The 144,179-nt window shown below is 40.8% G+C and overlaps 1 protein-coding gene and 1 non-coding gene across 2 annotated transcripts; both read left to right on the plus strand.

Moving 5' to 3' along the window:
* The first annotated feature begins 2,551 nt into the window (after positions 1-2,551).
* On the plus strand, positions 2,552-95,967 carry LOC127080912 (uncharacterized). The gene is made up of 2 exons (XM_051021204.1): positions 2,552-3,112; positions 95,869-95,967. The coding sequence occupies exons 1-2, from the start codon at positions 2,552-2,554 to the stop codon at positions 95,965-95,967; spliced, it is 660 nt and encodes a 219-aa protein (XP_050877161.1).
* LOC127088478 (small nucleolar RNA R71) lies at positions 22,262-22,368 on the plus strand. The gene has a single exon (XR_007790312.1). It is a non-coding gene; the product is annotated as a small nucleolar RNA R71 (small nucleolar RNA).
* Positions 95,968-144,179: the final 48,212 nt, after the last annotated feature.

Raw genomic sequence — 144,179 nt, forward strand, 5'->3', positions numbered from 1 at the left:
AGCAGGAACCTTTGACTGATACACCTGTTACTGATGATAACCTTGATGTTGATAATATTGCTGGATCTAGTAAGATCACCAGAAGTGGAAGAATTTTCTCTCTTCCAGCTACCTCAAAAAATACAGTTCCTCCAACTACTACCTCCACTTCTGAGCCAAGTACTGATGCTCGAGGCAAAGGTCCTGTGGTTGAACCTGTGCAAGCTGAAGCACCGACTGCTGAAAATCTCTCTAAACAGATGGAAGAAGTGCTGAAGATCATTCGTAAGAGTGATTATGATATTGTTGACCAATTGGGGCATACTCCCTCCAAAATTTCCATGTTGTCTTTGTTGCTGTGTTCTGAGGCTCATGCTAAAGCCTTGATCAAATTCTTAAGGACTGCTCATGTACCAAATGAAATTTCTGTGGATCAATTTGAAAATTGTGTTGCACATCTGACTTATGATAATGGGTTAGGTTTTTCTGATGCTGACTTGACTCCTGCCAAAAGAAACCATAACAGAGCTTTACATATCTCCATTGAATGTAGGGGCACTACCTTGGCTCATGTGTTGATAGACAATGGCTCTTCATTGAATGTACTTCCCAAAGAGGTTCTGAACAAGCTCAGTCCTGAAGATGTTGTGTTAAGACCAAGTAATATAGTGGTGAGAGCCTTTGATGGTTCAAGAAGAGTGGTCCATGGAGAAATAGATCTCCCGATCAAAGTAGGCTCTCAAGTCTTCGATTCTACCTTCTATGTAATGGATATTCGTCCTGCGTACTCTTGTTTGATTGGGCGCCCCTGGATCCACGGGGCAGGTGCTGTGACCTCCACTCTACATCAGAAGCTGAGATATCCGGTGAAGGGAAAGATCGTAACCGTTTATGGAGAGGAAGAATATATGGTCAGTCATGTGAATACATTTAAGTATGTTGAAGTGGAAGGTGAATATGTTGAGACTCCTTGCCAGACATTTGAAGTAGTTCCTTGGGTCGTTCCCGCTACTGAAGCTCCTCCTGTGGTTAAAAGAGTTCCTGTGGTTACCAGAGTACCTCCTACAATGGCTTCCCTCAAAGATGCTAGAGCTGTGGTTGAAGAAGGTGGTTGTACTATTTGGGGTCAGCTTCCCGACATTCCTTACAAGTCTGACAAGTTTGGTTTGGGTTCCACTGCAGAGTCCCAGAAGGCTGTTCGTCATGCTCGTGTTGTTCGTATCACCAATCAAGGGAACATGAAAGATCAAATCAATGCTGTGGGTGACTATAATGAAGACTACAATCTGGATAACTGGATTTTTCCTACTGTGGGTGATGGGCTCAACAATTGGAAGACTGAAGACGTTATTCCTATCTCCTTCAGTCAGGAGTAAATACTATTACTGTGTTGTTATTAAACTTTTAAGCCTTGTGCCTTACCCGGGGCACAATGGTATGCTTGTTTCGGGATGTCATTTCATTTGCATACTTCATTCAATAAAAATCAATGGACGTTTCGTTTTCGTAAATATTGGGCTCTTTGTTTTTCTTTTATTTTATTTTCATCAGCTATGTGTTCTTACACACACCCACATCACTAAAATGCAGATCCTCATCCACTCTGGATCCTGTTGATAATAGTTCTACTATTGCCAATTATAATTTCGAGAATCCGATCTATCAAGTTGAAGATGGAAAGGATGAAGATTGTGAAGTACCTATAGAGCTTGCTAGGTTATTACAACAAGAAGTGAAAGCTATACACGAGATGCCAGCTCCCCGTACTGAGAAGGAAGTTAGAGGTTTCTTGGGACGATTGAATTACATTGCAAGATTTATTTCCCAATTAACTGCTACCTGTGAACCAATCTTCAAGTTGTTAAAGAAAGATCAGGTAATGGAGTGGAATGATGAGTGCCAGACAACCTTTGATGAAATCAAGAGATATCTCCTAGAACCTCCAATTTTGATGCCACCAGTTGATGGAAGACCCTTGATTATGTACTTAACAGTATTAGACAACTCAATGGGGTGTGTGTTGGGGCAACATGACGAGTCTGGTCGAAAAGAACAGGCAATATACTACCTTAGCAAAAAGTTTACCGACTGTGAAACAAGATACTCACTGCTCGAGAAAACTTGCTGCGCTTTGGCATGGGCTGCTCGCCGACTAAGACAGTATATGTTGACTCATACTACCTTATTGATTTCGAAGATGGATCCAATCAAGTACATATTCGAGAAACCTGCTCTCTCCGGACGAATAGCGAGATGGCAAATGATCTTAACAGAATAGGATATACAGTACACTACTCAGAAGGCCATTAAAGGAAGTGTTGTAGCTGATCATTTGGCTCATCAGGCAGTGGATGATTATCAGTCAATGAGTTTTGAATTCCCCGATGAAGACATTATGATTATTACCAAAGAACCTGGACAATATGACGGACCTGAACAAGGATCCCGATGGACTATGGTTTTTGATGGAGCTTCTAATGCACTTGGTAATGGTGTTGGTGTTGTGATCATTTCCCCTAAAGGTTGTCATACCCCGATTACTGCAAGACTTTGTTTCTATTGTACCAATAACATGGCTGAGTATGAGGCATGTATCCTGGGCATCAAAGCTGCCATTGATATGAAAATTCAGTTCCTGGACGTATATGGAGATTCAACCCTGGTAGTGAGTCAGATTAAAGGAGATTGGGATACCAAGCATGAAAATCTTATTCCCTACAGAGAGCATGTGCTGTCTTTGATCCCACATTTTGAAGAGATTACCTTTGGACACGTTCCACGAGGAGAGAATCAGTTGGCAGATGCATTAGCCACCATGGCATCTATGTTTGAGATTAGCTGGGATGATGAAGCTCCCAAGATTACTATTGATAGATTTGAGAAGCCTGCATACTGCACTGAGATTGATACTGAAGGAGGAGAGGAAAAGCCTTGGTTCTATGAAGTAAAAAGATATCTTGAAACTCAGGAGTTCCCTGAAGGGGCATCTGTCAAAGATAAGAAGTTTCTGAGGAGGTTTTCTGCTAAGTTCTTCCTGAGTAATGGAATTTTGTACAAACGCAATCATGATTCAACTTTGCTTCATTGTGTGGATAAGAAGGTTAAGCCAAAGGCATATCAGGATGATGACTTGGTAATCAAGCGTATCATACTACCACAGGGTGATCCTAGGGGCAAGTGGACTCCTACATATGAAGGACCATTTGTGGTCAAAAGAGTATTCTCAGGAGGTGCCATGATGCTTACTACTATGGATGGTGAAGACTTTCCACAGCCTGTAAACGCAGACATAGTTAAAAAATACTACGCATAAAAAGAGACCCGCTAGGTTGACTGGCCTAGGCAAAAATAAGGGCATCCCGGCGAACCAAAAGGGTTCGGGCAAAAATTAGGGATATATATAAAAAAAATGTACACCCGGCAAGTCGAAAACCTGAAAAGGCGGCTTGGGCAAAAAAGGGTATCCCGGTGGATTGAAAACCTGAAAGGGCAATCCAGGCAAAAGTTAGGGATTAAAGCGTATGACTATGTCTCGTTTGGATCACTCATGTAACTTCAACTGATGGTGCTACCTAAATCAAGTTCAAACAGATAAAGATCAATCCAATCGTTTCTGTCTCAACAGCAGAAGATGAGATATTTGAAGATAATGGCAATAGTAGAATTGAAACTCAATAGGATCATTTTTCACATAGCTGTTTTCTTTGTTTTATAAAAAAATTTACGACGAATTCCTCTTACTAGGATTTCTGTCTCCTTGCACAAACTTGCCTATGTATAGGTCACTTTGTGATATAAATAAAATTTCATCTTTGAATCCAGATTTACTTTTACTCTATTTACATAAGCGAAAACGTCCATTGGTTGTGTTTGAATGTATGTATGCTTTTGAATACGATTGATGTCTACCAGAAATGCATAAAATGCAGTAATAGTATTTACTAAGGACGAACGAGGGTAGTAGTTCAACGAAGCTTCGCCGGTTCATCCCCACTACAAATCCCCAGTAGAGTAAATCTATCTTTATAGATACTTCGAATTACGTCTCCCCTGGAATTTATGTCCATCTCTTTTATCCTCAGTCGGGATACTCAGGAACTTATTCCTTCAATAGAAGTACGACGAACGAATACGGGAAGTGACAAATACTATACTATCAAACAAGACGGGAACGAGTTCCTCACATTCTTCAGCAACGAATCGGGATTTATTTTCCCTAGCCAGCAGTTGTTATACAAAGATATCCGGACGCTTCAGGCCGCATGATTCATACATACATCATTTACATCATACCATAGCATATCCATAAGTGCATAATACATTTACTTAGATGCACCATGCCATGCATGCATACATATTGCATAAACTAACCTTTTCCTGGCAGGATGGTTATATACAGATAAAATACTATCAACAATTCACAACAGGTCAGAAACGATCTATACGAAGATCTAGTGCTGATACTTAATCATTACTCAAGGTGTCCTTGGATAGTAGGCAAACGGTCTATACGAAGATCTATTCCCTAGTCCAGGATGTTTTCAGGAGAGTTAATCCTGATACTCTTTTGTCCTCGGATAGTAGGCAAACGGTCTATACGAAGATCTATTCCCTAATCCAGGATATTTCCAGAAGAGATAATCATCACGAAGATTTATTTCTACTGGTCTATTCAACAATTCAAAACAGTTCAGAGACGATCTATACGAAGGTCTAGTGCTGATACTTAATTCAGAAAGAAATCGCCACGAAGATTTGGTTCTGACACTTAAATTAAAAGTATGTTCTTAGATACGATTCAGAGACGGCCTATACGAAGACCTAGTACTGATATCCAGTATCAACATCAAGATACTATCACCTCCTGATATTATGGATGGCATCTATAAGCCCATCTCCAGTTCTTCCAAGTGGCATCTTCAAGCCCACTTAAGCATATACAACTAGTCATCAGTGTTACTTTACGCACCGGCGAGTGCAAATTTTTGGGCTTTTGTGTTCAATCCCCTTCAACCTTCCAAGTCACGAATGGCACACAGGCCAATCTAATTCCTCAGGTTTCAGAAAATTGAACAGGGGCAGCTGTTGCACCCCAAAATTTGCCCTCTATTTTTAACTCTAACCAATTTTTTGTTTCACATTCATTTGCATCATCTTCATAGCATAACATTTTTTTTCTGTCTTAATATTAGCCGGAATAATTTCTCAAAATTTACAAACAGACTGGTCAAATTAACTTTTTAACTGTGCCTAAAATTAGTCAACGAAAAAATATCAAGTTTAAGTTTGCAAATGTCGGTAACATTAATCTGCGGTTCACGTGGTTTAATTTGACATGCTAAAAATATTTTTACGACTATTTTTGGTCATATGTTGTTGATCAGTCTGAGCGGTTTAAACGGTCATAATTTTTATTTCAAAATCCGACCAAACGCTGTATTTTTCCGAGTCATTTATTTCGCGCTGATTATTTTGACGTGTTCATTTTATTTTTTTGAGCATTTTGGTGCCCGACTTTTTTTTTGAGTCTATTTATTTTTATATTGGGTCTAGAATAAATAAATAGGTTAATTAGTTTTTATTTTAATTTTAACTATTCTAATTATTTAACTTTATTCAGTTTTTAATTTAATATTGGGTTTCAAAATAAACTTAGGCCCATTATCATTAACCTAACTTGTTCCTATATATATTTACTAGCATGACTGATAGAGAGAGGCAGAAAGACAGAACAAAAAAGAGGAACTGAGAGTGGCTGATCTATACTATCGTACACACAGTTTGGTAATAGTTTATATATATATATATATATATATATATATATATATATATTTCTATTTTATGTTATAATTTGATTATGTTTTCGGATCGGATCGTGTCAATACGCCGTTTTCACATATACGTGTATGAGGCGTGACATTTGTGTTATCCGATCCAGTTGCGATGATCGCAATTTTGCGCTAGCAACGCCGTTGTTTTTTTTAATTCATATTTTTTTGTTTTTTTATATACATATATTTAGATCTGCACATTTTTTTCATAACTAATTACCCTGATTTTTCCTAAACCCTGACAATTTCGCCACAAACTCTAAATTTCAAACCTAAAACTTTAACCGTGTTATTTCCTCTAAACCATAAACCTTTTCTTAAACCTTAACAAACCTTATTATTATTTCCTATTTTCGCTCCTTTTTATGTTATTCATACACTGTAACTGCTTCGCCCTTGTAATATTTTAAGTTTTAACTTGTAATATTTTCAGTTTTACTTTTCGCCATCTTTATTATGTAACTGCACCAAAGCGTTGTAATAATTAGGATTTTATTTTCTGCCATTTATTTTCTGCCATTTTATTTTTCTGCCATTTATTTTTCTGCCATTTAAATTCCTGCCATTGATCCTATATTAACTGTGTGGTTTAGTAATGTAGGGCGTGAGAACCTACTAAATTAATTATTTAATATTTTTCTATAACCTTTATATTTTTTTGTAAATAAATAATAAATACTAACTATTTTAATAACTTTTTTTTTATTACTTACTTATAATAATAAATCCTTATATATTTTGTAAATAAAATCTAACTGACCATTTTTCTAATTGAATAATAATAATAAACCTATTAATCTAATAATTTGATATTTTCTATAATCTTTATTTATTTTGTAAATAACTAACTTAATATTTTTCATATAACTCTTTTATTTTATAATTTGTACATTAATATATTTTAAATTCTTTTTTATTACTAATTTATTTTAAACTCATATTTTTCTAATAACTTCTAAAAATCTAACTTGTTTAACCTAAAATAATTTCTTTTAAAATTCTAACCTTTTTATTATCACTTTATTATTATTGTTATTTTATTATTGCTTTATTACCATTGTTTATTTATTATTTTATTATTATTTGCTTTTATCTATTCTATTTTTGCTTCATTATTTTCCTTATTTTAATTTTGTTTTATTTATAATATTAGGAACAAATGTATAGGTTGTAAATTTATTCTTTCTCGCCTGATTATTATGTATCTGTCCCATAGCTATGTAATAGTTTAGGAATTTATTTTTCTTGCTTTTATTTTTGTAAATATTTATTGCGTGGTTAGTAATTTAGGGAGTGCAAAAAACTAATTGTAAATAATTGAACTTAGAAAATTAAATTCAAGACAAATATCTGAAAAATAACACTCACACACGTAAGTCGATCTTTGATCGCCATCTGTACTTCCTAGGGTATTCCTCTTGGTTGCCTTCTTTAAATGGTCAAGTCCCTCGAAAATAGGGGTGTCTTAAGCAAAGTCCCTTCAAACAGAAAAATCATCAAGTCCCTATAAACTGATCAAGTCCCTAGAGGTTGCCTACGATATAATGATCTTGTCCCTTCGGTAAATATGATGATAGTCCCTACGAGTTGCTAAAGACACCCCTTATGTTGCCTTCATTGACCATACGATGACCCTACGCCCGTCCCTTAAGCACATCCAAGGTAATGACTACCTATTCCTTAATAATAGGGACAGTCTTACCATTGAAAGAATATACGAGAACACGAAAGACTTAATATAGGGTAGGTATCTCATAGTTACTTGCTCACACTTTTCAAAATTACTTTTACACCTCACAATTTCTAAACTAGGCTTTGTATACACCCATACGAGGGTCATTACAAAGTACTTAAAGAAATTTTTCTAATCACACACTACACTCTTGCAAACAAACAAAGTGAGCTAAGTAACTAAGAGCCCATGGATAACCATGGATATAAAGGGTGCTAATACCTTCCCTTTGTATAACCTACCCCCCGAACTCAAAATCTTTTTTAAGGTCTTTCCTGTTCTTTTATGTCCTTTCCTTTTGGATAAAATAAAAGTCGATGGCGACTCTTGCTATCCGCAACATTTAACTAAAGTCAGTTCTCCCACCGTGTTACAGCGTCTGGTCGTGGTTTCTCTTCCCATTCGTCCGTTGGCGTCTGGTCGTGGTTTCTCTTCCCATTCGTCCGTTGGCGTCTGGTCGTGGTTTCTCTTCCCATTCGTTCGTTGGCGTCTGGTCGTGGTTTCTCTTCCCATTCGTCCGTTGGCGTCTGGTCGTGGTTTCTCTTCCCATTCGTCCGTTGGCGTCTGGTTGTATATTCTTTTTCCAATCATCGGTAAATGTCTGGTCGTCCTTTTGGTGTTGGTAAACATCATCTTTCGATGTCGCTAAACGTCGAGTTTTTTCCCATTCGTCCGTTGACGTCTGGTTGTATATTCTTTTTCCAGTCATCGGTAAATGTCTGGTCGTTCTTTTGGTGTCGGTAAACATCATCTTTCGATGTCGGTAAATGTCGAGTTTTTTCCCATTCGTTCGTTGACGTCTGGTTGTGTATTCTTTTTTTTCCAGTCATCGGTAATTGTCTGGTCGTCCTTTTGTTGGTGTCAGTAAACATCATCTTTCGATGTCGGTAAATGTCGAGTTCCTTCCTAGTCATCGGTCAATGTCTGGTCATGTATCCTTTCTTTGATAAATATCAAAATCCCCAGTAGAGTCGTCGGTAAATGTCTTGTCTGGTTCCAGTTGTAAACATCTTTTCCTCCCCAGTGAAGCCGCCATCGGTAAATGGCCCCGCTTTCCTTGATATCAGTGTATATCAAGTCGACTGTTCCACCAGCCGCCATCGGTAAATGGCCCCGCTTTCCTTGATATCAGTGTATATCAAGTCGACTGTTCCACCAGCCGCCATCGGTAAATGGCCCCGCTTTCCTTGATATCAGTGTATATCAAGTCGACTGTTCTCAAGCCGCCATCGGTAAATGGCCCTGCTTTCCTTGATATCAGTGTATATCAAGTCGACTGTTCCACCAGCCACCATCGGTAAATGGACCCGCTTTCCTTGATATCAGTGTATATCAAGTCGACTGTTTCTTTGATCATCTCCCGCAGAGTGCAAATTCCAGGTTCTTTTGGTATTCAATCCCTGTTTACCTTGAATGTATGACAGCCGTTGCTCTCATCCGTTCAGGTTCTCAGTTGATTGAATAGGAGCAGCTGTAGCACCTCAAATTTGCACCCCCCATTCATTCATTCATTTCATTTTTAGGTCACTAACATTACATTAACATTGCATAGTACATTGCATCCCATCAGTCAAGACTGGCATCAAGAGGAATCATCAGTGCAAAGAGAGCAAGTTTTCCTTGAGATGGAGGCCACATGATTGTTCTAGAGAGTTTATATGAGCCAAGGTTCATTTTAAAGCCATTGTACCAAGTGCTAGAGGCTCAAAAGTCCACAGTGCAGTTTCAGGTCATCTAGGGGCCATAAAAGTCAACTGAAAGTCAACTGAGGGCTAGGAGGTGGAGAAATGGTTTGAGACACTTCATTCATGTCCAAAAGAGGTTTATTCATCATGTCAAACATCTACCTTGAAGATTTTGAAGCCAGATCAAAAGTTTCCAAAATGGAAAGTGACCTGTAATTTCAAGTTTCCAAAAATGGCAAGTTTTTGGACCACTTTCAACTTGAATTTCCAACATTAAAGAAGCTTCAAATAAAATTTTTCCCAACATGAAAGTTGAAGATCTTTCTCTCCCATTTCCAAAAAGTCCAAGATCATGAGCATCTGATGAATGGTTGAGAAGATATGAGCAAATGATAGCTAAGTGTGCATGGAACTTCCAAGAGCCATAACTTTTGATCTAAAACTCCAAATTGAGTGCCTCTTTTTGCATCATGCTCCTTTTGACCTATAATTTCCAAATCCTTCATTGCATTACATGGAAAAATCTCATATGATCATTGGTGCATACATGTGATTTTTGGAGGGAAAATGAAGAATTTAAAATTGGTGCATCACATGAGCCTTTTGATCATTCCATTGTGTTCATAAATTGATTTTAAGTGTAATTGAATGATAATGTGGTACTGTTCACGTGGGATTGCCATGCATAAGGTGAATTTGCAATTTGTGCATGACACCTCATATTTGATTAATTTTCCATTAACCATTGCTAATTACATTTTTCAGCATGATTAACACATAGTATAAAGCCTTAATCATAACAGAATTTGTCAGTTTTCACTCATTTTAGATCTAGATCCAAATTCCCTCCAAATTTTTCTCTCCATCCAAATTCAAAAATTCTCCATATTGCATATGATTCTTATTGCATATTCTTGTTCCTTGATCATCATTTGGTAGGATTCAAGCACTGAGTTGAAGAAATTGGTGAAGAATTAAGCAAATCCATACATGAACATGAACATGGAGCTTTGAGATTAAGCTAGATCTAAGCCTTTCCAAGCATTGATTCGTGCATCAGACTTCATAACAAGGTTGATAGAGCTGATTTGGACATTGCTAGGCCTTTGAATCCACTGCTGCCATTGATTGTTCTTCAAGAGGTTGGAAATTCGAACCTCTTAATTCATGATTTTATGTGCATGTTATTGTAGATCTTTGAATGCTGATTCTGTTGATGCTTTTAGAATTAAAAATGGTTGAGTATTCATTGAGATATGTTAAGTTAAAGTTTGGAGTGCAAAAATGTTTTGGTTCGATTCTCTTGATTCGTGATGAATTAGACCAAAATAATATTGGATTTGTGTTGTGCTTGATGAGAGCTTTCCAATGATGTATACACTGTGCAATTCTGGAAAAAAAAATTGAGCTTGCTACTGTAGCACCACCGTCTTCATGAAGAAGACGGTGGAAACCACCATGCCTGGCCGTGCGTGTACTGTTCCTAGGGTTTCTGGTTCAGGTCTTCAAATGTACTGTTAGCGCGCTATTATCCAATGTATCCTGTGTTCGATTCCTGCGTGAGTGCTTCTTTTTGCAGTTTAATTCCTCATGCCAAAACGACTGTGTTTTACATGTCGCGCCTTGAATCCTCATGACCTCTGTTCGATCCTGGTTGATGCTTTGGTCCATTTTCTTATTTCAATTATCATTTTTTACATGATTCACATTTTATTTCCTATTATTTTCATCAAATTCCAAAAATCCTAAAAACTAGCATGTTGATCCAATTAATTCCCAATTTTTTTCTACATGTTCATATGGATGTCTATTATTTTATGGTTATGATTTCATGATTTTATCATTTCTGGAATTTTAATTGTGTTGGCTTCTTTGGACATGTATGCAAATGTGACATGCTTCATTCATTCTATTGTGGAATGCTCATACATTGGCCAATTGCTTTGAGATTTGGTGTGTTGATTCCTAACATGTCATGTGATTTTTGAGGCTTGGTTATTGATCGCAACTTTATGAGTCGAATTTGGGGTACAAACTGCAAGTGCACAGTTCTATCGCGTAGTTTTAAAAGATATCGATCCCACAGGGACTTATGAATCGATATACCGTTTTCTAAGGTTACTTCGTAAAGCTAAGGCGGGTAATACTTTGATTGTTTGGGGAAAAGTTAAAACTAAAAATAGGATCTAAATTAAATATCAACTAAACGGATATCGGTATGTAGTTCGTCGTAATTAGGGAATCAATTCTTCGTTGGTTTTTTGGTTTTAAAATAAATATTTTCAGTTGACACTATTGATTAAAAGTCTTATCTCAAACTCTCGCTCTGTTGAATAAACTATGATTTTATATTAACGTAGCTGTCACTTATTAGTTAAGTCAAAAACCACTTTTTGAAAACAATAGAATCCGTAGAAACTTTTTTTAAGAAAACACTAATCGTTTAAACACCCTTGTCTCAAACTCTCGCTATGTTGACTTAGGTTATACAATTAAATTCAAATGCTTAACTCTCGTCCTCACATCCAACCTTTAAAAATACTTTTTGAAAAAGATTAGAATTTAATTAACTCTAAAAATTGCTTTCGCCCTGATCTAGAATTAATGTCCAATTTACACTGTCCAGTTAAAAACTCAAACTCTCGTTCTATTGATTTTAACTTCTTTATGTCTTTTACTTTCATACAAAAACCTTGTTATTAAACCTGTAAGTTGAGACCGTAAAAAGAGTGATTTTTATTTTAAACTTAATTAAACCAACTTAGTTGTGATTCCTTCATTCCGCTTACTCTACATACCGATACCTAAATAAATTAGCCAGACATGCTAAACAGATCTAAATAATTATCATGCATAAACAATTCCATCTTAGGCAAATAATATAAATAAACAGTAAAGCAGAGCATATATAAATTCAAACAATAATTAAAGAACCTAAGTAATTAAATAGCAATCTTGAACACTCCACCACAGACCGGTTGAATTTGTTCTTGAATTCTTCAATCGGACAGGAAAATAAAAGTGAAGGAATAAAAATCTAGGGTCTAACGTAAGGTTAGATCTAGTAAAAGATACACAATAGTTTCCGGTGTAGAAACTATTGTGCGAAAAAGAATTAATTATGTGCTGAAAGATTAACTGGAAAAGAAAATAAAAATAAAAACTGCAATTAAAAGCAAAAACAGTAAAGGAAAAATAATGGTATGCTTGCACGGCTGGAAGAAGAAAATTGAACGAAGTGGAATCCTCGTAGGGTTTGCCAAAAGCCAATATTTATACTGGTCACTTTGTTGCAACGGTTTCCAAAAAGTCTTCCGTTCACGTTCCAATGGTCAAGCGTAACAATAGGCCTCAACGTCTTTGTTGCGCTTCTGAAGCCAAAAATATAGGAGAATGGTGTGACGTCCGTCACACCATGTGTTACGCTCGTAACACAAGTGGGCAGAGCGTGACGCTCGTCACAGGCGCAGCGCCTGTGCTTTTTGGGCTGGGCTTTGGCTTTTGATATTTGCTTCTTTTCATTCCTTTTTCACCTCCTTTTCTTCCTTTTTCACTTCCTTTTCAAATAAGCTACCTGAGACAAATAGAAAGAAAATACCGAGTAATATCGCGTAAAATGAAATAAACTGAAGTAAATAATAATATAATTTAATTAAATCGAGTCCTAGAATGTGATATTATTTCATGTTATCAAACTCCCCCATACTTAGATCTTTGCTTGTCCTCAAGCAAAATACAGTATAGAAATCGCTTAAAAATTTAGCCAGGTGAAATTTCAAAACACACATCAATTCGTACTAGGTTGCAAGTAGATTTTGTTTAGAAGCAACTTGAGTCTAATCTCGACATCAAGAACAACCGCTACCGCATCTGATAATCTTACCTCATGCAAACCAGTTCGAGTCATGCTATTATAGCTAGCCTGGTTCTTTTACTCTTATTTCACCCTTTTTCATTCTAGCGAAATCACATTAAGCCCTTTATCGTTTCGCGCACATAGTGGAGTGACCGGTTAGTGATTCTGATCCCCTTTTTAGCTTGAAGCTCTGGTACATGAGTCGGATAACTTCGTTACTTAGTCCATTGCAAATTGCGGGGGATCGGACCGTAGTCCGCCCTACCAAGTTCAGTACCAGATACCTGCTGAACCAACTCATAATGGATCTTTCGTATTATGTTTTTGTATGATCTGCAACTTTTGGATTAAATGATCTGGTAAGGATCACCTAACTTAGTTAGTGCATTTCCTGATGTATATATACTTTGGGAATCATTCACTTATATTCATCGACCCTCCACGTAGTTTGCTATTAAGATGGTGCTGACTTCTTGTATAAACTACTCGGGGTTATTATAAGGTTAAAAATCCAGGGACTTGTATAACAGATGCCTTTCTGATCCAACATGTTGAGGTTTGTTTAGAGTATTGGGCGGTAATAGTTTTTGTCTTAATTTGTCTCAAGTTCGATAAATTAAGCAACATTTATACTTACTGAGTGTGTTGAATTTTTGTTATGGCTCATGAAAATTTTGAGGGAATAGATAATAGAAATTTTTTTCACATTAGGGACTTAACTTAAAATAAATCTATATTATAATAAAATATATATTATTTTTTTATTTTATTTTTTTTAAAATTCTTTTTTTTTAAATATAATTTCAAGGGAAATAACAATGAAAAGAAAGGTACATACTTGAAAAAGGGAGGATAGAAAGAACACGGTTTTCCCCCCATACTTAAATGAAACATTGTCCCCAATGTTTTAAGGAAAAGAAATACAAAAAGAAAGGAAAAGGAAACGAAAGTCAATGCGGCCTTCCGCCTCTTGTTCTTGGACCTGGTGATCGTTGACGTATTTCTAAGTCATCAAATCTGCTGAACAACTCAGTGAACCGCTGATCGGTTATAGCACTCCTCGCTTCCTGTTGTTGTTGCATTTGGCGCATCATTTGCATCATTTCGAGATTCTATGCTTGCATACCATCAATAGCATCCATGATGTCGTCGTTGGTTGCAGGCCTTCTTCGTCGACGACGTCGTGAGGATGGACCAGCTGGATTATCGGAAGGGTTTTGTGGGACTGATTGTTGTGCAGGAGCATGATCACCATGCTCCATTTCTTCAAACTCGTCTGTGGACGGATTTGCGTGTGAAGGCTCGGTAGCTTCGGGAGCGTTTAGATCATAGAGGTGGCGGTTGGGGTTGGTGACATCTGTTAGGGCAATGTAGGGTAGAACAACGCTTGGGACTTCCTGGTTGTTCACCATAAGGTAATACCCTCCGCCTACTCTGTTCTTTATTAGGCGGCTGGACCGACAGTAGCTTATATCCATAAATAGGGGTGGTAAAGATTCTAAAGTTTGGAGTCGGTCCCCTAGGTGTAAGCCAAGTGCTATGGTGGTGATTAATCCACCAATTACAAAAGGTTGCCGGCCTCTAGCACATAAGGTGCGGATATGATGAAATAGGAAGGAGGCGGCGTTTACCTTAGTATCCGGTTCGAAGACGCATTCGAGGAAGAATAACTCCTTTGCATTGACTTTGCTGTTGTTCGGTCTTCCAAAAACTGTGTTTTGCAAGATGCGGATAAAGTACCGGATAGTTGGGTTATGTATATGGGAAGCAAGGAGCACATCCCAGTTGTTGGTATCGACACCGGATATTTTCCTGAAGAGGTCGAAGGCGTGTATGTTCCACTGGCAATTCGGAGGTATCCTAGGGTGGACTTGACCTTCTACAGGGAATTGTAGCATGGTGCTCAATTGGTTTTGGGATAAGGAGTATTCGGTGTTGAACATACGGAAGGTTGCGGTACCGGTTAAGTACTCGTCTTCACCGGTGGGAGTGTTGTACGCGTATGAACTTAAGAATTCTAAGGTTAGGGAGGGGTAGGTAGGTTGATTATGCGTGCAAAGGAAGGTTAAATCAGCAAGACGGAGCATCCATTCTATACCTTGAAGTAATCCTAATTCTTGTAAACAAGTTAGATCAGGATACCTGGTAGAGGTGACACCTCGCTGTTGGAAACGCTCGAACTGCTCCCTTTGATAATTATCATCTTCGGATCGGAAGATGATATTTCCGAAATTTTGATTTCCCGCCATACTGATGAATGAGTTGGAAGAAGTAATTAGGAAAGAAAAGAAATATATTGGATTGTATAGAATGGTTGTGATGTAGAAAGAAAGGTATGATGGGTATTTATAGGAAAAAATTTGGAAGTTGGAAAGGAAGTGGTTGAAAAGTAAATAAATGTGGGTTAATGTGAATAAATGGGGAAGGTAAAAAGGTGAAGTGGTGTAACGGTCGTGTCTCCAACGGCTTGTAACGTTCACCTAGTCTGAAGGTGTTACGCTCGTGACAGGGGCGTTACGGGCGTCACAAGCACTTGGTGTGACGACCGTGATGGCGTGTGTGACGCTCGTCACACAATCATCTTGGCACGGGTTACTGGTTGCGTTCTTCATAATAATTATAGTGATTTATTTTTATTATTTTGCTTTGCTTCCAATTATTTTATTCTGCTATTTAAATTTCCCTTGCATGCTATTCTACTTTGCATAATAGTGCATAAATATATTTTTCTTTAATAAGTTATGTAGGCAGCAACCGTAGAGAGCATTATTGATAGATATTGCATAATTCATAATAAAGTAGAATAAATCAATAGCTTCATAAAATAATCATAATGTAACACAGGAAAAAAAACAAAAATGCGAAAGAGAAACAAATACGAACATAAATTGAAATGACATTAATGAATAATCTAACTTAAAACTAAATAACTAAGAGAAACAACTTCTATCCATCTGCACGATCTCTGGCCGGAGGAGCAAAGGAGTTAACACGGTTTAGTAACTCGTGGAACTGATTTGTCATACTGTTCATGTATCCCAGAAATTCTTGTCCCATGTTAGCTAATCCTTCTCTGAGGGCGTCTTGTTCTGACATCAAAGCTTGAATGGTGGTGTTATAATCAGCTCCGGGCATATGATGTCTAAGATCGGGTATTGCTGATTCTTCGGCCGGGACAGACTGAGGAGGAGGATCAATATCATAATAACCAGATGGTGTCTGAGGGTCAGATTCAACATAAGGAATCTGGTCATCACAAATCTCATAGTCCTGGATGGATTCAGTGGATCTAGCAGGAGAGGGTGTTGCGTTCAGATTGTAGAGCCAGTTATTGCGGTTATGGACACTAGTCCTAGGATTGGGCATGGTGAATAGGCAAAGAACTTGGTTATTAATTATAAGTTCAAACTCTTCAGACCCTAGGTTTGCTATAAACATAGTGTTGAAGAGGAAGGGTATACTCCTAATAGTAATGCCACAAAAAGGGCTTAAGTCAAGCATAGGCTGACGTAATCCGATAGCATTACCAATCATGGTTATCAAACCGCCTATTCGAATTGGTGCTCGTTCATCTTGGATAAGGTGGTCTAAATTTGCCAACATAAAAGTGGCACCGTTTACTGGACGGTTCTGGGAAGCACAAAATATGATGAAGAGTTCATCACGTGAAACTGTGGTACTGTTTGGCTTCTTCCCAAATAAGGTGTGGGTCAGGATCTTATGGAAATAACGAAAGGCCGGGTTATGTATGTTTCCAGAGAGAAACTCATGTTCCTCGGGATCGTTATTTCCAGTCAAGCTTCCCCAAAAGTGTTCAAGTTCTCTATATTCAAAAAGTTCTTCTTGGCTCACTGTGAATGTGTCAAAGGAGGTAGGGAAACCTAAAAGGTTGGTAAAGTCTTGAATATCAAATTGGTACTCCATGTTAAACATTCTCCATGGCTGGGTAGATAGATCAGGGAGCTAAGGAATTCTAGTGTTAGTCTTCGGTAAGTGACGAAATGTCTACGGATAGGAGAGGTTTCCCACCCTATCTGACTCAGCAAATACATGACACTTTCTCTTAGTCCAAGGGCAGTAATTGCCCAGTCATTAGCATACAGACTAGGTAGCATCTCTCTCGTGGCTAGTTCCTCAAACTTTTGTTTCTGAGCTTTCCCTCTGAATTTGATACCCATACGATCAATTTGTCCCATCAGGTTAATGTTAGCTAGAGAAAAGAAAAACACTAGTTTTAGTCAGGATTTGGCCAGATGCCGAAAGAAGAAGAGAAAAGTTTTTAATAAATTAAAATAAATTAAGAAAGAATACTAAATAAAATTTAAAAGAATAATTAAGGATGAAATGAAAATATAAGTATTGGTGGGTTGTCTCCCACTAAGCGCTTTGTTTAATGTCGCAAGCTCGACATAAAAACTATCAATTATAATCTATAAGTTCTAGAGGCATTTCGTCTAAGTGCAAGACTTGCGAATCTTCATTGTTTTCTGCATAGTGATAATGTTTTAGACGTTGCCCGTTTACGGTAAATGGTTCCATAGATTTGCCTTTAATTTCTACCGCTCCACTGGGAAAAACATTGGTGATTTGGAAAGGACCTGACCATCTAGATCGTAGTTTTCCCGGGAATAACTTTAGCCTAGAGTTAAATAAAAGGAATGTATCGCCTTGTTTGAAGATTTTCCTCGATATGCGCTTGTCATGCCATTGTTTTGTTCTTTCCTTGTAGATTCTGGCATTTTCGTAAGCGTCTCTTCTGAGTTCCTCTAATTTGCTTATATCAAGGATTCTCTTTTCACCGGCGGCCTTATAGTTTAAATTTAGATTTTTAATAGCCCAATAGGCTTTATGTTCTAATTCTACCGGGAGGTGACAGGATTTTCCGTAAATGAGCTTAAATGGGGTTGTCCCTATGGGAGTTTTGTAGGCAGTTCGATAAGCCCATAAAGCTTCTGGTAATTTCAATGACCAGTCTTTCCTTGAGGTGGCGACTGTTTTTTCTAGTATCTGTTTGATTTCTCTGTTAGACACTTCCACTTGCCCACTGGTTTGAGGGTGGTAAGGTGTCGCTACTCTATGTCTTACGCCATACTTAAACAGTAGTTTTTCGAGTACCTTGGATATGAAATGCGATCCACCATCACTGACTACTATTCTTGGGACACCAAACCTTGGAAATATTATATTCTTAAAGAGTCTAGTTACTACTCGTGTGTCGTTTGTTGGAGAAGCTATAGCTTCAATCCATTTCGATACGTAGTCAACTGCCACGAGTATGTATTTGTTACCGAAAGAGGATGGAAAAGGTCCCATGAAGTCTATTCCCCACACGTCGAAAATCTCTACTTCCAAAATGCCCTTCTGTGGCATCTCGTCACGTCTAGATATGTTTCATGTGCGTTGATATCTGTCACATTTCTTAATAGCTGCATGTACATCCTTCCATATATTTGGCCAATAAAAACCGGCTTGTAGGATTTTAGAGCAGGTCTTGGATGTACTTGCATGTCCACCATAAGGAGCGGAGTGACAGTGTTGGATTATATTTTCTACCTCTTCTTCGGGTATACACCGATGAAAAATACCATCGGGGCCTCTTTTAAAAAGTAAGGGGTCATCCCAGTAATAGTGTTTTATGTCATAGAAGAATCGTTTCTTCTGCTGGTAGGATAAAGTAGGTGGAACTATTCCGGCAGCTAAATAATTGACGAGATCAGCGTACCATGGTGTAACAGATATGGCTAAGGTGGTTTCTACCTGTTTATCAGCGTTATTTTCTTCCAAAGTAGCTATAAGCTTATCGTACGAGAAATCATCGTTAATTGATGTTCTTTCCGGTTCAAGGTTCTCAAGTCTAGAGAGGTGATCTGCTACTACGTTTTCAGTTCCTTTCTTGTCTTTGATTTCCAAATCGAACTCTTGTAGCAACAGGATCCACCTTAGGAGTCTAGGTTTAGCATCCTTTTTTGTTAAGAGGTATTTGATAGCAGCGTGGTCGGTGTAGATGATTATTTTGGCTCCGACCAAGTAAGAACGAAATTTATCTAGCGCAAACACTACTGCTAGAAGTTCTTTCTCGGTTGTGGCGTAATTCATTTGTGCTTCATCCAGAGTTCTACTTGCGTAATATATAACGTGAATCTTTTTATCCTTTCGTTGTCCTAAAACAGCACCTACAGCGTAATCACTGGCATCACACATTATTTCGAATGGTTCATTCCAATCTGGTGTCTGCATTATGGGCGCGGAGATCAGTGCTTGTTTAAGCGTTTGAAATGCTTCTAAACAGTTATTGTCGAATATGAATTCAGCATCCTTCATCAATAGCCCGGTTAAAGGTTTAGTTATTTTAGAGAAGTCTTTAATGAATCGTCGGTAAAAACCGGCATGTCCTAAGAAGCTTCGTACTTCTCTCACAGTTTTCGGGGGTTGAAGGTTTTCGATCACCTCTATTTTGGCTTTGTCTACTTCAATTCCTCTGTTCGAGATGATGTGTCCTAAAACAATTCCTTCTTGTACCATAAAGTGGCATTTTTCCCAATTAAGTACTAGGTTTACTTTTACACATCGCTCTAGAACTCTTTCTAGGTTTTCAAGGCATTCTTCAAAGCTTTGTCCGCATACGGAAAAGTCATCCATAAATACTTCCATGATGTTTTCGAGAAAATCGGCGAATATTGCCATCATGCACCTTTGGAAGGTTGCAGGAGCATTACACAAGCCAAACGGCATTCGTCTATAAGCGAAGGTACCAAAAGGACACGTGAACGTTGTCTTTTCTTGGTCATCAGGATGAATTGGTATTTGAAAGAAGCCTGAATAACCGTCTAGATAGCAGAAATGAGAATGTTTTGCTAATCGTTCTAACATCTGGTCAATGAATGGTAAAGGGAAATGGTCTTTTCGGGTTTCTTTGTTTAGTTTCCTATAGTCAATGCACATTCTCCATCCCGATTCGATACGTTTGGTTATAGTTTCTCCTTTTTCATTTTCAATGACTGTTACACCTCCTTTCTTTGGTACTACGTGTACAGGACTAACCCATTTGCTATCAGATATAGGATATATGATACCTGCCTCTAATAACTTGGTTATTTCCTTCTTCACTACCTCACTCAGGATCGGGTTTAGTCTCCTCTGGTGTTCCCTAGAAGTTTTACAGTCTTCTTCTAGCATGATGCGGTGCATACAAATAGAAGGACTTATTCCTTTAAGATCGGTGATGTTGTACCCTAGTGCGGTTGGATATTTTCTTAAGATATGCAGGAGTTTTTCTGTTTCGAGTCTTCCTAGGTCTGCATTAACTATCACTGGTCGTTCAAGTTCTAAGTCTAGGAATTCATATCTTAGATTTTTGGGAAGTGTTTTCAGGTCTAGGGTTGGTTTCTTAAGGCATTGCGTAGGATCCGGTGTTATTGCTAGACATTGGTTAAGTTTGTCTTCTACAAGATAGTCAGATGATTTGTCTTTTTCTAACTCTGTTTCTTTTATGCATTCATCGATGATATCCATGAAGTAACATGTATCTTCTATTGCAGGTGCTTTCAAAAATTGGGAAAGAATGAACTCAATTTTCTCTTCTCCTACTTCGAAGGTGAGTCGTCCTCGTTTTACGTCTATGATCGCACCGGCGGTTGCTAAGAACGGTCTTCCCAGTATGATGGGTGTAACTTCATCTTCTCTAATGTCTATAATTATAAAATCGGTTGGAATGTAGAATTGACCTATGCGCACGGGAACGTTTTCAAGAATTCCTGCAGGATATCTGACGGAACGATCTGCTAGTTGCACAGACATTTTAGTTGGTCTTAATTCTCCCATTTCCAGTTTCTTGCATATGGATAAAGGCATAACACTAATACCGGCTCCTAAATCGCATAAGGCTTTATCTATGACAAATTTTCCTATGTGACAGGGTATAGAGAAACTACCCGGATCTTTTAGTTTAGGAGGCATATTCTGGATTATAGCGCTACATTCAGCGGTGAGTGTGACAGTTTTGCTATCTTCAAGTTTCCTTTTATTAGAAAGAATTTATTTTAAGAACTTAGCATATGAGGGCATCTGCGTAATAGCTTCTGTAAACGGAATTGTGACGTTTAATTGTTTTAGTAGGTCAACAAATTTTTTAAATTGGCCCGCATCTTTGGTTTTAATAAGCCTTTGAGGGTAAGGGATAGGTGGTTTATAAGGTGGTGGAGGTACATAAGGTTCTTTCTTTTCTACGGTTTCCTTATTACTCTCTTCCTTTTCCTTAGGTTTATTTTCTTCCTCATTTGGCTTTTTAGGGTTTTGGTTTTCTATCCTTGGATCAGACGGTCTTTCCACTTCCGTTCCACTTCTTAGTATGATTGCATGAGCGTGGCTTCTTGGGTTAGGTTGGGGTTGTCCAGGAAACGTACCAGTTGGGGCAGCAGTAGGCGCTTGTTGTTGAGCTACTTGTGATATTTGTGTTTCCAGCATTTTGTTATGGGTAGCCAGGGCATCTACTTTACTTGCTAGTTGTTTAATTTGTTCGCCAGTGTGTACATTCTGGTTTAAGAAATCTTTATTGGTTTGCTGTTGAGAGGCTATAAAGTTTTCCATCATGATTTCCAAGTTGGATTTCCTAGGGGCGTTATTGTTAGGTGTAGATGGGATCGGCTTTTGATATCCCGGAGGTATAGCTGGGGCTTGATTTAGAGATTGTCCAGGTGCGTATAAAGCGTTATTACTCTTATATGAAAAATTTGGATGATTCTTCCAGTTTGAGTTATAGGTATGCGAGTAGGGGCTTCCTTGAGCATAGTTTACTTGCTCCGCTTGGATTCCTGTTAGGAGTTGACAATCTGCAGGAGTGTGACCTTGGATTCCACAGACTTCGCAATTCTGAGTTATGGCAACCACGGTGGCTGGAGGTGATACATTTAAACTTTCAATTTTCTGGACCAGAGCATCCACTTTTGCATTAACATGATCAAGGTTACTTATCTCGTACATGCCAGTTTTCGTTTGAGGTTTTTCCACCATTGTTCGTTCGCTTCCCCACTGATAGTGGTTTTGGGCCATGCTTTCGATAAGTTGGTAAGCATCAGCATAAGGTTTGTTCATTAGTGCACCACCTGCGGTGGCGTCTATTGTTAACCTCGTGTTGTACAAGAGACCATTATAGAAGGTATGAATTACTAACCAGTCCTCTAAACCATGGTGTGGACAAAGTCTCATCATGTCTTTGTATCTTTCCCATGCTTCGAAAAGAGACTCGTTATCTTTCTGTTTAAATCCATTTATCTGGGCTCTCAACATAGCTGTTTTGCTCGGCGGAAAATATCGGGCAAGAAAGACTTTCTTCAACTCGTTCCATGTGGTGACTGAGTTGGAAGGAAGAGACTGGAGCCATCTTCTAGCGCTATCTCTTAACGAGAAAGGAAAAAGACGAAGTCGAATTGCCTCTGAAGTGACACCATTAGCTTTAACAGTATCAGCGTATTGAACAAATACGGATAAATGAAGGTTTGGATCCTCAGTAGGATTTCCAGAGAATTGGTTCTGTTGTACTGCCTGCAACAGTGAAGGTTTAAGTTCGAAGTTGTTTGCTTCGATTGCGGGTGGAGCAATACTCGAATGCGGCTCATCTTGCGATGGAGCGGCGTAATCTCGAAGAGCACGAGCTGGTTCTGCCATCTCGGGTATCGAAGGGAAAAGATTTTTGAAATCAGGAGTTTCGCTAGGAGGGAGATTGTTTGCAGCACGATATTCCCGAATTCGTCGTAAGACTCGGAGATATAGTTCGATATCGTTGATTCGTAACTAGTACGGCTCGCCTTGTGAGCGAGTGTGTGGCATACAAATCAACGAAAGAAAGAAAAGAAAGAGAAAAGCCTTAGTCTCTACAGCGTAACAGAAGAGTTATGATATCGACTTAATAAAAGTCCCCGGCAACGGCGCCAAAAACTTGATCGCGACTTTATGAGTCGAATTTGGGGTACAAACTGCAAGTGCACAGTTCTATCGCGTAGTTTTAAAAGATATCAATCCCACAGGGACTTATGAATCGATATACCGTTTTCTAAGGTTACTTCGTAAAGCTAAGGCGGGTAATACTTTGATTGTTTGGGGAAAAGTTAAAACTAAAAATAGGATCTAAATTAAATATCAACTAAACGGATATCGGTATGTAGTTCGTCGTAATTAGGGAATCAATTCTTCGTTGGTTTCTTGGTTTTAAAATAAATCTTTTCAGTTGACACTATTGATTAAAAGTCTTATCTCAAACTCTCGCTCTGTTGAATAAACTATGATTTTATATTAATGTAGCTCTCACTTATTAGTTAAGTCAAAAACCACTTTTTGAAAACAATAGAATCCGTAGAAACTCTTTTTAAGAAAACACTAATCGTTTAAACACCCTTGTCTCAAACTCTCGCTCTGTTGACTTAGGTTATACAATTAAATTCAAATGCTTAACTCTCGTCCTCACATCCAACCTTTAAAAATACTTTTTGAAAAAGATTAGAATTTAATTAACTCTAAAAATTGCTTTCGCCCTGATCTAGAATTAATGTCCAATTTACACTGTCCAGTTAAAAACTCAAACTCTCGTTCTATTGATTTTAACTTCTTTATGTCTTTTACTTTCGTACAAAAACCTTGTTATTAAACATGTAAGTTGAGACCGTAAAAAGAGTGATTTTATTTTAAACTTAATTAAACCAACTTAGTATTGATTCCTTCATTCCGCTTACTCTACATACCGATACCTAAATAAATTAGCCAGACATGCTAAACAGATCTAAATAATTATCATGCATAAACAATTCCATCTTAGGCAAATAATATAAATAAACAGTAAAGCAGAGCATATATAAATTCAAACAATAATTAAAGAACCTGAGTAATTAAATAGCAATCTTGAACACTCCACCACAAACCGGTTGGATTTGTTCTTGAATTCTTCAATCGGACAGGAAAATAAAAGTGAAGGAATAAAAATCTAGGGTCTAACGTAAGGTAAGATCTAGTAAAAGATACACAATAGTTTCCGGTGTAGAAACTATTGTGCGAAAAAGAATTAATTAAGTGCTGAAAGATTAACTGGAAAAGAAAATAAAAATAAAAACTGCAATTAAAAGCAAAAACAGTAAAGGAAAAATAATGGTATGCTTGCACGGCTGGAAGAAGAAAATTGAACGAAGTGGAATCCTCGTAGGGTTTGCCAAAAGCCAATATTTATACTGGTCACTTTGTTGCAACGGTTTCCAAAAAGTCTTTCGTTCACGTTCCAATGGTCAAGCGTAACAATAGGCCTCAACGTCTTTGTTGCGCTTCTGAAGCCAAAAATATAGGAGAATAGTGTGACGTCCGTCACACCATGTGTTACGCTCGTAACACAAGTGGGCAGAGCGTGACGCTCGTCACAGGCGCAGCGCCTGTGCTTTTTGGGCTGGGCTTTGGCTTTTGATATTTGCTTCTTTTCATTCCTTTTTCACCTCCTTTTCTTCCTTTTTCACTTCCTTTTCAAATAAGCTACCTGAGACAAATAGAAAGAAAATACCAAGTAATATCGCGTAAAATGAAATAAACTGAAGTAAATAATAATATAATTTAATTAAATCGAGTCCTAGAATGTGATATTATTTCATGTTATCAGTTATGCATTTTTAGCATTTGTCATTTCTGTTTTAGACACATGATTGTATGGTGTGACAATTTGTGTCACACAATTTGATGTCATACTTGTGCATTTTCATTGCCATGCCAATTAAGCTCCTCTGGTTCTAATTTTTTGCACCATGCTTGTGTTCAACATGTGGAGCTTGTGTATAAAATTTCATGATCATTGGATGTGTTTCTGATTTAATGTGCATTTTCTCACTTGTAAGTCCAATTGATGATCTTATTGTGTGTCTTTGTCTCATTTTGATTGAATTCTAGCCTTGCCTTAGGATTTGACCTTGGTCCTTTTTAGGACATGTTCATGATTGATTAAATGAGCTTCATGTGGAATATTGGTTGTTGTTTTGACTTTTTGCATTACCTTTGATCCTAGCCTTGGTGCTAGTGGTTTGTACTCATCTTTTGAGTTTTGCATTTCAGGTTCAAGCTCCTAGTCCCAATGGTTTATGTTGATCTCATGACTTGAGATGAAAATTCTTTGTCCACTAACCTTTGTTGTGTGTAGGTTCATTGAGTGTGGTGGAATCCCTTGAATGCTTTCACATAGAGCATGACTTGTGTACATATAGAACCACTGTTGACTGTCTGTTTGATTTGTTTGAATGTGAATACTGATTTGTTTGATTTTCTTACAGGTACTTTAGTTGCTTTAGCTCATTGCTTGAGTTGCTTTGCTTGTGGTTGGCATACCACTGAGGTAGTTTAGCCTTCTAACTCCATGTAGTCTGGAAGCCCTGTCGTTTCTTTTGGCAGGCATTTGGCTGAAGTCCTCCTTAAGACGCAATGACTGTGATTGTTTATATTTGTGCCACGTACTTCAAGTCCTCCTAAGTGAAGAGGCAATTGACAGATAGAAGGGATTAGCAATCAATCCCCTGTTAATCGTTGTGTCGTTCGTTATGCTCGCACTACGTGCTGATGCTCTTGAACCTAACCCAAGATCTTTGTATATAGAGTCAGTCAAGTGGAGTAGAGTTCCTCATTCTGGACTCCCACACTTTCATTGATTAAAGCTCACCCAGGCCAGGGTTAAGAGCTATGAGGTCTAACCCTCATTACCATTTCATCTGCTCACCCTAACTCTCAATGTTAGTGGTTAAGAGCACCATCAGATACCCCTACAGTGTTGGCTTGTTTGTCGAGGTTGATATAACCCCTTGACTAAAGCCCAGCCTTGTATGAGCCGCTTGTTTGCATATAGTGTGTGATACCTGTTCACCTGTACTTGTGCTTGTTTACTTGTTGTTTAGGCTAGCTTGCTTCATGTGCGAGTTAGGTGCTGATTAGAGACCTCAACTTAGGGATCGTTTGCATGACAACTTCTAGGCTCGAGTCGTAGTCTCCCTATTAGTCTATTATCTCCCTAGTCTCTGGTTAGGGAAGTTTTTTCCCTGTTAAGAGGAACTACATCGCCCTGATCCTCATACCAGATGAGGTACGTAGGCAGGAGATTGAGTTGACCTCTCCGGGAACCCTTTTCCTTTTTCCAACCTTTTTGTTTTGGTTGTGTGTGTGTTTGGAGTCTGATGTAAGTCCAGCCATTGGCATTCGGTCTCCCGTTGTTTGTGTTTGTTTGTTCGGAGTCTGATGGAAGTCCAACGATTGGCATTCGGTTTCCTGTGGGTGTTTGTTTGGTTGGAGTTGGATGTAAGTCCATTGATTGGCATTCCATTTCCAGGTGGGTGTTTCGTTTGACGTCTCAGCGTCTCCTTTCAGTATTTGTTTGGCGTGCGCTAGCCAAGCTACGAGTGCTCTGATTCTTACTCTGGTTAGAGAAGATACGTATGCATAGGATGCGATGTCCTAGCGAGCATGTTTCCCATGTCCCCGAACTACGTCGACTCTGATGTTTGTGTTTGATAACTACGTAGGCCCAGGATGCGACATCCTACCGAGTCCTCTTCCTCCGTCTTCTTTCATCTGTGTTCTATTCCAGTTTTGTACAGTTTTTGAGCAGTTACTTAGCAACCTTATTCTATTCTTTTGAGCGTGGATCCCGTCAAGTACGATGGATGCGTAGGGGTGCTAATACCTTCCCTTCGCCTAACTGACTCCCGTACCTAGCAATCTCTGGTCGTAAGACCATTCCTTTCCCTTCTTCAGGTTTACTTCGAGCATTTCCTTTCCCTCCTATGGGATAAATAACGCATGGTGGCGGCTCTGTGTCTTTTCCCGCCGGTTGTTTTTCGCGTATGCGACATCTGGCGACTCTGCTGGGGAGTCACTAGAGAAGTTGACCTCTTGCTGGTCCATCTTCCCTAAGCGAGTCAATCCTAGCGCTCTTTAGGATAGTTTTGGTTGCTTTTACTGCTTTATTTATTGCATTCATTATTATGTTGTGCTTGTATATACTTGCATATATGTTTGCATGCATCATATTATCATTGTGCTGGCTGTGTATCTGTTTCTCTGTTGGGTGGGAGTTACAAGAGGTAAAAGGCCCAATACCCAGGCTATGAGTGAACTTTAGGACACCTAGGAATAGAGTGATTCATGGGAAGCGGGTGGTATGGCGCCACTTAGCGGAACATGATATCACGAGCAGTTCAGATCCTGATAGGGTATTATCGTTGCATACATCTGGTATGCATATGATGATATTCTTGAAAGAATCATTTATCCTGCGTTTCTCTTGACCTTACCCTGGCCTAGATGACACCCGTGAGTGGGGAGGGATTGAATCATTTGCAGGTACTGATGGTGACTATGGTTCAGCTGGACTTATGGATATCTATCTCTGATACGTCGTAATTCTGTTTGTGATATCTATCAGCGGGTTCCGTTTATTTCGGATCCCCGGGTTGAATTTGAATGTACCTGTTCAGAGGACCTTGTTGTCATCCATTCAGTGGATTTCCTGTGATGATAGTGATATGTCCACCGGTTCCGTTTATTTCAGAACTCCCCAAATTGGATTTGTGGTTACATGGGCCCTCAGATGGGTGTAATCAGTTCAGAGACTGGTCCAGTACAGTTGATCTTCAGATGACTTGAAGGATGCATAGTGACTTGCATTCATGCATCTGCATCATTCCCATTTTGCATTCATCTGCATCCAACTCATGTCTATCCATATGGGGAGTATATCATTGATTGATATTTTGGTTGAGAGACATCCTGATGTCAGAATGTTATTGTTAAATTGTTATCTGTCTCGATGAAGCCAGAGTCAAAGGACAGAATGTCCCTCATATGGATAGACATTGCATTCATGCGTGAGTCATATTAACCTGTTTGCTGTTTTGTAGGTGCCGGTATCTAACCTGTTTGGTTGACAGAAGAATCACTGCTCGCGCCCACCGAATCATTCCTTCGTTCAGATACCCTACCAGACTCAACAAATCCAAGTTGATGGATCCACCCAACACCGACATTCTCGAATTGAAAGAGATGATGAAGGAGTTGTTCAATGTTGTTCAAGGGCTCGCCTTGGGGCAGAAAGCAATGGCTGAGAGGGTGGAGAGGATTGAAAATTGGCTGATGAAGGAGAAAACTCAGGGAAAGGCTCCGTTGTCTGGAGTAAAGAAGGTTTCCTCTGGCAATGGTCAGCACAAGAAGGAGGCTGAATCAAGTGGTGTGCATACCAGAAAGGAACATGGTAGAGATCGTTACCACCCACATGCAACTACAACAACGATTCCTGCTAATAATCAATCTGTCCAACAGCAACAACAGCCACCTCAACAGAGAGCACAGAAAGCTGGGTGCCAAGTGAAGAAGGGGACGACGGATCGTCAGTTTGATAAGCCACCTGTGGCTTATACCCTTCTGTTTAAGAGGTTGAGGGATCTTGGGTTAGTTCAGCCGAGGATATTGGTTCTTGTAGAACTACATCGGAGGACTGCAAATTACGACGAGAACGCTAGGTGCGAGTTCCACTCTGGGGCACCCGGACATAACATTGAGGGTTGTAGAGCTTTTAAGCATGTCGTCCAAGATTTGGTGGATTCTAAAGCCATCAGTTTTGCATCGACCCCGAATGTTAATGCTGACCCCGTGCCAATGCATGGTCCCATGGGGGTGAACGTGATGTCAAAGGACAAAGGAAAAATAGAAACGAATGGGGATCAGTTAAAAACTCCTATGTCTGTGGTCGAGAAACCTCTGGTGAAGAGTGGAGCTTTCCCTGGTTGTGATAATTGTTGTGCGACTGTCACTACAAATGGGTGTGCAATGATGAGGGAAACGATTCAGAGAATGATGAAAGGGGAAATGGACGATGAAAAATGTGAAACACCGAGTCAGGCAGTTGAAATCGTCAAGGTGGAGAATGCCATTGTTGCCGAGAAAGAGAAAAAGTTGTCCATTTCTTCTTACAAACAGGCCATGGAAGTGGTGAAGAACGGCGAAGCCCAAGGCTGGGGAAGAATAGTAGACATTGTGGTAAAATCTGATAGGTTCGGGGTTGGTTATCAGGAAGGCCAAGACTCGTCTGAGCAAAACAGAGGACGTCGTCAACCGTTCACGTTCATCAGTGCTGGAATGCTGGATCCAGGTCACGCCTGCGCAGTGGGTGAAGAGATTGACAATGACTGCGAGCTTGACTCGTGGATAAAATCGTGCGTACCAGGGAACTGGAAGGCCTCGAAGATCATCACTGTCACTCATCATGAAGAGTAACATTTCTGTTTTTCAATTCTGTTTGCATGAAAGCCATACATTTTGCCCGAAACATATTGGTCCATTGTAAGGGCCACCTCATGTGTTTCATTTTGCAACATTTTGCATCATTAATAAATGGATGTTTTTTTTTGTATTCAAAGCGGTGTTCTCTGTTTTTCATTTATTTTTGCAGTTTAAAAAATAATAAAAATGGCAATGTTTGTTTTCATTTTCCTTCCTTTTGATTTGTCTCGTTCCGACCTCAAAAGCAGTGCATGAATCAATATTCATGTAGATGCGATCATTCTCCTGATCTCATTGATAACAATTCGGTTACACCTTTGTATGACTTCGACAATCTGATCTATCATGCCAAAGAAGAAGGCGAAGAAGATTGTGATCTGCTGGAAGATTAACCAGGTTGTTGAAACAAGAGGAGAAGGTGATTCAACCGCACGAGGAGCGAATTGAGATTATCATTTCAGGCACCGACGAGGTCAGAAAGGAAGTGAAAGTTAGGGCCACTTTGGAGGCAAACGTCAAGAGCAGAATGGTAGCCCTATTGAAAGAGCATGTTGATATCTTCGCCTGGTTGTATCAGGATATGCCAGGGTTGGATACCGATATCGTGGGGCACAAGCTACCATTGAGAGAAGACTGTCCTCTAGTGAAGCAGAAGCCGGTGCTGAAAAAGGATGAGAAGGTGAGAATGTGTGTGGACTACCGAAGTTTGAACAGAGCTAGTCCGAAAGGATGATTTCCCATTACCTCACATCGATGTGTTGGTAGATAATACAACTCAGTTCTCGGTGTTTTCCTTCATGGATGACTTTGCTGGCTATAATCAAATCAAAATGTTTCCAGATGATATGGAGAAAACAATGTTCGTCACACCACGGGGCACCTTTTCGTTATAAGGTGATGTCATTCGGTCTCAAGAATGCCGGTGCCACGTATCAAAGGTCCATGGTGACTTTGTTTCATGATATGATTCATCATGAAATCAAATGCTATGTTGATGACATGATAGCAAAATCCCAAGCAGAAGAGGGGCATCCGGTAGACTTGACCAAGTTGTTGGACCGGTTGAGACAATTCAGATATTCAAACAGAACATGAGGGAGGTTAATCTTTAGATCTGAGTTAAGAAGAAGCAAAAAACATTCTTCATTAATATCTAGATAGTCTAGATCTTTGTGCTTTGGCAAAAGGTTTGATATCAAAACTTGATACCAGACTGAAGCCTTGGTATTAAGATTAGAAACCTTAGATAGGTCAGACAGATTATCAAAGATAAGGTGGGGAGGAGAGAAGATTCCCAAAAGAGCATATCTAGAATAACACCCCCTATCCTCACAATTTATTGCATTAGCAATAGATGTGGAGGTGATGGTGATAGACACACCATATACAATAGAAAGAATGGAATGCTCTAGATTAAGTTGTTGGATATAAGCATTCACCCAGAAATCCTTGATCAAGTTAAGGTAAGTAGGAACATAGAGCATATCAAATAAATTTTCCCAACCATTTTGGGAGACAGTGCTTTGAAGATCAAAGCCACGAGTCATCATTTCTTCAAAGTCCACAAGTCCTTCAATGATGACTACCAACTGGTTTTCCATAGCAAGATTAGATCTAGAGGCCATCTTAGAAAAGGGAATAACTCAAAAGAGAGATGATAAAAATAAACATAAATAATTTTCCAAATATATAGACAATGAATTGTCAGAAAGATGCAAGACGATTGTCTATGCTTTAATACCACTCAAAGATAGTCGTTTGGAGAAACACAACATTAAATAAATAATAAACAAGTAGGAAAACTTAAAGAGATGACAAAGGAGAATATTCACATAAATCGAAGAGGTTTCACATCATTACTCATCAGACTTTACCCATACATCCATTATGCAAGATAATTATCATACATGTACATGCTATATGAAGCAAATAAACCACTCCAAAGTCTCAGAGTCTGAGGTCTTTCAGAAGCCACTCTTCATCAGAGTCTGTTTCCAAAAAATCTGACTGAAGCTACTTCTGATCAACTTTATACTTTAATACTTTATCTAGAAGCAATAATTATTCTTCAATAAAGACCATGTTCAGTTTCTTTTTTAATAAAATCAAATCTTTCAATAACTAAAGGTTTTGTAAATATGTCATCCCATTAATGATCAATATTAATGAATTGAGTGTATATTACTCCCTTCTGAACATAATCTCTTATAAGGTGATGTTTTATTTCAATATGATTGGTTCTAGAGTGCTTAATAAGATTCTTTGTTAGACAAATAGCAACAGTATTATCACAAAAGATAGGGATATTGTTTCCACAAATTTGATAATCCTCTAGCTGATATTTCATCTAGAGTAGTTATGTACAACATTTTGCAGCTGAGATGTATTATGTTTAGCTGTAGATATAGTGATAGTTGCTTGTCTTTTACTGTCGCATCTCGAAAAATACGATTCCTCGCGATGGTCGCGGAGAAAATTTATGTTCGAACAGAGTCGCCACCGAACTTTTTTTTCCCCAATGAAGGAATAGGAAAATATCGATAAAACCTTTAGGAAATGGAATAATGGTCGTCGCAACCATATTCGGGTTCGGGAGTGGATTACGTAAGGGGAGGTATTAGCACCCCTTACGGCCGTTGTACTCAACGAGAACCTTTTAGTTCTAATTTTGCGTTTCGAGTGTTAATTTATGTTTGTTTGTTATCTTCGGGTTATAAATATATTGAAAATAGAAATGGATGAGAACCTCAGAAAGGGAAAGGGGGGGTTTTATTAGAGTGCTCGCGAAGATACAACAATCTCCTGCCTACGTATCCTTATGGTGCAATAAGGAAATCAAAGCATTCGTAGTTCGGGGAACTACGGTTGGTTGGTGTCTTTTAGTGAATAACTGTTTAGGTCGCGTTCTAAAGGCTAAACGTTGGCTTGTCTACTCCCGGCGGAGGCTTAAGCGCTAGTTTGTTGCGCGCATTAGAAAGGATTAAACAATGTTCTTTCTGAAAAGAGTTTTGGTCACACGAGGGTGACAAGTTGGATTAATATGTTGGATGTTTTGTTTGACTGATTTCGATCGCACGAGGGCGAGAAAGGATAGGTTTGATGTGTTAAGGTATTTTGGTTGGATGACGATTACTCGGATAGTCGAGTAAGACATCTCGTATCCTAGCAGTCGGGAAAGGGAATAGAAGACTCTAGGCCAATTTCTTTTTCATCCTTAATTATAGAAAGGATTTGATAATAATTAAGGTGCTTTGAATGGATTACGAATACTCAGATAATCGAGTAAGACAACTCGTATCCTAATAGTCAGGAAAGGGAATAGAAGACTCTAGACCACTTTCTTTTTCATCTGAGTAATTATGAAAATAAGGTTGTGTATAGTTGATGTATTTTTAGAATAAACGACAAGTACTTGAGTGACTGAGTAAAACAACTCATATCCAAGCATTTGAGGAGAGGAATCGAAGGCTCAAGACCACCTCCCTTTTCGTATAGTTCGTTGTGAAAATGATTTGATTAAGTTGTAAGTTGGTGGAAAAATGACAATTGTTCGACTGGCCGAGTAAGATAACTCGTATTCACATAGTCTTGGAGAAAAAAATTGAAGACTCTAAGTTATCTCCCTTTTGGTTTCTTGTTATAAAAGGATTTGATTTGTTTGTGCTTAAATGGATTAGAAATGACGACCATTTGACTAACCGAGTAAGAAAACTCGTATTCAAATAATCAAGGAGATGAGTTGAAAACTCAAAACCATCCCCCTTTTCATTTTCAAATGAAGTGTTGTTTAAATGTGATTAAGTATTTTAATTTAACTTTCGATGTCGGATCGAAGTTTTAAAATTTGCATTTTTGTGAATGAATTGAATTTATTTAGTGAATAATCCATCTAATCGATTAATTAAAACCGAGTAGGTCTCATTGTAAGAAGGCCCAAGAGTAAGCCATGTGAGGTTGATGGCGATGCTTTTGCAAGCGATCGACTTACATAGGTGTTTTGAAAATGGGCCCGACTTTGAATCGAGAAGTATGTGATTTATTTTGAAATCGGCTCGAATTATTTTAAAATCGATGAAAGAGACACGATTTTGTCACAATTGTAACATGTCATTTCGTGTACACTCAAGGTTCGATATAAACAAATAGATAAAGAATAATCATGCACATACACTCCTCAAGATAAATAAACATCTAAGTTATGAAGGACATTTGTGATTCTATAATCAATTAATTAATTGAATGTCTAACGAATTATTTTATTTTAATTAAATAATAAGTAATAATAAAAAAAATGAATATAACTAAATGACTACATATTTATTGAATATTAATAATGATAACAATCATATAATTGTGTATTTTCTTTTAAAAATGAATAATAATAATAGTAATAATTACATATTTACTATATATATATATATATATATATATATATATATATATATATATATATATATATATATATATATATATATATATATATATATATATATATATATATATATATATATATATATAAAATAATATTAACAATAGTATAATTAAAATTTCCAAATAAGATAAATAAACCAAAGTATTGTTTTATTTTAATGACCAAAGAATCTAGTGTATATTTTTTATGTATAAAAAATAAGGTAAATGAAATCACTTGAAGATGCATGTAAATGGGCTAGGGGAAATAGACCAAGCCCTAAATGGGCGCTGCTGGAAGTTTTCTAGGAGGGGTGTCATCAGTAAAAATCGAATATGGGCTTAAAGCAAAAGAAAAGTCCAGGAAGAGTCTAGTCAACCTTATTGACCCAGAAGACTCTTTGAACGGTGACAAGTGTCCAGGGTTGGTGACACTTGTCACCACTACTCCCACGATTCCCTCGGTCATCTTAAAAAACAAAATATAGAAACAGAAACGTCATTTTTTCAAGTTCGTTCTCTCTCCTCAATTTTCCCAACCCTAAAAAATGCTCTGCAACAGAGCTTCCTTCTCTCCGATCAGTTCACAAGAGAAGAAGGCGGAGGGCGGCCTCCCACGGCGGAGCCGCCGTCACTTTTCGATAACCCTTCTATACAAAACCCTATCCTACCTAAAATGAACATTCTGAGTTCAGATCCGAACTCAGATTTCCCAAAAAACAACTCCAATCGTCCAGATCGGAGATTTCAAACACAACCCTAACACTTCAACCAAACCAACAACAACAAGGGTTTGAAGCAAACAAGAACAAGGACTTGGCGTACATTAAAGTGTGGAAAGCAAACCAACCTGGAGCTTAGTCCGACGGCTGCGCTCTCAACGAAACCAGGTAGACAAACTCTCTTTTGCAATGTCCTTCCTCTGTTTTCGTTTTTTGATGATGGTGTCGATTGAAAAGTGTATTTTAATTTATTTTTATGATTTGCTAGTTTTTTCGAATGTTATGTGTTTGGTGTTCTTAACGAAACTATTTTAGATTGCTCTCTAGGATTTCCAGAATATTTTCTCTGTTTGGTTCTGGGTTTGAAAAAAATCGCTATGTTCTCTTTCTCTTGCCGTTAACTTCTATCTGATAAAACTGCTTAAATGATGAATTTTTGAGTCTTAAAAAAACTCCTTTCAGTTATGCCTTTTTATTCCAGATTATGTGGGATTCCATTTTTGTAAATTTGTTGTTTTTTTTGAACCATTTTTGAAATGCTTTTTGAGTATTCAAGTTGGTCTTCTGGATAAAGAGTTGAACTGATTAATTTATTAGTTATTTTTCAGTTCTTTAAGTGTTTCTGGAAAGGGCTTTTTCATTTAAGCCATTTTTTTTCTCTGCAGGTTACAACGTGAAGTGACCTAATTGATGAAGCATGCATCCACTCTATGAGGCAATTGGATTTAGGAGCGTTTTGGCCTGAAGAATGGTTTTGGCCGTTGGTTCTTCAAAGGCTCTGTTCTCAACCTGTCATTGTTGCAGTAGCTTTTGTTATTTGGACTTTTATTTTGGATAATTATGCAACTGCTCTTGAATTGTTTGTAACGTGTGAGGTTTTAGAAATTGTTTATGTAATTAATCTTCTCTTTTTTTTAACAATCAAATTTTATTTTAATATTTTATCTGTATTAATCCATTAAGGTGTTTTAAAATTTGTCATGTTATCTCAATTAGAACCTGTTTGGACCATTATGAGTCATTCAACTTAAGAGGTTGCTTTTAGCATGTTTTTTTTAACAAAATACAACCGTGACCAAGGGTTTAAAATGAAACATGTCATTGCAATTTCAACTCTAATCCAAAAACAACATACTTTCAAATATGGCACAAAGAACCTAAATATGGTGACTTAATTTAAAAACACAATTCTAACTTCAACACATGAATCTAAATATGGTGCTTTAATTTAAAAACAACACAATTCTAACTTCAACACATGAATCTAAATATGGTGCTTTAATTTAAAAACAACACAATTCTAACTTCAACACATGAATCTAAATATGGTGCTTTAATTTAAAACCAACACATACATGCCTCAAAAAAAATGCAAATTCAATTTTGGAACCTATGAAGGACTTAGAACTTGGCATAAATATTTGGGATGTATAAATGGAGCAGTAACTAGTGATCATAGAAATAATAACATGGCTCTTAATACTTACTAATAAGAAAATAGATTTTGGATTAGTAATGTAAAAAGATTCAAACCACATTTTAGATTATGAACACGCTTATGAAGGTGGGCCTTTGAAACAAAGAGATCTCATGGGTAAACCACAATGGGCGGACAAAATTGGGGTATGACAGCTGCCCCTATTTAATCACCTCAAACCGGTAAGTAAAAATGACAGCAGTCTTTATGCATTCACGGTGGGAGATAATTAAATACAAGAAGACCCAAATTTTGTCCTTGGAAATGAAAGGAGGAAAATACAGGAAGAAAATGCGGTGAGAAATGGCAAAAGACATTATCCCACAGTAAAATGGAACAGTCAAGACTTTCTCTGAGTCATCAGAACAGTATCTTGGATAACTCGGTCGAGATATGTAGAATGGCATCCCTTGCTAAATCTCAAGACTTTCCAGGATGCTAGAATAATATAAAGGAAGTCTGGCATGAAACTCTTCATTTTGATGAAGCAGCATCTCAAATAGTAAAAGTGAGATTCTCTGTATCGAGTCGAAACAACATCTTATTCTGATAGAATTAAGATATTCCAGCAAGGGAAAGATACCTTAATCGAATCTAAGACTCTCCGAGGATATTAGAGCAATACCTCTAAAAAATCTGAAATGAGACTCTTCATATTGATGAAGCAGTATCTCAAACAGCAAAAATGAGATTCTCTATATCGGGTCGAAACAACATCCTATATGATAGAATTAAGATGTTCCAGCAAGGGAAAAAATACCTTAATCGAATCTAAGACTCTTCGAGGATATTAGAGCAATATCTCTAAAAAATCTGAAATGAGACTCTTCATATTGATGAAGCAGCATCTCAAACAGTAAAAGTGAGATTCTCTGTATCGAGTCGAAACTGCATCTTATGTGATAAAATTAGGACATTCCAGCAAGGGAAAAATACCTTAATTGAATCTAAGACTCTCCGAGGATATTAGAGCAATATCTCTAAAAAAAATCCAAAATGAGACTCTTCATATTGATGAAGCAACATCTCAAATAGTAAAAGTGAGATTCTCTGTATCGAGTCGAAAGAGCATCTTATGTGATAAAATTAGGATATTCCAGCAAGGGAAAAATACCTTAATTGAATCTAAGACTCTCCGAGGATATTAGAGCAGTATCTCTAAAAAAATCTGAAATGAGACTCTTCATATTGATGAAGCAGCATCTCAAACAGTAAGAATGAGATTCTCTGTATCGAGTCGAAACAGCATCTTATATGATAGAATTAAGATGTTCCAGCTGTAGCGGGGTATTCGTTACCATTAGAGATATTGACTAAATCCAAGGTAAATCATACAAGTCGAGTCGCCACCGCACTTCTATTTATCCAAAGGAATGGTTAGAAAGTGAAAAAAAAACCTAAAAGTTTTATCGAATCAAAAACTAGTAAAAATGTCAGAGATTTGGGTAAGGGGGTTGTTATGCAATGGGAAGGTGTTAGGCACCCAAAGCATCCTAGGTACTCCTAGGGAGCCATTTTCACACTTGTTGTAAGGTTGGCATTTTGTGATAATTTATTTGTGCAAACATGATTGAAGGGATGGGAAAAGTGTATATGTTTATCTAATCTACTACTTACTAAAAGAAGGGTCAAAAGAAAATGACTCGCACGGATGTCGCATCCATTGCATATGTATCTCATCTGAATCTGAGAATCAGAGTCTTCGTAGCTCGGCTACCTATGGGTTAAAGAGGAGTGTGCTCGGTAAGACATCGCATCTTATGCCTATGTACCTCATCTGGAATGAGAATCAGAGCAAAACGTAGTTCGACTAACTACGGGGTTAAGGGTTATGTTTTGGGGTGAACGACATTACTACGTAATCTACCGGATGCTCGACCTTTAGAGACTTACTCGCCTGTAGTAGAAGGAGATAACGTGTTCTTAGGAGAAGAAAAATCAATGAGTTTGGGGTGTTTAGGGATGCTCATGCAAAAGGGTAATGAGCATAAGACCTCATAGCTCTTAACCCTGGACAGGGTGAGCTCATGACAAAAAGTGGGGATTCAGAAAGGTGGAACCCTCTCCACTGACCGACCGGACAAAAGATCTCGGGGTTTTTGCTCTAAAGCATCGACACGTAGTGTGATCTTAAAGAACGACGCACTGAATAACTGGGGATTGACTACTAATCCCTTTTATCCGTCAATTGCCTCTTCGGAGGTCTTTAGGCAAAAAAAGTAGTAAAATGCGGGAAAGATAAAGGGATCGATATATCTACCGTACGGATAAAGATCCGAAGTAACAGCAAATAAAGAAATAAGAAACCTAGAGATCTCCCAAGCTAGCACCATCAAAGAAAGCGAGTCAGTACAGGTAATCGGAATAAACCTCCAGGTGGTATCCCACAAATAAAGTGGAACACCAAGCAAGATATCCCTGCAAGAGTATGTGAGCCCTCACAAAACAAAACTCAACAAACAGGTTAGAGAAACAAGATAGGGTAATCAAGAGTTGCCCCCCAAATCAAAGTGTAACCACATGAGTCATGCCATTAAAATTCACAAAAAGCTCACAAAAAGCAACCGAGGGTAGGAGGCCTAAACCTCTTGTCGAAGACATGCATCAAAAGGGTATCAAATTCACCCATAATACCTCATACATTCAGAGCATTCAAATTAAAAGCATAAAGTAATGGGAATAAGGGCAAATTTGATTGGAGAGACCGATGAAATTGAATGGCACGGTTGGGTTTGCAAAGCACTCTTAGGGTTTATATGAGAGGGAATTGGTTCTTTGCTGATGAGTTCCCTTCAATCTCTGGAGGTTGCTCTGAACTCTGTTAGCTCTTCTCTCACTATCTTTTTCCTTGCCAGGGTAATAGGAATATAATGAAATTTTGTTTCACTGAAACTCTGAATTTATAACCTGATTTTTGTGGACTTGTGGGCTCAAATGAGAGAGGCCCAAGTCCAAAATTTTATTTATTTATTTATTTATTTATTTATTATTTTTATTTTATTTTTTTCGTTTTTCGTTTTTTATTTTTTTATTTTTATTTTGTTTTTTTTAAACACGTGGGCTTCGCCTAGCGAGCATGACAGTTCAAGAAATTCCTCTGAGCGTAGGTGATTCTGGTGGCTTTTCTTGGGACTCGCTAGGCGACCCATTCTGCTCGCCTAGCGAGCATGACAGCTCATGAACAAACTTTTGCTCCTTCAAGATTAACGTTTTGACTGACGAATAGACCCCATTTGAACCTGTTGGAAGTATCTCAAGCCATTCCCTTGTGTTGACTGATCATCTAAATAGAACCTACAAAGTGTCTTGGATGATACTCAAGCTTCAAACAAAAGATGTTAGTGACACATTTTTGTGCTTTTGGTTAGTAAACAAAAGTAAGAGAAACAATGATGTATAATTCAAGCATGCTTGGTGATCTCAAACCAATCACAAGGAGTCCTACCCAAAGGCAAAGGGAACCAAGATGCTAAAGATCCTTGAGGCAATGCAAATGCAATGTTATGATGCCATGAGGGATCTTAGGGTCAAAATTGGGGTCTTACAGATGCCTCTATTTAAGGTCATTCTAGCCGGAGGAGTGAAGGTTAAAATCTTCGTCTCGACGGGGTAGAATGGGCTTAAATAATAACGAAGAGACGAATTTTGGTCCCTAAGAGACCTCATGATGCAAATGTAGGTATGAAAAGTGGTAGCACTCTGTGGAGATATGTGTCCACAAAAGCAAAGAAATCAGAAGCCACTGATAATCCATATGAGCAATTCACTCCATGGGACCAAGACCCTGGGGACTCTCCTGGGGATAGAAAAGGGATAAAAATGCGCGAGCAGGTCACGACTCAAAGCGTGGGGAACAGAATTCCAAAGGGAAAAGATCCAATGGAAAGACTCGAGCTGAGTCGAAGATGCATGTATTGGGGAATATGCCAATACAGCAAAAAACTATCCACAGCGGATACTTCGGATAAAATCCGGATGGAAACAATCCACTAAGGGACTTTGCTGGGGATGTCCACAAGGACACTCCTGGGGAAGCAGCGGGACGAGGTATTACCGGTTACTGGGTAATAAGCAGGAGACATGTGATCTGAACGCCAGGTATGAGGGTGAGAGATACAACATGCTCAGGAAGAGATGAATATCCAAGACCGGTATAAGGGTGAGAGATATCAAAACTTCAAAACGTCTGAGGAAAACCACTTCAACTCAGGGATTCTGACTCCATAGGGGACAAAAAGTCATAATAGGGAGTAGAGAGGAAGGAACACCAGGGATACCGGTTACTGGGCATATAATAGGTGACCAACCAAGGCGTGAATTGGGGAATATTCCCAAAACACTCATCATCCAAAAGAGGGCTAAAAGCAAACTCGATTACAGGATGGATATTCGACTCCACAAAGGGGATACAAATCTTACTCAACTGGGGAAGAACAAAAGGCTTCAGACCCGAGAGTGCATGAGATATACTATCTATTACCGTCAGAACGTAGATAATATACTCGCATGGAAGATTATCCACAACCGGTTACTGGGTTAATAAAGGATAAATCGACCGAAAAGAAAAGGCATCGGGATACCGAAACTGGGTATATAATGATGACCAATTCAGGGGAGAAACAATCATTACCAACAACAAGGTAGACGAGAGATGACCCGCTAGGGATAAATTGCGTAATCAGGGCAATTATCCAAGCAGATGAGGGGATATCATCACCGAATATTGGATGAAGATAACTGACACCAATTAAAGATGAGCAAAAATAGTTACTCTGCAAAAAGGGAAGAAATAGGGTTTACAACTATCGGTATGAGGGTAGAGAAACATAGACTCCGTCGGGGATAATAATTACTAATTATTGAGCAATTATTCATTTACCACGGGGAAATAGGAAAAGAGTCTCAAGAGACCGATCTAGGATCAAACTAGATAGGCACACCAAATCAAGACTTATCCCGGTGAGGATATAACTCAATGGGGAAAACCATCCCAGTATATGTGTTGGGAAGGAACAAAAACAATCAACATCCACAAGGATATAACCCGGTGGGGAATATGGAAGAAAGGATAGACGCTTTCTGCCTATGGAGCTGACTCTATATGGAGAGATCAGACACACACGTTTTCTTGGGGAAGTATATCACCAAATAGCAGGAGACAGCAAACAACGATATATGGTAAAGAATGCAACATGAATACCTGAATGTTATAATTATGCATGAATATGCGTGGTTTATGTATGATGTATGCTGACAAACAGACATATTTAACACAACCAGGTCCAGGAATCAACCACCCGGTACTACATCTCAAGAGAGAAAGCCAAGTTCACCGGAGAGTATCCAATCTGCTGGGGATCAGAGATACCAGGAAGCAAAGAACTCTGCAGGGGATGAATCATCAATCATTCCAGCTGGGGACGAGAGTTATCACAGACAAGGTCCATCACACCAACAACTCTACTGGGGAATCTATCCGAGGAGATAAAGGATTTATCGGGATCAACCACCAAATACCGCTCTTGCCCAAAGAGATCCAAGTTGCTGAGGAAGAAAGATTGCTACTATGCTGAAGGGAAGAGAGGTGACTCTCAACAAGCAATCCACTTGGTAGGATAAACCATAAGGGGTTCCGGAGGGAGGAGATACAGTCATGCCAGGAATATGGACAAAAATCTTACCCTGTTGGGGATCGTACCACCCTTGGGAGAGCACTGAGGATCTCCTAAGTATCCTTTCGTCATTGTGAATGTTCACTTTGTTTAAAAACAAATTATGAAAAATTTGATCGTTTAAAACAATGATATTTTCTTAATCAAAACATGCAAAACATTTGTTGAATAGAAACAGATAAGAGTGCCAATAATTGGATAAAAGGCTCAAATTTATTTGATAGAATGGTAGTCTGCGAATGGCAAGACTCCATAGATCTTTACAAATTTGAAATTGGTGATATATATTGGAAAAGGACTACATTGAACATAATGACCATTTCTCTACCAATTCTGAATCCGATGTATTTGAAGCTTCGGTTGACGACGAATGAACAAGAATCTCTGACGGATGACAGTTGTAGAACCAAGTCTTGTCAGGATGCAGTTACTTGCCAAATCCCTAATTTTTGCCTAGATTCCCCCAGAATGAGGTACTCAATCTAGCGGGATACATATTCATTTTTTTTTATGTCTCTAACTTTTGCCTGGACCGCCCTTTCAGGTTTTCAATCCACCGAGACGCTCATTTTTGCCTAAGCCGCCCTTTCGGGTTTTCAACTTAGCGAGTTATTCTGTTTTTTATTTTAGGTGAAGTATTTCTTGACTGCATCTGAATTCACAGGAAGAGTGAAATCCTCCCCATCCATAGTTGTAAGTATCAAGGCACCGCCTAAAAAGGCTCTCTTAACAACATACAGACCTTCATAGTTTGGAGTCCACTTGCCTCTGGAATCGGGCGCGAAAGACAAGACTTTCTTGAGCACAAGGTCACCTTCGCGGGACACACGAGGCTTGACCTTCTTATCAAAAGCTTTCTTCATCCTCTGCTGATATAACTGACCGTGGCACATGGCAGTCAATCTCTTTTCTTCTATCAAGTTCAGCTGGTCATAACGACTCTGAACCCATTCAGCATCAGTCAATTTGGCCTCCATCAAGACTCTCATTGATGGGATCTCCACCTCTACTGGGAGTACCGCCTCCATGCCATAAACAAGAGAGAAAGGGGTTGCCCCTGTTGAAGTGCGGACAGATGTACGATATCCATGCAAAGCAAATGGCAGCATCTCATGCCAATCTTTGTACGTAACAACCATCTTCTGGATAATTTTCTTGATATTCTTGTTAGCAGCTTCAACAGCCCCATTCATCTTAGGTCTGTAAGGAGAAGAATTATGATGTGCAATCTTGAATTCACTACACAACTCTTTCATCATTTTATTGTTCAAGTTAGATCCATTATCAGTAATGATCTTATCCGGCACACCGTAACGGCATATGAGTTGATTCTTGATAAACTTCACGACCACCTGCCTGGTCACATTTGCATATGACGCCGCTTCAACCCACTTGGTGAAGTAATCAATTGCTACAAGAATGAATCTGTGTCCAATGGACGCTTTCGGCTCTATCATGCCAATCATGTCAATTCCCCACATGGAGAAAGGCCATGGTGATGAAATCACGTTCAAAAGTGTCAGAGGAATATGAATCTTATCCGTGTAAATCTGACACTTATGGCATTTCTTCACATACTTGCAGCAGTCAGACTCCATTGTCAGCCAATAGTAGCCTTCTCTCAACATCTTTCTAGCCATGGCATGTCCATTAGAATGAGTACCAAATGAACCTTCATGGACCTCAGTCATTAATAGTGTAGGTGTTTAATTGGCTGCATTATATGGTAAAACACTAGCTGGATTCTAATGTCTTGACTGATGTCATGACATGGTGTGTATGTGTGACTGCATTGTAGGTTAGAATATCTAACTGTACTCCGATGTCTTGACTGATGTCATGACACACTTGAGTAGTTACTGCAGGATTAGCTAATACAGGATTTATTGAATGTCAAACTGGATGTTGTGACATTCATCCCTGTCAGCAGATACTAAGGAATAGAACAACTGGTGTTCTGTTAGAACTTAGTATTTATTTCCAGTCTGGTTATCAAGGAAATACCAGACCTGGCATAAGGCCTACTGACTGAATGTCAAACTGGATGCTATGACATTCATCATTGACAGCATATACTGAACAATAGACATAGTGGTGTTCTGCTATACTTCAGCATGTTTCTTAGTCTGTTCTTCAAGAGGATAACAGAACTGACTTAAGGCCAAATGTGTAAATGTCAAATTGGATACTTTGACATTTATTAATGTAAGTTGTTACTGTAGTATGGTCATTTTGGTCATATACAGGTCAGCAAAATTGTACAGTCTGTTTTCTGGAAAAAAAGACTTAGCATATGATCCTTGATGTCAAGCTGAATGTCGTGACATTCATTCCTGACAGCATATGCTATATTGTAGGTTGTTCAGTTTTCTGTTTCAGCTTTTTCTCAGGCTATTCTTCAGGGATTCAACAGCTTAGAGAAAATCCAGGAAATCAACAACCAAGCTACATTTAATGAACCTAACAAATAGCCTATTTGTTAGTAACCTAGATGTGGAATTTAGGGGAACTCGCGTGACCTTAAATTCAGGAGAATACAAGTGCAAAGGCCCAAGTACTGCAATATAAAAGGAAGTCGTTCCTTCATTCAGAACTGGGGATTTTGAGGCGTGAAGATTTAGGGTGTCCATCATACTTCACTGCTGTATTTTTGTGAGTCTTGTATTAGACGTATCTTGTAAGCCAAGCCATTATCACGTAGATGATTGCTTTGGCATAGGGTGTTCATTGAGTTGTAAGTGTTGTGTCGCTCAAAGCTTTTAAGCGTGAGTGCTGTGTATCTTGATTAAAGCTGTTAAGCACAATCAAGAGTTGTTTGAAGTGTGACTTCAAAATTGTCTTTAATATTGATTAAAGGTAGTAATCACTGAGGTGATTGGGGGGGAGTGAGTAGGAACTCTGATCTTAGAGTAAGATTGAAATTGCATTGGGTAGGGATTAAGTGAGGAGTTGTAAACGGGTGAGTTTAGCTTTGAATTAATACTACTGATAGTGGATTTCCTCCCTGGCTTGGTAGCCCCCAGATGTAGGTCATGTTGGACTGAACTGGGTAAACAATTACTTGTGTTATTTACTGCACTTACTTTTAAGTTCTGCATAATTCTTGTCTGTGCAGAATTGGATGTCATAACAACCCGTGTGACATCTAAAGTCTGATAACTAGAATTTCAATTGGCATCAGAGCAGGCACCCTGCCTGTTAAGTTCTGGGTGAGATCTAGGGAAGTTACTTTCTAGTACCATGGACAAGGATATAGGACACTCAAATAGACCACCCGTGTTGGATGGCTCTAACTATGATGACTGGAAGCCTCGTATGATAGCCTTCTTAAGGTCTCTAGATAGAAAAGTCTGGAGAGCTGTCAACAAAGGATGGGAACATCCAACAAAGACAGGTGAAGATGGAGTCAGTGTGCAGATTCCTGAAGAAGAGTGGGACAAGGAGCAAGAGGCATTAGCTCTTGGAAATTCCAAGGCCTTGAATGCATTGTTCAATGGAATCAGTAAGAACATCTTCAGGCTGGTGCACCACTGTGAACTAGCTAAGGAAGTTTGGGATACCCTCAAGGTAACTCATGAAGGTACTTCCAAGGTGAAGATGTCCAAACTTCAGATGCTGACCACCAAGTTTGAAAAATCTGAGGATGAAAGAGGATGAGACTATTCATGACTTTCACATGAATATTCTTGAAATTGCAAACACCTCTGGTGGACTAGGTGAGAAAATGGCTGAAGAGAAACTTGTAAGAAAGATTCTCAGGTCCTTGCCTAAGAGATTTGCTATGAAGGTCACAGCCATAGAGGAGGCGCAGGACATCTGCAATATGAAGGTGCATGAGCTAATTGGTTCTCTCCAAACCTTTGAAATGGGCTTGTGTGAGAATACTGAAAAGAAGAACAAAAGTGTAGCTTTTGTATCTAATGCTGAAGAGGAGTCAGAAGCAGGATACACTGGAGGTGATGAAAGCATATCAGAAGCCTTAGCCATGCTTGGGAGACAGTTCAACAAGTTCGTGAAGAAGATTGATCAAAGAGGTAGACCTAATGTCAAGAACATCCCGTATGACATTAATAAAAGATCAACTTCTGAAGAGAAGTTCAACCACGGCAAGGGAATCCAGTGTCATGGTTGTGAAGGGTATGGACACGTCAGAGCTGAATGCCCTACTTACCTCAAAATGCAAAATAAGGGGCTAGCTATCACATGGTCTGAAGGAGATTCTGAAAGTGAATCTGAAGGAGAATCTGCTAAACACGTCACTGCACTAACCAGTGTTTGTGCCACTGATGATGACTCAAGTGCAGATGACCTGACCTTTGATGAACTTGCTGCAGCTTATAAGAAGCTGTGTGTCACCAGTGCAGAAGTACGTGTACAAGGAGAAAAGCAGAAGAAACTCATCAAGGAGCTGGAAGATGAGAGACTGAAGCATCTGACGGCCATAGAGGATCTAAATGGTGAGATAACCCTGCTGACCTCCAAGCTGAATCAGATGACTAAATCCATCAGAATGATGAATAAAGGAACTGACACCTTGGAAGAGATCCTAAAGGTAGGACAGAAGTCTGGAACCACATCTGGTTTAGGCTTTGGGAAAAGATCCTCAGCTGAACGCAAACGCCCAAAGGCTAAAGTTCAGAAATCCAAAGGGAAGTCACATCCAATGTCTCAACATCGGGGAACCAGGATGACTAATCATCAGAAGAGGAAATTCCAGAAATGGAAATGTCACCACTGTGGTAGGCTTGGGCATATAAAAGCCTTCTGCTATAGGCTTCATGGTTACCCGAACCAAGTCCCTCATGTCAGACCTAAGCATAAGACATTTAGGCACCATGTCTCCAGCAAGAAGCGACAATGGTATGCTAGGCTAGCCCACACAGCTCTAAGAGCTTCTACCAAGGAAGACTGGTACTTTGACAGTGGATGCTCAAGACATATGACTGGTATGGAAAATCTATTGGCAGATATCCAACCTCACACTACCAGCTATGTGACCTTTGGTGATGGTGCTAAAGGAAAAATAAAAGGTGTGGGTAAGCTGGACTGCTCTGGAGTTCCAAAACTGAATAATGTGTTGTTAGTAAGAGGACTAACTGCAAACCTCATCAGCATAAGCCAGCTGTGTGATCAAGGGTTCTATGTTCAGTTTACTAAGGAGCTATGTATTGTGACGAATGGTGACAATCAGGAAGTTATGAGAGGATCTAGGTCCAAAGATAACTGTTACCTTTGGGAACCTAAAGTCTCAAACTTCTCCATAATATGCTCTTCAGTCAAGGAAGAACAGGAGGTGAAGCTGTGGCATAGACGCCTTGGACATCTCCACTTATGGGGAATGAAGAAGATCATATCCAAGGAAGCAGTCAGAGGAATACCAAAGCTGCTTATTGATGAAGGAAGAGTCTGTGGAGAATGCCAGGTGGGCAAGCAAACCAAGATGTCACATCCGAAGCTGGGACATCCTACTACTTCCAGAGTTCTGGAATTGCTGCACATGGACTTAATGGGACCTATGCAGGTTGAAAGTCTGGGGGGAAAGAGATATGCATACGTGGTGGTTGATGACCATTCCAGATACACGTGGATAAGTTTCATCAGAGAGAAGTCAGATACATTTGATGTCTTCAAAGACCTGTGCATCAGACTCCAAAGGGAAAAGGACAGTTGTGTTGTCTGAATTAGGAGTGATCATGGTACGGAATTCAAGAATTCCAAGTTTGATGAGTTTTGCTCGTCTGAAGGAATAAGTCATGAATTCTCTTCCCCTATAACTCCCCAGCAGAATGGGATAGTTGAAAGGAAAAATAGAACTATCCAAGAATCTGCCAGAGCTATGATTCATGCAAAGAAGCTCCCTATGCACTTTTGGGCTAAAGCTATGAATACCGCGTGCTATGTTCACAACAGATTCACCTTGAGAAAAGGAACCTCCTCCACTCTGTATGAAATATGGAAAGGCAGAAAACCCACTGTGAAGTACTTTCATATCTTTGGAAGTAAATGCTACATTCTCACAGATCGTGAACAGAGAAGGAAACTGGATCCCAAAAGTGATGAAGGTATATTTCTAGGATATTCCACTAACAGCAGGGCGTACAGAGTGTTCAACTACAGGACCAATGCTCTGATGGAATCCATAAATGTCATTGTGGATGATAAAGAGGAAGGAATCGATGTCATAAAGGATGTTGCAACATTCCCTGACAGTTCAACAGACATTCCAGTCAAGTCTGATGAAGTACAGGAACCTCCTCCTGAATGTGAAGTAGATGCAACCACCAAAATGCCATCTATCAGAATTCAGAAAGACCACCCTAAGGATCTTATCATAGGGGATCCCAATAGTGGTGTGACTACCAGGTCAAGGGGAATAAGCTCAAATTCCTGTTTTGTTTCCAAGGTTGATCCCAAGAATGTGAAAGAAGCCCTGACTGACGAATACTGGATCAATGCCATGCAAGAGGAACTTGAGCAGTTCAAAAGAAATGAAGTATGGGAGCTAGTTCCAAGACCTGAAGGGACCAACATCATTGGTACCAAGTGGGTCTACAAAAACAAGTCTGATGAGAAAGGAGTAATTACTAGGAATAAAGCAAGACTAGTAGCTCAAGGATACACTCAAGTTGAAGGGGTTGATTTTGATGAGACGTTTGCTCCTGTGGCTAGGCTTGAGTCCATCAGATTGCTGTTAGGTATAGCATGCATTCTGAATTTTAAACTGGTCCAAATGGATGTGAAGAGTGCATTCTTAAATGGCTACTTGAATGAAGAAGTCTATGTGGAACAACCTAAAGGGTTCTGTGATCCTAACCAACCTAAGCATGTATACAAGTTGAGGAAAGCCTTGTATGGGTTGAAGCAAGCACCTAGAGCATGGTATGAAAGGTTGACCGAATTTCTGACCTCAAATGGATACAGAAAAGGTGGAATAGATAAAACCTTGTTTGTGAAGGATGAAGACGGCAAAATCATGATTGCTCAAATCTATGTGGATGATATAATCTTTGGTGGTATGTCAGAACAAATGGTAACACATTTTGTTCAACAAATGCAATCTGAGTTTGAAATGAGTCTGGTTGGGGAACTAACCTACTTTCTTGGAATGCAAGTCAACCAAATGGAGGACTCTATGTTTCTCTCCCAAAGCAAGTATGCCAAAAACATAGTTAAGAAGTTTGGTATGGATAATGCTAGGCACAAGAGGACTCCTGCTCCTACTCATCTGAAGTTAACCAAAGATGATGGAGGGCCTAGTGTTGATCAATGCTTGTATAGAAGCATGATAGGCAGTCTACTATACCTAACTGCAAGTAGACCTGACATTTCTTATGCAGTTGGAGTGTGTGCTAGATACCAAGCAGAGCCTAAAGTGAGCCACTTGAATCAAGTCAAAAGGATTCTCAAGTAAATCAATGGGACTTGTGACTATGGGATGATGTACTCACATGGGTCTCAGCCTGTCCTATCTGGGTACTGTGATGCTGACTGGGCTGGGAGTGCTGATGACAGAAAAAGCACATCAGGAGGATGTTTCTTCTTGGGAGACAATCTCATATCTTGGTTCAGCAAGAAGCAGAATTGTGTATCTCTGTCCACTGCAGAGGCTGAATACATAGCTGCTGGAAGCAGTTGTTCCCAACTGGTCTGGATGAAACAGATGCTCACTGAGTACAATGTCACTCAAAATGTCATGACATTGTTCTGTGATAATCTCAGTGCCATCAATATTTCCAAGAATCCCATCCAACACAGCAGGACCAAGCATATTGACATTAGACATCACTTCATCAGAGATCTGGTGGAAGACAAGGTGATCACCTTGAAACATGTAGCCACTGAACTTCAACTGGCTGACATATTTACAAAGGCTCTGGATGCTACTCAGTTTGAAAACTTAAGGGGCAAACTGGGAATATGTCTCTCTGAGAACTTATAGCAACCACTGATGTTTAGGATGTATTGTTTAATATCTCTGCCTATTAAACAATTGGAACTATACTCTGATTGGTCAACAGATCATAGCTATGCCACTTGCAACAAGTGTGGCAACAAGAGGGTAAGGAGACACCCTAACGTGAGAAGGCCTATGCACCTGCAGGAATTCAAGGATGTTGTTCATGCAGGAGTGGTTCTGGATGTCAGAAACAAAGTCATGGCATCTGATATGGCTGTACCTACAGTAAAGCAAAAGTGGGTGATTACTTGATCAAAGCTGTGAAGCAAGATCAAGTGGGTGCTAACTTGGTTGAAACTGTGAAGTAAAACCAAGTCTGTAATTCTGTCATTTTTTTTCTGTTTATGTTGTTGGCTTTGGCAACATTTTTTACAAAAAGGGGGAGTAACAGGTGATACCCCAGACAACAGATTGGTCTGTTACAACAGATTCTCATAACAGATTCGAAGATTCCTTCCCCTGCAGCTGATGTGTGTTGAAGTTTTTATTTAACTTCTGTACCTCTGTATGTGTGCTGCAATTAGAAGTTTTTATTTAACTTCTGTATGTGTGCTGTTATGTGAAGTTTTACTTAACTTCCATGTGTGTGAGTGTGCTGCCACTCTGAGTGTATTAGCTAGGTCTATTTCCGGCTAGATGTGTGATTCCGCTGCTATGAACTCTGTTATGGGGATCAAAGTGTTTTAGCCAAAAATTTGCCAAAGGGGGAGTTTGTAGGTGTTTAATTGGCTGCATTATATGGTAAAACACTAGCTGGATTCTAATGTCTTGACTGATGTCATGACATGGTGTGTATGTGTGACTGCATTGTAGGTTAGAATATCTAACTGTACTCTGATGTCTTGACTGATGTCATGACACACTTGAGTAGTTACTGCAGGATTAGCTAATACAGGATTTATTGAATGTCAAACTGGATGTTGTGACATTCATCCCTGTCAGCAGATACTAAGGAATAGAACAGCTGGTGTTCTGTTAGAACTTAGTATTTATTTCCAGTCTGGTTATCAAGGAAATACCAGACCTGGCATAAGGCCTACTGACTGAATGTCAAACTGGATGCTATGACATTCATCATTGACAGCATATACTGAACAATAGACAGAGTGGTGTTCTGCTATACTTCAGCATGTTTCTTAGTCTGTTCTTCAAGAGGATAACAGAACTGACTTAAGGCCAAATGTGTAAATGTCAAATTGGATACTTTGACATTTATTAATGTAAGCTGTTACTGTAGTATGGTCATTTTGGTCATATACAGGTCAGCAAAATTGTACAGTCTGTTTTCTGGAAAAACAGACTTAGCATATGATCCTTGATGTCAAGCTGAATGTCGTGACATTCATTCCTGACAGCATATGTTATATTGTAGGTTGTTCAGTTTTCTGTTTCAGCTTTTTCTCAGGTTATTCTTCAGGGATTCAACAGCTTAGAGAAAATCCAGGAAATCAACAACCAAGCTACATTTAATGAACCTAACAAATAACCTATTTGTTAGTAACCTAGATGTGGAATTTAGGGGAACTCGCGTGACCTGAAATTCAGGAGAATACAAGTGCAAAGGCCCAAGTACTGCAATATAAAAGGAAGTCATTCCTTCATTCAGAACTGGGGATTTTGAGGCGTGAAGATTTAGGGTGTCCATCATACTTCACTGCTGTATTTTTGTGAGTCTTGTATTAGACGTATCTTGTAAGCCAAGCCATTATCACGTAGATGATTGCTTTGGCATAGGGTGTTCATTGAGTTGTAAGTGTTGTGTTGCTCAAAGCTTTTAAGCATGAGTGTTGTGTATCTTGATTAAAGCTGTTAAGCACAATCAAGAGTTGTTTGAAGTGTAACTTCAAAATTGTCTTTAATATTGATTAAAGGTAGTAATCACTGAGGTGATTGAGGGGGAGTGAGTAGGAACTCTGATCTTAGAGTAAGATTGAAATTGCATTGGGTAGGGATTAAGTGAGGAGTTGTAAACGGGTGAGTTTAGCTTTGAATTAATACTACTGATAGTGGATTTCCTCCCTGGCTTGGTAGCCCCCAGATGTAGGTCATGTTGGACTGAATTGGGTAAACAATTACTTGTGTTATTTACTGCACTTACTTTTAAGTTCTGCATAATTCTTGTCTGTGCAGAATTGGATGTCATAACAACCCGTGTGACATCTAAAGTCTGATAACTAGAATTTCAAATAGGCCCGCTTCGTGTCTATCCACGCATCTGAGCAGAACCATGTCAAAATTTCTCTTGTAAAGCACTTCGCCATTGAGGTAGAAATTGCCAGATAATCTCCTCAAAGTTTTCCTATCTTTCACAGATGCCCCAGGTGGGTAAACCTGATTCTGAAGGAAACATTTAATATCGTAATACCACGGCTTATCATCTTTTACTTCCTCAACTGCAAATACATGAGCTGGTCTATCCAAGCGCATCACGGTGATATGGGGAACTTCATTCCAATATTTATCCATAATCATTGAAGCTAGTGTAGCAAGGGCATCTGCCATCCGATTCTCATCTCGAGGAATATGATGGAAGTCAACCTCAGTGAAGAACGTTGAAATCCTCCTCGCATAATATCTATATGGAATGAGGCCAGGCTGATTCGTTTCCCATTCACCCTTAATCTGATTAACAACGAGGGCCGAATCACCATATACATCAAGATGCTTGATCCTTAGATCAATACATTCCTCCAATCCCATAATACAGGCCTCGTACTCAGCCATATTATTCGTGCATTTGAAAGTTAGCCTTGCTGTAAAAGGAATATGTGTGCCCTGAGGAGTAATAATCACTGCCCTAATACCATTTCCATATTGATTTACAGCGCCATCAAATACCATACTCCATCTGGAACCAGGCTCTGGCCCTTCATCAAGTGTAGGCTCATCGCAATCTTTCACTTTCAAATACATAATTTCCTCATCCGGGAAGTCATACTGAACTGACTGATAATCTTTAATAGGCTGATGTGCCAAATGGTCAGCCAAGATACTACCTTTAATAGCCTTCTGAGCTCGATACTCAATATCATACTCAGATAACAACATCTTCCAACGGGAAATTCTCCCTGTTAAAGCAGGCTTCTCGAAGATGTACTTGATTGGATCCATTCTGGATATCAACCAAGTCGTATGATTTATCATATACTGGCGTAAGCGCTTAGCAGCCCAAGCCAAAGCACATCATGTCTTTTCAAGCATTGAGTATCGAGACTCACAATCAGTGAACTTCTTACTCAGGTAGTAAATAGCATACTCCTTCTTCCCTGATTCGTCTTGCTGACCAAGGACACAACCCATCGAGTCTTCAAGAACAGTCAGATACATGATCAAAGGTCTTCCCTCTACAGGCGGAGACAGAATCGGAGGCTCAGACAGATATTCTTTAATACTGTCGAAAACTTTCTGGTAATCCTCGGTCCAATCATGGGACTGATCTTTCCGGAGGAGCTTGAATATAGGCGCACATGTGGCAGTCATATGGGATATGAATCTGGAGATATAATTCAAGCGGCCAAGAAAACCTCGGACTTGCTTCTCAGTTTTGGGCGCAGGCATCTCTTGTATTGCTTTGACCTTTGCAGGATCAACCTCAATACCTCTTTCACTAACAATGAAGCCCAATAACTTGCCAGAACGGACTCCAAATGTACACTTGTTGGGATTCAGACGAAGCTTGTACTTCCTCAAACGCTGAAAAAGCTTCAACAGGTGCTCTACATGTTCAACTTCCGTTCTTGACTTAGCAATCATATCGTCAACATATACCTCAATCTCCTTGTGCATCATATCATGAAACAAGGTGGTCATAGCTCGTTGATAAGTGGCTCCGGCATTCTTCAAACCGAAGGGCATCACTCGATAACAGAATGTTCCCTAAGGTGTGATGAATGTTGTCTTCTCCATATCCTCGGGTGCCATCTTAATCTGATTATATCCGGAAAATCCGTCCATAAACGAGAAGACATTGAATTTAGCTGTATTGTCTACCAACATATCAATATGTGGTAGAGGGAAATCATCTTTCGGACTAGCTTTATTCAAGTCTCTATAGTCCACACTGTCGCATTACGCGAAAAACCGGCGGGAAACGAAAACAACAGAGCCGCCACCGTGCGTTATTTATCCCAAAAGAGGGAAAGGAAACGCTCGAAGTAAACCTGGAAAAGACATGGTCTCGCGACCAAAGAGAATGGGATCGGGAGTCGGTTATGCGAAGGGAAGGTATTAGCACCCCTACGCATCCGTCGTACTCGACGGGATCCACGCACAAAAGGAAGAATAAAGGTTGCTAAAAACACTGCTAAAACAAACACACACTGGCTGAAAGAGACACAGGAAAGACAAAAGAAACTAACTCGGCAGGATAACGCATCCAGGTCCTACGTAGTCTATCAGGCATAGACATCAGAGTCGACGTAGTTCGGGACAGGGGGAAAACGTGCTCGCTAGGATGTCGCATCCTATGCATACGTATCTTCTCGGACTAGAGAAGAATCAGAGCACTCGTAGCTCGGCTAACGCACGCCAAACAAAACCACACAGGAAACCGACTGCCAATCGCTGGACTTATGTCAGACTCCACACAAACAGGAAAACCTGGAAACCGAATGCCAATCGCTGGACTTACATCAGACTCCGAACCAAACAAACACACACGGGAAACCAAATGCCAATCGTTGGACTTACATCGGACTCCAAGCACACAACAACAATAGGATACAAAATGCCAATCGCTGGTCTTACATCCATCTCCTAACACACACAAAGACAAAACAAAAAGGGCGCCCGAAGAGATCAGCTCATCTCATGCCTACGTACCTCATCTGGTATGAGGATCAGGGCGACGTAGTTCCCCTACGCAGGGACAAAGGACTAGCCTAACCAGATACAAAGGGAGACACAAACTACTAGGTAGACTACGACTCGAGCCTAGAAGTTGTCATGCATCATTGCCCTATGTTAAGGTTGCTATCTAACTTGCACAGGAAGCAAGCTAACCTAAACATGACTTGCACAGGAAGCAAGCCAAACTAACCCTAACTTGCACAGGAAGCAAGCTAAACTAAAAAAAACACAAACACACAAGCACAAATAGCACACACTATATGCAATCAGTTGGCTCAATCAAGGTTAGGTTTTAGTCGAGGGGTCATATCAACCCCGACAAACAAACCACTGTAACAGGGTGATGTTAGCTCTTAACCCTAACATTGAGAGTTAGGGTGAAGCAGATGAACTAGGAAGTGAGGGGTGTGCCTCACAGCTCTTATCCCTGGCCTGGGAGAGCTTTTAGACAGATAAAAGTGTGGGTTCAGAAAGTTGGAACCCTTCTACACTTATGACTGACTCAACATGGATCTTGGGTTAATATCCACAATGCATCGACACCAGGTGTGTGAGCAAAGGGATGACTCAACTGAATAGCAGGAGATGGATTGCACATCTCTTTTATCTGCCAATTGCCTCATAGAGGGCTTGGATATGTACAGGGACAAATATAAACAATCACAAGCATTGCCTCTTAAGGAGGACTTCAGACAGGTGCCTGGCCAAATAACAGACCAGGTCTTCCAGACTACATGCAGTTAGAGACATTATACCTCAATGCTCAAGCTATCAAGCAAAGCAAAAGCAAGTTCACAAAGGAACTATAGCAACTAAGGTACCTGAAAACAATCCAACATAATCAGTACACAACTCAAACAAAAGTCAAACAGACAATGGTCAACAGTCAATTGTACATAAACAGACAGACAAGCATCAATGCACACAGGTGCAAGCCACAAAGCTTAAGTACAAGTCTCAAAGCCTACAAAATAAACTCAAGATTAGTCATCAACAAGCAATGGATCAACTCCAAATGAGTGAATATCATCAAGCATGGCAATTGTGCTTTTTCAACCTGAAACAAAGCTCAAATGTGAGAGGCTAACCACTAGGACAAGGCCTAGGGTCAAAATGGGAGCAATAAACCAAAACAGAACATGAAAATTATCAAGAATCAAGATTAATCAAATAAGAAACAAATCCAAGTGGTCTCATATTCATATCATCAACCAATTTCATTTCATAAAGCATTTAGTACAAAACATGTAAATTGAAAGCTCATAGAACCAAACAGAATGAATCAATCCACATCAACTCAAAAACAATTCAATACATCTCAAGAAAAAACATGGCTAAACAGCATCCATCAAAGGTTCATCACACCAAAATTCAAGTCATTTGGATAAGGGGAAGCATGTCAAATAAAATCCATAAGGCAAGGCAAGGCAAAACAAGCTCATACAAGGCACAAAATCATACATCAACTTCATACAAGCACAAAACAGAATTGGTACAAGATAAATGCATCAAACCAAAGCCAAGACAAGCTTCAAGGTGTCTAGAATACATGTGCAAAATTTTAAGTCCATCCAATAAACATCAAGAATTTCCCAAATCATCTAAGATCATGACTCACAAAACGTCCACAAATGGTCAAACAGAAAAGAAATTCTCAAACAAATTGGAAATGCACTCAAAAATTCTAAAAAACTTCACACTCAAACTTAACATCCAGAAGAGTCAACATGCAAAAAATCAGATTAATTGAAGTTAATATGGCATGGTAATGAAAATCCACAAGTTGGACAAGAAATGGTGTGACACACATTGTCACACCTACATTCAACAGAGCATATCTCATCAACCAGAAATGATAAAATCACAAACTAAATGCCAAAATGTCAATTAAGATCTCTAGTTTACACATGAAAAATTTCAGCTCCATTGGATTAATCATCATCATTTCACAACCAAAATAGCAAGCAAGGTGCAAGGAATGACATGCAAACATAAACCCTAGGCCACATTAAAATCCAAACGTGCACAATTTTTGTAAAAATAATAAAAAAAAAAGTAGAGATCTTGAGGATCATTGTGGAAAAAATCTCATCTCATTTGGACAAATATTTTAGGAGTTATGAATTTTTGAATGATTGAAAAAAATAAAAAATGAATGAGTGAAGTGGTATGAACATGTATAGCATAAGTGAAATAAATGAAATGGCCAAATATGAAACTGCTGGAGCCCGGACTCGAACCACGTTGGTTTTCAAACCTGGCGCTACTTAAGTGAAACGCCGCGTTTCACTTAAGTTCTGTGAAGCGCGCTCAGCCACTCATTTAGCCACGCTGAATAATCCAACCAATACATGGCCAGCAACAGGAAATTTCATGCAAGCACGCGGGGAAAGGGATCAAATGCTATTCTGGAAACACAAACCCTAATGTTCTTCATGTGTTCATCAACCTTCATACACTCAAGAACAAAGTTGCACAGAAATTCACAAACGATACATCATTAGCTTCATCTTTCCAAGCACATTACTAATCTAACATCAATTCAAACTAATTTTCACTAACAATCTTGGATCGAGCAAAAGAAGTTTTGAACATCAATCTTATATTCAACATAACTTGCTCAATTCTTGATGAAAATACACGATATAAAGCTCAGCACACTCAGCAATAAAGGATCTACAAGATGCACATGATTATTTCAAGAATGGTGACATTCGAAATTTTACCTTCAAGCAATTGCAGAACTGGATTCGGTTGTTTTAAGCCTTGTAAGGTCCAAACAGCAGCTCTCCAATGCTCAAGTAGATGAATGGATGAAGGAATGTTGCTCAGTTGTGCTTAATGCAGCTCAAATCCTCACTTGCCATTGATGAAGCTTGCTTTGACAGTTCCAAACCAGCTCGAAAATCCTTGAATACTTGCTTCAATCCAGCTCCATTATGATTGTGGATGATGATTTGGTCGAGGAAATAGCAATGGATTCAAAGAAATTTGCAGAAAAAGTGAGAGAGCAAAAAATGAAGATTATGCAATTTGATCTAGATCTGAAAAAAAGATGTGTTAATCCTGAAATCTGCTAGGGTTTCACTTATATATCATCTGTTAACCAAGTTCTTAATCATGTTTAGGCATTTGGTAAGTGGAATTAGTGAAAACAAGTGTTTATGCAAAATTGATATTTCCACCTCTATGCATGGTATGAATGGAACAGTACACGAAAATGGGCCTAAATCCACTCAAAATTCTGTTTGTAAGCCAATGGAAGTGTTGCCAAGTGTAAACAATGCATTATTTTAAGATTTGAAAATTCCATCCAAAAAATCAAGTGAAAAATCAAAAAAATATGTGATGGAAATACATGGTTTATGATGCATGATTTGAATAGTGTATGTTAAGACATGAATGTTGCAAAAAATCCCACTCCATTTGGCCTTTTGGTTCAAAAGTTATGCACTTGTGAAGTTCAAGTTTTCTTGGCAAAGATTGATCCATAACTTCTCAACCACACATGAGAAATTCATGTTCTTGGGCTTTTTGGAAATGGGAGAGCAAGATCTTCAACTTTCATGTTAGACAAAATTTCATTTGGAGCTTTCTTGATGATGTAAACTTGAGGAGAAAACCTTTCCATTTTTGGCAATTTGAAATTACAGGTCACCTGCTATTTTTGGAAACTTTTCATCTGACCACAAATTTTTCAATGTTGATGTTTGAAATGTCAAATGAGACTTGTATGGACATGAATGAGGCCTCTTTAACCATCTCCCACCTTCAAATCCATGATTTCATGCACAGTTGACTTTGGTTGACTTTCTAGGGTTTCAGATGAAATTCAGCTTGACTGTTGAGCTTTGATCATCCAATCCTTGGCCAAACCACTTCATTATGATCCCTAGGTCACATCAACTTGTTGAACCAACCCTAGGGCTTTGCTTCAATAGGAAATGCACTTGCTTGCTTGCTTAACTGGATCTCCTGACCGGTCTTGACTGATGACTTGCACTTGGGCAATGGACAATGCAATGCTATGCAGTGAACAATGTAATGTTAATGACCTAATCATGAAAATGTATGTACAAAATGGGAGGTGCAAATTTGAAGTGCTACACACACACATCCAGACTTTTCCATCTTTCTTAGGCACGAGCACAATATTGGCCACCCATTGAGGATATGTAGAAGTCACCAGAAACCCGGCATCAATTTGCTTCTGAACCTCCTCTTTGATCTTTACTGCCATATCAGGATGAGTTCTTCTGAGTTTCTGCTTCACAGGCACGCACTCAGGCTTCAAGGGTAGGAAATGTTGCACAATATCTGTATCTAGATCTAGCATGTCTTCATATGACCAGGAAAAGACGTCAACATATTCTCGTAGCAACTTAATCAACCCCTTCTTAACAGATTCTTCCAGAAGTTCCCCAATCTTTACCTCTCGCACACAATCTTCAGACCCCAAGTTGACTGTTTCCAGATTCTCAAGATGCGGCTGAATGATCTTCTCTTCATGCTCAAGTAGACGGGTAATCTCATCAGGAATCTCTTCAATATCATCTTCCTCTGCCTCGAATACAGTGAATTCAAAATTGGGAGATGGTGTAGGATCGTTATGTTCAATGGGTTTAGAAATCAACCTGTATAATGATTTTGGATATGAAAAGCTTTAGAATTCAAACAAGGCAAATCATTATGCATATGAAAAGATCGATTTTATTCTATTTTTAGGGTTTTATGTGATCACCAATTTCATGCAAAAAGCAAAAAGGGAAAATAATTGGAAAAACAAACATTTAACATGAATTTATTAAATGAAAATATCATTGTATTTATGCGCCAACAATGTCATCACTCCTTCTTTTGGCATGGGAGAAGGGTTTTCAAACAAAGTGATCATTACGTTGACTTATGGACAACTGTTGGAATATCCACAGCGACCCAATTGTTGCAGACCCCTCCAGGGATGATGAAATTGCCAGAATCCTTTGTATCTTCTTCTAAAATGGCAGCAGCCTCCTCATCTAGACCGGTGTAGATGAAACCTCCACTCTTGAATAACCCTTGCTTATTGAAAGTACCAGAAGAAAAACCTATGCCAGCCCGGGACTCGTTGTCTTCTAACTCAATCATTTTTCCTAAACCAGTGGTTGCACCATGCTCAATGGCCAGCTTTGCATCTTTGTAGGAAGCAAATGAAGGAGCTCTTTTCTCAATAGGCTCAGCAATAGATAACGCTTGGAAAGGAGTTTCAACTTCAACCTTAGCATCTATATAAGAGAAGGAAGACAAATGGCTAACCAGAAGAGCCTTTTCTCCCCCTACCACCACCAGCTTCTTGTTCTTCACAAATTTCAGTTTCTGGTGTAGGGTGGATGTCACGGCGCCCGCCTCGTGAATCCATGGTTTGCCTAAGAGACATTTGTACGATGGGTGAATATACATAACCTGGAAGGTAATCTGAAAATTACTTGGTCCGATCTTGATTGGGAGATCAACTTCCCCAATCACAGTTTTGCGAGACCCATCGAAAGCCTTCACAACTACTCCACTCTGCCTTATGGGAGGCCCTTGATATGATAGCTTGGAGAGAGTGGACTTTGGCAATACGTTCAATGATGAACCAGTGTCCACCAGTACATTGGACATGGCGTTGTCTCTACAACCCATAGATATATGTAATGCCAAGTTGTGGTTTCTTCCCTTCTCAGGGAGATCAGAGTCACAAAAGCTTAGGTTGTTACAAGCAGTAATATTTGCAACAATGCTATTGAATTGCTCTATCATGACATTGTGATCCATCAGTCTTGAAATGTTGGCTCTAGTGTAGTACCGGTGAGTCAGCTTGTCTTCAAAATAAATGAAGGACACAGAGTTAGACCACAGGGCAAGGGACCGGAAACAGAACCTGCTTATGCATATGATGCATGCAATGCTTATGCATATGATTTGTTTTTTTTATTTCAAATGAACTTTAGAGTTTTATTTGCAAATTTTGGAAATATTAAGCATTTTATCACATATGGAACTATCTCATCAAATAATATCAGGGAAAAGAAGTATATCATCGTCAATTCTATACAAGAGAAAAGGAGAATAATCATCCTGTGGATCCCTAGAAACAATCATCTAAAGCTCGGGACACAGGGATATAAGATGCACAAAGCCTCTTCACCTCCCTCTCGTAGGCTACCTCCATATCGGCTTCCTCTTTGGCGAGTCAATCATACTTCCTCTTCCAGAACTTAGAAGACTAAGGAAGTAGAGAAGTCCATGCATCATTAGGATCATCAATAACCTGATGCTCAAGAAACTCAATCAACGCATCCTTCTTCTTCATCTGCTGAAGCAACTCTTCACGTTCACGGATCCAGGCACGTGAACGGTCTTCGTCTCTCAACTCCTCTACTCCTTGGTTAGGGAGGGTTGAAGGCCCAGCCGTAATCATAGGTGTAGGTCTCAGATACTCGTAAGGCATGAGATACTCAGACGCTCTCTTCCTTACCCAAGCAGTGTAAGGCTCCAAAGCGATGCAATTCTTAGGACCCAACTCTTTCCTTCCTTTCCTATGAATCTTGCACCAAGCGCGGACCATCCTAGCTTTCAAGCCTTGGGGATCTTTACCATCCTGAAAGAATACACCCTCTAACAGAATGTTATTGGGTTTATCCTTTAAGGGGAACCCAAGCTGCCGACGTGCCAAAACAGGATTGTAGTTAATCCCACCACATGTACCAAGGAGAGGTACATTGGAGAATTCACCATAAGAGTCGATAATCTGCATACCATCATACACACGGTTGTACCAAGAGATATCATCATTAGTGAGAGACATAAGTCTCGTGGACCACCGTAGACATTCCTTGTTCTCCTTGAAAGCGACCGTCTGAGGTAAGTGAGAAATAAACCACTTATACAATAGAGGCAAACAACACACAATGGCGCCACCACCCTTTGCATTCCTCATATGCAAAGAGAAGTAGGTATCGCCCAACAGAGTCGGAACGGGATTAAGAGTAGAAAAGATCCTAATGGCGTTCACATCCACAAACTTGTCGATGTTGGGGAACAATACTAGCCCATAGATGAGAAGTACAAATATGGCTTCAAAGGCATCCTCACTCATGGCCTTTCCATACGTAGTAGCTTGAGCAATGAGGAACTCAGAAGGGAGACCTTGAATTCCACCTTTGGTAGTCATATGAGCACCAACCAGAGATTCATCTATATGCAACATGTCAGCTATCTCTTGAGAAGTAGGAACATTCTCCAAGCCACTGAACGGCAACTGATCCAAAACAGGTATACCCACAAGATAAGCATACTCCTCAAGGGTAGGAAAAAGCTGGAAATCCAGAAACGTGAAGCAACGGTACAAGGGATCATAAAACTGCACCAATACACTCATCAATCCTTCATCCACCTGAGTAGTCAGAAGAGGAAGAAGCTTCCCAAAACGAGCCTTGAAACCCAAAGGATCTAATACATAGGATGTCAGATTCCTTAACTCTTTCAAATCTGGTTGCCTGAAGCTGTACTTCTTTGTATTCCTTCTTTGTCTTTCCATGTCTGAAAATTTTGCAAATAAACCCCTTAAGTTCCTTGAAAATTTTCTCATTATTTTGATGATATGAATGCAAATGGGTGAATGAATGCATGAATGCAACAATCACACTCAAGGATCAAGCAAAGCACACCAAACAAAGGTCATGGGATGGATCATGTTATTCTTAATATCAACCATCCATTTTGGTGGATTATGGTTTACACCTTATCAACACCCAAGTTTCATTGATATTAAGGATAACTGAACGGATCAACCATGAATCAAGAGTTTGTTGCAAGTCACGAGCATGGAGTTTAGGTTAAGAACCACCCAAAGGGAGTGTACTAAGGTTTAAACCTGCCAAACATGTTCTACAAAAGGTTCCCATAGTCATCATCCCATCTTTTGGATATTATCGGAGAAACGACTACTCGTATTCCAAAAATATTCTCAAGAGAGACTCTTATGAGTGTAGTATCGCGTAACAATCGTATCAAATCTTACACTTGAACGACTTTCGCACTACATCCTACAAATAGGCCAAGATGGGTTTGGTAAACTAAGGTCCTTGGCTTCTAAGGTCTATATTGGAAAGAGTAATGTCTAACCACAACTTACTTGTGTGACATTATTGATCCCAACATGACCTCCACCAAGTGAATGGACTTGCAAGTCAACTTGCTAAGGAATAACTCCACGCAAGTCGACAAGACTATGCCATTCTCATATCCTAAGTGCACTCGAGTCCGGGTATAGAACTCGTCTCACAAAGATCACCAAGCATACAAGGAATTAATATTCAAACAATTCAATCATTACATACAATACAGTAATCCCAAATTGCACAAAAATATGTCACACAAAAAAAAATATACAATACAATACAACAAATATGAAAAGTAGGCAAAACCCACTAGGATTACGCAATTTATCCCCAGCAGAGTCGCCATTTTTCTGTAGCGGGGTATTCGTTACCATTAGAGATATTGACTAAATCCAAGATAAATCATACAAGTCGAGTCGCCACCACACTTCTATTTATCCAAAGGAATGGTTAGAAAGCGAACAAAAACCTAAAAGTTTTATCGAATCAAAAACTAGTAAAAATGTCAGAGATCTGGGTAAGGGGGTTGGTTATGCAATGGGAAGGTGTTAGGCACCCAAAGCATTCTAGGTACTCCTAGGGAGCCCTTTTCACACTTGTTGTAAGATTGGCATTTTGTGAAAATTTATTTGTGCAAACATGATTGAAGGGATGGGAAAAGTGTATATGTTTATCTAATGTATTACTTACTAAAAGAAGGGTCAAAAGAAAATGACTCGCACGGATGTCGCATCCATTGCATACGTATCTCATCTGAATCTGAGAATCAGAGTCTTCGTAGCTCGGCTACCTATGGGTTAAGGAGGAGTGTGCTCGGTAAGACATCGCATCTTATGCCTACGTACCTCATCTGGAATGAGAATCAGAGCAAAACGTAGTTCGACTAACTACGGGGTTAAGGGTTATGTTTTGGGGTGAACGACATTACTACGCAATCTACCGGATGCTCGACCTTTGGAGACTTACTCGCCTGTAGTAGAAGGAGATAACGTGTTCTTAGGAGAAGAAAAATCAATGAGTTTGGGGTGTTTAGGGATGCTCATGCAAAAGGGTAATGAGGATAAGACCTCATAGCTCTTAACCCTGGACAGGGTGAGCTCATGACAAAAAGTGGGGATTCAGAAAGGTGGAACCCTCTCCACTGACCGACCGGACAAAAGATCTCGGGGTTTTTGCTCTAAAGCATCGACACGTAGTGTGATCTTAAAGAACGACGCACTGAATAACGGGGGATTGACTACTAATCCCTTTTATCCGTCAATTGCCTCTTCGGAGGTCTTTAGGCAAAAAAGTAGTAAAATGCGGGAAAGATAAAGGGATCGAGAGATCTACCATACGGATAAAGATCCGAAGTAACAGCAAATAAATAAATAAGAAACCCAGAGATCTCCCAAGCTAGCACCATTAAAGAAAGCGAGTCATTACAGGTAATCGGAATAAACCTCCAGGTGGTATCCCACGAATAAAGTGGAACACCAAGCAAGCTATCCCTGCAAGAGTATGTGAGCCCTCACAAAACAAAACTCAACAAACAGGTTAGAGAAACAAGATAGGGTAATCAAGAGTTGCCCCCCAAATCAAAGTGTAACCACATGAACCATGCCATTAAAATTCACAAAAAGCTCACAAAAAGCAACCGAGGGTAGGAGGCCTGAACCTCGTGTCGAACAGATGCATCAAAAGGGTATCAAATTCACCCATAATACCTCATACATTCAGAGCATTCAAATTAAAAGCATAAAGTAATGGGAATAAGGGCAAACCTGATTGGAGAGACCGATGAAATTGAATGGCACGGTTGGGTTTGCAAAGCACTCTTAGGGTTTATATGAGAGGGAATTGGTTCTTTGCCTATGAGTTCCCTTCAGTCTCTGGAGGTTGCTCTGAACTCTGTTAGCTCTTCTCTCACTATCTTTTTCCTTGCCAGGGTAATAGGAATAGAATGAAATTTTGTTTCACTGAAACTCTGAATTTATAACCTGATTTTGGTGGACTTGTGGGCTCAAATGAGAGAGGCCCAAATCCAAAATTTTATTTATTTATTTATTTATTTATTTATTTATTTATTATTTATTTTTTTCGTTTTTCGTTTTTTTTTAAACACGTGGGCTTCGCCTAGCGAGCATGACAGTTCAAGAAATTCCTCTGAACGTAGGTGATTCTGGTGGCTTTTCTTGGGACTCGCTAGGCGACCCATTCTGCTCGCCTAGCGAGCATGACAGCTCATGAACGAACTTTTGCTCCTTCAAGATTAACGTTTTGACTGACGAATAGACCCCATTTGAACCTGTTGGAAGTATCTCAAGCCATTCCCTTGTGTTGACTGATCATCTAAATAGAGCCCACAAAGTGTCTTGGATGATACTCAAGCTTCAAACAAAAGATGTTAGTGACACATTTTTGTGCTTTTGGTTAGTAAACAAAAGTAAGAGAAACAATGATGTATAATTCAAGCATGCTTGGTGATCTCAAACCAATCACAAGGAGTCCCACCCAAAGGCAAAGGGAACCAAGATGCTAAAGATCCTTGAGGCAATGCAAATACAATGTTATGATGCCATGAAGGATCTTAGGGTCAAAATTGGGGTCTTACACCAGCAAGGGAAAAAATACCTTAATCGAATCTAAGACTCTTCGAGGATATTAGAGCAGTATCTCTAGAAAACAAATGAGATTCTTCAAATTGATGAAGCAGTATCTCAAACAGAGAAATGAGGTTCTTCAGATAAATGAAGCAGTATCTCGAATATTCGTCTGTTGGGGGAATTTTTTTAAGAAAATACTCCTTTTGAGGGAGATTTACTAGAAATGATCTACAGGGGAAAAGCTCATGAGAGGATTTTTAGGGTAACCTCTACTTAGGGAAGCAATGCTAGTAAAGAAGATGTTGGGAATATCATTATTAACCAAAAGGTCGAAAAATGATTTGCTGAGAAATAACCCTACGAGCTTATGTAGGGTAATGACTTCATTTGGAAATGAGGAATGTCCGAGACATATATGAATGACCTTGGATCCTGATATTTTATATTTGATTTTTGTATGATGTCCCACTTTAGGTGGGAATTCCATGCATGGGATGATGCATGTGATGCATGCAAGTATGCAATTTTGCTGAGGATATTTGGCTGTGCGTGCGAAGGACTGTTGTGTTTTTTTGAAATTCCCATTTTTGTGGGGAGTGTTGTGCATGAGTATGTTGATGACTGGTACAGCTGTGTTTGATGAATCTTCTTGTTTGGCAGGAAATTATGCATGAAATGATACATGTGATGCATGTAGGAATGCAACTGGGTAATTGGATATGCCCCGGTTAAGACATTTCGCTTTGAGGTATGATGCCAACAGTATGGATTTTTTATCATTGGGGCGATCAATGGAGATCAAATTTTAATGCCCCTGCTAGGTGGTTTTGGGAATATATTTGGGTTGTTCCGAGTCATTGAAAGGTTCAGACTTTTCAACACGCGATACTCCGTCCATGATTTATCAATGTTTCTGTTGGAAATATGATGGGGCCTTGCCCGGGTCTGGCTATACAATGAGTACATTTATGAGAGGTATGAATCAGTAGTTGAAAGGAACATAACCGTCTGCAATCAGTCCTACATCTTTATCAAAGACAAGAGTGACTCTTGGGGACTAAAGGATTTGTCCGCTTACTGTTTCAAAAGCAATTTTACCACTTTATTCAAACATGCATTTTATTTTCTCCAATAGTTTTTTAAAAGTGATGTTTATCAAAAAATAAAAGGTGATTTACAAACAAACAGATAAAATAAAATAAATGATTTGGGCACACTTTTGTTGAGAAAAATTCTCTTTTATTGATTTGACCCTTAAATGGGTGATTGTACATAAAGACGCAATTCCTTAATGAGGTAATTGTTGTGCATAAAAACAAAATGGCAATGAAAATTGAGTTCTTATTGAGTTTCCACACTGCTATGATCCTTATGTCTTTGATAGCCCGAGCACTTTGCTTTTGAAAAGTGAGGTAGACTGATTCTTTGTCTTCGAGGGTATGTCAGATGTCTGTAAGTACAACACTTTGTCTTGGAATTAATCCCTAACTTTTGCCTGGACCGCCCTTTCGGGTTTTCGATCCACCGGGATACCCATTTTTGCCTGAGTCGCCCTTTCGGGTTTTCAACTCAGCGGGTCAAATTCTTTTATTTGTATCCCTAATTTTCTCCTGGATCGCCCTTTCGGGTTTTCAATCCACCGGGATAGCCATTTTTTTTCCTAAATCGCCCTTTCAGGTTTTCGATTTAGCTGCTTTTATTATTCCACTTTTTTAGGCGAAGTACTTTTTAACAGCATCAGTGTTGGTGGTGTAGCACCTCAAATTTGCACCTATCATTGTACATATCATTTCATATTAGGTCATAGCATATCATAACCCATTGCATAACATTTGCATTGTTTCTCAGTTGCCTCAAGAGCAAGCAAGCAAGAATTAGGTCAAACTGATCAGGAGATCAGTCTACCAATCAAGCAAGGTTGCTTCTCAAGGAATCAAAGCCCTAAGGTTTGCCCAACAAGTTCACATGCCTTGGAGGTCTTTTTGAAGTGTTCAAGTCAAGGTTTGAAGGCTCAGAGGTCATCAGTCGATGCACAGACAAGCCAAAACCCTAAACAGTCAGCAATCAGTCAAAGCAGTGGATGGTGGCCATTCTTGTGGAATTTGGGCACCATGATCAATCATCAAGAGTTCATATGTCTTGAGACATCATTTGAAGTCAAGGTCTCAAGGAATTAGGGTTTGGAATTCATCAGAAATGCACAGTCAAGTCCAAAACCCTAGAAAGTCAAAGTTGGTCAACTGTGGTTGATTTCTTTGGTTTTGATGGATGGAAATGGTTTGAAGGAGTTTATTCATGTCCTAGTAGGTCTCATATGTCATGGGAATCAACATCATGGAAGAATATCAAGCCAATCAGAAAATTTCCCAAAAATAGAAACTGGACCTGTAATTTCAACTGCCAAAAATGGAAACTTCTTGATCCTCAACTTGCATCATGATACAAGCTTCAAATGAATTTTTGCCCAACATGAAAGTTGAAGATCTTGTTCTCCCATTTTCAAAAAGTCCAAGAACTCTCAAATCCCATGTGCGGTTGTCAAGATATGATCCAATCATTTTCATCAATTTGTGAACTTCAACTGAGCATATCTCCCAAACCATAAGGCCAAATTTGGTGGGGTTTTTTCCTACAAACCACATTTTTCATCCTCTTTCCAAAAATATAAATTTCATGACCTAAAACCTTGCCAATCAAAATGGCATTTTTGGACCTATTCCTTTAAAATTCAAAGTTTGACCCAAGTTTGACTTTTTGCTTCTTTGATTTTTTCTTGACTTGGCCAATTGGAATCCATTTTATACCACATTTGTGACATGTTCCAGCTCCTAACTCATCATCATACCACCATTTTCCCATCATTTTGGCCTAAAGTGCAAAGTTGTCAAAATATGCAATTGGTTTCAATAAGCAAGTACATGTTAGCAATTGATGTGCAGCCACAAAGCAGCAGAAATGCAGTCTGTATGCAGCATGATTGCAGGCCCACACGACCAATCTGCACACCTCCATTTTCATTTGTACCAATTTAGCAAAAAATGAAAATAAGTTCTTTAAGGCTAAGCAAGCTTAGCATGTGATTAGTGGAGCATAAACAGACCCATATAAGCCTTCCTTCTGTCCAAACAAACCCTAGTTTTTACAGCCTACACACAGAAAACACACTCTCACTCTCTTCTTGCAAATTGGCAATTGGAAAAATTCTGAGCAGATCCTCAAAGCACACAAGTTCCTCTTGTTTCCTTCATTATCTAGACAACATCTTGAGCACGTTCTCATCATCATTTCTCAACTGAAACACCTTCCCTAGCTCTGCATCTTCAAGAGCACTGTTGAGGGCAGATTTTAGGCTGGACCAGGTTATGTGTTCTTGAGCTAATTTTCTGCAAGCACTCAACCTTTGGAAGCTGTGTGACTACCTGTTTCGAGCTATATCCCTCAATCCATCACTATTTCCAGCTTTTCTTCAAAAACAAGTTAGTTTTCAGTCCTCTCCTTTCTCCAAACTATATCATGTTTTTGGTAGGTCTTATCATGCTGAGTACACTACAATTTATTTTACCTGAAATGATGATGTTATGAGGGAGAAATCCGGATTTGTATTTTTTGTGCATGAAGTTGTTCTTACCCGATTCTTGAAAACTATGGTGTATTAGTGGTCATGTTTGAGGGATATGTCATGCTTGCTTGCCATGTTATTTGATTTTCAATTGATGATGACTGATTGATGATGTTGAACACATGCTACTGTTATATCCGAACCCTAGCACTCTGTCTTGAAAACTCCCATAGTCATGTTGTTTTGTTGTCAGCTAGGTTTACTTAATGATGAATGTTCATTACCATGCCTGATTATTGAGGATTCTATTTATGATTGTTTGTTCATCATTAATGGTTGAATATGGAAATAATAAAGCATTGCTGTATCCATTAAACTCTAATTTGTTTCCAGTTTATTTTCCCATAGTCATGCCTGTTGTTATTAGGTGTATCTGCATAATCATATTGTTGCTGCTATGCTGCTGACCATGCTATAGGTTGATGTTGAGTTTCAATGAAAATGTTCATGCCTGCTGTTTCTTAAATCCATTAGACCTGCCTAGAATATCTCCTTGAACTGTGTATGTTTTTCTGTTTAAAGCCATTTGGGGATGATGTTTAGTTGCCAGGCAAATTGGGCCTCTTGATCGGGATTGATTTTCTCATGATGTTGGTCACATAAACAAACATGTACCAGTGCCATGTTATTATGTGTTTTGCTTGAATTTTGTTTGATGTTGATGAACCATGGAGTGGAATTGATATAGGTTGCTGTTGTTTAATTTAGTTCTGCCCGGGAATCTCCTCTGCTTGTGCTTGGTCTGTTGTTAATTAATGCTGTATGATGATGATGTTGCATAAACAAACTTGTACCAATGCCATGATTGCTTGCCATGCTGTTCAAGTTTCAATTGGTGATGACTGTTTGATTGCATGATGAACATGACTTTCAAACCCTGCTGCTGTTAAACTACTTTATCCTGTCCAGGAATTTTGTCTGAATGTGTATTGGTTTGTTGCACTATTGTCATGATTAATTGTTGCTGTTCATTGGATGTTGTTTATTCGATTGCTTGAAGCTGAACTTGATACCCTGCTGATAATCCCTAAGGTTTTTCTAAAAAACAGAATGTTGAACTTCCATTGTTTATTTTGATGTTGTTCATGCTGCTTGCCAAATACTATGCTGGTTGTGTGTTCAAATGTTTGATTCTGTTTGGATGTTGACTGAACTTGTTTGAAGTTTGAACCTTGAGCCATGATGTTGAAATCCTGTTATTTTTCTTCCAGAAAATCATGCTTTTATTGTTGCATGAACATTGGCTGTTGTTTTTGCTCATGTTGCATGATACATTTCGAGGCCATGCTATTGTGTGTTTGCTGTTTGGATTTGCTTGGATGATTGATGAATACACGATGCCATGCTAATACCTTGCTAACTGTGTTTCAAACCTTAAAACCTGCCAAGATTTCGCATGAACAGATGGTGTTGGTTTGTTGTTATGTTATAGTTGTATGAAGAATGTTTATTAGATGCTATGCTGTTGTGAGTTTGTGGTTTGAATTTGTTTGGATGTTGTTGCTCATGTTGTATGTTACATTTCATAAACCATGCTGTCGAAACCCTAGAGCCAGTTCCCATATAGTCTTGTTGGCTGTTGTTGTCCTGTGCTGCATGAATGTCCTTTATGTTACCATGTTGGTCTGCACGATTTTGTTGAAATTTATTGGCCATGATGTTTGATTGAAGTTGAGTATTTGAATTGCCCTGCTGTTGTATTATGCCAAGCCCTAGTTCCCTGCATGAACCCAGAAAATATGGAAGTTCATTGGATATTATGGCTTGGTTTACTGTTTCATTGGGGCAAGCCAATCAGGACATTTCCTGGGCGCCCCTGAAACACAGTCGTTTCAATAAGTGGCCTCAGTAATTACACATTTGCCATCCTTTGACCTTGGTTTGACTACCTTTGCCTTGCCCTTGTTCATGTTTTGCCCAATATTTCATCCAACTTCAATAATTATTTTCCAATTCATTTTTCACCCAAAAATTATGAAATTTTTTACACTTGATCATGTTTGAGTCTATTATTTAATGGTGAATTTTAATTAATTTTCCAGTGGTTGGTTTTTAATTGACAATTATTTTCTCAACATGTGTGCATGAATGATACCCTTGGCCATTTCAATTGTGAAATAATGATGTTGTGCCCAATGCCTTTGAAATTTTTTAGGGTGAAACTAGACACATTGACCTTCATTTCCATATAGAGTTTGTGCATTTATCATTTGTGGATTGAGGGTTATGATTTTTTGAAGTCATGTGTTACAATTGTTGCTATGCCATGATCATGTATTTTCACAAATTTTGTTCACACACTTCCCCACATCCAAATGATCCCAAATTTTGCATGAATGATCTCTTGTATGTCTAGTTGATCTATGAATTTTCTTGGAGTTAATCATGCTGTTTTCCATTTAATTGAGAATTTTCTTCCATGCTTAGTCATTTGTTGACTTTTTGTGCTATACCTTGCCAAATCCTTTGTGAAATTCTCAAATCATATTGTATGTCCATGAAATTTCATATGTGATAACTAGACTCTTTGAGCTTTGCATTGGTGTTAATCTAATTCATTTCTCTTCTGTTTTCAAATTGATATGATTTTTTGAAGTTGACCCATGCTTGTTGACTTTCACCATGCTTACTTGAATTTGTTTTGACTTCATGATTTTATTTGACTGCCTTCCTCTCATCCAATTGCCATGAAATTTGACATGTATACCATGTTAGATGTTAGGATTGAGTGTGATTTGTTTCATGATTTTTTGAGATTGTTTGAGTTGACTTTTGAATGAAGTCTTTGCTGTTGACTTTTGTATGCTTCCTTTGCTATGCTTTGCATTCTTTTGCATATGAAATGACCTTGATGCATGATATAAGTTTGAACCCAATTGTGTTTGCTTCCTACATGATTGAGTTTGACTTTGATTGAATATTGCTTGCTGCCTTGACCTTCTTCTTTCATCTTTGACCCTAGGCTAGCCCTAGTGGTCTTCTGAGCTTACAATTGAGCTGTTGTTTCAGGTTGAGCACCCATGCTTTAAGGATCACTCAAATGTGATTGAATTTGATTGTTTGCTTGTCTATATTGTGCTAACCTTTTGTTTTGTAGGTGACTCATGTAACTTGAGTCTTGCTTTGCACAGTTGATCTTCTATGGTTGACTGTTTCTCCATTTCCTTTGCTTTTAACTGTTTAATTGCATACTGATTTGTTTGGTTTTTCTCAGGTACCCTTTAGTTGCTTTAGTTGCTTGCTTTGCTTTTTAGCAATTGCTTTGAGGTATAATCTCTTTTACTTCATGTAGTCTGGAGTCCCGGTCTGTTATTTGACCGGGCAAACTGTCTGAAGCCCTCCTTAAGAGGCAATGCCTGTGTTTGTTTAAAATTGTCCTAAGCAGGAAAAGTCCTTCAAGTAAGGCAATCGGTGGAAGGTAGGGATAAGTAGCCTATCCCCCACTATTCAGTGTGTCCTCTCTCTGCTCCCATTACATGGTTGAAGCATCGAGATAAAAACCCAAGATCTATCGAGTCAATAAGGGGAAAGAGTTCCATCTTTCTGAACTCCCCTACTTTCTATTTGATGCTCTCCCAGGCCAGGGATAGAAGCAATGAGGCACACCCCTCATCTCCTTTCCTCTGCTTCACCTTAGCCTCTCAATGGCAAGGTTAAGAGCACACTTACCCCATTCCAGTTGGCCCTAGTGCCTAACCTCTGATGTTTGAGCCCCCTTGTTGGTGTGTTTATTTTATGCTATCTGTGTTTGTGATTGCTTTGTTTGCCTCTTTAGGCTCTAGTTGCTTGCCCTTGTGCAATAGGTTGTGCTTGGCTTGCTTCCTGTGCAAGTCAAGTCTGTGTGGCTTAACCCTTGTGTGAGCCACACTTAGAGTTGTTAGGCCGAACTACGGCAACTCTGATTCTCATGTCCAGATGAGATACGTAGGCACGAGATGCGATGTCTTGTCGAGTTTGACTAACCACTAACACTAATTCTTTTCTCTCACCCCTGTTGTGATTGAGATATCCCCTTTCTCTTGCCACTAGTTGCAATTGAGATCCCTTGCTTCCTGTGCAAGCCTTGTCTAGGATAGGTTGGCCCTTGTGCCATTTAGCTAGAAACCTTAACTTAGGGTTGACTTTGCATGACAACATCTAGGCTCGAGTCGTAGTCTCCCTAGAGTTGTGTCTCCCTCTGTTATCTGGTTAGGCTAGATCCTTTGTCCCTGCGTAGGGGAACTACATCGCCCTGATCTTCACACCAGATGAAGTATGTAGGCAGGAGATTGAGCTGATCTCTCCGGGCGCCTTTTCTTTTCTTTTTGTGTTTTGTTTGACAGTTATAGGCTGAGTCCCAGACTCCCTCTCTATCTGTTGTGTTGTTTAGGTTCGGATGCTGACGTAAGTCCAGTGATTGGCATTCAGGCTCCACGTTTGCCTCTTTTGCGTGTCGTTTAGGTTCGGATGATGACATAAGTCCAGTGATTGGCAGTCGGGCTCCACGTTTGCCTGTGTTTTGTTTTGTTTGCGTGCGTGTCAGCCGAGCTACGAATGCTCTGATTCTTCTCTCGTCCGAGAAGATACGTATGCATAGGATACGATATCCTAGCGAGCATGTGTCGTTTCCCCAGTCCGAACTACTTCGACTCTGATGTCTATGCCTGATAGACTAAGTAGGCCCAGGATGCGACATCCTGCCGAGTCAGTTTCAGTCAGTCTCTTTTGTCTCTTTCAGCCAGTGTGTGTGTGTTTGAGCAGTGTTTAGCAACCATATTCCTTCCTTTTGTGCGTGGATCCCGTAGAGTACTACGGATGCGTAGGGTGCCTAACACCTTCCCTTCGCATAACCGACTCCCGAACCCATCCTCTTTGGTCGCGAGACCATGTTTTTTCCTAGGTTTACTTCGAGCGTTTCCTTTCCCTCTTTCGGGATAAATAACGCACGGTGGCGGCTCTGTTGTTTCTTTCTTTTCCCGCCGGTTTTTCGCGCGATGCGACAGCTGGCGACTCTGCTGGGGATACGGAGAAGTTGACCTACGCTGGTCCATCTTCCCTAGGCGAGTCTCTCCTAGCGCTCTCTAGGATTAGGGTTTTGGTTGCTTTCTGCTTGTTGTATTTTATTGCATTCATTGTATATATGTACATTTATTGTTTGCATTGATTGTGCGCATTGATGTTTGCATTTCATATTCATTATTCATTGCTGGCTGGCTGTCTGTTTTCTCTGTGTGGGGGGGAGTCAGTCGAGGTAAAAGGTCCAATACCCAGACCATGAGTGAAAATCTAGGATGATTAGGAATAGAGTGATTCATGGGAAGCGGGTGGTATGGCGCCACTTAGCGGAACATTGATATCACGAGCAGTTCAGACCCTGGTGGGATACTGTCGTTACATACTTCGGGTGTGTATATGATAGTATTTCTGCGAAAGGTTATTTATGCTGCGTTTCTCTCAGCTTTACCCTGGCCTAGACTACACCCGTGAGTGGGGAAGGGTTATTCATTACAGGTACCGTTGGTGACTTTGGTTCTGATGGTGACTTTTGTTCAGACAGTGTTCAGTTAACCCTAAGTTGGATTTATGTTCTGATTCCGACTGAAGCTTCATTCTGATCAGAGTTTGCACAGCCAGCCGTGTCTGCATCATGTGCATCATAGCATGTTTATTTTTCAAAAGAAACGCATTGAAAAAAAAAAAAAAAAAAAAAAAAAAGAGAGAAAAAAAAACTAATCTCTGCATGCATATCATTTCTCAGGTACATTCCCGAGTCTGCCTACTGATTGAGATGGCAACAGTTCCCGAGCTGAAGCGGAAGACCTGTTCGTACAGTTTCCACCGAGAGCCGTTGACTCCGCTAGTTGAGTTGGGTAGCCTCGTGTCAGACGATCGACTGAAGAGTTTCGTTGGACGGTATGGAGATCTCTTGACAGTATTGAAGACAGTAGTAGATCCAGTGCCTCTGCAGACACTACTCCAGTTCTATGATCCAGAGCTCAGATGCTTCACCTTCCAGGATTACCAACTAGCACCTACTCTCGAGGAGTATTCCATCCTGTTGAGTATCCCTGTTCAGCATCAGGTTCCCTTCTTGGACGTCCCCAAGGAGGTCGACTTCAGATTGATTGCCAGAGCTCTCCGGTTGAGTGTTGAGGAAGTTGGTAAGATTTGGAAGCCTTGTGGGGAGGTTGTTGGTCTACCGTTGAAGTTTCTGTTGAGAATTGCCAGAATTGAAGCAGATAAGGGGAATTGGGAAGTTTTTCACGCACAGCTAGCTGCCATGATCTATGGGATCATCCTATTTCCTAGTATGCCGAACTTCATAGACCATGCTGCCATCAGCATTTTCATCAGAGGGAATCCAGTCCCTACCCTCCTTGCAGACACTTACTATGCCATCCACAGTCGGCATGGTAAGGGTGGAGCCATCAGATGCTGCTTACCTCTTCTGTACAAGTGGTTCATGTCACTTCTGCCAGCCAGCGGACCATTTGTGGATGCCCAGAGCACTCTGAAGTGGACTCAGAGGGTCATGTCGCTCACTTCCTACGACATCAGGTGGCAGTCGTACCGGATGGACGTGAAGGATGTTATCTTGAGCTGTGGTGAATTCCGGGGTGTGCCACTCATAGGAACCAAGGGTTGCATCAATTACAACCCAGTTCTCTCCCTTCGCCAGCTAGGGTTTGTCATGAGTAGAAGACCGCTCGAAGCTGAGATAGCTGAGAGTTTCTGTTTCGAGAAGAAGGATGACCCTGCTAAGTTGGAGCAGTTAGGGAAGGCCTGGAGAGATGTTGGAGTAAAGGATGGATCCGTCTTAGGGAAGAAGTTTGCCATTGCGATGCCCGATTACACCGATTGGGTAAAGAAGAGAGTGGAAACTTTGCTGCTTCCCTACGATAGGATGGAGTCGTTGCAAGAGCAACCACCCTTGGTACTTGCTGATAGTGTGCCTGCTGAGCACTATAAGTTAGCCCTGATGGAGAGTCGGCGTCTGAGGGAGAAGGAGCAAAACACTCAGATGGAGTTGTACAAAGCTCAGGCCGATAAGCTGCATTTGGCCCATCAACTCAGGGAAGTGCAAGGAGAGGATGCTAGTAGAGCGAGGGGGAAGAAGAGATCATATGAAGAGATGGAATCCCTGATGGATGCAGAGCATAGGGAATGTCTGAGATTACAGAGAGTGGAAGTCAGTTATCAAAAGAAAATCAGAGACTTGGAGAAGCAACTCAAGGACAAAGACAGTCAGTTGAAGAAGGAGATGGAGTTGAGACAGAAGTCGGAGGAGTATCTCGGAGGAGAAGTCTTGGAGCTGAGGAGACAGTTGAAAGAGAAGATCACTCCGCTACCAGATTGTTCAGAATGTTCACTGCTGATAGACCAGTGTCATTACCTGAAGACCCTCATTCCAGAAGACCGTCTGCCTTAGACTATATCTTTGTTTTGTATTTTTGTTGCTGAATCACCTCCAGGCTTGTTGGATGGGATTCATTTGTTTGTAATCCATCTCTCTCGGATCTTTTTATTGAGAATCACCACCAGACTTGTTGGATGGGTTTCTTTTTCTTTGTACTCTGTTTTCGAAAATTCAGTTGTATGACTTCTTTTGTACCCTTATTCATATATAAGGCTGTTGATTTTCTCTGTTGATCTCTTTTTCCCTGTATCTGTTTATCTCTTGTTGCTGCAGGTTGCCATCTTTTTTCAAGATGAGTCAGACTCCTTGAATGCCTGAGAAATGAGCATCTCATGTGCATCATGCATATCATTAGACATCATAATCATATCATTTGCATAACAGGTGTTCTTGTGCAGTCTTCTCACTGTGGGTTCCTGTGTTCAGGCAGGATAGCTGATCAGAGACAACACCGCTACTCAACGAGGCTCAACCATCAACGCAACATGGATCAGGTGCAAGCCGAGTTGGCAGAAATGAGGGCTAGCATGGCCCAATTTATTCACATGATGCAAGGGGTTGCACAAGGTCAAGAAGAACTCCGAGCATTGGTCCAGAGGCAAGAAGCTACATTGCCACCGCCCAACCAACCTCTGCAAGAAGGAAACCCAGTTCCTGAAGTCCCTGCCGCTGCTATTCCCGTCAACCACTATGCTGTAGGAGAAGAGTTGAGGGGTATCCGGGTTGACGGTCAACCAATTGTTCCAGATGCTGTTAGTCCCAGAGTCATCCATGCTCCGGTCCGTAACAGAATTCCGATTGTTGACAGACAGGAGGATCTGTTTACTATGCTCAGCGAAGACGACAACATGTTGGGTAGAAATGATGCGAGAGATCGCAAAGTAGAGGCCCTAGCTGAGAAAATCAGAGCAATGGAATGTCAAAACTCTCTCGGTTTTGACGTTACAAACATGGGATTGGTTGAAGGACTCAGAATCCCGCACAAATTCAAGGCGCCGTCATTCGACAAATACAACGGTACCTCTTGCCCTCGCACCCATGTGCAGGCGTACTATAGAAAGATATCCGCATATACAGACGATGAGAAGATGTGGATGTATTTCTTCCAGGATAGTCTATCTGGGGCGTCCTTGGACTGGTATATGGAATTGAAGCGGGATTCAATTCGGTGCTGGAGAGACCTGGGTGAGGCGTTCCTCAGGCAGTACAAGCACAACATGGACATGGCTCCGACCAGAACTCAGTTGCAAAGCTTATGTCAGAAGAACAATGAAAGTTTCAAAGAGTACGCCCAGAGATGGCGCGAACTAGCTGCGAGAGTTCAACCCCCTATGCTAGAAAGGGAGTTGACTGACATGTTCATTAGCACTCTACAAGGTGTCTATATGGATCGGATGGGAAGCTGCCCATTCGGAAGCTTTTCTGACGTCGTAATCTGCGGCGAAAGAACTGAGAGCCTGATCAAGGCTGGGAGGATCCACGATACTGGTTCCTCGTCGTCATCAAAGAAACCCTTCTCTGGGGCACCTCGCCGTAGAGAAGGAGAAACCAACGCTGTACAGCACAGAGGGAGTGCTTACAGAGCCAACAACAGGGACCAGTATCGTCCAATCGCTGCAGTGACCATTCCTGCACCTCAACCGCGTCCACAACAACAGAGAGTTCAACAACAACCGCAACAACCGCAACGACCTCAACAACAGCAGCAACAGCAGCAACGTCCTTTTCAGCAGAGACAGAGATTGAATCCTGATAGGAGATTTGACCCTCTGCCCATGTCGTACGCAGAACTACTACCCGAGCTACTCCGGCTAGGGTTTGTAGAGTTGCGTACGATGGCAACTCCTACTGTGCTGCCACCCGGCTACGATGCCAATGTAAGATGTGACTTTCACTCTGGGGCACCAGGCCACCATACTGAAAGATGCCGGGCGTTTCAGCACAAGGTTCAGGATCTGATTGATTCCAAGACAATCAACTTCTCTCCGGTTCCGAATGTGGTAAACAATCCTATGCCGCAACATGGGGGGCATAGGGTTAATAACATTGAAGATGGAGAGGCTGAAGATCTGGTTGTGAATGTTGAAGATGTCCAGACTTCCTTACTGATTGTCAAGGACCGATTGCTAAAGGGGGGTGTTGACCCAGGTTGTTCAGAAGATTGTTTGGGCTGTTCAGAGGCCATGGACGGTTGTGACCAGTTGAAGACTGGTATTCAGAGGTTAATGGACGAAGGCTGTCTACAGTTTAGCCGTGCTACCAGAGATAATGGGGCAGTGTCTACTGTCACCATTTTTTATAAGCCGGCTGAAGGAAGAGGACGTGGGGCTGTCAGTACACCCACCACCAGCAATACTCCGGTTACCATTTCTGCTCCGGTAACCATCAGAGCACCTGCTACTATTGTGGCGTCCGGCAGAGGACAAGTTGGAAATAGTAGAGCTGTGCCCTGGAGTTATGACAATGCCTATCGCCGAGATAGGAGGGCTGGTAACCAGACAAGGTCGGTTGTTCAAACGCCAGTTACGATCAGTGCTCCTGTGAGGATCCCTGCTGTTACAAGTCCTGTGGTGGACAATGTCGGAGGACAGGGAGGCTTCACAAGGAGTGGACGACTGTTTGCGCCTCAGCCTGTGAGGGATGCTGCTGCTGAGTCATCCGCAAGAGCTAAGGGCAAACAGGCAGTGGTTGACGAAGAACCGGCTCAGAAGGAGGCTGAGGGTTCTTTTCAGAAAGATGTTGAGGAGTTCATGAAGATCATCAAAAAGAGTGATTACAAGATTGTTGATCAACTCAACCAGACTCCGTCGAAGATCTCGATACTCTCCTTGCTGATGTGTTCTGAGGCACATCGGGACGCTCTGTTGAAGATGCTGAATATGGCATACGTCCCGCAAGAGATATCGGTCAACCAGCTGGAGGGTGTTCTAGCAAACGTGAGTACCAGGCATGGTGTAGGTTTCACTGACCTAGACTTGACGCCTGAGGGCCGTAATCACAACAAAGCCTTGCACATCACTATGGAGTGCAAGGGCGCTGTTCTATCTCACGTGCTAGTGGACACCGGGTCGTCCCTGAATGTCCTTCCGAAGCAAATACTGAAGAAGATTGATGTCGAGGGAGTCGTGCTCACTCCCAGTGACCTGATCGTGCGTGCATTCGACGGATCCAAACGGTCTGTGTTTGGTGAAGTCACATTGCCAGTGAAGATAGGTCCTGAGACCTTTGACATCGTATTTTATGTGATGGACATTCAGCCTGCTTACAGCTGTTTGTTGGGGCGTCCTTGGATACACGCCGCTGGAGCAGTCTCGTCAACTCTCCATCAGAAACTCAAATACGTCTGGAACGGTCAGATTGTGACCGTCTGCGGTGAAGAGGAGATTCTGGTGAGTCATCTCTCCTCATTCAAGTATGTTGAGGTGGATGGCGAAATCCACGAAACCCTGTGCCAGGCATTCGAGACTGTGGCATTAGAAGGTGTAGCTTGTGCAGAGCAGAGGAAGCCAGGTGCTTCAATATCATCGTACAAGCAAGCCAAAGAGGTTGTTGACTCCGGTAAGGCTGAAGGCTGGGGCAAGATGGTTGACTTGCCTGTAAAAGAAGACAAATTCGGCATTGGGTACGAGCCTCTCGCAGTAGAGCAGCATGTACAAGCAGGTCCGAGCACCTTCACCAGCGCTGGGCTGATGAACCATGGGGACGTCTTTGCTACTAATGGTGAGGACTGTGGTTGTGATTTGGATGTCTGGGTCCGCCCTTGTGCACCAGGCGAGGTCATCAACAACTGGACAGCAGAAGAAGTGGTCCAAGTTACTCTACTGACAGAGTAATTTTCTTTTGTTTATCATTTTGCATGAAAACCCTACGTTCCGCCCAGGGCGTAGTGGTTCATTGTAGGGCCACATCATGTTCTCAATGTTTATAAATAAAGGACGTTTTTTTCAATCAAATTTTGAGATCTCTGTCTTTCTATTTTCTGTTTTTCCACTTTTTCAAAATATTAAAAATGGCAATGTTTTGTTTTTTGTGACTTTATTGAAATCTTTTTTTCTAAAAACAAAACATTAAACATGCAGAAGTGATCTTTTGGCACCCACTGTGAACGACTCTGTTATGGCTCAGTATGATTTCAACAATCCCATCTACCAAGCTGAAGAGGAGAGTGAGGAAGACAGTGAACTCCCTGCAGAATTGGTCAGACTACTGAAGCAAGAGGAAAGGGTCATCCAACCTCACCAGGAAGAGTTGGAAATTGTCAATCTAGGTACCGAAGACGCCAGAAGAGAGATCAAGATTGGGGCTGCTTTAGAAGACTCTGTCAAGAGGAGGCTAATCGAGATGCTGAAAGAATATGTGGAAATATTCGCCTGGTCATACCAAGATATGCCGGGTTTGGATACAGACATTGTGGTGCATCGGTTACCTCTCAGAGAAGAATGCCTGTCGGTCAAGCAGAAGCTTCGCAGAACTAGTCCTGATATGGCTGTCAAGATCAAAGAAGAGGTTCAAAAGCAGTGGGACGCAGGTTTCCTGGCTGTTACAAGTTACCCACCTTGGGTTGCCAACATCGTTCCAGTGCCAAAGAAGGATGGCAAAGTCAGAATGTGTGTCGATTACCGGGATCTGAACAGGGCAAGTCCAAAAGATGATTTCCCATTACCTCACATTGATGTATTGGTGGATAATACGGCTCAATCCTCGGTATTCTCTTTCATGGACGGTTTCTCAGGCTACAACCAGATCAAGATGGCGCCAGAGGACATGGAAAAGACGACATTCATTACACCTTGGGGCACGTTCTGCTACAAAGTGATGCCATTTGGGCTGAAGAATGCCGGTGCTACCTATCAGAGGGCAATGACGACTCTCTTTCATGACATGATGCACAACGAAATCGAAGTGTACGTGGATGATATGATTGCGAAGTCGCAGACGGAAGAGGAGCACCTGGTTAATCTGCAGAAGTTGTTTGACAGACTGGTCAAGTTCAAACTGAGGCTGAATCCGAACAAGTGTACGTTCGGGGTGAGATCCGGGAAGCTCTTAGGCTTCATTGTCAGTGAGAAAGGGATTGAGGTTGATCCAGCTAAAGTCAAAGCTATTCAAGAGATGCCTGAACCGAAGACGGAAAAGCAAGTCCGTGGGTTTTTAGGGAGATTGAACTACATTGCAAGGTTCATATCTCATCTAACTGCTACATGTGAACCAATTTTCAAACTACTCAGAAAGAATCAGGCGATCAAATGGAATGATGACTGTCAGGAAGCTTTTGACAAAATCAAAGAATACTTGCAAAACCCTCCAATCCTTATTCCTCCAGTTCCTGGGAGACCACTGATCATGTACCTATCAGTCACCGAGACTTCGATGGGGTGTGTATTGGGTCAGCATGACGAGTCTGGTCGAAAAGAGCATGCCATATACTACCTAAGCAAAAAGTTTACCGACTGTGAAACAAGATATTCACTGCTCGAGAAAACTTGCTGTGCTTTGGCCTGGGCTGCTCGCCGACTAAGGCAGTATATGTTGAACCATACTACTCTGTTGATTTCTAGGATGGATCCAGTCAAATACATCTTTGAGAAGCCAGCTCTCACCGGACGTGTTGCCCGTTGGCAGATGATCTTAACAGAGTATGACATTCAGTACACGTCTCAGAAGGCCATCAAAGGTAGTATTCTGTCAGACTATCTTGCCGAACAACCGATCGACGATTATCAGCCTATGATGTTTGAATTCCCTGATGAGGACATCATGTATCTGAAGGCGAAAGACTGTGAAGAGCCGCTTGTTGAGGAAGGACCTGATCCTGATGACAAGTGGACACTGATGTTTGATGGGGCCGTGAATATGAACGGTAACGGTGTTGGGGCAGTGTTGATCAATCCCAAAGGTGCTCATATACCTTTCTCTGCCAGATTGACTTTCGATGTCACCAACAATGAAGCTGAGTACGAGGCTTGTATCATGGGGATAGAAGAAGCCATTGATCTGAGAATCAAAACACTTGACATATTTGGAGATTCTGCTCTAGTGATCAATCAGGTCAATGGAGATTGGAATACAAACCAGCCACATCTGATTCCTTATAGAGATTACACCAGAAGAATACTGACGTTCTTCAAGAAGGTGAAGTTGTATCATGTCCCGCGAGACGAGAATCAGATGGCTGATGCCTTGGCTACTTTATCTTCCATGATAAAGGTTCATTGGTGGAATCAGGTGCCACATGTTGCTGTGAATCGACTCGAGAGGCCTGCATATGTGTTTGCAGCCGAGTCCGTTAATGCTATTGATGATAAGCCGTGGTATTATGACATCAAGAACTTCCTCAAGACTCAAGAGTATCCTGAGGGTGCGTCGAAGAATGATAGGAAGACCCTGAGAAGGCTTGCTGGAAGCTTTTATCTGAATCAGGATGATGTGCTATACAAGCGGAACTTTGACATGGTCTTGCTCAGATGCGTGGATAGACACGAAGCAGACATGTTAATGCAAGAAGTGCATGAGGGTTCGTTTGGTACCCACGCTGGTGGTCATGCAATGTCGAAGAAATTGCTGAGAGCCGGTTATTATTGGATGACTATGGAATCCGATTGCTTCAAATACGCTCGAAAGTGCCACAAGTGTCAGATCTATGCCGACAAGGTGCATGTACCACCAAGCCCGTTGAATGTCATGAACTCGCCTTGGCCGTTCGCCATGTGGGGCATTGACATGATTGGGAGGATTGAACCAACTGCTTCTAATGGACATCGCTTCATCTTGGTTGCGATCGATTACTTCACCAAATGGGTGGAAGCAGCTTCCTATGCCAACGTCACCAAACAAGTGGTTGCCCGGTTCATCAAGAAGGAAATCATCTGTCGTTATGGAGTTCCCGAGAGAATCATCACTGACAATGGTTCGAATCTCAATAACAAAATGATGAAAGACTTATGCAGAGATTTCAAGATTGAACATCACAATTCTTCTCCTTACAGACCAAAGATGAATGGTGCTGTAGAGGCAGCTAACAAAAACATCAAGAAGATTGTGCAGAAAATGGTCGTTACGTACAAAGATTGGCATGAGATGTTGCCTTTCGCTTTGCATGGATACCGTACCTCAGTACGTACGTCGACCGGGGCAACCCCCTACTCCCTTGTGTATGGTATGGAAGCAGTCCTACCAGTTGAGGTTGAGATCCCTTCTCTGAGGGTATTATTGGATGTCAAGCTGGACGAAGCCGAGTGGATTCGTACAAGGTTTAATGAGTTAAGCCTTATCGAAGAAAGACGGTTAGCAGCTGTGTGCCATGGGCAGTTGTATCAGAGAAGGATGAAGCGAGCCTTTGATCAGAAAGTGCGTCCTCGGACATTTCAAACTGGCGATCTAGTTTTGAAGAGGATCCTTCCTCCCGGTACAGATAACAGGGGCAAGTGGACTCCTAATTACGAAGGTCCATATGTTGTGAAGAAGGTCTTCTCCGGTGGAGCCTTGATGCTTACAACTATGGACGGTGAAGATTTTCCTTCCCCTGTCAACTCAGATGTAGTCAAAAAATACTTCGCGTAAATTGACCCGCTGGACAAAAAGAACAAAATAGTCCAGGCAAAAATGGGCATCCCGGCGAACCAAAAACAGAAAGAAAAGGTTCGGGCAAAAGTTAGGGATAAAAATTGAAAAAATTGTACACCCGGTAAGTCGAAAACCCGCAAGGGCGGCTTAGGCAAAAATGGGTATCCCGGTGGATTGAAAACCCGAAAGGGCGATCCAGGCAAAAGAGGGATTAAAGCGAAGACTACATTCTGAGTCATCTGTACTTCGTCATGCTTCGTCAGCTGCCATCTCCAAAGATGTGATCGGTCCAGTCATTCTTCTCAGAAAGCAAGGAATTGGGAGGAAACTGATGATCTATGAGTTATAACAGAGTTGGGAAACAGTGGATGCCGTGTTCACATTGCCATTAGGATAGTTTATTTTTTCCTTTTGTGCGCAATTACCTCTTTCTAGGAATTGCTTCCCAATGTACTTGCCTTTTCAGGCACACTTTCAATCAATAAAAGTCGTTATTCAGATAAATTGCTCTCCTGTTTTTACTTTTACTGTTTTGTTTGCAAAAAACGTCCGAATTTTTGATAAACATTGCATCTAAAAACATGAAGGCTAAACAATGACGTGCAGAAAGATTAAAACATTTGAAAATCATTTTGAATGTTGAGGACACTTGAGCGTATCTTGTCCATGTACTCCCTGGGGCATCTGTCGTTCCGATTCGCAGGTCGTCACCTGTGAGTATTCTCCCCGGTAAGGTCGTCGCCTGTGAGCACTCTCCAGCAGTGCTTTCCCCAGACAGAATCATTACCCTAGTCTATGGATTGTTCGAGCCTTCCCCAGCGAAGCAGTCATTTCTCCAGCGGAGATTATCCTACCAGAGGATTGGATGAGTTATCGTGGCAGATCGATATCCGCATCCCCAGCTGAGTTGATTTCTACTCGTGAATATTGTGGGTCGTCCCCGGCGGAGTAGCAGTTATTCCCCAAAGCAGTCTGTTTTATCTGAGGTTTGCATGAAGCCTCATCCCCAAAGAGTCGCCTGATTTAGCCCCCCAGCGGAGTTTTTATTTCCCCAAGCGGAATTTTTGTGGATCGATTGGGCTATCCCCAGTAGGTTTCCCTCTGTTTTCCCCCAGCAGAGTTGATTCATTGCTCCCCAGCGTGTTGCTTTGCTTTCCCCTAGTGGATTTGTATTGTTGGCTCCCCAGCAGTTGCCCTCTTTTTCCCTAGTGGATTTGTCTTGAAGATTTCCTCAGCACAGTCGTCCTGTGTATTTCTCCCCGCAGAGTTCTTATCATATTGCATTGCATATAGTAATCATTGCATCCTCAAAATTGCGTAGCATTTCCATCCCATATGGAGCATTACGCCATAGAAAAATTCAAACATATGCATTCATGTGTTCGATACCACATCAGACCGCATCCCCGGCAGAAGCGGATCATTTTGTTCAAAATCAGCACCAGTCTGCTACATTTGCTTCGACGGCATTCGGAATTGATTATCCCCACAGAGGTTTATTTCCCTCACCCGATGGTGACAGAGGTTTATTTCCTCACCCGATGGTGACAGAAGTTTGTTTCTCCCCAGTGAGACTCCCAGCAAGTGATCAGCCTTGCTTCAACTTATCCCAGATTCTATTCTTGTGATATCAGTAAGTGTCACGTCAACACCCGCGTGTGTCTTCTTTGTTTTGGTGTCGGTAAACGCCATTGTTTCGGTGTCGGTAAACATCGAGTTCCACCCAGTCATCGGTAAATGTCTGGTCATTCTTTGGTGTCGGTAAACGCCATTGCTTCGGTGTCAGTAAACATCGAATATTTCTTTCAGTCATCGGTAAATGTCTGATAATCCCCAACAGAAATCCCCAGTAGAGTCATCGGTAAATGTCTTGTCTGGTTTTCAGTTGCAAATATCTGTTTGTCTTTCCCCAATAAATTTCTCATCCCAGTCATCGGTAAATGTCTGGTCATTCTTTTGATGTCGGTAAACATCATCTTTCGATGTCGGTAAACATCGTGTCTCACCCAGTCATCGGTAAATGTCTGGTCATTCTTTTGATGTCGGTAAACATCATCTTTCGATGTCGGTAAACATCGTGTCTCACCCAGTCATCGGTAAATGTCTGGTCATTCTTTTGATGTCGGTAAACATCATCTTTCGATGTCGGTAAACATCGTGTCTCACCCAGTCATCGGTAAATGTCTGGTCATTCTTTTGATGTCGGTAAACATCATCTTTCGATGTCGGTAAACATCGTGTCTCACCCAGTCATCGGTAAATGTCTGGTCATTCTTTTGATGTCGGTAAACATCATCTTTCGATGTCGGTAAACATCGTGTCTCACCCAGTCATCGGTAAATGTCTGGTCATTTCTTTGTTCTCTTGTTAATAAAATCAGAATCCCCAGAAGTCGTCGGTAAACGTCTTGTCTGGTATCACCACAAAGATTTTGTTCCTCCCCAAGCGGAGATGCCATCGGTAAATGGCCCAGTTTCTTCGATATCGGTAAATATCGAATTCCCAGTTGCAGCAGCCATCGGTAAATGGTCTTGCTAAGTTGACATCGGTAAATGTCCAATTTCTTTGAAGCCACCATCGGTAAATGGTCTTGCTTCTTTTCTACATCAAATTTGTTTCCCAGCAGCCATCGGTAAATGGTCTGGCTGAAGTTGATATTGGTAAATATCAAGGTCCCAGTTTTAACCATCGGTAAATGGTTTGCTTTTCAGAAGTTTGTGTTCCCCAGCCGCCATCGGTAAATGTTCGTGCTGAAGTCGATATCGGTAAATATCGAGGTTCCAGTTCTTCAACCATCGGTAAATGGTTTTGCTTTTCTGAAGCTGTCTTGCAGTTTGTCATCGGTAAATGACGTGGTTCACATGTATCTCATCCAGCCGGTGCAAATTTCTACGGTTCTTTTGTATTCAATCCCTGTTTACCCTGAAAGTCTGACAGCCATTGCTATCATCCGTTCGGGTTCCCAGCTGATTGAATAGGGGCAGCTGTAGCACCTCAAATTTGCACCTATCATTGTACATATCATTTCATATTAGGTCATAGCATATCATAACCCATTGCATAACATTTGCATTGTTTCTCAGTTGCCTCAAGAGCAAGCAAGCAAGAATTAGGTCAAACTGATCAGGAGATCAGTCTACCAATCAAGCAAGGTTGCTTCTCAAGGAATCAAAGCCCTAAGGTTTGCCCAACAAGTTCACATGCCTTGGAGGTCTTTTTGAAGTGTTCAAGTCAAGGTTTGAAGGCTCAGAGGTCATCAGTCGATGCACAGACAAGCCAAAACCCTAAACAGTCAGCAATCAGTCAAAGCAGTGGATGGTGGCCATTCTTGTGGAATTTGGGCACCATGATCAATCATCAAGAGTTCATATGTCTTGAGACATCATTTGAAGTCAAGGTCTCAAGGAATTAGGGTTTGGAATTCATCAGAAATGCACAGTCAAGTCCAAAACCCTAGAAAGTCAAAGTTGGTCAACTGTGGTTGATTTCTTTGGTTTTGATGGATGGAAATGGTTTGAAGGAGTTTATTCATGTCCTAGTAGGTCTCATATGTCATGGGAATCAACATCATGGAAGAATATCAAGCCAATCAGAAAATTTCCCAAAAATAGAAACTGGACCTGTAATTTCAACTGCCAAAAATGGAAACTTCTTGATCCTCAACTTGCATCATGATACAAGCTTCAAATGAATTTTTGCCCAACATGAAAGTTGAAGATCTTGTTCTCCCATTTTCAAAAAGTCCAAGAACTCTCAAATCCCATGTGCGGTTGTCAAGATATGATCCAATCATTTTCATCAATTTGTGAACTTCAACTGAGCATATCTCCCAAACCATAAGGCCAAATTTGGTGGGGTTTTTTCCTACAAACCACATTTTTCATCCTCTTTCCAAAAATATAAATTTCATGACCTAAAACCTTGCCAATCAAAATGGCATTTTTGGACCTATTCCTTTAAAATTCAAAGTTTGACCCAAGTTTGACTTTTTGCTTCTTTGATTTTTTCTTGACTTGGCCAATTGGAATCCATTTTATACCACATTTGTGACATGTTCCAGCTCCTAACTCATCATCATACCACCATTTTCCCATCATTTTGGCCTAAAGTGCAAAGTTGTCAAAATATGCAATTGGTTTCAATAAGCAAGTACATGTTAGCAATTGATGTGCAGCCACAAAGCAGCAGAAATGCAGTCTGTATGCAGCATGATTGCAGGCCCACACGACCAATCTGCACACCTCCATTTTCATTTGTACCAATTTAGCAAAAAATGAAAATAAGTTCTTTAAGGCTAAGCAAGCTTAGCATGTGATTAGTGGAGCATAAACAGACCCATATAAGCCTTCCTTCTGTCCAAACAAACCCTAGTTTTTACAGCCTACACACAGAAAACACACTCTCACTCTCTTCTTGCAAATTGGCAATTGGAAAAATTCTGAGCAGATCCTCAAAGCACACAAGTTCCTCTTGTTTCCTTCATTATCTAGACAACATCTTGAGCACATTCTCATCATCATTTCTCAACTGAAACACCTTCCCTAGCTCTGCATCTTCAAGAGCACTGTTGAGGGCAGATTTTAGGCTGGACCAGGTTATGTGTTCTTGAGCTAATTTTCTGCAAGCATTCAACCTTTGGAAGCTGTGTGACTACCTGTTTCGAGCTATATCCCTCAATCCATCACTATTTCCAGCTTTTCTTCAAAAACAAGTTAGTTTTCAGTCCTCTCCTTTCTCCAAACTATATCATGTTTTTGGTAGGTCTTATCATGCTGAGTACACTACAATTTATTTTACCTGAAATGATGATGTTATGAGGGAGAAATCCGGATTTGTATTTTTTGTGCATGAAGTTGTTCTTACCCGATTCTTGAAAACTATGGTGTATTAGTGGTCATGTTTGAGGGATATGTCATGCTTGCTTGCCATGTTATTTGATTTTCAATTGATGATGACTGATTGATGATGTTGAACACATGCTACTGTTATATCCGAACCCTAGCACTCTGTCTTGAAAACTCCCATAGTCATGTTGTTTTGTTGTCAGCTAGGTTTACTTAATGATGAATGTTCATTACCATGCCTGATTATTGAGGATTCTATTTATGATTGTTTGTTCATCATTAATGGTTGAATATGGAAATAATAAAGCATTGCTGTATCCATTAAACTCTAATTTGTTTCCAGTTTATTTTCCCATAGTCATGCCTGTTGTTATTAGGTGTATCTGCATAATCATATTGTTGCTGCTATGCTGCTGACCATGCTATAGGTTGATGTTGAGTTTCAATGAAAATGTTCATGCCTGCTGTTTCTTAAATCCATTAGACCTGCCTAGAATATCTCCTTGAACTGTGTATGTTTTTCTGTTTAAAGCCATTTGGGGATGATGTTTAGTTGCCAGGCAAATTGGGCCTCTTGATCGGGATTGATTTTCTCATGATGTTGGTCACATAAACAAACATGTACCAGTGCCATGTTATTATGTGTTTTGCTTGAATTTTGTTTGATGTTGATGAACCATGGAGTGGAATTGATATAGGTTGCTGTTGTTTAATTTAGTTCTGCCCGGGAATCTCCTCTGCTTGTGCTTGGTCTGTTGTTAATTAATGCTGTATGATGATGATGTTGCATAAACAAACTTGTACCAATGCCATGATTGCTTGCCATGCTGTTCAAGTTTCAATTGGTGATGACTGTTTGATTGCATGATGAACATGACTTTCAAACCCTGCTGCTGTTAAACTACTTTATCCTGTCCAGGAATTTTGTCTGAATGTGTATTGGTTTGTTGCACTATTGTCATGATTAATTGTTGCTGTTCATTGGATGTTGTTTATTCGATTGCTTGAAGCTGAACTTGATACCCTGCTGATAATCCCTAAGGTTTTTCTAAAAAACAGAATGTTGAACTTCCATTGTTTATTTTGATGTTGTTCATGCTGCTTGCCAAATACTATGCTGGTTGTGTGTTCAAATGTTTGATTCTGTTTGGATGTTGACTGAACTTGTTTGAAGTTTGAACCTTGAGCCATGATGTTGAAATCCTGTTATTTTTCTTCCAGAAAATCATGCTTTTATTGTTGCATGAACATTGGCTGTTGTTTTTGCTCATGTTGCATGATACATTTCGAGGCCATGCTATTGTGTGTTTGCTGTTTGGATTTGCTTGGATGATTGATGAATACACGATGCCATGCTAATACCTTGCTAACTGTGTTTCAAACCTTAAAACCTGCCAAGATTTCGCATGAACAGATGGTGTTGGTTTGTTGTTATGTTATAGTTGTATGAAGAATGTTTATTAGATGCTATGCTGTTGTGAGTTTGTGGTTTGAATTTGTTTGGATGTTGTTGCTCATGTTGTATGTTACATTTCATAAACCATGCTGTCGAAACCCTAGAGCCAGTTCCCATATAGTCTTGTTGGCTGTTGTTGTCCTGTGCTGCATGAATGTCCTTTATGTTACCATGTTGGTCTGCACGATTTTGTTGAAATTTATTGGCCATGATGTTTGATTGAAGTTGAGTATTTGAATTGCCCTGCTGTTGTATTATGCCAAGCCCTAGTTCCCTGCATGAACCCAGAAAATATGGAAGTTCATTGGATATTATGGCTTGGTTTACTGTTTCATTGGGGCAAGCCAATCAGGACATTTCCTGGGCGCCCCTGAAACACAGTCGTTTCAATAAGTGGCCTCAGTAATTACACATTTGCCATCCTTTGACCTTGGTTTGACTACCTTTGCCTTGCCCTTGTTCATGTTTTGCCCAATATTTCATCCAACTTCAATAATTATTTTCCAATTCATTTTTCACCCAAAAATTATGAAATTTTTTACACTTGATCATGTTTGAGTCTATTATTTAATGGTGAATTTTAATTAATTTTCCAGTGGTTGGTTTTTAATTGACAATTATTTTCTCAACATGTGTGCATGAATGATACCCTTGGCCATTTCAATTGTGAAATAATGATGTTGTGCCCAATGCCTTTGAAATTTTTTAGGGTGAAACTAGACACATTGACCTTCATTTCCATATAGAGTTTGTGCATTTATCATTTGTGGATTGAGGGTTATGATTTTTTGAAGTCATGTGTTACAATTGTTGCTATGCCATGATCATGTATTTTCACAAATTTTGTTCACACACTTCCCCACATCCAAATGATCCCAAATTTTGCATGAATGATCTCTTGTATGTCTAGTTGATCTATGAATTTTCTTGGAGTTAATCATGCTGTTTTCCATTTAATTGAGAATTTTCTTCCATGCTTAGTCATTTGTTGACTTTTTGTGCTATACCTTGCCAAATCCTTTGTGAAATTCTCAAATCATATTGTATGTCCATGAAATTTCATATGTGATAACTAGACTCTTTGAGCTTTGCATTGGTGTTAATCTAATTCATTTCTCTTCTGTTTTCAAATTGATATGATTTTTTGAAGTTGACCCATGCTTGTTGACTTTCACCATGCTTACTTGAATTTGTTTTGACTTCATGATTTTATTTGACTGCCTTCCTCTCATCCAATTGCCATGAAATTTGACATGTATACCATGTTAGATGTTAGGATTGAGTGTGATTTGTTTCATGATTTTTTGAGATTGTTTGAGTTGACTTTTGAATGAAGTCTTTGCTGTTGACTTTTGTATGCTTCCTTTGCTATGCTTTGCATTCTTTTGCATATGAAATGACCTTGATGCATGATATAAGTTTGAACCCAATTGTGTTTGCTTCCTACATGATTGAGTTTGACTTTGATTGAATATTGCTTGCTGCCTTGACCTTCTTCTTTCATCTTTGACCCTAGGCTAGCCCTAGTGGTCTTCTGAGCTTACAATTGAGCTGTTGTTTCAGGTTGAGCACCCATGCTTTAAGGATCACTCAAATGTGATTGAATTTGATTGTTTGCTTGTCTATATTGTGCTAACCTTTTGTTTTGTAGGTGACTCATGTAACTTGAGTCTTGCTTTGCACAGTTGATCTTCTGTGGTTGACTGTTTCTCCATTTCCTTTGCTTTTAACTGTTTAATTGCATACTGATTTGTTTGGTTTTTCTCAGGTACCCTTTAGTTGCTTTAGTTGCTTGCTTTGCTTTTTAGCAATTGCTTTGAGGTATAATCTCTTTTACTTCATGTAGTCTGGAGTCCCGGTCTGTTATTTGACCGGGCAAACTGTCTGAAGCCCTCCTTAAGAGGCAATGCCTGTGTTTGTTTAAAATTGTCCTAAGCAGGAAAAGTCCTTCAAGTAAGGCAATCGGTGGAAGGTAGGGATAAGTAGCCTATCCCCCACTATTCAGTGTGTCCTCTCTCTGCTCCCATTACATGGTTGAAGCATCGAGATAAAAACCCAAGATCTATCGAGTCAATAAGGGGAAAGAGTTCCATCTTTCTGAACTCCCCTACTTTCTATTTGATGCTCTCCCAGGCCAGGGATAGAAGCAATGAGGCACACCCCTCATCTCCTTTCCTCTGCTTCACCTTAGCCTCTCAATGGCAAGGTTAAGAGCACACTTACCCCATTCCAGTTGGCCCTAGTGCCTAACCTCTGATGTTTGAGCCCCCTTGTTGGTGTGTTTATTTTATGCTATCTGTGTTTGTGATTGCTTTGTTTGCCTCTTTAGGCTCTAGTTGCTTGCCCTTGTGCAATAGGTTGTGCTTGGCTTGCTTCCTGTGCAAGTCAAGTCTGTGTGGCTTAACCCTTGTGTGAGCCACACTTAGAGTTGTTAGGCCGAACTACGGCAACTCTGATTCTCATGTCCAGATGAGATACGTAGGCACGAGATGCGATGTCTTGTCGAGTTTGACTAACCACTAACACTAATTCTTTTCTCTCACCCCTGTTGTGATTGAGATATCCCCTTTCTCTTGCCACTAGTTGCAATTGAGATCCCTTGCTTCCTGTGCAAGCCTTGTCTAGGATAGGTTGGCCCTTGTGCCATTTAGCTAGAAACCTTAACTTAGGGTTGACTTTGCATGACAACATCTAGGCTCGAGTCGTAGTCTCCCTAGAGTTGTGTCTCCCTCTGTTATCTGGTTAGGCTAGATCCTTTGTCCCTGCGTAGGGGAACTACATCGCCCTGATCTTCACACCAGATGAAGTATGTAGGCAGGAGATTGAGCTGATCTCTCCGGGCGCCTTTTCTTTTCTTTTTGTGTTTTGTTTGACAGTTATAGGCTGAGTCCCAGACTCCCTCTCTATCTGTTGTGTTGTTTAGGTTCGGATGCTGACGTAAGTCCAGTGATTGGCATTCAGGCTCCACGTTTGCCTCTTTTGCGTGTCGTTTAGGTTCGGATGATGACATAAGTCCAGTGATTGGCAGTCGGGCTCCACGTTTGCCTGTGTTTTGTTTTGTTTGCGTGCGTGTCAGCCGAGCTACGAATGCTCTGATTCTTCTCTCGTCCGAGAAGATACGTATGCATAGGATACGATATCCTAGCGAGCATGTGTCGTTTCCCCAGTCCGAACTACTTCGACTCTGATGTCTATGCCTGATAGACTAAGTAGGCCCAGGATGCGACATCCTGCCGAGTCAGTTTCAGTCAGTCTCTTTTGTCTCTTTCAGCCAGTGTGTGTGTGTTTGAGCAGTGTTTAGCAACCATATTCCTTCCTTTTGTGCGTGGATCCCGTAGAGTACTACGGATGCGTAGGGTGCCTAACACCTTCCCTTCGCATAACCGACTCCCGAACCCATCCTCTTTGGTCGCGAGACCATGTTTTTTCCTAGGTTTACTTCGAGCGTTTCCTTTCCCTCTTTCGGGATAAATAACACACGGTGGCGGCTCTGTTGTTTCTTTCTTTTCCCGCCGGTTTTTCGCGCGATGCGACAGGTGGGAAGCGGCAACTCGTCACCATCCATAATAGCTAGAATCAGAGCGCCTCCGAAGAAGGCTCTAACCACCACAATTGGACCCTCATATTTTGGTGTCCATTTCCCTCTGGAGTCTTTGTAAATTGGCAAGATTTTCTTCAGCACTAAATCTCCTTTTGAAACACCCTAGGACGAACTTTCTTGTCGAATGCCTTTTTAAGACGCCTTTGATAGAGTTGAAAGTGACCTAACACTTTCAAGCGTTTCTCCTCAATAAGGTTGAGCTCGTCATACCTTGATTGAACCCATTCCGCCTCGTCTAGCTTAGCCTCCATTAGGACTCTCATCGAGGGGATCTCTACTTCTATAGGGAGAACTGCTTCCATACCGTATACCAAGGAATAAGGAGTTGCCCCTATTGAAGTTCGTATCGACGTACGATAGCCATGCAACGCAAAAGGTAACATCTCGTGCCAATCCTTGTACGTAACAACCATCTTTTGGATGATTTTCTTGATATTTTTATTTGCAGCTTCAATAGCCCCATTCATCTTAGGTCGATAGGGTGATGAGTTGTGGTGCTCGATCTTGAATGTTGCGCATAACTCATCCATGGTCTTGTTGTTGAGATTGGACCCATTATCAGTGATGATTTTGTTGGGAATACCATATCGACATATGACGTTATTTTTCAAGAAATAGGCGACTACGTGCTTTGTGACATTCGCATAAGACGCGGCTTCCACCCATTTGGTAAAATAATCTATGGCCACCAAGATGAATCTGTGTCCATTTGGCGCTTTGGGTTCTATCATTCCAATCATGTCGATGCCCCACATAGATAAAGGCTAAGGTGATGTTATGACATTCAGCAGGGTAGGCGGTACATGTATTTTGTCAGCATAGATTTGGCACTTGTGGCATGTTTTGGTGTAATGATAACAGTCGGGTTCCATTGTCAACCAGTAGTAACCTGTGTAACACCTCAAAATTTGCCCTCCTCTCTTGAGACTAGCTTAGCATATTGCATATCATGTGGAAACATTGAGCAAGTCATCCTCCTAGGTCTTTCTCAGAAGATGGAGAGGTTAAGAGATGCATGCCTGAGGGTATTATTAAATTGATCACTAATCATCTGAGGTTTGTGCTTCAATTAGGGTTTCTTGGTTCCTCAAGGAGGTGGAGTATTATCTTGGTTGAAATGGTATATCATCATCATCATGGTTCATTATTCCTGCTCAGATTCCTTGGGATTAGGGTTTTGACCTCTGGTCAACCCTAATCAGTTGCATTCTACCAGTCAGGGTTTCTTTCAAGAAGATGAGGTCTTTATTGAGATGGAGATCATCATGTGATTTTATTGAGCTTGTATACGCTAGGGTTTCATTTTGGTGTCATTTCATCAGGTGGTTGAGGCTCAGATTCATCAGTACATTCCCAAGTCATCAAAAGTCAACAGAAGTCAACTGTCAGGTCAACTGTGGATTTGGAGGTGGGAAGTGGCTAGAGATACTTCATTCATGTTCAAACAAGTCTCATTTGACATTTCAAACATCAACTTTGAAGAATTTGAAGTCAGGTCAAAACTTGCCAAAAATAGAAAGTGACCTATAATTCAAACTTGCCAAAAATGGAAAGGTTTTAGTCCAACTTCATATTACATCATCAAGAAAGCTTCAAATGAAATTTTGTTGAACATGAAAGTTGTAGATCTTTCTCTCCCATTTCCAAAAAGTTCAAGATCTTCAATTTCTCATGTGTGGTTAAGGAGATGTGATCAAAACTTGACAAAGTATGCATTAGACTTCAAATGAGCATAACTTCTCAACCAAAGCTCCAAATTGGATGGCTCTTTTTGCATTGTTCTTCTTTTGACTTCTAGTTTCCAAACCATGCATTACATGACATGAATTATCATCACATGATCATTTGATAATTCATTCACTTTTTGGAGGGAAAACATGAAATTCAAAATTGGTGCATGGCTTGATCTTTTTCCCACCACCATTGGCTCCAAAATGGATTTTTAAGTGAAAATGAAGAGGATTTCGTGTACTGTTCACATGCATATCATGCATAAGGGGTATAAACCAAATTTGCACTTACACCTTAAAACTCAATTATTTCCATTTGCATTTGGTTTAAGCTTAATTAAACATGATTAGGAGGAGGTATATAAGCAAAACCCTAACTGTTTTTCAGTTTAGCATTCATAATTTCAGATCTAGATCTCAAACTCCAAAACTTTTCTCTCAAAACTTTTTGCAATTTCTTCACATCTAATCCATTTCCAGTGCTTGATTATTGATCCTGAAGTGTTGTGGAGCAAGATTGCACGTGAAACCAAGGCAAATCGTGGCACATTGAAGCATATTCAAAGCTTGGAGTATTAATGGCAATGTCAAATTCTGTTGGATTCAGGAGCAATTGAGCTTCAATCTTCCTTCCAATCACCTCACTAAGCATCATAGAAGAACTTTGAAGCATCACAAGGCCTGGATAGCACGATTCAACAGATCTGCTCTTCAAGAGGTTCAAAATTGATTCTCTTAATTCTCAAATTTATTATGCTATTGTGATAGATCTAAGCATGCTGAGTAATCTGAGATTTGAACCATGAATTTTGGTGTGAAATTGAGTTAGTTAGGTCGATTTAAAGTTTTGTGCATGAATGTTGTTTGCTTCGATTTGCTCATGATAGTTGGAACTAGGCTAAACCATGCATGGATTCGTGATCCTTGATGAAGGATCTACACAATGATGTGTTCAATTGTGATTTCTGAGAATTTTGTTCTTGTTGCCTTGCAATGTTCATGATGGCACAATGAAGAAGATGATGATTGAGTTTAGGCCACGGTTTTTGATCTTCAGAAAATAGTTTTCTGCATGTTGCATGTGTTTCCTAGGGTTTAATTCTAATTGGTCCATGTATGTGCTTGTTTGGCAATATGAGTGGCTCAGATGCGCTTGACTCACACACTCAGCATGTTGACCATGCCACGTAATTAATGAAATGCTGAGTTTCATTCAGCGCACGCTCCACTACTCAAATTGTCACCCTGTTCGATCCTTGGCCAATGCAAATAATTCAAATGCTTCATGATTTCTCTTATTTCCCTCCATGATTCCATATGCTTGCTTCATACTTTTTTTTAATTTTTCTTCAACTTGCAAAATTCATATAAAATTGAATATTCATCCAAAAATTCCCAGGCTTTTTGCATTGTGTTGCATTTTTTGTCTATTATTTTTTGATCATATTTCCACAAGTTCTGCTTGGCTGAATTATTTTTTGTGCTAGAGAGCTTGAGCATGTATCCATTTTGTACCTTGCCATGCTTATACATTTGTGAAATGCTGGTTTTTAATCCAATGATTATGAAAATTTGCATGATGAAACTAGACTCATTGCTTGAAATTTTGGTGTTGATTTGGTATTTTTATCATGTGTCATTTCTGTTTTATGATCATGTTAAGTTAGGTGTGACAATTTGTGTCACACCTTTGCTTGCTCAACTTATGTGATGTGTTTGCCATGCCAAATGATCTCCAAATGTCCTGATTTTTTGTGTGATGCTTGTTATATATGTTGTGATTGCTCATGAATTTTCTTGGAATTTTTTGGATCATTTCTGATTTAATTGAGATTTTTCATTCTGGTTAGTCACATTTGAGCTTTAAAATTTCCTTGAGCTTCAATTGATCATGAAATGGATTTGGTAATTGATATTGAGATGAGACCTTTTGGATTGTTTCAAGATGTGTTTGGAGTTGATTCATGTTAATTTTCAGCTTCTGTTTTGAATTTTTTCTCCATCTTTGACCCTAGGCTTTGACCTAGTGGTTTGTTACTTATCTTTGAGCTTTGATTTCAGGTTGAACATCCAAGTTTCCATGGTTAATGATGCTCCATCATTTGAGTGATGATGTTTGCCTTTGATTACTAACCTTTGTGTGTTTTGTAGGTTGATGTAAACTCATTTGAGTTTGACCTTTGGCTTACACTTTATGTACATTGGGATTGTTTGTTGCTTATTGTCTGTTTGTTTGGTTGTCTGAGTATTGTACTGATTTGTTTGATGTTTCCACAGGTACATTAATTGCTTTAAGTTCATTTTGAACTTTGCTTTGCTTGGTTGCTTGACCACTTAGGTATAACTTCTCTTCTTCATGTAGTCTGGAAGACCTACTGTTATTTGGTAGGCACTTGTCTGAAGTCCTCCTTAAGAGGCAATGCTTGTGTTTGTTTATCTTGGTGTCAAGCAGGAAAAGTCCTCTTATGAGGCAATTGGCAGATAAAAGAGATGTGCAATCCATCTCCTGCTATTCAGTGTGTCATCCACTTTGCTCACACCATGTGTTGATGCATTGTGGATATTAACCCAAGATCTTTGTTGTGTCAGTCATATGTGGAGAAGAGTTCCTACTTTCTAAACTCCCACACTTTCATTTGTCTGAAGCTCTCCCAGGCCAGGGATAAGAGCTGTGAGGTCTTACCCTCACTTCCCATTTCATCTGCTTCACCCTAACTCTCAATGTTAGGGTTAAGAGCTAACTACACCCGATTCCAGTTGGCTTGTGTTTTACATCCTAACCTTGTATGAGCCCATTTGTTTGCATATAGTGTGTGTGCTTGCTTTTTGTGCTTGTATGTGTTTGTTGTACTGTTTAGGATAGCTTGCTGCCTGTGCAAGTTAGATAGAAACCTCAACCTAGGACCATTGTGGATTGCATGATAACTATTAGGCTCGAGTCAGTCTCCCTTCTAGTTTGTCATTTCCCATTCTCTGGTTAGGATAGAAGTTTCTCCCCTGTTAAGGGGAACTACGTTTCCCTGATCCTCATACCAGATGAGGTACGTAGGCAGGAGATCGTGCGAGATCTTTCCGGGCACCCTTTTTCCTTTTTGTGTGTGTGAGGAGTTTGACGTAAGTCCAGCAATTGGCAGTCGGTTTCCTGTGTTTGTTTGGGTGTGGAGTCTGATGTAAGTCCAGCGAGTGGCATTCGGTTTCCTCGTTTGTGTTCGTTGTTTGGAGTCGGACGTAAGACCAGCCATTGGCAGTCTATTTCCATTTGTATGTTCGTTTTGACGTCTCAGCGTTTGTTCGTGTGTTTTGTTTCGGCGTGCGTTAGCCGAACTACGGTAGCTCTGATTCTCATTCCAGATGAGATACGTAGGCATAGGATGCGATATCCTAGTGAGCCCGTTCCCCTTTTCCCCGAACTACGTTGACTCTGATGTTTGCTTCTGACAAACTACGTAGGACCAGGATGCGATATCCTGCCGAGTTACCTTCTTCCGTCTTCTTCCGCCTGTCTTGTTATTCCAGTGTGTGTGCATGTTTTGAGCAGTTTCTTTTGGCAACCTTATTCTATTCTTCTGAGCGTGGATCCCGTCGAGTACGACAGACGTGAGGGGGTGCTAATACCTTCCCCTTGCGTAACCGACTCCCGGTCCTTGTAATCTCCGGTCGTAAGACCATTTCCTTTCCAGGTTTACTTCGAGCATTTCCTTTCCCTCTTTGGGATAAATAACGCACGGTGGCGGCTCTGTTTGTTTTGTTTTTCCCGCCGGTTGTTTTTCGCGGATGCGACAGCTGGCGACTCTGCTGGGGATATAGAAGTTGACCTCCTGCTGGTCCATCTTCCCTAAGCGAGTCACTCCTAGCGTTCTCTAGGATAGTTTAGGTTGCTTGTGTTGCTCTATTTATTGCATTTATGATTATTATGTTGTGTATATATTCGCATAAATGTTTGCATGCATCATACTATCATTGTGTTGTCTTTTGTACAGGTTGGTTTCTCTGATTTGGGGGGGGGGGGGTGTTCTGAGTGGGGCTAAAACCCAGGCCCGAGTATACACCTAGGATTAGCGTGGTCTCATGTTGCCTCTCATGTTAGGTCAACATGTTTTTGGCGACGTGACATACCACAAGCCGGACGAGGTTCACTTGAGGGTGCTCTTCCTTTGTGGAGTATCCACTTTGGTTGAGTTACCTCATCTGAGCTGGTGACTTCGGTGACCGTTCTTTCTCGGATCTTTGGTTTAGATGATCTTATGAGAGCTACAACGGCACACCCGAAAGGGCAAACCCGTTGAGTATCTTTGCCCGATTGTCGAGACCATTATCCGCCTTAGGATGACCTGATTAGAATTCACCTGCGATGGGAGGGTTGATTCTTACAGATGCATGTTCTGATGGTAACTTTGATGGTGACTAATGGTTCAGTTATTGATCAGAGTTCTATTTATAAGTCGGATTTATGGATTTATTTCCGAGACGCCGGAATTCTGTCCGTGGTATTTATCAGTGGGGATCCGTTTATTTCAGGATTCCCTGGGTTGGTGCAGATGTTTGTGTGGTTATCCGTTCAGAGGATTTTCTGATGATGATGGTGATATATCCTCCGATTTCGTTTATTCGGAACTCCCAAGTTGGATTTATGGTTACTTAGGACTTCAGATGGTTGTGATCAGTTCAGAGGCCGTAACTCAGTGCAGTGGATGTTCAGATGACTTGGAGGATGGCACAGTGCATTGCATTCATACATCAGCATCATTCACATTTTGCATTTATCTGCATCTAACTCATGTTTATCCATATGCAGGGGACATTCTTGATCGAGATCCTGGTTGAGAGACTTCTTTGTTCCAGACATGAGGACCGGTTTGAAGGACGATGTTGTCTACAGTTTCTTTGATCCAGAGATTGGTGTGCTGGGAGATATGATAGCATTGATTACACCTGACCATGTGGGGATGTTCCGTGAGGCATACGGTGGTATTTTGAAGTTGGTTTTCAGGCTCACAGACAGTGATAGGAGCGCCATCCATACTCTTCTCTAGTTTTATGACCCGGGTTTGAGATGTTTCGTCTTCCCGGATTACTTGTTGGGGCCTTTGATGGAGGACTATGCCAGCATCTTGGGAATTCAGATCAAAGATCAGATTCCTTTCTATGCCACTAAGGGGGAGCCGGATGTTGCTGAGATTTCTCGTGCTCTTTATTTGAGCCCAGAGGTGACCAAGGGGGGTTTGAAGGAGAAGGGAAAGTTGTCCGGTTTTCATCTGAGTTTCTTGGAGGCTAAAGCCAAGGAGCATGCTGTTGTGGGTAATTGGAGGACCATTTATGCTTTGATTGCTGTAAGCATCTATGGGATTATCATGTTCCCTAACCAGAAGAACTTTGTAGATATTAATGCTATCCGGTTATTTGTGCAGAGGAATCCCATTCCTACCCTGATTGGGGATGTTTATTACTCGGTCCATAATCGGAACAAGAAGCGGCGTGGTGGATTGATCAGATGTTGTGCTCAGTTGTTACATAAGTAGTTCATGGGGTATTTGCCTTCCCGAGGTGCCTTTGCCTTTCTTGATCCTACTGTCAAATGGTCAATCAGGTTGATGGGTTTGCGAGCCAAGAACATAGCTTGGACTCACAATGGTATGGCTGGACGAGATTTCATTTACAGTTGTGGGAGTCTTCCCAATGTGCCTCTTATAGGAGTTCAAGGTTGCATTAATTACAACCCGGTGCTTCTTAGGAGACAGATGGGATTTGCTGTGGAGGGTCCTCCTCTTGGGCGAGAGATTCAGGAGTCTTTCTACTTCCCAATTGAGGGTAATCAGCCAAAGTTGAGGCAAGTGTCTGATGAGTGGCGTGGCATTCAGAGAAAGGGCAAGGTTCCTTTTGGCAAGGTTAACAGCAGGTCTTTTCCTCTGTTTGATGATTGGCTTAGGAAGAGGATTGAGCTCACACATCTACCATTTCCTGGAGGTGATCCTTGGTGTCCTATGATTGAGGGGCCACGTTCTTCTGTCAGCATGGAAGAGTTCCTTGAGATGAAGAAAGCTAGAGATCAGCTGCAAGCAGAGAAGACTGAATTGGAGATGAGTGTTGCTAGGATTCAGATGGCTAATCAGGAGATCAGAGGGAGAATAGAAGATCGGGATAAGAGACATGCTCTTATGGTGAAGCGTTTTGAGATAGATACTGCTTACTATGGCAAGGTCAGCCAAGCTTTGGAGTCATCTACAAAGGAGCACGACATCACCAAGGAGAAGCTAGCTAGAGCTTTGAGGGATATTGAAGATGAGAAGAGGAGACAAATCCTTGTGAGGGATCAGAGGGAAGACAGAGTTAGAACCCTTATTGCTGAGTGGGAGGCAAAGCTGAAGATTAAGGAAGCAGAGAAAGCGAAGATCATTGCTGAAAGAGATCATTATCTTGCTGAGAGGGATCATTGCTTCTGACAGATGAAGATTCACCAGAAGGAGGTGGGGAGATTGCAGCAGGAGAACGCTGAGCTTAGGTTCGCCGGGAAGTTTACCAGGATGGTTGATGATGTAGGGCCTTCTGTGGGACCTTCGTCAGATTAGACCTTTCTTATTTGTGTTGAATTACCGTCAGGCCTGTTGACGGAATTCACTTGCTTGTATTTTCTTTCTGATTCTGGAGAATTTATTTGATTTGTATCAGATTTGATGTATGGCTCTCGCACTTATGGTGCACTTTTGATATGCAGATGGTTGTTTTCATTCAGTGATCGATCTTCAAGCTTTATTTGCTTTCCTGTATGCTCTCACATCGCACACACATGGTTGGGTGATATCTTTTCTAAATCATATATCTCTGCTCTGTATGATGAAATCAAATGATGAAAGTCAGAATGCTGCTGCCGAATTATTATCTGTCTCGATGAAACCAGGATCGAAAGACAGAGTGTTCCTCATATGGATAGATATTGCATTCATGCATAATCATAATAACTTGTCTTCTATTTTGCAGGTGTCAGTTTCTAACGTGCTTGATTGTTTCAGGAATCATTGCTCGTGCGCATAAAGTTATACCCTTGCACACAACACGTCCACACAGATACTTCACCAGACGCAACACACCTAGGCTGATGGATCTACCCAATACAGATATTCTTGAGCTGAAGGAGAAGATGAATGAACTGATCAACGTCATGCAAGGGTTTGCCGTCGGGCAGAAAGCACTTGCTGATAAAGTGGAGAAGCTCGAGCGGGCTTCAGCTGCTAACAGTGGTGTCAATTTGGAGGGTGTCTCCAACCATGGCCTTGGTGGTTCTAGGGATATGGGAGATCTCAGAAAGAAGACAACTACGGGTGTAGTAACTAGTAATGCTGGTGGTTTTGGTGTTGCCACAGGTGGACCGGGTCTGATGGGCAATAATTTGAAAGACAGTTTGTTTCCTCCTTTCTTCGGGGCTGAGGAAGATAGAGAAGAAGACCAGTTCTCCGTGCTTAATGAACAGTTTGGGCAATACGGTGTCCAACCACCAAACAAGGAAATTCAGTTGCTGGCGGAGAAGGTCAGGGCTCTCGAAAGCTATGCTACTCCGGAGGTTGTTAACATGTCGAATATGGGGCTGGTTGAGGGGATTGTAATCCCGCAAAAGTTTAAAGCACCTGCGTTTGACAAATACAATGGGAGTTCTTGCCCGGAAACTCACCTCCAGGCTTTTGTCCGCAAGATTTCTGCTTATACAATGGACCAGAAGCTATGGATGTACTTCTTCCAGGACAGTCTGTCTGGGGGGTCTTTGGAGTGGTACACTAAGTTGAAATCTTCTGACATCAAGAGCTGGCAGGATCTTGGCGATGCATTCTTTAAACAGTACCAGTTTAATGCTGACATGGCTCCTAGTCGTACCCAACTGCAGGGTATGTCTCAGAAGCCTAATGAAGGGTTTAAAGAGTATGCACAGAGGTGGAGGGAGCTGGCTGCCCGAGTCCAACCTCCGTTGGTAGACCGAGAAATATCAGATCTGTTTATGGGTACCTTTCAGGGGACATTTGCAGAGAGGATGGTTGGATGCCCGGTTACCAATTTTGCTGATATTGTGGTGGCCGGAGAAAGGATTGAAAGTTGGTTAAAGATGGGGAAAATCCAGGGTAATGCTTCGTCGTCTGGATCGAAGAAGCCCTTTGGAAATGGTCAGAGGAAAAAGGAGGGTGATACAAGTGCTGTGTATACCCAAAGGGGACAAAGTAGGGATCGTTACTACCAGCACGCTGTGTATACCCAAGTGCTGTGTATACCCAAAGGTAACTATTCCTGCTGATAATCAACAACAGCAACAACAACAACCGCAACAACAACGACAGCCATTTCAACAGAGACCGCAGAGGGCTGGGTATCAAGTAAGAGGACGAATGACTGATCGTCAATTTGATAGGCCACCTGTGACTTATTCATTCCTGTTGAAGAAGTTGAAAGACTTAGGGTTGGTCCAGCTGAGGACGTTGGCACCGTTGAGACCTGCAGAGGCCGGCCAGTTTTGATGAGAACGCCAAGTGTGAATTCCACTAAGGTGCTCCTGGACACAATGTAGAAAATTGTAAAGCTTTTAAGCATGTGGTCCAGGACTTGGTGGATTCCAAGGCAATCAACTTTGCACCATCTCCAAATGTGAATGCCAATCCCATGCCCGCGCATGGTCGAATGGGGGTGAATGCAATTTCTGAAGATGGGAGAAGAGTTGCGCTGACAGAGGTGGACCAGTTGAAGACTCCCCTAGTTGAGGTCAAGAGGCAACTGTTGAAGAATGGGGTCTTTCCGGGCTGCGATGACTGTTGTGCTGCGTGCACCGTTGTTCCTGATGGGTGTGTTGTATTGAGGGAGGCTATCCAGAGGCTGATGGATGAGGGAAGCCTCAGGTTTGAGAAGATGGATTCGGGGAAGGAAGATGTCTCCACCATAACCATCTATTTTGACCCGGTTGATTTGTCAACGCTGGCCGATGCGGCTCCAGTTACTATCACGGTACCTGGACTAATTCCTTATGACAAAGATGACGCCGTGCCGTGGCATTATGGTGGGGAAGTGTACTGTAATGGAGAGAAGTTGGAGGATCAAACTACAAGTGAAACTACCATTTCAAAGGTGGATAATGCCGGACCCAGTGGTTTCACTCGCAGTGGAAGGTTGTTTGCACCGGACGCCTTGAGGAATGGGGAGGGAGAGAGAGAAAAGAAAGATAAGGTCGAGGCTTTAGCCAGGGCAAGAGGGAAACAGGTGGTAAATGAGGGTACTCCTGTAGTGACACCGGCGCCTGGTGGGTCGGAGAAAGAACTTGGTGATGACGCTGAAGAATTCCTTAGGATCATCAAGAAGTCAGAGTACAAGCTTGTTGACCATCTGCAGTAGACCCCATCCAAGATCTCAATCTTGTCATTGTTGCTGAGCTCCGAGGGGCATAAAGAGGCTTTATTGAAAATTCTGAAGAGAGCCTATGTTCCTCAGGAGATAACAATCAATCAGTTGGAGACGGTGGTGTCTAATGTCAATGCCAGCCATGGGCTGGGTTTCACTGATTTGGATCTGATGATGGATGGGCAGAATCATAATAGGGCATTACACATTGCTATGGAATGTAAAGGAGCCGTGCTCTCGCACGTTTTGGTTGATACCGACTCGTCTTTAAATGTGTTGCCAAAGAAAGCCCTGGCAAAGCTGGATTGTGATGGTTTAGTGCTGAGGCCTACAGACCTGGTGGTGAGAGCCTTTGATGGTTCGAAGAGGGCTGTGTTTGGAGAAGTAGAGCTCCCCATGAAGATCGGGCCTGAGGTGTTTAAGTCTGTATTCTATGTCATGGATATTCAGCCGGCATACAGTTGCTTGTTGGGTAGGCCATGGATTCATGCTGTCGGGGCAGTAACTTCGACTTTGCACCAAAAATTGAAGTATATCTGGGACGGGCAGGTCGTCACGGTTTGTGGGGAAGAAGACATCTTTGTCAGCCACCTATCATCGTTCAAATACGTGGAAATGGACGGTGAGATTGTTGAAACACCAAGTCAAGCATTCGAGACCATCAAGGTGGAGAATGCTCTTTTTGCCAAAGAAGAGGAGAAACCGTCCATTTCTTCGTATAAGCAGGCTGCTGAGGTGGTGAAGAATGGAGAAGCGCCGGGTTGGGGGAAGATTATGGACATTGCTGCTAAGAAAGACAGATTCGGAGTGGGTTATCAGCCGGGCCGAGGCTCGTCTGGACAAGGCAGAGGACGTCGTCCGTCATTCACGTTCACCAGTGCTGGAATGCGGGATCCAGATCACATCTGTATGGTGGGTGAAGAAGTTGACAGTGACTGTGAGATGGATCAATGGATAAAACCGTGCGTACCAGGGAAGGAAGTCCAGAACTGGAAGGCCGAAAAGATCATCATTGTCACTCTACTTGAAGAGTAATATTTTCTGTTATTCAATTTTATTTGCATGGAAGCCATACGTTTTGCCCGAAACGTAATGGTTCGTTGTAAGGGCCACCTCCTGTTTCATTTTGCAAAATTTGCATCATAAATAAAAGGATGTTTTTCAAATTAAAAGCGGTGTTCCCTGTTTTTCATTTATTTTTACAGTTTAAAAATAAAAAAATAAAAAATGGCAATGTTTTCATTTTTCTTTTCAATTTGTCTCGCTCTGGTTCTAAAGCAATGCATGAATCAACATTCATGCAGATGCGATCATTCTCCGGATCTCATTGATAACAATCCTGTTACACCCTCATATGACTTCGACAATCCGATCTATCATGCCGAAGAAGAAGGCGAAGAAGATTGTGAACTGCCAGAGGAATTAGTCAGGTTGTTGAAACAAGAGAAGAAGGTGATTCAGCCGCACGAGGAGCCAGTTGAGGTTGTGAATCTGGGTACCGAGGAGGTCCGGAAGGAAGTGAAAGTAGGGGCTGCTTTGGAGGCAAATGTCAAGAGCATAATGGTAGCATTGTTGAAAGAATATGTTGATATCTTCGCCTGGTCTTATCAAGATATGCCGGGGTTGGATACCGATATCGTTGTGCACAAGCTACCGTTGAGAGCAGATTGTCCTCCAGTGAAGCAGAAGTTGCGCAGAACTCGACCTGAGATGGCAATGAAAATTAAAGAGGAAGTGCAGAAGCAGTTGGATGTTGGTTTCCTTGCTGTCACTAATTATCCGCCTTGGGTTGCGAATATTGTGTCGGTCCTGAAGAAAGATGGAAAGGTGAGAATGTGTGTGGACTACCGGGATCTGAACAGAGCTAGTCCGAAGGATGATTTCCCATTACCTCACATTGATGTGTTGGTGGATAATACAGCTCAATTCTCGGTGTTTTCCTTCATGGATGGCTTTTCTGGATATAATCAAATCAAAATGTCGCCAGATGATATGGAGAAAACAACGTTCATCACACCGTGGGGAACTTTCTGTTATAAGGTGATGCCATTTGGTCTCAAGAACGCCGGTGCTACTTATCAGAGGGCCATGGTGACTTTGTTTCATGATATGATTCATCATGAAATAGAATGCTATGTTGATGACATGATAGCAAAGTCCCAGACAGAAGAGGGGCATTTGGTAGACTTGGCCAAGCTGTTTGACCGGTTGAGACAGTTCAGATTGAGGTTGAATCCGAATAAGTGCACTTTCAGAGTGCGGTCTGGTAAATTGTTGGGGTTCATTGTAAGTGAAAGAGGAATCGAGGTTGATCCTGCTAAAGTAAAAGCAATACAAGAAATGCCTGAACCGAGAACAGAGAAGGAGGTTCGTGGTTTCTTAGGAAGATTGAACTACATTTCACGGTTCATATCTCATCTAACCGCCACGTGTGAACCTATATTCAAGTTGTTGAGAAAAAATCAAACGGTCAGGTGGAATAAGGATTGCCAAGCGGCATTTGAAAAGATAAAAGAGTATTTGCAGGAGCCTCCGATTCTGATGCCTCTTGTGGAGGGACGACCGTTAATTCTGTACTTGACGGTCCTCGAGGGGTCTATGGGGTGTGTACTGGGGCAGCATGACGAGTCTGGTCGAAAAGAGCATGCCATATACTACCTTAGCAAAAAATTTACCGACTGTGAAACAAGATATTCACTGCTTGAGAAAATTTGTTGTGCTTTGGTCTGGGCTGCTCGCCGACTGAGGCAGTATATGCTGGTTCATACCACTTTATTGATTTCCAAGATGGATCTGATCAAGTACATTTTTGAAAAGCCAGCATTGACCAGACGGGTTACGAGATGGCAGATGATTTTGACCGAATATGATATCCAATATACCTCTCAGAAAGCAATCAAAGGGAGTGTGTTGTCTGATTACCTCGCCCAGCAACCCATTGAGGATTATCAACCGATGAAGTTTGAATTCCCTGATGAGGACGTCATGTTTCTCAAATCGAAGGATTGTGAGGAACCAATCCCGGAGGAGGGGCCTGACCCTGAGTCCGAATGGATTCTGATGTTTGATGGGGCTGTTAACGTGAATGGTAATGGTGTTGGTGTTGTACTGGTTACGCCGAAAGGATCCCACATTCCTTTTGCTGCCCGGCTAACATTTGAGTGCACCAATAACGTGGCTGAATACGAAGCTTGTATCTTGGGGATTGAAGAGGCGATTGATTTGCGGATCAAGAACCTTGTTATATATGGAGATTCAGCTTTGGTTGTGAATCAGGTTAATGGAAAATGGTATACGCATCAATCTCATTTAATTCGGTACCGGGACTATACGAGGAGATTGTTGACATTTTTCACCAAAGTGGTTTTGCATCATGTGCCTAGAGAAGAGCATCCAGCTGGACACCCCCTCCTTGCGGTCTTCTTCACTGATCATTGCCACCTGCTTGCCAAAGATGTGGCCAGCGTTGGTGAACGTTTTCTCCACAGAAGGAATCTTCTCTTTGTCAAATTGGTTACCAACTCTGTGTGATGACGGGTCATACCCCAAGCCAAACTTGTCTCGTTTCTCTTTCAATTCCACCACTTTGCCCCAATTTTGTGCATCTTCACTTTTCATAATAGCTTTAACTCCTTGCCACGAGGCCATGGATGGTCCGGATTTCGGGACCTCCAAGGTCTATTGGATGGCCATCATGTTTACCACTTCCAGGGATTGGAATGGTGTCTCAGTGATTTCACCATCCACCTCGATATATCGGAAAGATGTCAAGTGACTGACCAAGATATCTTCTTCTCCTCCAACCACAATCATCTTGTCATTTGTAATGAATTTTAGTTTTTGATGCAGAGTGGAGGTGACAGCGCCTGCGGAGTGAATCCAGGGTCTCCCGAGTAAGCAACTGTAACCAGGATGTATATCCATGACCTGGAACGTGATATTGAAGATAGTTGGACCTATCTTGGTTGGTAAGTCAACCTCTCATATTACTGCTCGCCTTGAGCCATCAAATGCTTTTACGATTAGGGTGTTGGGCTTCATACTTATCCCTTCCACTAGCAGCTTTATCAAAGTCGTCTTTGGCATGACATTCAGTGAGGAACATGTGTCTACTAACACCCTTGACAGTATAGTATCCATGCATTTCAAAGAGATGTGGAGAGCCTTGTTATGGTTTTTTCCTTCAATCGGTAGTTCGTCATCATTAAACCTCAAGAAATTTCCAGTAGTCACACAAGCTATCACGTCATCAAACTGTTCTATTGTTATGTCCTTTGTGATATGAGCGGCGCTCAATACTTTCAACAGCGAATTCCTGTGCGCTTCTGAGTTGAGCAGTAGAGATAACATGGAAATTTTAGAAGGTGTTTGGTTTAGCTGATCCACCACCTTATAGTCACTCTTCTTGATTATTCTGAAGAACTCCTCAGCTTCCTCACGAGTGACAGCAGCTTTAGAAGACAGGTGCATGTCTTGCATCCCCTGATTAGGGATGGGGATCTGGACAGCAGCCTTCTTCCCTTTAGCTCTCTCAGAAGTATCAACAGTTCTTGGTGCGAACACCCGGCCACTGCGCGTCATTCCTGCTGGCCCCATAATTGAAGTGACACTTGGTTCGTTAATCATTAAAGGTTTATCTTCCTGCCCCTGCTTAAAAGCTCTGGGTTGATATATCCATGGGACTGCCTTCTCATCTTTATATTTGAATGGTGTTGGGAACTCTATCACCAACAGGCTTATATGTATTTCAACTTTAACTTCATCATAGGGGATATCCACCACTGCTATCTCTTCCTGACGCTTGTTCTTGACACGGTAAGTTACCTGTAACTCGCCTCGATCCAACATTTGTTGTATAAAACTCCTCAACTCTTCATTGTTCTCTTCCTCAACCAGCTCTTCCGGGATCATACCACTCTTCAGCAATTGTGCTCCTATCATGGTGATAGGGGTTTGAATCTCTTCAACCTTACGGATTAATTTTCCTTGATCACTCTCCTCAATGGCACTGACGGAAGTATCCTTATGCATCGGCATAGGGTTGGTGTTCACATTCGGGCGTCTTGGAGTGAAAGAAACGGCCTTGGCTTCGATCAAGTCTTGTACCCGATTCTGAAATGCGAAACAGTTTTCCAAGGTATGACCAGGTGCTCCCATGTGAAATTCGCAATGGGAATTAGCGTCGTATCCAGGTGGATATGGAAAAACAGCTGGTTTTAACTCCCTCAATGTTAGAAGGCCCTCCTTCTGCAGATATGGGAATATCTGACTATAAGGTACTGGTAGAGGATCAAGTTGCCTTCTTGGAGGTCTTGGCTGGACCTGTCTTGGTGGTGTGGTATTTTGCTGATGATGATGTTGTTGATGTTGTGGCTGATATATTTGTTGTTGCTGTATTGGTTGTTGATAGGGTATGGGTACCACGGCGGCGACTTGGCCATATGAAGCATGTTGCTTCCCTTTATAGTTTCTGGATATGGCATTTATTTCGCCTTCTCTTTTCTTCGGGAAACCTCCAGAATATTTCTTTGGTGCTCTAGGTGCTGTCACTGCTCCTAGAATCTTTCCATCCCTCAACCCCTTATCTATGCGGTCTCCAATTGTAACTAGATGTGCGAAGTCAGATGCTGCACTGCTTACTAATCGATCAAAGAATGGGTCCTTCAAGGTGTCCACAAATATCCCGATCATTTCCTTCTCAGAAAATGGTGGCTCTACCTGAGCAGCCAACTCTCTCCACCGCTGGGCGTATTCTTTGAATGACTCACTCTCCTTCATAGCCATCCCTTGCAACTGTATTCGGTCGGGTGCCATATCTAAGTTGTATTTGTACTGACAGAGAAATGCGTCAGCCAAATCCTCCCAACTTTGAATTCGCCCCTGTTCTAAGCTCATATACCATCTAAGAGATGCTCCACTCAAACTGTCATGGAAACAGTGTACAAGTAGTTTGTCATTTTTTGTATGAGCAGTCATTTTCCTGAAGTACATTACCAGGTGACTTCTTGGACAAGTCTGTCCTTTGTATTTCTCAAAATCAGGGGTTTTAAATTTAGCCGGGATGACTAAATTCAATACCAAACGCATGTTCATTGCAGAAGCACCGAAGATATTGTTTTCTTCTATGGCTTTGATCTTCTTTTCCAGGGCACAGAGTCTATCTGCAGCAGGATCGGGAAGTATCTTAGGTTTTGGTTGATCAGGCATACAGAATGCATCATACTGGTCATCTCCAATTTCGGATCCATGATGAGTAGACGTATCAAAAGGTTCTGCATGGTCTCCATCTCCTTTGCCTCCTACCGGTATCTGAACCAATCTCTTCTTGGTGGGGACGTAACTTTCGTCTTGGGGATTCGGACCTGGTGCGCCATCATTCCTTTTTTCCCTAGCTTCTTCCTCCTCGCTCCTCTCTCTCTCTCTCTCTCTGAGTGATCGCCAACATTGTCTCCAACGGCTGATCCATCATCTCCTGGATTGTATTGATGTCTGTCCTCATGGTAACCTGGTTGGCCTCAACTTGCTCTAATGTCATCTTGTATTTGCTTCGCGTCTCGTATCGGTGTTGATTAGTCAGTGTGGCTGGATAAAGGGTAAAAGGTTGGGTAAGTTTTTTTGATTTTTATGAAGCGTGATGCATAATGAAGATGCGAATGTTATGCATATTTTATTTCCAGGGAGTCATTCGAGTTTCATTAGTTGTTAGTAATTCGAAGAAACAGAAAATACTTAGAATAGCAATAATGGAGTAATTTTTAAACGTCATTCATTCCAATACATGACATAGAGGTCCAAAAAGGTCATAGTTCAAAAGTACATTTGTTAAAGGAACAAAATACAAGACATAGGCAAATTAAACAGTTGGCTTTCTGGCCTGAAGCTCTTCTAGTTCCTCATTGAATCTCTTCAACAACCCTTTACAGAGCAGAATGAAATTGATTATGGCTGGAGGAGTGTTATCTTCTTTCAACTCTTCGACTGCGTCTCTCAACCTCCATGGCAATTCTTTAGCTGCCCAATTACAGAATCCTACTAGCCCATCGAGTTTTTCACGAAACTTATCCCTATCTCCTTGTAAGAAGTCTATGGTCTTCTTAAAGGATTCATAATCTTCAGTCACATAGTCTCTCTCTTTTAACCATATGGAGTTGTCTTGGCGTAATGACTCTAGCTGGTTCTTCCAATAGCTGACAGATTCCCTTGCATCTGTTACTTATCGACACTTCTCCTCCCATACCATGGGTGACACCCTAGAAGCTTCAGTGGCTATTTTCTTGAGTCGGCGCTCCTGATCTACTTCAGCTTTTGCATGACGAACAAAATTGGTGAGTTCTTTTATCTGAGCCTCAAGTGTATCCTTTATCTTCTTGTTTTCCTTTGTGGCTAGATGCCACCAACGCTCATTGTCTTGACATTCTTTCTGAGCTTGTCGTAGTTGACCCTTAAGAGTATCCAAACAATGATCAGCTTGTTCTAATCCACTTTGGTCTTCTTTCTCTTATGCTCCTCCTTGTTGAACTTTTCCACGTGGGCTTGAAGTTGTGCCTCTTTTCTCTCGAGCTCCCGCTTCATATTGTTTTTCTCATTGATGGTTTGTTGGAGTTTTATCTACAGCTCTTCATTCTCTTTTTCTAGCTTTGCCATGGTGGTCTTGAGTTCCTCCATTTCTTCAATAGGTACATGGGTGAGCTTAGGTTCAGGAAGAGGTATAGGTGTCCGAATGACAAGTGGCATTTTAATCATCTGCACCCTTTCCTTTACCCACTGAAAATATGGTTCTTTTGTAATCCCATTTGCTCTCCCTAACTCAGCTTTCCCTTTTCGATTGATATTCTTCCAAGCTTCTTTGATTCGCTGGAATAAGCTAGGATTCTCAACCCCAAAGTCAAGTAACAAGAAAGCTTCCAAAGAATTTGCCTCTGGAGGGCCTTCCATTGGGTAGCCAAGTTGTCTGAGTGATAGAACTGGATTAGCATTTACACATCCTTGAGTTCCAATGAGCGGTAGATTTGGGAAATCTCCACAACTGAATATGATATCCATGTTGATGTATTCTTTGGAATACCAAGAGAGATCTTCAGATCGGAGTGATCCCAATCTTTGAGGCCAACTAATATCTGTCTGTTCAATCCAAGCACCTGTCTTCGGAAGATGTTCTAGAAACCACTGATACAATAAAGGAGCACAACAACCAATCAATACCTTCTTCTTAGTATACCTATGACTTATGTAATAATAGACATCAGCTAACAAAGTGGGTACTGGGTTCCAGTAAGGAAAACACAAATGGCAGTCATGTCTACGAAACCATCCATATTTGGGAACAGGACGATGCCATAGATGGCCAATGTAATAGCAGAGTAACAAGCATCCCAATTTTCTGCCTTCAATAGGGTATGAGCTCTTTCCAAGAGAAAACTTAGTGAAAATCCTTTGGTATTCCCTTTGGTCTCTAAGTTAGCTTCTGCTTCCTTTTCATTCATGTGAAGCGCACTAGCAATGACCTCAAGGGGCAAAGATTCATTTGTCCCTTCAAATAGTGACTTGTTCTTCATAGGATTCCTAACAAGACGCTCGAATTCTTCCAATGTTGGTGCTAGCTAGAAGTCTTAGAATGTGAAGCATCTTAAAGGTAAGTCATAAAATTGGGCTAAAGTGATCAAGGCTGTATGGTCCACTTGTTGATTGAGGATGCTGAGCAAATTGCCATAATTCTTTCCAAAGTTGATTCTGTATACAGGGTGCATCTGAGAGACCAAGTTACGTAAGTTCTTCAGATCGGGATCCTTGAACTTGAAGGAGTAAATGTTTCTTTTGCTTGATTCCATGTTTCTTGAATTTTTGCAACTCATGATACTCAGATTCCTTGGAAATAAAGTAATATGAATGCTATGTTATGAATGACATTATGCGTGTCACATGTAGGTTGATATACAGGTCATGCGAGTGGGTATTCTTGGTTACTAAACAAAACCCTTTTGGTAGAATGCTAAAGGTAAGAAGTTCCCAAAGTCATCAATCAATATTTAAGAAAGTTATTGTCATGATGAAAACTCATCTGCTAATAACATCCCTAAACAGAGTCTCGTTTGGGTGAGGCCTTCGTATGGTCCCAAAGAGGAAGACTCCTAGTGGGTCCATACTACACAACTCTCGAGTCCAAGGTTCTAATAAGGTTCTCAGAGTCATAGGTCGAGGTTGGGAATACCACTGTAAGGTAGTAATACGCCCAAGGGATCTCATCTGATTGGGGCTTTCGTATTAACCCAATAAGTCTGGGACTTTTCAGGTAGATACTGCATAACCACTGGATATATAATGGGTTAAAAGGTCCCTAGAGTCATTGATCCAACTTGAGAATATTATCATCGTGACGAAAACTCGTCGGGCAATAATATTTCAGGAGAACCTCCTCTAGGCGGGGTCTTCGTTTCTTCCCAACAAGGAAGACTCCTTATGGGCGCCCACTATGCAACCACCAACTTAATCTTATGGTTTTTCTCAGACTCGGGTGGAGAGCCTATCTCACCAAGTATCACCAACCATAGGACCCCGAATAAGACATAGTCAATAAATCACAATATAATAATTATGATAACATAATAATAATAGAATAAATAATAAACAGATAAACAAAATTAACACATAATACATCAATTGAACTAAATTAGGCTTCACTCTCTTTTGCTTGGAGCTATTCCCCAGCGGAGTCGCCATCTGTCGCATCTCGAAAAATACGATTCCTCGCGATGGTCGCGGAAAAAATTTATGTTCGAACAGAGTCGCCACCAAACTTTATTTATCCCAACCTTTAGGAAATGGAATAATGGTCGTCGCAACCATATTCGGGTTCGAGAGTGAATTACGTAAGGGGAAGGTATTAGCACCCCTTACGTTCATTGTACTCAACGGGAACCTTTTAGTTCTAATTTTGTGTTTCCAGTGTTAATTTATGTTTGTTTGTTATCTTTGGGTTATAAATATATTGAAAATAGAAATGGATGAGAACCTCACAAAGGGAAAGGGGAGGTTTTTTATTAGTGTGCTCGCGAAGATACATCAATCTCCTGCCTACGTATCCTTATGGTAAAATAAGGAAATCAGAGCATTCGTAGTTCGGGGAACTACGGTTGGTTGGTGCCTTTTAGTGAATAATTGTTTAGGTCCCGTTCTAAAGGCTAAACGTTGGCTTGTCTACTCTCGGCGGAGGCTTAAGCACTAGTTTGTTGCGCGCATTAGAAAGGATTAAACAATGTTCTTTCTGAAAAGAGTTTTGGTCACACGAGGGTGACAAGTTGGATTAATATGTTGGATGTTTTGTTTGAATGATTTCGATCGCACGAGGGCAAGAAAGGATAGGTTTGATGTGTTAAGGTATTTTGGTTGGATGATGATTACTCGGATAGTCGAGTAAGATAACTCGTATCCTAGCAGTCGGGAAAGGGAATAGAAGACTCTAGACCATTTTCTTTTTCATCCTTAATTATAGAAAGGATTTGATAATAATTAAGGTGGTTTGAATGGATGACGAATACTCAGATAATCGAGTAAGACAACTCGTATCCTAATAGTCGGGAAAGGGAATAGAAGACTCTAGACCACTTTCTTTTTCATCTGAGTAATTATGAAAATAAGGTTGTGTATAGTTGATGTATTTTTAGAATAAACGACAAGTACTTGAATGACTGAGTAAAACAACTCATATCCAAGCATTTGAGGAGAGGAATCGAAGGATCAAGACCATCTCTCTTTTCGTATAGTTCATTGTGAAAATGATTTGATTAAGTTGTAAGTTGGTGGAAAAATGATAATTGTTCGACTGACCGAGTAAGAGAACTCGTATTCACATAGTCGTGGAGAGAAAAATTGAAGACTCAAAGTTATCTCCCTTTTGGTTTCTTGTTATAAAAGGATTTGATTTGTTTGTGCTTAAATGGATTAGAAATGACGGCCACTTGACTAACCGAGTAAGAAAACTCATATTCAAATAATCGAGGAGAGGAGTTGAAAACTCAAAACCATCCCCCTTTTCATTTTCAAATGAAGTGTTGTTTAAATGTGATTAAGTATTTTAATTTAACTTTCGATGTCGGATCGAGGTTTTAAAATTTGCATTTTTGTGAATGAATTGAATTTATTTAGTGAACAATCCATCTAATCGATTAATTAAAACCGAGTAGGTTTCATTGTAAGAAGACCCAAAAGTAAGCCGTGTGAGGTTGATGGCGATGCTTTTGCAAGCGATCGACATACAGAGGTGCTTTGAAAATGGGCTCGACTTTGAATCGAGAAGTATGTGATTTATTTTGAAATCGGCTCGGATTATTTTAAAATCGAAGAAAACGACATGATTTTGTCACAATTATAACATGTCATTTCGTGTACACTCAAGGTTCGATATAAACAAATAGATAAAGAATAATCATGCACATACACTCCTCAAGATAAATAAACATCTAAATTATGAAGGACATTTGTGATTCTATAATCAATTAATTAATTGAATGTCTAACGAATTATTTTATTTTAATTAAATAATAAGTAATAATAAAAAAAATGAATATAACTAAATGACTACATATTTATTAAATATTAATAATGATAACAATCATATAACTGTGTATTTTCTTTTAAAAATGAATAATAATAATAGTAATAATTACATATTTAATATATATATATATATATATATATATATATATATATATATATATATATATATATATATATATATAATATTAACAATAGTATAATTAAAATTTCGAAATAAGTTAAACAAACTGTAGCACCTCAAATTTGCACCCTACCATCGTACATACATTTTCATCATTAGGTCATTAACATAACATAGTCCATTGCATAGCATTGCATAGCCATTTGTCCAAGTGCAAGTTCAGCAGACAGATTAGGTCAAACTGGTCAGGAGATCAGGTCAGACAAGCAAGCATGTGCATTTCTCAAGAAGACAAAGCCCTAGGGTTGATTTATCAAGTTCATATGGTCTAAGGATCATTTTGAAGTGGTTTGGCCAAAGATTGGATGCTCAGAAGTCATCAGTCAAGCTGAATTTCAGCTGAAACCATAGAAAGTCAATTGTGGTCAACTGTGGTCAACTGTGCCTGATTTTATGGATTTGAAGGTGTGAGATGGTTTGAAAGGCTTCATTCATGTCCATACAAGTCTCATTTGACGTATCAAAGATCAAGGTTGAAGAAAATAAAGTCAGACAAGAAGTTTCCAAAAATGGCAGGTGACCTGTAATTTCAACTGCCCAAAATGGAAAGTTTTTCTCCTCAAAATTACTTCATCATACAAGCTTCAAATGGAATTTTGTCCAACATGAAAGTTGAAGATCTTGATCTCACCATTCCAAAAAGTCCAAGAACTTGAAATTCCCATGTGTGGTTGGCAAGATATGGTCCAATCATTTTCAGAAAATGCCCAAATTCAAAGTGACATAACTTTCACATGGAATGGCCAATTTGGTTGATTTTTCTTTGAGCAAACCACATTTCATATGATCTTTCATGGTGCATAATCACATTTCATCAAAAACTCTCATGGCAAAATGGCATTTTTCAAGTGAACACATTTGTATTTTTAGCATGACATAGTGATTTTGAGAAATACATGGCCTATGCACATGGGACTTTTTCCAACACTTCACAAATGGCATTTTAGACTTGTGTGAATTGGTTTTGAGCTGATATATGGACTGGTTTAAAAAAGGGCATATTGGACCTAACACATGAAAATGCACTTTGTACTAATCATCCTAATTTTGTTAATCTTGATTAATTTTTTTTTAGGGAGAGGTATAAAGAGATAATTGTAACTGTTTTTCATAATCACAAATCATATTCTCATATCCAAACAGAAAATCACAAGAATTCTCTCACTTTTTCTCCATTTTTCATAAGCTTTTTTTCATCAATTCATCAATAATTCACCATTGTTTTTGCAAGATCTTGGTTGAATCTTCACTTGCAGGTAATTTGCAAGAACTGTTTGGAGCAATTGGAGCCAAAATCGTGCCTAAACCATAACTGTCCAAGCTTGCTCAACCATGGCGAATTGAAGATTCAAGCATCTGGAGCTGTTTCGAGCTGAGCAAATCACTCCAATCAATTACCATAGCAGTGTACTGGATCTATTTTGGCGTTAGGGAGCTTAACTTCACCGAATTCCACAGCTGTCATCATCCAAGGTTAGAATTCGATTTCCATCATTCTCCAAATCATGATGTGGCTTTGGTAGAATGAAGATCATAGAGTATAGTGCAAGTGATAGAATTGAAAATCATTAGGATTTGAGAGAGAAATTGTGAATCGAAGCTTTGATGCAAAATCTTTTTTCGCTCGATCCGTCCAGCACAGTAGGAATTAGGAAATTTCGTTTGTATATTGTGAATGTATGTGCTTAGACGGTTCCAACGGTACCTTGTTTGTTAATTTTGGTTGAAATATGTTCATGGCGATTTTCTGGAATTTCGCCTGTGTTCTTGGTGAAGAACAGCTTCAATTCGTGTTTTGATCCACTTTACTCCGTTTCTGTTTGAATTTGGTGTTTGGCGCGCGAATCAGCCAATAGCGTGAAGCCATGACATTTAGTTGTACGCTGCGTTTTGCTTCCTGAGTCAAGTAATTACCAAATTGCCATCAGCTTTAATTAATTCATTTTTATTATATTAAATAAACATTTCATTTCACAATAAACTTCAAAAAATCAAAACTAATTCAATTTTAATCCAATTTGAGGGAGGTTTTTTTTTATGAGTTCCAAATTCCATCTAGTTTTTTATAGGCATGGTAGTCAAAGTTGTGCCTGGAGAATTTTTGACTTTGCCTATTGATCTTGTTCATGTATGCATTTGATGTATGTTTCACCATGTTGATCATGAAATGATGATGCCTTAGCCAAAATGCATGAAATTTTATAGGCTTGTTCTTGACTCTTTTCTGGTGATTTTGATGTGTAGTTTGTGAATTTTGGATTTATGGTTTGCAAGATATGATGTGCTCAAGTTGAGTGTGACAATGTGTGTCACACTATGTTATGTTGTGTTCATGATTTTTATTGCCATGCCTATGCTTTGCCAAATGCTCCCAATTTTTACATGTGATATCACCTTTATGTCTAGTTTTGCCATGATTTTTTGTAGGAATTGTTGATTCATTTCCTATTTGATTGGGATTTTTGCTTGCTGTTTAGTCATTTTAGGGTTTTTCTTGAGTGATCATCTTATATGCTATGTGAAATGTCCATACCTTATCATATGAAGATGAAATTTGGTGGAGTGATTACTAACATGTTCAATGTCATTTTGGCTTTGGTCCCATTCATTTCTTAGTTGTACTCACTGTTTTACATTTGCTTGAAGTTGACACATGCTTTGTGACCTAGTTTGGATTGGTTTTTGCATGTCCTGACTTGTTGAATTTAATTTACCTACTTCCCATTGTCCAAATAGCATGAAAATTGATATGTAGCTCATTGAATATGTTCTGTTTAGACTTGAATTTTTGTAGAATTTATTGAGCTGTTTGGATATTTGTTTGAGTGTGACCATTCTGTTTGCTCATATATGGTTCACAATTGCCTAGTGTGACATAAATTGTGCATGAAATGAATTTGGTGCATAGTTTTGATGTGAGACCAATTGGATTCTCTTCTTAATTGATTTATCTTGGATTTGATCATTTTTCACTTGCTGTTTTGGATTTTTCATCTCTTTTTGGCCCTAGTCTTAGACTAGTGGTTTATGATCTCACTTTTGAGTTGTGTTTCAGGTTAATAGCACAAATGGCCTATGCTTGATGATGTGCTTCCATTGGACTTGACTTGTGACTTGTGTATAGCTAATTTTGACTTTGTTTTGCAGGGTTTGACATTTGAGTTTGAGCCTTAATGACTTGCACTTTGGTGCATTGGCTTGTGTTTGTCTGTGTATAGTTCATTGTGAACCATTTGCTGTTTAGTTCTGTGACTTGAATACTGATTATACTTGATTGATTTCAGGTACCATAGTCGCTTTAGTTCTTTGAGAACTAGCTTGCTTTGCTTTGCTTAAGCATTGAGGTAGACTCTCTTGTCTCCATGTAGTCTGGAAGACCTGGCCTGTTACTTGGCCAGGCACCTGTCTGAAGTCCTCCTTAAGAGGCAATGTTTGTGCTTGTTTATTTTTGTCCCCAAGCAGGTAAAGACCTCTATGAGGCAATTGGCGGATAAGAGAGATATGCAATCTATCTCCCGCTCTTCTGTTGAGTCATCCCTCTGCTCACACCAAGGTGTTGATGCACTGGGATACAAACCCAAGATCTTGTACAATGTACAGTTGTGTCAGTGTCTTAAAGTGTAGAAGGGTTCCCACTTTCTGGACCCACACTTCTTTGTCTATAGCTCTCCCTGACCAGGGATAAGAGCTGTGAAGTCTTATCTTCACTCACCTTTCATCTGGCTTCACCTTGGCTCTCAATGTCAAGGTTAAGAGCTACCTTTACCCCTGTACAGATGACTTGCTCTTGCAGTCTTACCCTTGTTTGAGCCTCACTTGTGTGCATATAGTGTGTGCTATTTGTGACTGTTTGCTATTGCTTGTGCTTTAGGATAGGCTTGCTTCCTGTGCAAGTTAGCTAGAAACCTTGATTTAGGGATGACTTTGCATGATAACATCTAGGCTCGAGTCGTAGTCTCCCTAGTTGTGTCTCCCTTTGTTATCTGGTTAGGCTAGTCCTGTGTCCCTTCGTAGGGGAACTACGTCGCCCTGATCCTCATACCAGATGAGGTACGTAGGCAGGAGATGAGCAGATCTCTCCGGGCGCCTGTGTCTTTGTTTCGTGTTGTTGTGTGCTTGGAAGCTGATGTAAGTCCATCGAGTGGCGTTCGGGTTCCAGTGTGGGTTTGATTGGTTTGGAAGCTGATGTAAGTCCATCGAGTGGCGTTCGGGTTCCAGTGTGGGTTTGATTGGTTCGGATGCTGATGTAAGTCCAATGATTGGCATTCAGGCTCCACGTTTGCCTTCTTGTGTTTGTTTTGGTTCGGATGCTGATGTAAGTCCAGAGATTGGCATTCGGGCTCCGTGTTTGCCTTTGCCTGTGTTTGTTTGTGTGCGTGTTAGCCGAGCTACGAATGCTCTGATTCTCCTTCGTCCAAAGGAGATACGTATGCATAGGATGCGACATCCTAGCGAGCATGTGTCGTTCCCCGGTTCGAACTACTTAGACTCTGATGTCTATGCCTGATAGACTAAGTAGGCCCAGGATGCGATATCCTGCCGAGTCAGTCTCTCGTTTTCTTGTGTCTCTTTCAGCCAGTGTGTGTGTTTATGAGCAGTGTTTTAGCAACCATTTTCCTTCCTTTTGTGCGTGGATCCCGTCGAGTACGACGGATGCGTAGGGGTGCTAATACCTTCCCTTCGCATAACCGACTCCCGATCCCATTCTCTTTGGTCGCGAGACCATGCTTTTTCCAGGTTTACTCTGAGCGTTTCCTTTCCCTCTTTTGGGATGAATAACGCACGGTGGCGGCTTTGTTGTCTTGTTTTCCCGCCGATTTTTCGCGCAATGCGACAGCTGGCGACTCTGCTGGGGACAGGCAGTGAAGTTGACCTGTGCTGGTCCATCTTCCCTAAGCGAGTCTCTCCTAGCGCTCTCTAGGTTAGGGCTTTGGTTGCTTTGTGCTGTTATTTATTGCATTCATTTCATTTATTGTTTGCATTTATTGTGTGCATTAATGTTTGCATTCATTCATATTCATCTGCTGGTTGTGCTGTGTCTCTTTGATTGGGGGTGGGAGTTCTACGAGGTAAAAGGCCCAATACCCAGGCTATGAGTGAAATCTAGGAAACCTAGGAATAGAGTGATTCATGGGAAGCGGGTGGTATGCGCCACTTAGCGGAACATTGATATCACGAGCAGTTCAGACCCTGGTAGGATATTATCGTTACATACTTCAGGTGTGTATATGATAGTATTCTGCGAAAGGTTATTTATGCTGCGTTTCTTTCGACCTTACCCTGGCCTAGATGACACCCGTGATGGGGAGGGAATGATCATTTTAACAGGTGCAGATGGTGACTGTTGGTGACCGGTAGGTGACTTGATGGTGACTCAGGGTTCTGTTGGTGACTCAGTTTCTCAGATTGGGTTCAGATGACAGTTGACCAGTTGACTTTGGGTTTCAGATGACTGTGATCAGAATTCGAGCCGAAGTTTCGATCCGGTGTTCGGAGATGCACAGCTTGCCAGTCGCGTCTGCATCATGTGCATCATAGCATGTTTATTTTTCAAAAGAAACGCAATAAAAAAAAATTGAAAAAAAAATTTGAAAAAAAAAGAAAAAACTAATCCCTGCATGCATATCATTTCTCAGGTACATTCCAGAGCTTGATTCACTGATAGAGATGGCAACAGTCCCAGAGCCGAAGCGGAAGACCTGTTCTTATAGCTTTCACCGTGAGCCTTTGACATCTCTGATTGAGTTGAGCAGTTTCGTGACCAGTGATCATCTGAAGGGGTTCAGTGACCAGTATGGGGATCTGTTGACTTTGGTGAAGATGGCAGTCGATCAGTGCCGTTGCAGACTCTTCTTCAGTTCTATGACCCGGAGCTTAGATGTTTCACTTTCCAGGACTATCACTTGGCGCCTACTCTCGAGGAGTACTCCATCCTGTTGGGTGTCCCTACTCAACATCAGATTCCTTTCTTGGACGTACCAAAGGAGGTTGACTTCGGGGTTATTGCTAGGGCTCTCCATCTGAGCATCAGAGATATCAGTGATAGTTGGAAGACCAGTGGGGATACAGTTGGGTTGCCTTTGAAGTTTCTGCTGAGAGTTGCTAGAGGGGAAGCAGAGAAGGGAAATTGGGAAGCTTTTTATGCCCAACTTGCTGTTATGATCTATGGCATCGTCCTGTTTCCGAGTATGCCCAATTTTATTGACTATGCTGCAGTCAGTATCTTCATGGGGGGGAATCTGGTTCCTACTCTGTTAGCTGACACTTACTATGCTATCCACAGTAGGCATGGTAAGGGTGGAGCTATCAGATGCTGTCTCCCATTTTTGCTCAGATGGTTCATGTCTCTCCTACCAGTCAGCGGACCGTTTGTTGACGCTCAGAGCACTTATAGGTGGACTCAGAGAGTGATGTCTCTCACTTCATATGATATCAGATGGCAGTCTTACCGGATGGACGTGCGGGATGTCATTATGAGTTGTGGGGAATTCCGGAATGTGCCACTCGTGGGGACCAAGGGTTGCATCAATTACAACCCAGTTCTTTCTCTTCGCCAGTTAGGGTTCATGATGAGTGGAAGGCCACTTGAAGCTGAGATCGCTGAGAGTGTGTATTTTGAGAGGAAAGTTGACCCTGTTAGATTGGAGCAGATTGGGAGAGCTTGGAAGTCCATTAGCGTCAGAGATGGATCTGTCTTAGGGAAGAAGTTTGCCATTGCTATGCCTGATTACACCGATTGGGTCAAGAAGAGAGTGGAAACTTTGCTGCTACCCTATGATAGGATGAATCCGTTACAAGTGCAACCACCCTTGATCCTTGCTGATATTGTGCCTGTTGAGCAGTACAAGCAAGCCCTGATGGAGAATCGTCGTCTGAAGGAGAAAGAGCAAGATGCCCAGATGGATTTGTATCAAGCCAAAGCTGATAGGTTGAATTTGACTCATCAACTCAGAGATGCTCAGAGTGCAGATATTGGTGGAGTAAGGAGAAAAAAGAGATCTTATGCAGAGATGGAGACCTTGCTAGATGCAGAGCACAGAGAGTGTTTGAGATTGCAGAGAGCTGAAGCCAGTTATCTGAAGAAGATCAGAGATTTGGAGAAGCAGCTCAGAGGCAAAGATATCCAGTTGAAGAAAGAAGTCGACCAGAGACTAGCATCAGAGACCCGGCTTGGGGCAGAAGTTGTCGAGCTTAGAAGACAGTTGAAGGAGAAGATCACTCCCTTGCCAGAATGTTCAGAGTGTGAACTGTTGATAGACCAGTGTCACTACTTGAAGACGCTCATTCCTGGAAGTAACTTGTCTTAGCTTGTACTTTTTTGATGTTATGTTGAGAATCACCCCCAGGCTTGTTGGGTGGGATTCTTTGTTGTACTTTGTTGGATATTTGGATCTTTGTTGTATGATCCAGTTGCTCATTTATAGATGAGATTGTTGTTTCACTCTGTACTCACTGCTCTGTTGCATGCTGTTTCTGTATCTCCCTGTTGCTTTCGTGTTGTCGCAGGTTTCCATCTTTCGAGGATGGATCAGGCTCTTTGAATGCCTGAGAGATGATCATTATCATGTGCATCATATGCATTAGCATCATAATCATAACATTTGCATAACAGGTGTTCTTGTGCCGACTTCTCACTTTGGTTCCTGTGTCAGACAGGATAGCTGATCAGCGACCACACCGGTATTCTACCAGACTCAATCAACGCAGGAGCATGGATCAGGTTCAGAATGAATTGGCTGAGATGAGGGCGAACATGGCCCAATTCATGATTATGATGCAAGGGGTTGCTCAAGGTCAGGAGGAGCTCCGTGCTTTGGTTCAGAGGCAAGAGATGGTTATTCAGGCGTCTAACCGTGGTTCACCCGTTGGTATTCCCGTGCCCGAGACTGTTAATGTTGCTGCTGCACCTGCTCATGACTATGCTGTGGGAGATGAGCTCAGGGGTATAAGAATCAATGGTCAGCCTCTTGCTGCAGAGGTCAATGCTAGAGCTACCCGGGCTCCGGTGCGTCATCCAGCTCCGCTTGTCGACAGACAAGAGGACATGTTCACGATGCTGAGTGAGGATGATGGTGATGTTGTCAGAATGGAGGATAGGGATCGTAAGGTCGATGCCCTGGCTGAAAAGATTCGTGCGATGGAATGCCAGAACTCTCTTGGGTTCGATGTCACAAATTTGGGATTGGTTGAGGGTCTGAGAATCCCACACAAATTCAAAGCGCCCACCTTTGACAAGTACAACGGTACTTCTTGCCCTCGCACTCATGTGCAGGCATATTATCGGAAGATCTCGGCATATACAGATGACGAGAAGATGTGGATGTACTTTTTCCAAGATAGCCTATCTGGGGCATCTTTGGATTGGTACATGGAGCTCAAACGAGATTCTATCCGATGTTGGAGGGATCTAGGAGAAGCTTTTCTCAGACAGTACAAGCATAACATGGATATGGCACCTAGCCGGACTCAACTGCAGAGTCTGTGCCAGAAGAATAATGAGAGCTTCAAAGAATACGCCCAAAGGTGGCGTGAACTTGCTGCAAGAGTTCAACCCCCTATGCTGGAAAGGGAGTTGACAGATATGTTCATTGGCACGCTGCAGGGTGTCTTCATGGACCGAATGGGGAGTTGCCCATTTGGAAGCTTCTCTGATGTTGTAATCTGTGGTGAAAGAACCGAGAGTTTGATCAAGGCTGGGAAGATCAACGATGTGGGTTCTTCTTCATCAAAGAAACCTTTCTCTGGGGCACCTCGCCGTAGAGAAGGTGAAACTAATGCTGTTCAGCACCGCCGAGGGCCGAACAGAAATCAGAATCAGTACAGACAGGTTGCTGCAGTGACCATCCCTGCACCTCAACAATGTCAACCTCCGCAACAACCGAGACAACAACAACAACAACAACAACGTCCTTATCAGCCGAGGCAGAGGCTGCAACCTGATAGACGTTTTGATCCACTGCCCATGACCTACGCTGAGCTACTGCCTGAGTTGCTCAGATTAGGGTTCGTTGAGTTGAGAACGATGGCTCCGCCAACTGTTTTGCCACCTGGGTACGATGCTAATGTCCGGTGCGATTTCCATTCGGGGGCACCAGGACATCATATTGAGAAGTGTCGGGCTTTCCAGCATAAAGTCCAGGATTTGATCGATGCTAAGACGATCAACTTCGCCCCTGTGCCAAATGTTGTTAACAATCCCATGCCCGCGCATGGTGCTCACCGGGTAAATTGTATTGAAGGGGTCGAGTCTGAAGATCTGGTGGTCAGTGTCGAAGAGATTCAGACTTTGTTACTGGTGGTTAAAGACCGTTTGTTGAGTAGTGGTGTTCATCCGGGCTGTGGTGAAGACTGTTTGGGTTGTGCAGAGGCTGAGAACGGTTGTGAACTGTTGTGGGCTGGTGTTCAGAGTCTGATTGATGAGGGTTGTGTGCAGTTTGGCCGGGCTGACAACAGAGATCGTGGGGCAGTGTCTACTGTCACAATCTTCTTCAAAACGTCTGAAGGACGGGCACCTACAACGAGTGGTAATCCAGTTACCATATCTGCACCAGTTACCAACACCCCGACAACAATCGTTGCTCCGGTAAGAAGGACCGTGAATAGTAATGTTGTGCCTTGGAGGTACGACAATGCTTACCGAAGCAATAGAAGGGCTGAGAACAGGGCCAAGCCTTCAAATCAAGCGCCCGTGACAATTGGTGTGCCTGTCAGTAAAGCTCCTGCGATTGTGAGTCCAGCTGTGGACAATGTGGGCGGACCAGGAGGCTTTACTCGCAGTGGTCGGCTGTTTGCGCCTCAATCGTTGAGGGATGCCAATGCTGAGGCATCTACTAGAGCTAAGGGCAAACAGGCCATGGTTGATGAGACGCCTGCTCAAACAAATGTGCCTGGTGGCCCATTTGAGAAGGATGTAGAGGAATTCATGCGCATAATTAAGAAGAGTGACTACAAGATTGTAGATCAGCTCAACCAAACTCCCTCCAAAATCTCTATCCTTTCCCTGCTGTTGTGCTCTGAGGCACATAGAGACGCCTTGCTGAAGATGTTAAATATGGCATATGTACTGCAGGAGATTTCTGTCAACCAGCTTGAGGGTGTAATTGCCAACGTGAGTACCCGACACCGGGTGGGGTTTACTGATCTTGATTTGACACCCGAGGGTCGGAACCATAACAAAGCCTTGCATATCACGATGGAGTGCAAGGGGGCTGTACTGTCTCACGTACTGGTAGACACCGGGTCTTCGTTGAATGTGCTGCCGAAGCAAATCTTGAAGAAGATACCTGTTGAAGGGGTTGTGTTGACGCCTAGCGACCTGATTGTTCGTGCTTTTGACGGATCCAAACGTTCTGTATTTGGGGAAGTCACTTTGCCCATGAAGATAGGTCCTGAGGAGTTTGACATCGTCTTCTACGTCATGGACATCCAGCCTGCTTACAGTTGCCTACTGGGACGTCCATGGATTCATGCAGCAGGGGCAGTTTCGTCGACTCTCCACCAGAAGCTCAAATACGTCTGGAACGGTCAGATTGTGACCGTATGTGGTGAAGAGGATATTCTGGTGAGTCATTTGTCCTCGTTCAAATATGTCGAGGTGGATGGCGAGATCCACGAGACTTTATGCCAGGCATTCGAGACGGTGGCTCTCGAGAAGGTGGCGTATGCAGAGCAGAGGAAGCCAGGTGCTTCAATTACTTCTTACAAGCAGGCTAAAGCCGTTGTTGACTCCGGCAGAGCTGAGGGCTGGGGCAAGATGGTAGACTTGCCTGTCAAAGAAGATAAATTTGGTATTGGCTATCAACCGTTGCAGGCAGAGCAGGTTGTTCAGGCAGGTCCTAGTACCTTTACCAGCGCAGGGCTGATGAACCACGGTGACGTCTTCGCAGCTGATGTTGAAGACAGTGACAGTGATATTGATCTCGATTGCTGGGTTCGCGCAAGTGCACCAGGGGAAGTGATCAACAACTGGACTGCGGAGGATATAATCCAAGTTACTCTTCAGACAGAGTAATTTTCTTTTGTTTTTTCATTCTGCACAAAACCCTACGTTCTGCCCAAGACGTAGTGGTTCATTGTAGGGCCATATGTTTACAATTTTTATCATTAATAAAGGACGTTTTGCAAACAATTTTGTGATCCCTGTCTTTCTATTTTTGTTTTTTCATTTTTCAAAAAATAAAACTGGCAATGTTTTTGTTTTTGTGACTTTATTGAAATCTTTTTCTAAAACAAAGCATTAAAACATGCAGAAGTGACTTTATGGCATCCACTATGAACAAATCTGTTATGGCTCAGTATGATTTCGACAATCCCATTTACCAAGCTGAAGAGGAGAGTGATGAAGACAGTGAACTCCCGAAAGAATTGGCTAGATTGTTGAAGCAGGAGGAGAGGGTCATCCAACCTCATCAGGAGGAGTTGGAGATTATTAATCTTGGTACTGAGGATGCCAGAAGAGATATCAAGATCGGGGCTGCTTTGAAACCAGAGGTCAAGAGCAGATTGATCGAGATGCTGAGAGAGTATGTAGAGATATTCGCCTGGTCTTATCAAGATATGCCTGGGTTGAATACTGATATTGTGGTTCATAGACTACCTCTCAGAGACGATTGTCCTTCGGTCAAGCAGAAGCTTCGTAGAACGAGTCCTGATATGGCAGTGAAAATCAAGGAAGAGGTTCAGAAGCAGTTCGATGCCGGTTTCTTGTTAGTGACAACTTACCCACCATGGGTAGCCAACATCGTTCCTGTGCCGAAGAAGGATGGCAAAGTCAGAATGTGTGTCGATTACCGGGATTTGAATAGAGCGAGTCCAAAGGATGATTTCCCATTACCTCACATTGATGTATTGGTGGATAATACGGCTCAATCCTCGGTATTCTCTTTCATGGATGGTTTCTCGGGCTATAATCAGATTAAGATGGCGCCAGAGGACATGGGAAAAGATGACATTCATTACACCTTGGGGCATGTTCTTCTATAAGGTGATGCCTTTTGGGCTGAAGAATGCCGGTGCTACCTATCAGAGGGCAATGACGACTCTCTTTCATGACATGATGCACAGAGAGATTGAGGTGTACGTGGATGATATGATCGCGAAGTCGCAGACAGAAGAGGAGCACTTGGTTAACTTGCAGAAGCTGTTTGACAGATTGGTAAAGTTCAAACTGAGGCTGAATCCAAACAAGTGTACGTTTGGTGTGAGATCAGGGAAGCTGTTAGGCTTCATTGTCAGTGAGAAAGGGATTGAGGTTGATCCAGCAAAAGTCAAAGCTATTCATGAGATGCCTGAACCGAAAACGGAAAAGCAAGTCCGTGGCTTTTTAGGGAGGTTGAACTACATTGCCAGGTTCATATCTCACCTAACTGCCACGTGTGAACCAATTTTCAAATTGCTCAGAAAGAATCAGGCAATCAAGTGGAATGATGACTGTCAGAAAGCTTTCGACAAGATAAAAGAGTATTTACAGAAACCTCCAATCCTGATTCCTCCAGTTCCAGGGAGACCGCTGATCATGTACCTGTCAGTTACCGAGAACTCGATGGGGTGTGTATTGGGACAGCATGACGAGTCTGGTCGAAAAGAGCATGCCATATACTACCTTAGCAAAAAGTTTACCGACTGTGAAATCAAATATTCACAGCTTGAGAAAACTTGCTGTGCTTTGGCCTGGGCTGCTCGCCGACTGAGGCAGTATATGCTGAACCATACTACCTTGTTTATTTCTAAGATGGATCCAGTGAAATACATCTTTGAGAAGCCGGCTCTCACTGGACGTGTTGCCCGTTGGCAGATGATTTTAACAGAATATGATATCCAGTACACGTCGCAGAAGGCTATCAAAGGTAGTGTTTTGTCATACTATCTCGCCGAACAACCGATTGATGACTATCAGCCTATGATGTTTGAATTCCCTGATGAAGACATCATGTATCTTAAGATGAAAGATTGTGAAGAACCTCTTGTCGAGGAAGGACCGGATCCTGATGACAAGTGGACACTGATGTTTGATGGGGATGTGAATGTGAATGGTAATGGTGTTGGTGCAGTGCTGATCAATCCGAAAGGTGCTCATTAACCCTTTTCTGCTAGATTGACGTTTGATGTCACCAACAACGAAGCTGAGTATGAGGCTTGTATCATGGGGATAGAAGAAGCCATTGATCTGAGAATCAAAACGCTTGACATCTATGGAGATTCCGCTCTAGTGATCAATCAGGTCAATGGAGATTGGAATACGAACCAGCCGCATCTGATTCCGTATAGAGATTACACCAGAAGAATACTGACGTTCTTCAAGAAGGTGAAGTTGTATCATGTCCCGCGGGATGAGAATCAGATGGCTGATGCTTTGGCTACTTTATCGTCCATGATCAAAGTTCATTGGTGGAATCATGTGCCACATGTTGCGGTGAATCGACTCGAGAGGCCTGCATATGTGTTTGTAGCCGAGGCTGTTGTGATTGATGAGAAACCGTGGTACTATGACATCAAGAACTTCCTCAAGACTCAGGAGTATCCTGAAGGTGCGTCAAAGAATGATAAGAAGACCCTGAGAAGGCTAGCTGGAAGCTTTTACTTGAATCAGGATGACGTATTATACAAGAGGAACTTTGACATGGTCTTGCTCAGATGCGTGGATAGACACGAAGCAGACATGTTGATGCAGGAAGTGCATGAAGGTTCGTTTGGTACCCATGCTGGTGGTCATGCAATGTCAAAGAAACTGTTGAGAGCCGGTTATTACTGGATGACCATGGAATCCGATTGCTTCAAATACGCTCGGAAATGCCATAAGTGTCAAATTTATGCTGATAAGGTGCATGTACCACCAAGCCCGTTGAATGTCATGAACTCGCCTTGGCCGTTTGCCATGTGGGGCATTGACATGATTGGGAAGATTGAGCCTACTGCTTCAAATGGACATCGCTTCATCTTGGTTGCGATTGATTACTTCACCAAGTGGGTGGAAGCAGCTTCCTATGCTAACGTCACCAAACAAGTGGTTGCCCGGTTCATCAAGAAAGAAATCATCTGTCGTTATGGAGTCCCTAAGAGGATCATCACTGACAATGGTTCGAATCTCAATAACAAGATGATGCAAGAGCTTTGTAAATATTTTAAGATTGAACATCACAATTCTTCTCCTTACAGACCAAAGATGAATGGTGTTGTAGAGGCGGCAAACAAGAATATCAAGAAGATTGTGCAGAAGATGGTCGTTACGTACAAGGATTGGCATGAGATGCTGCCTTTCGCTTTGCATGGGTACCGTACCTCAGTACGTACGTCGACCGGGGCAACCCTGTATTCCCTGGTGTATGGTATAGAGGCAGTCCTACCTGTTGAAGTGGAGATCCCTTCTCTGAGGGTATTATTGGATGTCAAGCTGGACGAAGCCGAGTGGATTCGAACAAGGTTTAATGAGTTGAGCCTTATCGAAGAGAGACGGCTAGCAGCTGTGTGCCATGGGCAATTGTATCAGAGAAGGATGAAGCGAGCCTTTGATCAGAAAGTGCGTCCTCGGAGCTATCAGATCGGTGATCTAGTTCTGAAGCGGATCCTCCCTCCTGGTACAGATAACAGGGGCAAGTGGACTCCTAATTACGAAGGTCCATATGTTGTGAAGAAGGTCTTCTCCGGTGGAGCCTTGATGCTTACAACTATGGATGGCGAAGATTTCCCGTCCCCTGTTAACTCAGATGTAGTCAAAAAATACTTCGCATAAATTGACCCGCTGGACAAAAAGAATAAAAGAGTCCAGGCAAAAAAGGGCATCCCAGCGAACCAAAAAACAGAAAGAAAAGGTTCGGGCAAAAATTAGGGATAAAAATGAAAAGAATTCGTACACCCGGTAAGTCGAAAACCCGCAAGGGCGGCTTAGGCAAAAATGGGTATCCCGGTGGATTGAAAACCCGAAAGGGCGATCCAGCCAAAAGAGGGATTAAAGCGAAGACTACAGTCTGAAGTATCTGTACTTCATCGCGCTTCGTCATGTGCCATCTCGAAGGATGTGATCGGTCCAGTCGTTCTTCTCAGAAAGCAAGGAAGTTGGGAGGAAAACTGATGATCTGTGAGTCATAACAGGATTGGGAAATAGTGGATGCCGTGTTCACATTGCCACTAGGATAGATTTTTCCTTTTGTACGCAATTACCTCTTCCTAGGAATTGCTTCCCAATGTACTCGCCTTTTCAGGCACATTTTCAATCAATAAAAGTCGTTATTCAGATAAATAGCTCTCTTGTTTTTATTTTTACTGTTTTTGTTCGCAAAAACATCCGAATTTTTGATAAACATTGCATATAAAAACATGAAGGCTTAACAATAACGTGCCGAAAGATAAAACATTTGAAAATCATTTTGAATGTTGAGGACACTTGAGCATATCTTGTCCATGGATCCCTGGGGTATATTGTTGTGTTGTTTTGCAGATCGTCATCTGTGAGCACTTCCCCAACAGATACTGTTCCTGAGCAAGTTTGAGAGCTACCAGAGCTATGTTCCCCTGCAGAGGTGTTTGTGGATAATATCTGCTTTCCTCAGTAGATTTAAGGATTGCCTATCCCCAGCAGGCCTGCATTTGCAGATTTCCCGGTGAATGTTTTCTCCAGGAGAGTTCCCTAGCGGAGTTTATCAGTGGAATGTTGTTCCCCAGTGAAGTCGCCAGAGTTGTACTCTTCCTCAGCAGAGAGACGTGTTATCCCCAGCAGGGTTGTTTTCCTCGGCAGTCCCCGAGTGGAGCGGGTTTCAACGAAATATTTCTCCAGCAGAGTTCATCCTACCAGCGGATTGGACGAGTTTTCGTAGCAGATTGATATTTGCCTCCCCAGCCGAGTCTATTCTACCTGTGGATTGCGTGGGCCGTCCCTAGTGGAGTAGTAGTTATTCCCCAGAGCTATCCTACCTGTGGATTGGTTGGCTTTCCCCAGTGAAGTCGCCTGGTTATCCCTATCAAAGCTCTATGACTCCCCAGCAAGTAGTTTCCCAGAGAGTCGCCTGGTTTACTTTCCCCAGTGGAACAATATTGATTAATCCCCGAAGAGTTGCCTGGTTTGTCCCCCAGCGGAGTATCTGTTTGCTTCCCGAGCGGAGTGGGCCCTGTGAAGGATGTTCCCCAGCGGAGTCTATCCTTTCCCCGACAGTAGTTTTGTTTTTCCAGCATGAGTGAGAAGTCGGTGCTTCCTCGGCAAAGCAGTCCCCGATAAGGCTCTCCCCGCAGAGTATTCTCTAAGCAGAGTCTCCCCGCTGAGTCGGAGTATCTGATCATTTGGCTCCCCAGCCGGAGTTCATTGTGCATTTTGCATGTAGTGATCATTGCATCATCTAAATCGCGTAGCATTTCCATTCAAGATGGAGCATTACGCCATAGAAAAATTCAAACATATGCATTCATGTGTTAGAAACCCCATCAGACTGTATCCCCGGCAGAAGCGGATATTTGCTCAACCTGTACGGCACGTTTGCTACAGTGGCTCCAGTCAACTGTTGATGTTGACAATCCCCACAGAGGTTTACTTCCTTATCCGTTAGTGAAAGGAAAGCTTGTTTCTCCCCAGCGAGACCCCTGCAAGTGTTTAGCCTTGCCCTGTCATCTTGTAAATGTCAGTATCCTGTCAGCACCCGTGTGTGTTGTTTCTTTGGTGTCGATAAACACCATCTTTCGGTGCTTTCCCAGTCATGCGTAAGTGTCTGGTCTTCTTTGGTGTCGGTAAACACCATCTTTCGGTGATTTCCCAGTCATGCGTAAGTGTCTGGTCTTCTTTGGTGTCTGTAAACATCATATTTCGATGTTCGTCACGTCGTCCTCCTTCCCTAGTGAAGTAGATTCCTCCTCTCCGTTGGTGTCAATAAACGTTGAGTTTTTCCCAATTATCCGTTGATGATTTGGTTGTGTTCTCTCTCCCCAGAAGAGTTTCCTCCTCTCCGTTGGTGTCGATAAACGTCGAGTTTTTCCTATGCGTCTGTTGACGTATAGTTGATATCTTTCCCCACAGGGTCGTCCCCAGTCAAACCTCCTCTCCGTTGGTGTCGATAAACGTCGAGTTTTTCCTATTCGTCCTATGACGTCTAGTTGTACCCTTCCCCGTGCGGATTTACCTCTCCGTTGGTTTCGATAAACGTCGAGCTCCTCCCTTTCGTCCGATGACGTCTGGTCGAGTCTTCCCAGTTCATCCGTCGTCCGTTGATGTCTGGTCTCCTTCTCCGTTGGTGTCGATAAACGTCGAGCTTCTCCCTTTCGTCCAATGACGTCTGGTCGAGTCTTCCCAGTTCATCCGTCGTCCGTTGATGTCTGGTCTCCTTCTCCGTTGGTGTCGATAAACGTCGAGCTTCTCCCTTTCGTCCGATGACGTCTGGTCGAGTCTTCCCAGTTCATCCGTCATCCGTTGATGTCTGGTTACCTCTCCGTTGGTCTTGGTAAACGTCGAGTTTTTTCTGGTCGTCCTCCAGTAGAGTTACCTCTCCGTTGGTTTCGGTAAACGTTGAGTTTTTCCCATGGCGTCCGCTGACGTATGGCTGCATCCCTTCTTGGTTGTCCCCAGTTGATTTACCTCTCCGTTGGTCTTGGTAAACGTCGAGTTTTTCCTAGTTGTCCGTTGGCATCTAGTTGTGATTCTGATTCCCATTCATCGTGTTGAGATGTCTGGATGTGACTGTACCTTTGAGAAGAAGAAGAAACAGAAAAATCAAAATCCTCAGTAATAAGTATCAGATCCCAGTGGACGTTTCCGTTGGTGATTCCCAGCAGTGTGCAAATTCTACGGTTCTTTGGTATTCAATCCCTGTGTACCTTGAAAGTCTGACAGCCGTTGCTCTCATTCGTTCAGGTTCCTAGCTGATTGAACAGGGGCAGCTGTAGCACCTCAAATTTGCACCCTACCATTGTACATACATTTTCATCATTAGGTCATTAACATAACATAGTCCATTGCATAGCATTGCATAGCCATTTGCCCAAGTGCAAGTTCAGCAGACAGATTAGGTCAAACTGGTCAGGAGATCAGGTCAGACAAGCAAGCATGTGCATTTCTCAAGAAGACAAAGCCCTAGGGTTGATTTATCAAGTTCATATGGTCTAAGGATCATTTTGAAGTGGTTTGGCCAAAGATTGGATGCTCAGAAGTCATCAGTCAAGCTGAATTTCAGCTGAAACCATAGAAAGTCAATTGTGGTCAACTGTGGTCAACTGTGCCTGATTTTATGGATTTGAAGGTGTGAGATGGTTTGAAAGGCTTCATTCATGTCCATACAAGTCTCGTTTGACGTATCAAAGATCAAGGTTGAAGAAAATAAAGTCAGACAAGAAGTTTCCAAAAATGGCAGGTGACCTGTAATTTCAACTGCCCAAAATGGAAAGTTTTTCTCCTCAAAATTACTTCATCATACAAGCTTCAAATGGAATTTTGTCCAACATGAAAGTTGAAGATCTTGATCTCACCATTCCAAAAAGTCCAAGAACTTGAAATTCCCATGTGTGGTTGGCAAGATATGGTCCAATCATTTTCAGAAAATGCCCAAATTCAAAGTGGCATAACTTTCACATGGAATGGCCAATTTGGTTGATTTTTCTTTGAGCAAACCATATTTCATATGATCTTTCATGGGGCATAATCACATTTCATCAAAAACTCTCATGGCAAAATGGCATTTTTCAAGTGAACACATTTGTATTTTTAGCATGACATAGTGATTTTGAGAAATACATGGGCTATGCACATGGGACTTTTTCCAACACTTCACAAATGGCATTTTAGACTTGTGTGAATTGGTTTTGAGCTGATATGGACTGGTTTAAAAAAGGGCATATTGGACCTAACACATGAAAATGCACTTTGTACTAATCATCCTAATTTTGCTAATCTTGATTAATTTTTGATTAGGGAGAGGTATAAAGAGATAATTGTAACTGTTTTTCATAATCACAAATCATATTCTCAGATCCAAACAGAAAATCACAAGAATTCTCTCACTTTTTCTCCATTTTTCATAAGCTTTTTTTCATCAATTCATCAATAATTCACCATTGTTTTTGCAAGATCTTGGTTGAATCTTCACTTGCAGGTAATTTGCAAGAACTGTTTGGAGCAATTAGAGCCAAAATCGTGCCTAAACCATAACTGTCCAAGCTTGCTCAACCATGGCGAATTGAAGATTCAAGCATCTGGAGCTGTTTCGAGCTGAGCAAATCACTCCAATCAATTACCATAGCAGTGTACTGGATCTGTTTTGGCGTTAGGGAGCTTAACTTCACCGAATTCCACAGCTGTCATCATCCAAGGTTAGAATTCGATTTCCATCATTCTCCAAATCATTATGTGGCTTTGGTAGAATGAAGATCATAGAGTATAGTGCAAGTGATAGAATTGAAAATCATTAGGATTTGAGAGAGAAATTGTGAATCGAAGCTTTAATGCAAAATCTTTTTTCGCTCGATCCGTCCAGCACAGTAGGAATTAGGAAATTTCGTTTGTATATTGTGAATGTATGTGCTTAGACGGTTCCAACGGTACCTTGTTTGTTAATTTTGGTTGAAATATGTTCATGGCGATTTTCTGGAATTTCGCATGTGTTCTTGGTGAAGAACAGCTTCAATTCGTGTTTTGATCCACTTTACTCTGTTTCTGTTTGAATTTGGTGTTTGGCGCGCGAATCAGCCAATAGCGTGAAGCCATGACATTTAGTTGTACGCTGCGTTTTGCTTCCTGAGTCAAGTAATTACCAAATTGCCATCAGCTTTAATTAATTCATTTTTATTAGATTAAATAAACATTTCATTTCACAATAAACTTCAAAAAATCAAAACTAATTCAATTTTAATCCAATTTGAGGGAGGTTTTTTTTTATGAGTTCCAAATTCCATCTAGTTTTTTATAGGCATGGTAGTCAAAGTTGTGCCTGGAGAATTTTTGACTTTGCCTATTGATCTTGTTCATGTATCCATTTGATGTATGTTTCACCATGTTGATCATGAAATGATGATGCCTTAGCCAAAATGCATGAAATTTTATAGGCTTGTTCTTGACTCTTTTCTGGTGATTTTGATGTGTAGTTTGTGAATTTTGGATTTATGGTTTGCAAGATATGATGTGCTCAAGTTGAGTGTGACAATGTGTGTCACACTATGTTATGTTGTGTTCATGATTTTTGTTGCCATGCCTATGCTTTGCCAAATGCTCCCAATTTTTACATGTGATATCATCTTTATGTCTAGTTTTGCCATGATTTTTTGTAGGAATTGTTGATTCATTTCCTATTTGATTGGGATTTTTGCTTGCTGTTTAGTCATTTTAGGGTTTTTCTTGAGTGATCATCTTATATGCTATGTGAAATGTCCATACCTTATCATATGAAGATGAAATTTGGTGGAGTGATTATTAACATGTTCAATGTCATTTTGGCTTTGGTCCCATTCATTTCTTAGTTGTACTCACTGTTTTACATTTGCTTGAAGTTGACACATGCTTTATGACCTAGTTTGGATTGGTTTTTGCATGTCCTGACTTGTTGAATTTAATTTCCCTACTTCCCATTGTCCAAATAGCATGAAAATTGATATGTAGCTCATTGAATATGTTCTGTTTAGACTTGAATTTTTGTAGAATTTATTGAGCTGTTTGGATATTTGTTTGAGTGTGACCATTCTGTTTGCTCATATATGGTTCACAATTGCCTAGTGTGACATAAATTGTGCATGAAATGAATTTGGTGCATAGTTTTGATGTGAGACCAATTGGATTCTCTTCTTAATTGATTTATCTTGGATTTGATCATTTTTCACTTGCTGTTTTGGATTTTTCATCTCTTTTTGGCCCTAGTCTTAGACTAGTGGTTTATGATCTCACTTTTGAGTTGTGTTTCAGGTTAATAGCACAAATGGCCTATGCTTGATGATGTGCTTCCATTGGACTTGACTTGTGACTTGTGTATAGCTAATTTTGACTTTGTTTTGCAGGGTTTGACATTTGAGTTTGAGCCTTAATGACTTGCACTTTGGTGCATTGGCTTGTGTTTGTCTGTGTATAGTTCATTGTGAACCATTTGCTGTTTAGTTCTGTGACTTGAATACTGATTATACTTGATTGATTTCAGGTACCATAGTCGCTTTAGTTCTTTGAGAACTAGCTTGCTTTGCTTTGCTTAAGCATTGAGGTAGACTCTCTTGTCTCCATGTAGTCTGGAAGACCTGGCCTGTTACTTGGCCAGGCACCTGTCTGAAGTCCTCCTTAAGAGGCAATGTTTGTGCTTGTTTATTTTTGTCCCCAAGCAGGTAAAGACCTCTATGAGGCAATTGGCGGATAAGAGAGATATGCAATCTATCTCCCGCTCTTCTGTTGAGTCATCCCTCTGCTCACACCAAGGTGTTGATGCACTGGGATACAAACCCAAGATCTTGTACAATGTACAGTTGTGTCAGTGTCTTAAAGTGTAGAAGGGTTCCCACTTTCTGGACCCACACTTCTTTGTCTATAGCTCTCCCTGACCAGGGATAAGAGCTGTGAAGTCTTATCTTCACTCACCTTTCATCTGGCTTCACCTTGGCTCTCAATGTCAAGGTTAAGAGCTACCTTTACCCCTGTACAGATGACTTGCTCTTGCAGTCTTACCCTTGTTTGAGCCTCACTTGTGTGCATATAGTGTGTGCTGTTTGTGACTGTTTGCTATTGCTTGTGCTTTAGGATAGGCTTGCTTCCTGTGCAAGTTAGCTAGAAACCTTGATTTAGGGATGACTTTGCATGATAACATCTAGGCTCGAGTCGTAGTCTCCCTAGTTGTGTCTCCCTTTGTTATCTGGTTAGGCTAGTCCTGTGTCCCTTCGTAGGGGAACTACGTCGCCCTGATCCTCATACCAGATGAGGTACGTAGGCAGGAGATGAGCAGATCTCTCCGGGCGCCTGTGTCTTTGTTTCGTGTTGTTGTGTGCTTGGAAGCTGATGTAAGTCCATCGAGTGGCGTTCGGGTTCCAGTGTGGGTTTGATTGGTTTGGAAGCTGATGTAAGTCCATCGAGTGGCGTTCGGGTTCCAGTGTGGGTTTGATTGGTTCGGATGCTGATGTAAGTCCAATGATTGGCATTCAGGCTCCACGTTTGCCTTCTTGTGTTTGTTTTGGTTCGGATGCTGATGTAAGTCCAGAGATTGGCATTCGGGCTCCGTGTTTGCCTTTGCCTGTGTTTGTTTGTGTGCGTGTTAGCCGAGCTACGAATGCTCTGATTCTCCTTCGTCCAAAGGAGATACGTATGCATAGGATGCGACATCCTAGCGAGCATGTGTCGTTCCCCGGTTCGAACTACTTAGACTCTGATGTCTATGCCTGATAGACTAAGTAGGCCCAGGATGCGATATCCTGCCGAGTCAGTCTCTCGTTTTCTTGTGTCTCTTTCAGCCAGTGTGTGTGTTTATGAGCAGTGTTTTAGCAACCATTTTCCTTCCTTTTGTGCTTGGATCCCGTCGAGTACGACGGATGCGTAGGGGTGCTAATACCTTCCCTTCGCATAACCGACTCCCGATCCCATTCTCTTTGGTCGCGAGACCATGCTTTTTCCAGGTTTACTCTGAGCGTTTCCTTTCCCTCTTTTGGGATGAATAACGCACGGTGGCGGCTCTGTTGTCTTGTTTTCCCGCCGGTTTTTCGCGCAATGCGACACAAACCAAAGCATTGTTTTATTTTAATGACCAAAGAATCTAGTGTATATTTTTTATGTATAAAAAATAAGGTAAATGAAATCACTTGAAGATGCATGTAAATGGGCCAGGGGAAACAAACCAAGCCCTAAATGGGCTCTACTGGAAGTTTTCCAAGAGGGGTGTCATCAGTAAAAATCGAATATGGGCTTAAAGCAAAAGAAAAGTCCACGAAGAGTCTAGTCAACCTTGTTGACCCAGAAGACTCTTTGAACGGTGACAAGTGTCCAGGGCTGGTGACACTTGTCACCACTACTCCCACGATTCCCTCGGTCATCTTAAAAAATAAAATATAGAAACAGAAACGTCATTTTTTCAAGTGCGTTCTCTCTCCTCAATTTTCCCAACCCTAAAAAATGCTCTGCAACAGAGCTTCCTTCTCTCCGATCAGTTCACCGAAGAAGAAGGCGGAGGGCGGCCTCCCACGGCGGAGCCGCCGTCACTTTCCGATAACCCTTCTATACAAACCCCTATCCTACCTAAAATGAACATTCTGAGTTCGGATCCGAACTCAGATTTCCCGAAAAACAACTCCAATCGTCCAGATCGGAGATTTCAAACGCAACCTTAACACTTCAACCAAACCAACAACAAGGGTTTGAAGCAAACAAGAACAAGGACTTGGCGTACATTAAAGATCCAGTCATGAAGGCGATGCGGAAAAAAGGAAATGAGAGGAAAGGAAACCAACCTGGAGATTAGTCCGACGGCTGCGCTCTCAACGAAACCAGGTAGACAAACTCTCTTTTGCAATGTCATTCCTCTGTTTTCGTTTTTTGATGATGGTGTCGATTGCAAAGTGTATTTTAATTTCTTTTTATGATTTGCTAGTTTTTTCGAATGTTATGTGTTTGGTGTTCTTAACGAAACTATTTTAGATTTCTCACTGGGATTTCCAGAATATTTTCTCTGTTTAGTTCTGGGTTTGAAAAAAAATCGCTATGTTCTCTTTCTCTTGTCGTTAACTTCTATTTGATAAAACTGCTTAAATGATGAATTTTTGAGTCTTAAAAAAACTCCTTTCAGTTATGCCTTTTTATTCCAGATTATGTGGGATTCCATTTTTGTAAATTTGTTGTTGTTTTTGAACCATTTTTGAAAAAAAATTTGAGTATTCAAGTTGGTCTTCGGGATAAAGTGTTGAACTGATTAATTTACTAGTTATTTTTCAGTTCTTTAAGTGCTTCTGGAAAGGGCTTTTTCATTTAAGCCATTTTTTTCTCTGCAGGTTACAACGTGAAGTGACCTGATTAATGAAGCCTGCATCCACTCTATGAGGCAATTGGATTTAGGAGCGTTTTGGCCTGAAGAATGGTTTTGGCCGTTGGTTCTTCAAAGGCTCTGTTCTCAACCTGTCATTGTTGCAGCAGCTTTTGTTATTTGGACTTTTATTTTGGATAATTATGCAACTGCTCTTGAATTGTTTGTAACGTGTGAGGTTTTAGAAATTGTTTATGTAATTAATCTTCTCTTTTTTTTAACAATCAAATTTTATTTTAATATTTTATCTGTATTAATCCATTAAGGTGTTTTAAAATTTGTCATGTTATCTCAATTAGAACTTGTTTGGACCATTATGAGTCATTCAACTTAAGAGGTTGCTTTTAGCATGTTTTTTTTAACAAAATACAACTGCGACCAAGGGTTTAAAATGAAACATGTCATTGCAATTTCAACTCTAATCCAAAAACAACATACTTTCAACTATGGCACAAAGAACCCAAATATGGTGACTTAATTTAAAAACAACACAATTCTAACTTCAACACATGAATCTAAATATGGTGTTTTAATTTAAAAACAACACAATTCTAACTTCAACACATGAATCTAAATATGGTGCTTTAATTTAAAAACAACACAATTCTAACTTTAACACATGAATCTAAATATGGTGCTTTAATTTAAAACCAACACATACATGCCTAAAAAAATGCAAATTTAATTTAGGAACCTATGAAGGACTTAGAACTTGGCATAAATATTTGGGATGTGTAAATGGACCAATAAATAGTGATCATAGAAATAATAACATGGCTCTTAATACTTACTAATAAGAAAATAGATTTTGGATTAGTAGTGTAAAAAGATTCAAACCACATTTTAGATTATGAACACGCTTATGCAAATGGGCCTTTGAAACAAAGAGATCTCATGGGTAAACCACAATGGCCGGACAAAATTGGGGTATGACACTTACTAGCCCAGGATATTAGGTTTTCACCTATGAATTGACAGTTTCCACTAGTGTATTTTCTTTCAATTCTATTCCTAACATAATCAGCATCATAGAATTAAACTAGCTTATAATCTAGGAATTTTTTATAAAGAAGTCCTATATTAGTTGTTCCTTTCAGATACCTAAATATTCTCTTAACAATAATTATGTGAGTTTCTCTAGGATCTGATTGAAACCTTGTACACAAGCAGACATTGAACAATATATCAGAGCTAGAAGTTGTGAGATAAAGTAATGAACTGACCATACCTCTATATAGCTTCTTATCCACCTTGGTTCTACTTTCTTCTTTGTTCAGACATCAAGTTGGATGCATAGGAGTTATCATGATATTGTAGTCCTCAAGATTAAACTTCTTCAGAAGCTCCTTTGTATACTTGTACTGATGAACATGCGTTCCATTTTTACTTCGATTGATTTGAATTCCTAAGAAGAACTTTAATTCTCCTATCATGATTATCTCAAACTCAGCCTACATAGTCTCAGAAAATTCTTTGCAAGGAGAGGCATTAGTAGAACCAAACATTATGTCATCAACATAAACTTGGACAATCAAGATTTCCTTATTCAGAGTCTTTAAGAATAATGTAGTGTCAACCTAACCTTTTTGGAAACCTTTTTCCAACAAGAAGCTACCCAATTTCCCTATTAGGCTCTTGGATCTTGTTTCAGTCAATAGAGTGATTTCTTGAGTTTATAAACAAAATCTAGATGGAGAGAATCCTCGGACCCAGGAAGTTGTTTGACATGCACTTCTTTAGAAATGACTCCATTTAAGAAGTCACTCTTGACATCCGTTTGATATAAAATAATATCATGATTAATAGCATAAGAGAGAATATATTTGATTGTCTCTAACCATACCTCAAGAGAAAATGTTTCAAAAAAATCTACACCTTCATACTAATTGTAACCTTGAGCTACAAGTCTATCCTCATTTCTTAAAACTTCTCCATTCTCATTTAGTTTGTTTCTGAACACCCATTTTACTCCAATAATGTTCTTCTCACTTTGTTTGGGGACCAAATCCCAAACATCATTTCTCTGGAACTGGTTCAGCTCTTATTGCATAATAATAATCCACCCATCATCTGATAAAGCTTCATCAACAAAAGTTGACTCTATCAAGGAAATGAATCATAGCATACATTTATCATCTCTGAATGTTGATCTAGTTTTCAGGCGATCATCTTTATTCCCAATGATTAGCTTTTCTAGATGATAAGCTTTATACTTGAAAGGCTTATTGGCCTGAGTTGAGACTTATGAACAATTAGGGGTTTCTTCAGAATCCTTAACTTCTAAGTTAGCTTCAGAAATTGGATCAGCTTCTGGTAAACCAGCATCTAAGCCACCATCTCCTGAGCTCCTAATTTCTGAAGGTCCAACCACTAGATGATATCAGAAACCTGAATATTTTCAAAACTTTCAACAGGCGTTGACATATGATAGTCAGGCTCTTTTTCATTAAATTTGACATGTATAGACTTTTCAATCATTATGGTTTCAGAGTTATACACCTTGTATGCTTTAGAGCATTCAGAGTATCATAAAAAGATACCCTTTTGAGCTCTAGCATCTAAAAAGTACAACCAAATTGATGAAAATAAGATATGCTCAGCATTCTTCCTTTAAACAATTCATATGATGTTTTGTTCATAATTGGTCTAATATAAATCTTGTTATGAACACAACAATATGTATTAACAGCTTTTGCCCACAAGTATTTTAGAAGATGATTTTCATGGATCATTGTTCTAGCCATTTCTTGCAAGGACCTGTTTTTTATTTCTACAACCTCATTCTATTGAGGAGTTATAGGAGAGGAGAACTCATGTATGATTCCATATTTTTCACATAATTTCTCAAATGGCTCATTTTCAAACTCACCACCCTGATCCCTTCTGACTTTCAAAACCATTTATTCCTTTTAAGATTGAACTTGTGTATAGAATTTGCTAAATATCTCATATGATTCATATTTAGATCTTAGGAATTTAACCCAAGTCCATCTGTTATAGTCATCAACGATGATTAATCCATACTTCTTTCCATTGATTGAAGCAGTCCCCAAAGGACTAAATAAATCAATGTAATTCTAAAGGTCTAGAGGTAGAGACAATGTTCTTAGAATTAAAATAAGTTTTTGATAATGTTTCCTACTTGACATGCTCCACATAGAGCATTTGAGTGATAGTCAATATCTAGAAGCCCTTTGTAGCTTTCTAAGTTTGGAGATCAATCTCCAATTAGCATGACCTAACGTTCTATGTCAGACCCATTTCTCATAACTCACTAACATAAGGCAAACTACCTTCTGATTAGTCAATTTAGAAAGATTAATTTTATAAACACTTCCCTTCCTCTTACCTTTGAATAAGATGGATTTGTCAGACTCGTTGATAACTGAACATAAGTTCTTATTAAATAAGATTTCATAACCATTGTCACAAAATTGACTAATGCTTAGTAGGTTATGTTTAAGTCCACATACTAACCAAACATTATTGACAGATATTAAGGAATTACTAATAATACATGTACTAATGACCTTTCCTTTCTGTCATCCTCCAAACCCCACACTTCCTTCCTCTTTCAGAGTCAGGGTTTGGAACATATGATTTTCTCCCGTCATATGACGTGAGCAGCCTCTATCTAGGTACCATACTTGTTCTATTGTTTCTCCCTTTAGGCATATCGGCAGCAAAAACAATTTCATACTCTTATGGGTCCTCTATTGTTAGTTCTGATAAGCTTTCTTTTATTTTGAGCC

This window comes from Lathyrus oleraceus, chromosome 5 (assembly GCF_024323335.1).
Source record: "Lathyrus oleraceus cultivar Zhongwan6 chromosome 5, CAAS_Psat_ZW6_1.0, whole genome shotgun sequence".
Classification (NCBI taxonomy): Eukaryota; Viridiplantae; Streptophyta; class Magnoliopsida; order Fabales; family Fabaceae; genus Lathyrus; species Lathyrus oleraceus.

Bases quoted from the DNA above. Each gene is read 5' to 3' on its own strand.
- LOC127080912 (XM_051021204.1), top strand. From the start codon at position 2,552: ATGGCTGAGTATGAGGCATGTATCCTGGGCATCAAAGCTGCCATTGAT. The intron at 3,113-95,868 runs GTAATCAAGCGT...ATCCATTTCCAG, and splicing joins CATATCAGGATGATGACTTG to TGCTTGATTATTGATCCTGA.